Raw genomic sequence first — 144,179 nt, 5'->3', positions numbered from 1 at the left:
TTGTGGCAGAGGGGAAGATGTTTCACCTAGACACTTTTTGGCAGAGGGGAAGATGGTCACCTAGACTCTTTTTTGTGGCAGAGGGGAAGATGTTCACCTAGACACTTTGTGGCAGATGGGAAGATGTTTCACCTAGACACTTTGTGGCAGAGGGGAAGATGTTCACCCAAGACACTTTATGGCAGAGGGGAAGATGGTCACCTAGACTCTTTTGTAGGGCAGAGGGAAGATGTTCACCTAGACACTTTGTGGCAGAGGGAAGATGTTCACTCTAGACACTTTGTGGCAGAGGGGAAGATGTTCACCTAGACACTTTGTAGCAGAGGGGAAGATGTTCACCTAGACACTTTGTGACAGAGGGGAAGATGTTCACCTAGACACTTTCTGGCAGAGGGGAAGATGTTCACCTAGACAATTTGTGGCAGAGGGGAAGATGTCACCTAGACACTTTGTGGCAGAGGGGAAGATGGTCACCTAGACACTTTGTGACACTTGTGGCAGGAGAAGATGTTCACCTAGACACTTTCTGGCAGAGGGGAAGATGTTCACCTAGACACTTTCTGGAGAGGGGAAGATGTCTCACCCAGACACTTTGTGACAGAGAGGAAGATGTTCATCTAGACACTTTGTGACAGAGGGAAGATGTTCACCTAGACACTTTGTGGCAGAGGGGAAGATGTTCACCTAGACACTTTGTGGCAGAGGGGAAGATGTCCACCTAGACACTTTGTGACAGAGGGAAGATGTTCACCTAGACACTTTGTGGCAGAGGGGAAGATGTTCACCTAGACACTTTGTGCAGAGGGGAAGATGTTCACCTAGACACTTTGTGGCAGAGGGGAAGATGTTCCACCTAGACACTTTGTGACAGAGGGAAGATGTTCACTAGACACTTTTGTGACAGAGGGGAAGATGTTCACCTAGACACTTTGTGACAGAGAGGAAGATGTTCACCTAGAACACTTTGTGACAGAGGGGAAAGATGTTCACCTAAGACACTTTGTGACAGAGAGGGAAGATGTTCACCTAGACACTTTGTGACAGAGGGGAAGATGTTCACCTGCAGTGGACACTTTGTGACAGAGGGGAAGGATTGTTCACCCTAGACACTTTGTGACAGAGGGGAAGATGTTCACCTAGACACTTTGACAGAGAGGAAGATGTTCACCTAGACACTTGTGGCAGAGGGAAGATGTTCACCTAGACACTTTGTGACAGAGGGGAAGATGTTCACCTAGACACTTTGTGACAGAGGGGAAGATGTTCACCTCTAGACACTTTGTGGCAGAGGGGAAGATGTTCACCTAGACACTTTGTGACAGAGGGGAAGATGAAATGTCATCCACCCAGACACTTTGTGACAGAGAGGAAGATGTTCATCTAGACACTTTGTGACAGAGGGGAAGATGTTCACCTAGACACTTGTGGCAGAGGGGAAGATGTTCACCCATACACTTTGTGACAGAGAGGAAGATGTTCACCTAGACACTTTGTGGCAGAGGGGAAGATGTCCACCTAGACACTTTGTGACAGAGGGGAAGATGGTCACCTAGACACTTTGTGACAGATGGGAAGATGTTTACCTAGATACTTGAATACTACTTTTACTACTTTCAACATGTAGTAATAAATTGATACCTCTGTGATAGATGTATAGATATCAACTCGTGTTATTAACAAGAAGGGACGTCACTAGTGATTTAAGCATCAAGCAGTTAAAAATATATGTATTACATAAAATAGTTTCTTTCGTTCACATAAGCAATTGAAATTGTTTATATGTCAGTAGAACTAAATTAATTTAACTGTTCTGTTTAAAGGGAGACACAGGCATTGTTTTCATTTCTTCGTTTTGAATTTTTCATTCATTATTTTGTAAATGTCCTCAAAATCTTTTTTCTCATTATAAAGTATTAAATGATGATTTTTCTAACCTGAACCACGTGGGTCAGGTTAGAGCTTTAAGATTTCACAATAGTTTTTACAGTGAACTTAGGAAACGTTAAACATGTTAAAGAACATGTCAAATGAATGACTTAGACTTGTTTCAATCATATTATATCCACAATACCTGTTATTATAACTTCCAGGTTTTTTTCAAGTCACAAAACTTGTTTAAAACTGCTCTGTGATTCTGTCGGCTTCTAAATTTCGTTCAACATATATAAACATATTTACGCTTCAAACCTAAAATATATCAAATTTAATACAGAAACTAATGCTGGGATTTTAAAAAAAATCCATTTTTGCGTGATTTGTTAGTTCATTAGATCATTTCTAATATTTTTGATCATTAATTTGCCTGAGTATCCCTTTAAAACATCCTTCTAAATGATTTATCAGTGCCGATCAGTATGTCTTATTTGGCATATAATTGTGTGAGTGCGTGCTTAAATATATATATATACAATGTATTGAAATTGTGTTTATTGGGTCTGTGTTCATGAATTCTGAGACAGCTGTAGTTATATATTTTCCCCCAAAACGAATGTATACCAACGAGTCTACTTGCGCCGGGTATTTCTTTTAATAAATTTCCTCAAGTGAGCAGAAACACTTCCTCAAAATTATTTTTATTAACATAAACGAAAAACAATTATATATAAATAGTTTACACTTTTTTTACGAATGCTTTATAAATACATGACTATTATAGCAGACAAACAGACGATAATTTACGTATTTCATTTTATTTTCTTTCACTAATGAAATAATAGCATTTCAGGCGGCATGCCTCCAGATGAGCCAAAATACTTTCAGAAAATTACACTTTTAAATCATTAAGAATTGTAAAAGGATTAAAGTAATTATTTACATGTTACGTGCGATTTTGTTATATATTTGTCACCATATTTCTACTCTGTGGATAACGCAGTAAAATAGGCAAAACAGAATCCCTAAAGAACGTTCAAGTTAACAAAATTGAAAATGTTGCAGGTCTGGTTTGATTAAAAGGGTTTTTTACATATTTTGACCTTTATGTGGTAGTATAAATATACTATATTTGTCCACTTCACAATATTTTACTTTTAAATACATTTTCAAAATATTCATGAAAATTAGCATGAATCTGGAGGCATGGTGATTTGCAGTGATTTTTTTCCCTCCTTAAAAAATATAAAAAATGAAAAAAAAAAATTTTAATATGAATTATAAAAGAACTCCCTCCTAAAAAAAAATCAAAAGCTTTTAGGGAAAAAATGTTCAATAATTTTAGCCCGGGGCATGAAAACCAAATAAATTTTTTGGACCCCGCGGATCCCGACCCCTCGCCCGCGCATTTTAGGATAATGCGTCCGTCATTAAGACGTGAAAACATGCGAACTGCTGCTGCATCAACTAGCTTTGAGGTCGAAACCATATGTTAATATTTTGTTTTTGGGTTTTTTTTATTTTCATTCTCGTTGTCATTTCTGTCTTTGCTATCTCAATCTGAGAGTTAATATTGTTGTTTCTTCCTCTGATTCCGTCTGGCTGCCCTTTTTTCTCGTTTCGCTTCTTTTCTAAGTCGAATTCCCTCGTAATCAAACATTCTGATATCTTGAATCATGAGCACCGCTACCAACACCAGCAATGATGCAGCGAAAAGAGTAAGTCCGAATGACCAATACACGTAATGATTTGAAGGTAGATTCAATGTCCATACAACTGCCCCAACAATAAAAAGACCAACTGAAATGTATATGAAGTCATCAACATAACCCTGTTAAATTTGTGTTATGATTTTGTCTAGCATTGGATCTGTAACAGTTTTTTTCCAATGCTTAAGAGATTTCAATAACTATATATGCAGGCTGGCCTTGGTTTATACCCTATGTTCCAGTGACCTTAACCTTAAACGTTTTATACAAACAAAATGGATGGGGCAGATAGAACATCTATATACATTATATGTAGTTCTTTGGTCAATGGCTTTTGAGCGTGTTAAATTATCCGGCAATTGTTCGTGTAAATCGACCGTTCCTGATTATTACTATCAAGGAGAAGGACGTGAAGTGGTTGCGCATTTGGTTCAAGCGAACGAAATGGTTACACACTTAATTCTGATAACAGATATAATCTGGTCATCATCATATATTGTGATTTTACGAGTGACTTTTCTGGTACGTTTTATTATTCATTTATTCACAACTGTAAGTTTTAAAGTTTATCAAAACAAGACAAAAATGTTGTTGTTTTTTTATTGAATCTTTATTTGGGACGTGGAAATTAAAACATTTATAAAGTTTTGACAGAAACATAATTTGGTCTTGTTTGATTAACTTTAAAAACTACTATATGTGAAGAATAAAATAGAAAAACAAACTAAGAATTTGACCCACTCCTCAAAATGACAATACCACGCCATGCTACTGTACCTACCGGATTTATCTTGCAAGGCAATGGATTCATGCGTGTTTGATAATCAAACACATATAGACAATATTCAAGTGGCAAACAGTATGTCTTTCAAGAAATAATAACTTTGTATTTTTGTTCTGAATTACTAAAATGACCTCGAACTAAATTGTTATTCAGAGTTTGATTGTTGTTCGGAGGATACAAAAAAAGTAATTTTCGCTCTTTAAAAATGACAATATGATGAATAAGTATAACGTGACTTACCAGAGATGAATGAAAATAACATTATCCATGCCGCTACTTTCTGTGTCCGAGCCGCAGGGGAAGTCACATAAAAAAGACTTAAAACAAAAGCAAGTGCCATGGGAATAATGACGGCACACTCGACAGCTTGTGTAACGTGGAACATTGCTGAAAGGTTAAAATATAGCTTAAAGTTTAGTCGTAACAGCTAACTTATATATTTGTATATATTATATATACTTGTATTACACTCACACACGTTGTGTATTAATTTCTAACTACGATTTTTAAGATAAAATTTTAACATACATTTCTTGTTATAACAGGACAAATCAACTGGATACCATATATTGACAATTAGTTGTTATAAAGGCAACAAAATTATTTCTGCTAAAAAAACAAACATTTATACAACAAATACTATGTATATTGTTTCAGTGACAAAGTTACGTTTCAATTATAAATTACTATTATCTTATTAAAAATATATCGTTTTATGAATAAGAAAATATACCTAATCTAAACAAGTTTTACCTGTTGAATAAGAACCTGGTATAGAAGTTCCAACACATGGTGTGGTCAAACTTCCGGAGCAATTGACCATCTTCCATAAGCCTATTGAAATATTAACGGAATTATTGATTGTACTGCTCTTCATCCAAAATGGCGTACCCAGTCCAGCACAGTACAATCCCATGGCTGGAATAAGCAACAAAAACGCCGCTTTTGACCATGCCGACGCTCTTCCGCAAAACGGCATTTTTTAGACTAGTCGGATAATCAACCGCGATACTTCCGTTTTTTCTTTCTTTTTTTTGTATCCTTCTCTACTTTAATATGTTTATTTCACAATTTTTCTGTTTAAGATTATAAATTTTTCCCAAAGTTTACATTGCTTAATCACATTCTAAATTTAACGAAATTCACAACTCATGCCAGTTAAATTGTACATATTCAAATTGCGAATAACACTGTTTTTCTTTTAATCGAATAACTTTTCACTTTGTTTTCTATATATAGTAAGAAAAAAAGGGGTTATCTGATTTTTGATTATTTAAACATAACCAACCATGACAGTAAAACATTAATTAAACAATAGATCTAGGACTACGTTTAATAGTACACGCTTTTAACAGTTGTAATTTCAATAGGTTCATATTACTTTTTACTTTATAACGAATAATGATATGTCATTATTCAAATCGTTTTTCCTGTTGTTGTTGTTGTTGTTGCTGCTGCTGCTGTTGTTGTTGTTGATGGTGGCGATGGTGGTTGTGAGGGTGTTGTTTCCTGAGACAAGTATCAAATTTTTTTGTTATTGTAAATTTAAAGGTCGATTAAATATAGTACAAATAATTAGATACGTTACGCTAAATAGTATTTACAAAAATATCCTATGTCTTTGTCCACTTTTTTTATATATGTGACAATTTGATCAATATTGTAACAATGTGTTGTTTTTTTAATCTCGTTTGCTTTTAATTTATTTAAAATATTATTACAATATCCTACATGTATCAATACTGCAGCCGTGTAAAATTTTGAGTGTTGTCTCTATTACTTTAAATCATAAGTTAAATTGCAAGTAGATATTAATACTGATTTTATGGATATTACATGTGCAATTTCTTTAACGCCTCCACTTCTTTCAAATAAATGAAATACAGTATCGCTAAATTATATCGCTCACCTTTGTTCAGGTGAATAATGTTACTATATATGGCAATGGTAAAAGATACTGCAGACTCTCGCTAGTAAATTACAATTATGTAAAATACCAAGAGCCTAGATCACTTTGATATATGGCAAGTATATAAATACTGTAGTCTTAAAACTGTCTGAAAAATTTACTTTGTCTTCAAGATTCTACGGCGTTCTCTGTTGCGTTTTTTATGGGTTTTTTTATATTCACTTTGAAATCTACCAGGTATTTTATTATGTTTAGAAGAGACAACAACTGCTCAGTATGTAAAGTACGCCGGAATCGTGATAGTGTCGCAATAAATCTGTTCCTAGTTTCTTTGTGGTTAGAATTTCTACAATGACATATAATCGGAGTATCTATAGAAGAAATATATTACCATGACTACGATAGACAATTATGGTAATAAATTCTGCAGTATTCAATGTACTAAATATATAAGATTTTTCAAGGAAAACATGTACATGTATACGTTAAGCGTATTGTTATGAGCGTTGTATGACTTGCATACTATAATGTTAAGATGTTAAATTAATATGTTTGAACCCACCATTTATCGAACGCTGCTAACTAAATATTTGTGTCACTAAAAAACTAAAATCAGAACACAAAAACTTAGTCAGCTCTTTTTTAGGTGCATTTTATGTTTGTTATGGCAAAAGCAATTTATTTTATGTTTACATAGTTCTAACTGAACTTCAAACAATATGCTTGTGATGTTGTCCTTAGGTTCATTGTTACTAAAGCTGTAAGATATTATGACATGTAAATGTATTTTAACATCAACAGTTTAACAAACAAAAAATACAATAGTTCAGCAATAACTTAAGTAAAGAATATATATTACATATTCTTTTAACAAAGCAAATCGGCTGGTTAGAGTCCGTGTACGACTATAATAACATAATGCCTCGGACTTAAGAAAAGATGGAATGGTTTCCATTATTCAGTCTGAAATCTAGGACCGAAAGTTCAGTGAAATCTGTGATGAACTTTTTACCTGTCTTGTTTGTTAGCAATATAATATTTCAACGATGCAATTTGATTCAAGGTCTTCATTATACGCTACGCAAAACATTTCTGAATTGTATAATACGGTAAATGTAAGTTAAGATTACGTGTCCGAATCTATACATAACATGAGGAAGAGACTGCTCTCCCATGGGCGGATTTTTAATTTGATGTTTTCTGAAAGTCACGATAGACACATTACTAAGGACATAAACTGTTTCATTTTCTTATTTCAGTATGCCTGTACAATAAAGGACAATAACCATGTTTCTAAGATATTCAGATCAAACAACTGAATATTTTAAGAAAATCTACTAATTTATAAATGTTCTCAGTTATTTAGTTTTGGGATAATATTAACACAATTTCATAACAGACTTTTAAAAGCCACTGACTGGCCATTAGAATTCAAAAAGCATTTGATCATTAAATTTTAAGTTCCATTGCGTAACTGATATGCTCTAAAAACTTCATAATGAGTCTGTCTTGATAATAGATAATAAATAAGTTTATAAGAACTAGCATTCAAAGCGACTTTTAAATTATATTCGAGTTTTTCGATGTAAGTCAATCTGGCACTCTTTGATACACTTGTAGTTTCAATTTTACAAATATATTAAAAAAAAGCTAAAATTCGTATTAACTGGCTATTGAATTGGTATAAATAGAAATAAAAGAATGTGTCAAGTATGTAATAAAGGAAACGTTGAAACTGAATATCATTTTACTTATACACACTCTCTTATAAGAGAATTTATTAGTTTAACACCATGGCTGACAATGTCTTAATTTGTATGTATTGTAAACTCAGATAATAAACGAAAACATTGTACATAGTGTTGCTTAATTTTTCAAAAAATCATAAAAAGTAGGACAAAAGATAATAAAAGATTAATGTAAAATTTATGTTTGTATAGTGTGTGTTTAATGTTTTAGTAGTTATGACTTTATAAAAATCATATGCATCTTATTTACTAATGCATATAGCTATGTAACATATGAACAATATATAATGAACTCAGTTACCATATTTTCATGCTGCGTCAATGACACTGAAAGTATATGTAGACGTTTGATTGAAATAATAAGCATGTTACCATTTATTGATAACAATGCTCTATTTGGTGTTCTGGGATTAATATGAATATGTAAGGGTTCATATTACCTTTAACAACCGTTAATTTCCTCATAGTAGGTTATATAATGATAATAAAAATTAGATCGAGTTTACGTCGCAGCAACGCAGTAGAGGTCATATGGCGACTTTTCAGCGTTACTGGTAGAGGAAGTATGTGCGTTATTTCAGGCACAAACGGGCACCTGAAGAGAACTATCGACATTCCGTAAGCTGGCTGAATAGTTCTCTCGAGGACGCTTACGCGACTCGAACCTACAGCGGATTTAAAGTCAACTATCTTAACCAGAGATAATGAAAGAAAAGTAAGATAAGTATATACATGTATACGAGGGATGATCAAAAATAAACCGGACTGTGACTGTCACTTGAAGAATTTCCGACCTATCACTTATTGTTATATATCACACTTAATCGGAAAACAATACCTGTAAACTGATGCTTTATCTAATTTGATAACGCAAAAAACTTCTCCGTAACAGCGAATTAAAAAACCATGGTAACGCACGCCCGGCGCAGTGCGTAAATTCGCCTTGACACCAGGCGCCTTAAGCTGCGTATATTTTACAATATGGCACATTTAGATTTCAAAGTACACCAAATCGTCAGGAACCAAATCCTTGACGTTGTCAGTAAAAATGACTTCATTTAAACCATATTTATATTTGCAATCACTATTCAAACGTCACATGTTAATGAAATACCCCCGTTAAAACTATATCGTTGGAATGTCTCGAAAATCGATCAATAAGAAAAATGTGTCAAAAATAAGACGAGAAACTGTTTAAAACGCAGAAAAAGATTATGGCTATCACGGGAAATGTCCCAGAAAACCACAGCATATTATTTTATTAGCATAAAGAATTAAGAAACGGTAATAGAAAAAATAGAAAAACAAGTAAGGGAGAGACAGAAAAAAGAAATTTTTCAAGGACGTTGGTGACGTCAATCTCCAAGACGTTGAAAATGGCCGTCGATTGACTGCGGAAATTGTCAACGATGTTCGACAGTAGCTACGGGACGGTGCAGTCAACTCTAAGGATTTTAAAATGATAATGATTAATGCATTAATTACATATATTGTATTCTTGGATTGAAATTGTATAAATTATTGTCTTATCTTACGCAGAAGTTTTAAGGAGAAATTGTGTCAACAATTAGACAGTCACTGTTCAAAATCGGCTATGAGTTTTATTTATTTTAAAATAATGACAATTTTGTTCATAGTTGTATTATTCTTTCAGTTTTTCTTATGTATGATACATTATCATTCAGCAACATTATTTTACATTATTTGTTATACATAATATAGTTTATTGCATGTGCGATTTTCCAACAATCAAGTTACAGAAGGAAAGAACGGAAGTTTGCGTCATTACAGGAGCTCTTTATCATCATCCATTCTTTTACAATACAATATGATACCCACTTGTACAGAAATATATATAGGCAGTGGATCCGCCGCATCAACAACATGACTGTACCACGTATTGGGCTACCCCGTGAATGAGTAAAAAACTGCTCCGTTAAGAAAAATACGCTTGTGACGTCGTTAACGTCAATTTTAAAGTTATACCGTGCGCCGCATTGCTTTACATGTACATGCCAATAACAGCATAACTTTTTTCTTTGTTAATATTTCTTGTTGGTATTTTTGTATCATTCAGGGGATATATTCCGATTTATTTTCCGTGTATTTTTATGTAAATTTATTTAACAGGTAAAGAGTCATCTACAAAGTCCGGTTAATTTTTGATCATCCCTCGTATCTGTATTACCTTACAGTAATTCTACACGACAGTAACTTTATATCTATGTAAAAAGAGTGCTTCAGTGTTTGTTGAAAAATCGATTTGAAAAATACATGTACATGTACTTTATATCAATCCTATCACCGGCGTAGTATATACTTTTAATTTCATTCAGTCCACGTTTCAATTAGCCAAATGACATTTATATGAATATGATTTAATTGATATTTTTTATCATTTGTAAGCGCCTTGTCAATCAATAAAATCATGACAACCGTATGGAAAAGACATAATAAGTACAACGTCGCTCTGTCGCCCCTGTCTCCTCATGCAATGATGCAAAGAGCAGTGTACAACTTCGCAGACCGAAGGTAATTTAATGTAACGTATGTAATAAATAATAAATGATTTATAGACTTCCCCCTTCCGTAAGATATGTGTAATATATGAGTCACAAACCAGCAGTTTTTCATCATAACGAATTTATTTCTGAAAACCCATTGTTTGACTGATATTTTAACTCATATCTTAAACTGTCAAATAGTATTTTAAAAAAGAAATTCGTATTTTAAACGGCTTGTTTTTTTTTCCTTTTTTTTCATGTTTACATGCATAATAGCAGTTATTTATTGTTGTCTATTATCTTTGATCTAACCATTACATGAAAGCTTGGCAATTTTGATTACTTAGATAATAACGAAAAATTTTAAAAGCGTTTAATTATATTCATGAATGAAAAAAAGCTTCATCAGCTTAAATTCGTGCCATCAACGTTTGCTATTTGAAAATGTATGTGTCTCTTGATGTGACTTGTATTATGACATGGAAGAAAAATCATATACCATTCATCATTTTATAAAATAAATAAATAAATAAATAAATAAATAAATTTAAATAAATAAATCAAGGAAGGAAGGAAGGAAGGAAGCAAGGAAGGAAGCAATGAAGGAAGGAAGCAAGGAAGCAAGGAAGGAACGAGCACAATATCTTTTTTTGAATCATTTAAGAAGTAAAATGGATTTATAAATTTGCATGGGTAAATAAAAAGAGTATTTGTCCAGCAGCAAAGGTTTCTCATATAAATTACACATACCTGTTTCGACTTGGCGACTTTTGACCAACTATTAACCGCCATTTTTTGTATGTTTCAATTAATCCTCAGCCTTCGTAAAATTCGATCATTTCAATTCAATTTTAACACTTCTGGAAATAAGTAAAAGCATTCAAAATTTTTAAGTTTAGGTCATAGTTCTTATGTTTATGTTAAAAAAGCGTTCAAATTATAAAAGCATCATATTTCAAAGTCAGATATTGAGTTGTTTTATGACAAAGCACTTTCTCCTTAAATCACTGCTAAAGCGTATATGACAAATATATACTTAATATATATACGTAAGAAAAACATATAGAAAAGGATATATACATATATATAATATATATGATATTTCTTACCTGTAAACGGTGTGCTATTATTCTCCATTGCTATAGTAACCCTTGTTAAGAGTTGCAATGTTTTATCCAAAGGGCGAGCGTAGTTGTTGACATTGTATTCAATACACTTAATTTGATATTCAGTAATGACTATAAACCTACAGGATTTCTTGATGTAACAATAGACTTGTAATTTATTTCTCTTCTCACTTCTCACCTTCAGCAAAAAGATCAAAGAGTAGTAGAAAGGTATTGTTAATATGTAGCAGTAATAAGGGTTGACTAGCGAGTAATCATATGTTACATGTAAATAATGAAGTGTATTATGCATTTCAGGTTACTTTAACAATAAAACAATATTTTTTTTTCTTGCGTTTTCCTCTTTATATATACAATTGAATATGATCGCACATTAGTTGTTATTCTCACTTTTTTCCGTTTGTTGTATTTTCAATTCTTATTTTACTCTTTCTGGGTGTAATTGTGTAATTATTTCATGTTAGTTACTAGTGTACTTGTACGTGTTGTTACATTATTCAGTTTAAGCGCTTGAGTTTAAACTCTTTATTTTTACACTATACGTCACAGTATTTTTGCAATGACCTGTATATTTGGCTCCTCCTCCTAACAAGTCATTCAATCTCGTTCGCGCATGCTTAGTAGACTGGGTATATAAACCGAGCACGCTTCTGCAAATTCCTTTTCGATCCAGTCTCCGAGCTCCAGAAGCTGCCGTGAACTAACACGGAAAAATATTGGAGAAAAAATTATGTAGCGGTTCTGAACAAACATGGCAAAAAGACTTCATTTTTGTGTTTTTTAAAGTAGCCGAAGGTACTGTAGAGTTGCTTTTCTTTATTATCTTTAATATTGTGTTAAATTTATCTAACAAACCAATTTTTCAAATTTTATTACGACCACGAGATTCAGACAATCTAGATCTATTACCGATACTGTAGGCTTAAGGGCAGAGAAAGGTCTGAGAAAAAGTGATCCTACTAAAGACATTGTTGATACTATTTTGCAATACTGAAAAAATTTAGCCTAATAAAAACAAAAATTATTTGATCACGTCATCACTAGACTTTATGACGTAACAAATACCTTGTGACTAGTGGAGTATACAGTGTAATAAATGCCCTGACAGTATGTTATTGTGTTAATGTTTATAAAGTATTGATAAAGAAACTTTATCTACCCATAAATTATGTTGAATGATTGTCCAGGTAGATCTATCCTTTAATATATTAAACTTTTCACGTAGGGATGCTTCATAATGGTTAGTAATGTCATTCGTAGTCATTATAAGTCGTGATAACGTAATTACGTTAACCTTGTATTTGTTGTAATCTCAGCATTTTAATTCTGATTTTATTCTACTTTCTTTTACAAATTGCTGGGGCCATGCCAAACGACAACCTAACCTGTCACAAGTTTTTCTGGCTGTCAAGGTTTCTTTGAAGAGACTGGTCAACATTATGTTCTAGACAATGGCACCAAACAGAACACAGAAGTCGGTAGAACCAGCAGAAGTTGTGATGCCTAAATCAAGCTAATTGTTGATACAGATTAACCGATAGACAGGTGACGTCACTGTTTTTAAATACAAATTATAGTTAAAATTTAATCTATGCTGTTTGTGACAAAAATGACATTATCAATTAAATACACATATATTCCTTATTACAGAAGAGTTCTTCTAAAATGCAGAATATTAACAAAATGTCGGTATTTAACATAAAATATTCTTAAAAGCAACTGTCACAACTGTAAGAAAATGTTTTAAACTTGGGCGGATACCTTGGAGTGATGGAATTTTTGTAATTTTGCACATTAGTAATTATCTATTACTGTATCAAATAATACGATAATTAATAAAAAAAAAAAAAAAAAAAAAAAAAAAAAAAATATTTCCAGTACTGTCATGTCAAAACTCTCTTCAGTCGAGTACTTTTAAGTTATAAGACATCAAGGACCTTTAATTCATAAAATGACAATAATAATAAAATATTTGGGGGAGACAGGAAAAAGAAAAGTCAATTAATGATTTAAAATGGACATGTGACTATTGATACACTTACATCTAGTCATCACAATATTGTCCTTTAACTGATGTAAAATTATGTCTATATTACAATACATTCGAGTTAACATGAACTAGATCTACGCTCTTGGTTTTGCTCTTAAATATAGTTTAAATCTAGGGAATATGCCTATTTGGATATTAAATCTGCATTCATCCTTTGCGGGAACATTAATTGTAAATAAACATTTGCCATTTTAAAGGGTCGGGTTGCACAATTTTCATTTTCAAAGTCAAGCAATAATTTCTAAAATTTTATAGATATCGTTCAAATCGCAGTAGTTTAAACCTATGACTTTCTGTCATTAGGTTAGGATTTTGGTTTTCTTACATTATAACATGTGACGTTTAGTTAAGTATTTACATATTAAGTGACTGAAATCGACGCCGAAAGCTAAGCCATCCGAATTCCTCAGCATAATTTGCACAAATTCATGGTCTTGAGTGTGAGCATCAGTTTTGAGTTTTATTACTAAATGCAAAAAAAAAAAAAAAAAAAAATAATTATTATAATATTAATAATAATAAGAATGACAATAATGATGCAATGGTATGGATGCTATTGCTCAACGGTTTCGTCGTATCAATTTTAATGAGTTAAGGTTAAATAAGTTTTTGAATTTTATATTAAAGGCGATCATTGGTAATTAACGGCATGGCTTATGGGGAGAATAGCATTTCTTGAGAAATTTTCTTTTAAGAATTCGTACCAAGTGGAATTGTTGCATGTATACATCTGTTAGGAAACGATGTGAAAAATAAAAATAATATAATTAATACTGCTGAGAAATATGAAATTGTCAAATAGACAAAATATATGGATCCATGAAGAATAAATGAACGTGTGATGAAATTTGCTTTCATCTAATATTGTTTATCTTAGAAATAAACACTAAAATAAAAAAAAATAAAAAATAAAAAATAAAAAAAAAAAAATAAAAAATATATGCTCAATACAGAATACTATTGCTGATTCAATGACACGTTTTCAATGGTCAAGGTTATTTCGGGAATAGCCATTATGGCTATTCCCGGATTAACCACAACAGGCATCTAGGCTTCCCTCCAATACCATTAAAGATCCTGTTTCATATTTTTTTCATGGTTTTATTTCATAAATATGATGCTCAAATTAAGATCTGTCAATATTGTAAGTTCCAGTGGGTATTATTTATAACGATATTACCTAATTTAACATTTCATGTAAATAAAGGGAGGTAATTAGAAATGTATTTCCTATAATAAAGTCAAATTTTCCAATAAGAAATGAATGCATATAATTTATTGATTAATTATAATATGCACAAATGTTTGCAGTACACATTTTACATATTCTTCGATGTTTGAAAATTGTTTTATTTGCATAATTATATAGTATATATAATACATATATAAATTTTTGCAAGTGTGGTATACACTCAGTAACAATATCAATTACAAAACATACAGGATCTTTAAGCATTTCTTCAGATATTCAACCGGAAGTAGAAAGATTAGTTTATTATCAATTAGTTCGTCACCCTCGGGCTACAGAAAATCTGGAATTGAGTGATATGTTTATTTTCGGTTCTGTTTTAATATAGCCACCCTCAGTCTTACATAAACTGATATAAATGGCATACCTGCTTTTGCAACAATACGCACGTCACTAACGTTGTTGCATTTGCCTCAATTACCTAATGTAAACTATAAAGCTTTGTTTATAATACAAAGCAATTCATTGTGTGACAGTAGCATATCAAGGTTGAAGAATACTAGTTTGGACTAGAAATTAAACGTAAACTTACTTAGAAAATCTAAAAAATTACTTAAGAAATATTTATGCCTTCAGTTTGAAGAAATTCTCTACTTTTTCGTCACGTGTTACTGACAATATCCAAATTTCCATCTTGAAACAACTTACTAAAAAGTACATGTTTGACTATAATGATATATTTATTAATTAACTATAGGCAAAATGTCCGTTTTTTAACCGCACACAAATGATCTACATTCTAGAGTGTATTGGTACGTTTAATAGCATCGCTTAAACGACAAAATAGAAAAGGAAACGTATTGATGATATACAATTGTATCTTTAATAGATATCGGATTATCCCAATACAAATGATATTTAAAGCTTCAATGGCTGTACTTTCATGCCATTTAATTTAAAACAGCATGCCTCTAGATTCATGCAAATTTTCATGAAAATTTAAAAAAAAAAAAAAAAAAAAAATCATGTTGGATACAGCACTTACAACCTATGTAATTCAGCAAAATAAAAGAAGTCAAAATATGCAAAATAACCCTCATTGCGTTAGTAACGCAGTAGAGAAATATGGTGGAAAATACTGCAAAACATATTGCATATTATTATAAAGATAATAATTCAGTTTTGTTTTTTTATTGTTCTTATAAATCAAGTACTTTTCTTTTGTTTAATTTCTTGAAATATTTTGATTTCATCTGGGGGAGTGCAGCTTTAATGTAAATTGCATTAAATTTATAAGCATATGTTTTTAATAACATTAAACCCAACTCATTCAGAATAGGCTATGTATCCAGTTGTACATGTAGTTAAGTAAAAGGTAGATAACCGTCAAATATTCGTTCAACTCGTATGATTCTTGTACAGTATATGTTTATAGTAGTATTTTAAGTGAACTTGATAACAGGGTGTTTCTAACTAAGGAAGACACTGCTTTCAAAATTATAAAGAGAAACAAAAGGTTCTGCCAATTGCCCGTAATGATATATTGGGCCGGCAGTCCGCCTTTGGGTTTAAATTTGCAGTGTCTATAATAAATATAATTATGGGTGCAGTTTACCCACATTTAAATGTATTTGTGATACCGTCGACGGATTACAATGCAGTAATTTAATTTCACTTAATAATTAATATATCACCCTGGAAAAAGAAAGAAAAGAAAAACAAAGGAAAAAAAAAATCATAATGGGTGCAGTTTACCCAGATATATTTCTATCAGATTATCATATTGAACATGGGTGCAGTTTACCCAGATATATTTTTATTATGGGTGTAGTTTACCCAGATATATTTCTATTATCATATGGGTGCAGTTTACCCAGATATATTTCTATCAGATTGAACATGGGTGCAGTTTACCCAGACTTATTGCACTTTTGGGTGCAGTTTACCCAGATATATTTTATTATGGGTGCAGTTTACCCAGATATATTTCTATCAGATTATCATATTGAACATGGGTGCAGTTTACCCAGATATATTTTTATTATGGGTGTAGTTTACCCAGATTTATTTCTATTATCATATGGGTGCAGTTTACCCAGATATATTTCTATCAGATTGAACATGGGTGCAGTTTACCCAGACTTATTGCACTCTTTTGGGTGCAGTTTACCCAGATATATTTTTATTATGGGTGCAGTTTACCCAGTTATATTTCCTAATTTTGAACATATATGGGTGCAAATTACACAAGGATATTCATGGAATTTTGAACATTTATAGCTGCATTTCCCCAAATACAATAATGTAATTTTGTACATTTATTGGTGAATTTTGGCCAAGTTATGGCACATTTTTTCATTGCAGATAATTCACGTAAAATTACCAATTAAAAATAGTATGTTATAAAATTGTATCGTTGTGAAGAACAAATTCGTTATAACAATAACATGTTTAAAAATAGGTTTTCCGGTGACCCAATTCCTTGCATGGTTGGTTGGCTCATCTCTAGTAAAGACACTTTTCATTAGTTTTTCGTTTTGTGTGGCATGTGCTCTTGTATGTGAAGTTTTTGTGTGACATGTGCATTTCATTTCATAGAGCCTACAATTTAGTATCTTATTATTTAAATCTACCTGCATATTTGCTTGAACATTACGGTGTGATTCAAATGGGTTCTTCTTCGTCAGCGACTGCTGATGAAGAAGAAACTTTCTTTTAAGCCTAGATAAATACAATTTTTCCTATGGTTGTGCAACATCTTTCCAAGCACTTAATTAATTCAGTCTCAGATTTGTTTGTGACATTCTTATAGATATATGGCTGTTCTCTTTGGTGGAACGTATCTATAGTGACATACAAAATAGTACAAACTTTATTAGAAATAGGGATTGTTGATAAGTCTTAAAACCCCGTGATCTTTTTGAGTAGATGGTGCCATTAACTCCTGTCTGGTCACAATACTACGTTAATTAATTAAATTTCGTTCGTGGTGTATGCTTAAACACACCAGTATCTGCAATTAAATCGTCATGACTGAGTCATTTATTTTGGTTTATGTTAGCCCGCTGTTGGCGGAAGGCTCTCTCAATTCTTCGAGACCCTTTTGGCGAAAATCTAACATAAAATTACAGGTTTTTGCAATCGATGACGAAGCAAAACCTATTTTATAATATTCTATTTTATATAAAGGTTCAAACTCTATTAACTTTATGTTACTTAATGACCAGTCATGACGGAAATTTTATGCCAACCATAAATAAAATAAGTTAAACATATATGTTGCATTTATTATCATTTGTTCCTTTAAAGTGACTATGTTGGAAAAATAATATTCAGTTTAAGCGCTTGAGTTTAAACTCTTTATTTTTACACTATACGTCACAGTATTTTTTGCAATGACCTGTATATTTGGCTCCTCCTCCTAACAAGTCATTCAATCTCGTTCGCGCATGCTTAGTAGACTGGGTATATAAACCGAGCACGCTTCTGCAAATTCCTTTTCGATCCAGTCTCCGAGCTCCAGAAGCTGCCGTGAACTAACACGGAAAAATACCCACCCGCCCTTCCCATTTGCTTTGCTGTTGTCTCTTTTTTCTGTTTTCAGGTAATTATGACCGGCGCGATACTTAGCCCTTCTTCGTCATGGCTGGAATTATCATTTCAACAGTCAATATTTGTTTTGCGACATCCGGAAATTTACCAACGTCGACTGCCAGACCCCTATCATTTGAATCCGACGTCGGTTCAAAATTTACATTTAACTGGCCTGTACATAACCATAAACATTTCGAACACCTGTGGGATGCAACTGACTTTCGGATATTTGTAGAATAGTCATTAGATAACCTGTAACCGATGTCGGTACAAAACAAAACACTGTTAATTAACTTAACCCATGTGTAAATAAAACACATATTGTCTTTAAAAAAAAAATTTGATATAATGGTTATTATCATATCATTACATTGTTATACATGGTTTCAAGCAAGTTTACTTACATTATATATCACACTACTATTTATTTAAAATTATAATTTTTCTTATAAAGAACGTTTCTCTTTATTGAGCTGTATGTATTTTGTATTTTATATGTTTACTGGCATATCTGAGCAGGTCCGTTGTTCTATATTCCGAGGAATAGTCTGAGGAGGTTTCCTCCGTGCATGCCAACGGATGCTACGGTTCCTCTTAAAAAAGGGGTTTTACGTAGGCGGCCAGTATTCCTAAGACGAATATACGATCAAACCTGTTGAGTAATTGTTCTGGTTTGGAATGTCCTAGACATTCTATGGCAGTTTTGATCGTGATATGCTTGATAAATGTATTTATATATACAAATGGCTGTATCAGTCTTTTCAAAATTTAACTAATTTTTATTGATAATATTTATAAAACATATTTTATAAGCTTCGGATATCAAGTGTTTATCATATCTGGCATTGTCAGCACATTGTCTCTTTTTTCGAAACATAATTTTAATTGATTATATCTGAATAAACATATTAAGCTACCGAAGCATATATAAGCAATATATAAAATGTCACTTCCGACTGTTAGGATATGAGTATTAGTCATATAATATTATAATTGATATACATGTAATTGTTAATATTATTCTATAACATATTGTCTGGAACATTTAATGCTCTTATTCAGCCGTCGATATGGCGAAAATCTAACATAAAATTACAGGTTTTTGCAATCGATGACGAAGCAAAACCTATTTTATAATATTATATTTTATATAAAGGTTCAAACTCTATTAACTTTATGTTACTTAATGACCAGTCATGACGGAAATTTTATGCCAACCATAAATAAAATAAGTTAAACATATATGTTGCATTTATTATCATTTGTTCCTTTAAAGTGACTATGTTGGAAAAATAATATAATTTAATTTATTTTTATAATTTACTGGAAAGAAATCTGCACAAGTCTTTGACTTCCTTTTCAATCCTGTTTTACGATATGACATGTTGTTGTATCATGATTGTAAATGTTTGTATTATATGAAATAAATACTGTTTAAACCTAAAACAAGATATTTTATATGGCAGTGATAAATACTTGTAAAGTCAAGTTAAGACCTGATGATAAAATACTAATTATTTTTCTTGATACTAACCCGTACAGATAGGGTCCAAAAAGAATTAAAGGTATTCCGTGCCGTTCAAGCGTATATTTATATCCATTTATCCATGCAATAATTCATTAAAAATTTGTTAAAGACGTTATATAAACGCAATGCTACGTGTCCACAACCAGATTTTATTTCCTTTGCAACTTTGAAACTTTCGTTGATTATATAAGGTTGAAAATGTTATGATACATAAACAAAATGTGCAAAATTAATTTTTTTCAAACAGACCTAGTTTTGGATAAAATTGATGAGTAACAACACAAAGGGATGAATTTATGGATAAAGGTATTTTGGGATTAATCCTTAAATTTGCATATCATGTAAAGGATATTTTTATCTAAAATTACATAAAAGATGCTTTTTCGAGTCTGACTTTATGAAGTTAATAACGAACATAGATCTGAGAAGAAACAATGGAGATCTTTTTGAATATTGATTTTCAGTAAATATGAAACCGGGTGACATTAATGTGGAAGATCGTTAGTTTTGTTTAATGTAGAGCCGGATTTTTCTTTTTCTAAAAGGCGCATTATACCTGAAAAAACGATTTTAGTTTTTATTTGTTTGGGTCGTCAGACCAAACAAATAATGGAAGCGAAAGTTCGTTTTTATTTTTTTGGGGTCGTCAGACCAAACAAATAATGGTAGCGAAATTTCAGACTCTGATGCTGTTAATTGCAAATGCCGAAAGTAGTCCGCTTTTTTGAAGCGGTTACTTCTCTTTATATGTACACTAACATCGCAATCGCAACTACTCGGCCCTTTCCGTCAGTCTTCGGATGAAGACCTCGAACACAATAGTATTAATACACAGAACAGATGCGGTATTTCGGTCTAACCTACGCTAAGAAACTAAACATGTAAACAAATAGTAATTTAATGCTGGGAGTTGTTGACAAGTTTATTTCCACTATATGTAGTAAAAGTCCACCAAAAATAAGTGAATACATAGGTACAAAAGCAAACAATACATTATTTATATATTTATTATTATGGTTATAGAAACCGAAAGTACAAAAACCAACCTGTTGACATTTAGTCGGATTTGTTTAAAGTTGAACATCGGTGGGCACATTTAAATTACAAATTGTTGTATAACTTCACCGGGGCCGAGGGGTTTGCGCGCTCGCTTAGGAAGCGAGAGGTCTGGAGTTCAAATTCCAGTTAAGGCAACTCATTTTTTTTTCAAATTGTTTAAGTCAAATAAACATTGAATTGAATATCAGTGTTGCAGACAATTTACTACAGTTAAAACACTGGAAGGCATGGTAGCACTATACAAAAACAAATTGGTTTATAATCTCACAACTTTCACCTTTCTGACATTCTGAGACCAAAACAAATTCAGCGCCTTCTGTGCTTTGATTTGTTTATTGTTATTATTATTATTATCGTTATTATTATTATTATTATTATCATCATCATCATCATCATCATCTTTTTTTTCATGAAGCTTTTTCATTTTCGCTGTCCTATTAAAGACTATAAAAAGTTACTCATTGGCCATATATCTTAGCCATCTTTTGTTTCTTTTGCAATTTGGCAAATAGTAATTGTGAATTTATAATGTACATTATAATGTTCAGGTTTTAAGTATCTAACATGTTCTAAATTTATTGTTAAAACATTATAAATCACATGTCCGTCTTCTTCAGAAGAACAAAAATATTCATTTCATAGGCATAATACACTGTATGCCTTTAACACAAGCGTTTAACAATAACATTGTACACAAATGTACATATAAAAGTGAGCTTTTAGCTTTCTTACAATTCAATTTTATTTCATGGACATGATTGTATTTACATTGTGTATATATTTTGATTGGAACATAATATTGTTTAAACAAATTATATGTTTTTATTGGAATAAATTATTGTTTAAACGAATTACATGTATTTACTCTGGAAGAATATTTAAAGCGAACCCAGAGCCAAGGACTAGTCTCAGCATTACTGTCCACTAAACACAATAGTAAATTAAGTGGTGCTGGCAGAGGTTTGATATGTTGTATCATGAATGTATATTTCTAAGTATAGGTTTGTGTTCATTTATTAGTCAGCATAAAATTTACAAAATAAGATTGGCAAATTCAAACTTATGGACACTAACTAATTTCATGGGTATAGCAGTTGATATACTAGATTAATTGATATTAAGTCGATTTACCAAAATAAATGCATTACGAATCATTTGAAATACCGAAATCCTATGAGACAAAAACAGTTTCAAACATTATATATCAGGTTTGTCTGAAGAGAAAAAGATTGCTTTTTCATACCAGTAGTGGTGCCCTAAGGCTTTTTGGCAGTTTCAGCTTATTTCAAAAGTTTTATCATAAATGTATGCAAAGGCTCCTTTTCCCGGTGATCCTTAGAACCTCGCACTTGTTCAAGTTAAATTTCATAGACTATTTCCGTTTCTGTTTTTACATCCTAAAGTAATTTTACTTGGTTTCTGTTTATAAATGCAAGACACAGCGGTACTAGAAATTGCGTATGGCTCAACCTTAGGCGGTGGGACTGAATACCCAAATACACCCAAATATACACCAATTTATATTGCCGAAATATACCCAAATATAGCAATATTCATATTTATTTTAATAAAATATACATTACCCAGTGTGGCAATACCACGTGACATTGACGTCATTTTCGGCATCATTTCCAAGACAAATGTTGCTCGATTCGGAAAAGAAAATAGCCGTAAATATTTTATTTTTGTACCAATTTCTTTGGGATATGCACCAGTCTACGGGGAAAAATATAAGCTTTCCACAGAATATTGGATCTTCGTCAGTTTATAAGCCGTTCTATCAAACACTTTGCATAACCTTGGAAATTGCTTGTATTAGAGCAGGCCTCAGTTGCAAGCTATTTCGTTTTCTGGCGTTATCTGGTCTACGTCATGATTAAAAAGTCAGGTTTACATCAACCGGGAGTACGGAAGGCAAAACTCTACCTAAATATGTTCATATTTTTATTATGAATAACATAAATCTTTCTTCAATTGTCAATTCTGGCACCAGTTCCAATTTGAAAAAAAGGACTAGGGTAAATTCGGACAAAATTTGGACTCGTTCATTCGATTGCTTATTTTTCACAAACCGTTCAGCCGAGAAAGGCAATGCCGGCTGACATAAAGTTAAAAGCCATCCGATTAGAAGAAACTATAATGAATTCAGCGATATCAACCGAGAAATTCCGGTAATGCCGGCTCGCCACGGCGAGCCGGTATTACGGTAGGATTTTACTGAGAAACAACCTAAAACTCCGAAGCTATCCAAAAATTTAATCGAAGCTTGGCTTCCAGCTTTCTACAAAATTTATCTATCAGGGCTAGGATCCAAAATTATTTAGCCAATCAAATTTAATCTTACATAGCGTCAAAAAACCTTCAATTTTCACGCCATTTTTAAAAATCAGCAAGTATTGTTTTGAGCGCAAAGATATAATGATGATTAAAATGTTTGTCTTTATGAATTTTTTTCAATAAATCATATTTACACTGACTTCTGATTTAGCGATTTCACCTGTTTTCTCTGTAGTAAGTTTTCGTTTGGTTAATTAACATAAGTGTACATCTGGTTCTGTGCATTTTTTATTTTTCCTTTTTTCCGGTCATTTTATCCTTTCCGGTATTAAGTGTATGTATTTACTGGCCGGGATCCGGGACGCCCGGGATCCGGGATCGTATAAGATATGGAGGAAAAACCTAATGAACTATATTTGTGTTGATTGTTGTCGTAATGAAAGGCCATTAAACGTTAATTTTTTATTGTATATAATGAAAGTTAAATTAATTTAACTTAGAATATAGATATTTTTAGAGCTATTTATTAACAAACTTAAAATGCGGAAATCACAATACTTATAATTATATGCCTAATTAATTGGAAAAATCAAAGACTTTTCTTGAATTGGTCAAATCCCGGGATCCCTATATGTTTTAAAACGATCCCAGCTTTTCTGAAAACTATATACTTGAACTGGTCAATCCGTGAGATCTATTTACATTTTAATACGATCCCGGCTTTTCTGAAAACTATATTCTTGAAGGAAAAGAGTCAACTCGGCCCTATACAAACTCGGCACGGGTCAGCTCGGCACGGGTCAACTCGGCCTACTTTACAAAAATATATATAACGTATTAACTTTGCTTTGCATGTTGTTAAGGTAAATGAATGATTTATAATATTGTACTTCTGCCGAAATAAAATATATTTAGAAAAAAAAATGTTATTTATTTGTCTTGCAGATAAAATTAATATAGATCTAATAAAAATGTGTTTCCTTAGATGCATTTTGTTTTTAAAGTAACATTATTATCGCTAGTTTGGGGCGATTAAATGTCCTATTTTAAAATTTATTACATCAATTAAAAAGCTGGTAATCTAAGCTTTCTCTCGGTATATATTCTTTGACACTGAAGGTATTTAAATTTACGGTTAAACCTACCACGAGTCAGAAATACAGTGAGATACGCAATCAGTTATCTTTACTCGCAATTCTACTGATAATTCCCGGGATCCCTATATGTTTTAATAGGATCCCGGCATATCTGAAAAACATCTTCTTAGACTGGTCAATTTCTGGGATCCCTATATTTTTTAATAGGATCCCGGCTTTTCTGGCTGAATTGATTGACTTGTGCCTCTCATTCCAATACTAAATAACATACATGTATTACAACTTAATTTTGTATAAAGAGACATCTTTATGAAATCTACCTATCTAACATTTTGTGGTCAAGGTCAATAGGCCATATAGTAAATGTGCATAGACATAGGTTCTTCATTCAATCTGTTTACATGCACCTTCATATATACTCATACTCATCTTGGTTAAACTGAGAGAACTTTATATGTCACTTTCAGTCAATGAGTTTAAGATTTTGAATTTACTGGCCAGAATTCCAGTTTTGAATTTATTCTACTAAATAATTAACAAAATTTTCTTAAATTTACACTGGCCTGAGCTTATATACACTGGCCATCGGGCACCGGGCCAGTGTTGACTTCACTTTTATTTTGATGTTCGCTGAAGTCTCTTCAGCTAACAGAACTGTCATTTTTACATTTAAACACACCCCTTGAAAAAAATTACGAAGCGAGTCGCTACTAGCTTTTTTAAAAGCTAACCTTGTAAACGGTTTTACGACCCTATGTAGATTCGCTAAAATTCGGACAGTGTCGTATAAAGTCGGACACGATGAGGTGAAAATTCGGACAGCATTATTTTAGTTGTTTTAATTCGGACATACATTTGTTTTTTAAAATAAAATGTACATTTTAGATTCAGTTACATAAAAGAGTTTAAGAAAAAGAATACACACACTTAACTCCATTTTATTCATGCGATCAAAATGTATAATGTGTGAGTTTTCATTCAACACGTACAATTATCTACATCGTGATGTAAAATCTATACAGTACGCAGTGTATAATACATCATTTTACTTGTTTTCCTCTTTAGTTTTAGAAGCCTTTTTGTTTGCCTTGGTTATTGTTTTTAATTGAACATTTTTTCTTTTCTATTATTTCGTCACTTGTAAGCAGAGTATGACTTTTTTGACGGGTCTTTCAGTTCTATAATGATTTGGTCTTGATTTAAGTTTAGGGGGCATAAAGGCACGTTCAATGAGATCTGGTGTGCTTGGATTGTTTTAGTCTGAAACTGTCATAGAAAACAATGCTTTGATGGTTATTAAATTTTGTTTTTCGAAAATAAATCTTAATGCATGATTATGTGAATAGAACGGGAATTCTTATTTTTCTAATAAACTTGATTAAAGAAGACAAAGAATGGCATTATGGAAGTCTTTAGAAATGTAAATATACTATTTCTTTACCCAGTCATTAAATTAAGTAATCACGCACCTTGCAGGTTAACTTATAAATACATAAATGTAATTAGCTACTGGCCTGTGCATACGACGAATTGATATACTTATTAGCAAGCTGATTTTCATATTACATTTTTTTACTTGTATATAAATATTGATAACGAAGGCTTTGAACAAAATGCAAATAATTATAGTAAGACAATCATGCACTAATGTATGCAAGTAAAATACATTATATCGTCGCTTTATGTGTCTCGTGTTTTTGACGAACATTCAATTCAAATAAATATAAATGTGTGCAGGTTACTGTCAGATATTGCCAATTAATGAGAAGGAGAAAAAAGGCGATATTCAAAACATCAAAACATCAATACTTTATTAGATTTTTCTTTCACTAAGAAACTTTTATCAATATAAAACTCTGTATTTGGCAAATTGACATTGATCACATGCACATATATCAATACAGGTACATGTATACGAAATGTTCAAGTTAAAATATTTTATATGATGAACAAAGTTCAAAACTTCGTCTTTTTTTCCCCTTCAGGAAATAAGCATCCAATGCTGACATTTTGCATAGGGCCTGTCCGTCTCCCAAACATTTTTTTGGAACATCTTTTGCCCTTAACCGTAGCAGTGTGATGCGATAAATGACTTGTCAAACAACTGCCTTACAACATTTGCGTCCTCTCTGCGGAGATCTAAAAGTCACTTTGTGTAACAATTTGTTTATCATCAAAAATGGCTATGGTATTACGGTCATATGGATTTGATTCCGGGGAACAATAACAAACAGGGCCTATTTGGGTCTTTTCTTTCCCAATGATGCATACCGACGGCAAACAGGTCCCGCAAAATTATGTTCTTCATTTTTGTTTTCAGATCAAGACTGAAATAAATTAATTCAATAAATTTTCTGTCTATGCTCAACTTTTATCAACTGTAGGGCTGTATACATTGGGGCCTAGCTATTGTTTCTAATTATGATGAAATTATATATATTATTATATTTATTTGTTATTGTGTTGCGAAAATTTTCATCATCATTATCATTATTTGCAGAAGCAGCAACTCTTCTTTTGATAGACATAATCGATTTTTTAAAATGTGATATTAGATCTATAAGTTAAAATAAATCTTAATTTTCTTAAAGATACGAACGGTTAAAATGTCATATCTTAGAAAAAATACAGAGCAAGCCAACGGTAGTAATAATTAAATTACTTTTTCTATATTATTTGATCAAACGGTAAGATAGAATCCAGGCCTTAATAGAGCCTGTCCGTCTAATCATTTTCAGAAATGATTGTCCGAGTTAAAGTGACTTATGGAATTTAACAGGAAAAATTCGGACACTTTATATTTTTCTTAATTATTTTTTAAAGAGTTAACATTTTTCCATATAGTTGCATTTTTCTCATAAGGAAAACAAAACAAGATCAACATTTAAAAATATCACATGATTTGCAATCGAAATGATATAATGAGAAGCATTCATTAACGATGGTTCAAATATTCCCGCACGTTGGAAGTCAATCGGATTCGCGAGAGCGTGCGTATGACTGTGTAATACGTCATCAGATTCTGTGCCGACGTATTAGTTACGCACTGACAAGTTGGTATGCTTTTTCCCGCGAAATATTCTTCTTTTTGGAGCGTGTAACACCTAGGTATATGGATAACATGTTTGGGTAGAAGATTAAAGACACGCTTAGTTGTCCGAACTTATGCGATGTCCGAATTTTGACGGATTTACCCTACAGCTTAAAGCAGATTTTAGAATCCGTTGCAAATGCAAAGCAACATGCCTACCGTTCTCTTTCTACAATTTAGTTTTTCATTGTTGATCTTTCACAGAGAGATTGTGAAAAAAACTGAGTGTTCCTTAAAGCAATAACGCTAACTTGTATCGCAATAGTGCACGTCAAATCACGTAGATTTAGTCCTGTCGGAAAATAATATTTTGGTTTCGTTTTGAAGATGTTTAAAGTATTGCTCATTTTATCCTATGTAGTAAAATGTGTTTTATTCTATTTCACAATGGCGAAATTGATAAGAAATATATGTGCTCTCAGTGAGAGAAAGAGTTAAAATAAAAAAAAAACACTTTTGTATGCTATGGAAACGGTTACACTTTAACGCGAGTGTTGTAAAGCTAAAGGTATTTTTTCAGTTTATTTTTGTAAAGAGTAACTGACAAACACTGACTCTCGTGAATGTGACGAATAGGTTCTTCTGTCCTCAAAAGAGAGACTTTTAAAAGGTATATATTTTTTTCTGGAATTGTTGTATAATAAATTTCTATAGAGTTTGATAAACGAAATCACAATTTGAACTTGGAACTTTGCCGTGTAAATCTGATAGTATTGTTACTTAGTTGCATTACTTGTGATTCTCTATTTATAAAAAAGACCCAAAATAGCCATGAATAAGAACGAGAATGGACGCCATGTGGAGTAAACAAAGTAGAAAATAGTAAACGGATAAATGATTTTAAAAACTAACAGCCATCGATCACAGTCAAATTTCTTGAAACAAAACATTCAAAAAAGACGGAAATAACAATGATTATCAATAATTATATAAATATTTACATTAACATCTGTAATAGCAACATCGGCAAGATCTATGACTGGGGTCCATATCATATGCCACTGATGCGTCTATTGAATAATTGATAGCTAACATAAGCTTAGTAAATTTACGATTACATTTGAAGAGTATGTTCAATTTTTTATCCTTCAACTGTCAAATGACTTACTTCTTTATTTACATATAAGATAATTCACTTATTTAGTATATGCGTCATGTTTATCATGTTTTAAATAGATTTTAATGTGTGGTCCTTTTTTGAATCTTAAAATGCTACAAAAATCCTGTTGAGGACATCTGCAGGTCATGCCGCGTGCTATAATCCATGCATTTACAGCCAATGACCACATCGATAAGAAATAGTCCCAAATAGCCCTATCGTTTTCATTCAGTTGAAAGAGACATTATTGTTATAAAGTTCTACTCGATTTAAATGTGTTCAAACCATAAATATTCCGTTACAATGTATATTGGTGAGCTCTCTGATAAAGCTGAGTTGACTGATATAATTAACTAAATTTGTCAGATATGCAGTTTATCAACAGAAATAAATGCAATTATAAAATAGATAGTGTTCAATAGTATGTTTAATAGTGTTCTTAAGTAAACGAAGTTATATCCAGTTCACGAAAAACGGTTACCGTGGGTATGAAAACAGAATGTAAAAATATTTTTTATCAACGAGTGCCACTGTGTTAAAAAGCTGAATCTATCATACTAAAACATTGCTACAGGTTCTTTATATATATATGGTTATACGTATAAATAACTCTTTACAAAAGAATAACCTTTGACTTTAAAATTGCCGCGTTGAGGCGTAACCCTTTTCACAGCATACAAATCGAAGTGATCCTGAATGTGCACGTTCATTGGACAGGCTAGCTAAGTCAATCCGAGCCTGCAACATTTTCAATTTTGCCGTTTTGGGCGATATTTAGGGTTTCTGTTTTCAATTCCACGTTTAGTATTGCTACATGAAACAAATAGATTTTTCATAATCATTACCGTGAAAGAACAATGATTAAAGAGCAAATCAATTTCTTTACAAATGCAGCTAGACAACAATTTTACGACTTTTAAAATCACTTATAGCGCAGCGAGTAAAAATCATTTAAATATTCATTTGTGTTTATGTGAATCGTATAGTAAATAAAATGTTTTTCATGGTTAACATAATTATAGAAAGAGAACGGTAGGCATGCATGTTGCTTTGCATTTGCAACGGATTCTAAAATCTGCTTTAAACTGTTGTCCTTTTTTTTCGACTTGGAACTGGTGCCAGAATTGACAATTGAAGAAAAAGGTAAGATTTATATCATTCATAATAAAAATATGAACATATTTAGGTAGAGTTTTGCTTTCCGTACTCCCGGTTGATGTAAACCTGACTTTTTAATCATGACGTAGACCAGATAACGCCAGAAAACGAAATACCCGCTCTAATACAAGCAACTTCCAAGGTTATGCAAAGTGTTTGATAAAACGGCTTATAAACTGACGAAGATCCAATATTCTGTGGAAAGCTTTTATTTTCCCCCGTAGACTGGTGCATATCCCAAAGAAATTGGTACAAAAATAAAATATTTAGAATCTACGGCTATTTTCTTTTCCGAATCGAGCAACATTTGTCTTGGAAATGATGCCGAAAATGACGTCAATGTCACGTGGTATTGCCACACTGTTACCGGTATAATGAAAATAATGAATTAATATTTATGAAATAAATAATAACATAATAGACTAAGTCAGCTATAACTTTCATTCATTCCGTTGAAATGGGGAGTTGAGATTTTTTAAGAAAATAAACTTATATAATTGTGGCATAATTTTCATAAATGAATAGGCCCTATCTACTTGCAATTTTAGATAAAGATATGATAATAATTGTTGTCAACATTTAAATTTTTAGGGTATTTTTTTATTGTAATTTCATACATCGTATTGTTTGTTTCTTTTTTGTTGTTGTTATTTTTTGTAATTTAATAGCTTTAATGGAGTATGGAGTCTATTAATTTGGGTTTATTTCGGTTCAAAACACAATGATAGGCAAATGTATATTTGGGTAGATCTATATTAAATAAGATGGCTATACCTTTGTGCACGGAAATCCGTGCTTTGTGAAAGTATAAATTGAATTTATAATTAAAACAACATTTTTAGTGTAAAATATTATTGTTAGTAAATTTGGGCGATATTTGGGTATATTTTGGCAATATTTGGCTATTTTGTGCTGCCCACCTTAGGCTTCTTTTCAGGGTTTATTAATTCTATCAAAAATGAATGAAAGAAACCAATCAATATAATAGGTAAGTCGCCAAATACAGTAGTGGTTTAATTCCTGCATAAAGGATCTTCACGTTGCAAAAATATTACGCAGACCGCCTACAATAAAAAGCGTTTCTTTGTCATCAAAATAATATTTTTCATACATTTTTTATTAGAGGAAATGTCGTTGGCATTTGTACCGCCGCAGCAGAAGGGCCCAAAAGGTCCTCCTCCGAACCAAGCCAGTATACAAAAGGTGAACCATTTTCCGAACAGTTTATATTTTTTCAATTATTTGTATGATTGGTTCGTACTTGTACCAGCTCGTACCAAACTAGCAAGTCGCCACGGGTAAACTCTTATAAAAGCCTATTAGGATATAGATTGTTTAGTTTAATAATATAAATTAAAAAAAGTCTGATAGGACTTAATGTTTGAATTTTTTTTCTGCTTAGAAGACATAATCTTCCAATGACTATGTTGTTATTCACTTATTGTCTATATTGATAAATTAAGTTTTATCGTATAAGACTAAATAAGTACCTAATCTCACACCCAACCTATTCTCAAACCTTTCATTCATGTGCTGTTATTTTTTTACTAGAAGTGACTATGATGTCCGTAACTTGTGTGCATAAAAGCTTAGTTTCTGACAGACATGTCTGCTGATGCCAAATGAAAACAGTGCATAGGAATAAATATATACATTACATATTTTATTACTTTGCATAATTTGATACAAATTGCTATAACCTTTGTAAGTCCCGTAAATACACCATTAACTATTGGTGAAAATGAATATTAGAGATAAAAAAATCTTAAAAGCAGGTACCTGCAACGTGTAGGGTACTTCATTGTCATGTGACAGTCATATAACAATCACTTCATTGGATAAACTAAACAGTATAATTTTAGAGATACTTGAAGGGGTTTGAGATTAGGTTCTTACTTTTAAGAGGCCATGTCAGTTTTAAAAAATAGGGTTGTGCTTTTCCAAGATGGAAATAGAGCTTTTTAATTGATGAATTTCAGTCTACAGAAATGTTACATAAAGACAGGGCTATCGATTGACACGGGGATCCGGGTTTTGACTCGTGAAAATGGGGAAATGCACAAATTTGACACGTGATAAAATCTGCTCAAGAGTCAATTTGCCACATGGGATTTTCAGCTATGCAATAATAATTACCTTTAATCCACCCCTAATTACCTATCAAATCCTACTTATGTTCAAATCTCACTCATTAAAAATGTCAACAGGCAGTATAAGCCGTGTATAAAATGCTTTACACACGGCAATTGTTTATACCCTGTGCACTGAAGCGCACAATTCCGTGGCTGCAATTTGACAGTGCTAAAAATAGCTCTACACAACTGATAAGAATTACATACTTGAGGTGTCAATTATTGATTGCTTTTAAAAGTTTATAATACGTCTTTGATTTACTTGGAGTACCTGTGCATTTGTTATTTCTTTTTCCATTAAATATTCCAAGGTACATTTTGGTATTTAAAATTAATATGATATAGCATACCAGTAAAAATAAAAATTTTATATTTTATACATTTAATCAGAAAAGCTGCTGCTTATTTTATTCTTTCACAGAAAATCATTCTTTTTGTTTTATTTGGTTTTTTTAGGTGGAGGAGGGGGGGGGGGGGTATAGATTTTTTCTGTCAATTTAGACTTTGGAATCTCCAAAACTGACATCCAATACAGTCATTTTTGTAACATAAAGATGATTCATGTAGTCAAATGACACTAGAAAAAAATGATTTGACTCATGAATATTTTGGCCAAAGAGTCTTTGACTCGTAAAATTCTGACCCTACTGAGAGCCCTGATAAAGATTTAAGTATACATACGTAAAGAATTTTTATAAATATATATTTTTATTTATACTAAAAGACCTCTTGAATGGTAAGAGGTTTGAGAACTGGTTAGTCCACGATAGATTGAATTTTGTTGAAATTAATTTTATAATTATAAACACTTGCTTTTTTAACACCCAATGTCAAAACTCCAGTTTTTTTTGTATTTTTCCACAGGGTCATATGATACATGCATGTATTAAATGGGGCAGCCTACATGTATTTTATAAAGCATCACATGAACATCGGCAATGAGAGGCTCAGTTTTCCATGACTGAAGTAACTTTTCTGAAATGTTTATTCTACTATGTAATATGTTACATATTTTTTTCAGACATAAAACGGTGACATATTAAGGGTGTAACAGTTTACCGGTATACCAATATATTGCAATATTAAAAAATAAATTTCGTACCATGGTACGATTTTCAGAAAAACAGTATTTTATGTCAGACATATGCTATTAACTCTTGATGCAACTCCATGTCCAAATTCGTCATAATTTGTTACAAAATTAAGCATAAAGTAAAATATGCCCTCACTCTTTTTTCACTTGTTTCAACATCATTTCACATTTTTTTTTCAAATGGGAGGTTACTCTCTAACACATGACAAAACTGTCTAAACAGTAAACAGTATGGTCCGAAAACTGTTTTTCTTCGTTTTCATTGATGTCTGCATCAAATTTCAAATTACGGTGAACTCAGACAAAATTACTGTAAACATTGTTTTTAGCTTGACTATTTGCAGAATAATCGAGCTGATGCAGTCGCCCATTTGTCGGCATCGGCCTCCCTGTGGTTAAGTTTATGCATGTAAGCAAGGATCTCCATAACTACTGAAGGGAATGAATTGAAACTTCACACATCCCTTCTCTGTGATTATCAAACATAATTGGCACAAGTTCCATAACTCTGATTTGCTTTTTTGCATAATTATGTCCCTTTTTTGACTTAGAAATTCTTGGTTAAGTTTTTGCGTGTAAGCAAGTCTCTCCATAACTACTGAAGGGAATGGATTGAAACTTCACACACTTGTTTTCTGTGATTATCAAACATAATTGGCACAACCTTATACATGTTACTCTGATTTGCTTTTTTGCATAATTATGCCCCTTTTTCGACTTAGACATTCTTGGTTAAGTTTTTGCGTGTAAGCAAGTATCTCCATAACTACTGAAGGGAATGTATTGAAACTTCACACACTTGTTCTCTGAGATTATCTTACATGATTGGCACAACCCCATAAGTCCTGATTCGTTTCTTTTTTCAAAATTATGCCCCTTTTTCGACTTAGAAATTCTTGGTTAAGTTCTTGCGTGTAAGCTGGTATCTCCATAACTACTGCAGAGAATAGATTGAAACTTCACACCCTTTTTCTCTGTGATTATCTTACATGATTGACACAAGTCCCATAACTCTGATTTGCTTTTTTTGCATTATTATGCCCCTTTTTCGACTTAGAAATTATCCTTGATTAAGTTTTTGGGTGTAAGCTGGTATCTCCATAACTATTGAAGGGAATGGATTGAAACTTCACACACTTGTTCTCTGTGATTATCCTACATGATTGTCACAAGTCCCATAACTCTTGATTATTTTTTTTTCATTATTATGCCCCTTTTTCGGCTTAGAAATTCTTGGTAAAGGTTAATTGCTTGTAAGCTGGTATCTCCATAACTGCTGAAGGGTTTGTGCCTTTTTTTGGACAATTTTATGCATTCATTATGATAAAGCAGTGATTTACTTGATAAAACATCTTAATAACAAGCCTTTGTACCTTTTCGGACAATTTATGTATTTATATAGGTAAGCATTATTATACCCAATGAAACACCCTTTTTGACAACTTTTCGAATATTCGAGCATTACTGTCCTCGGACAGTTCTTGTTTTGTTTTGTTGAACTTGGTGAAAAACATTACATTTTCAGGGATCAAATTTTTTTTTAAAGCTGCTTGTTTTTTGGGCACAAATTTCAAAATTAATCTCCCCAATGCAATAGAACCCCGCCAATGCAATCAACCACTTGAAATTTTCATAATCAGTTTGTTTACACAAATTTAACGAGCCAAAACCGGAAACAAAACTTTGTTTAAGTTATGTATAAATAGCGCACTTTATAGAGCATTGTCTGGCACGTTCCAGTTACACCCGTATCCAATTAACAATGCATATGATAAAGTGTGCAATTTATACATCACCTTAAAACACAAGCTATGTTTATGGTTTTCCGTCATTATAAGTGAACAAACTGATTATGAGAATTCTAGCTTCCTATTACATTGGCAAGTTTTCGCTCATCCTATGGGACGAGCATTCTGCCATTTTGTACTTATCCTGCATCGATCTCTGCTTGAAAATACAAGTGGACGAGTGGAATTTTCGATCCCTGCATTTTGACACACACATACTGCAAAATATTGGGACTATGATTGTGGATAACAGAGATGACAATAATGCCATTAATGGTGTTGAATGATACAAGACAGTCAAGAGATATATTAAATATGTTCGTTCCAGGGATTTTTACTTTGTCAGTTGTCTACTCATTCTGTTGTAGATTCTATCCATAAATATGAGACAGTGGATGAGTTGAAATAAAGAACCACTAGGCCCTACTGAACAGTGCATAACACATACATAAATAATATTTAGAGACTCTGTTTATCAATGGAACATTTATTTCTTTTTGTTTGGGTTTTGTTAAACATATGCTAGCATGTTATTATGTTATTTCAAACGGTTTTAAAATTTGTGTTACATTTAGATGCTTGATGAAAATAGCCAGCTGATCCAGACCATATCAGAGTACCAGAGTAGAGGGAAAGCTTCAGAATGTGTTCAGTAAGTATATTTATTTCTATATATAGATGAGATTATCAACCTCACTTAATCATAACTGGGTGCTCTTAGACTGCTTTCTTTAAATCACTTAGTTACAGCATCATATCTCATCTCATGAACAACTAAAGATAATTGCCTTTGATTTCTTACAGATCATAATAACAGTCAGTGTACAAAGCCCATAACTCTAGCATGGATTTTGACAGAATTATGTCCCTTTGGGTTCTTTAAAAATTATTTGCTTTATTTTTGCTTGCAACATCATTCTTCAAAAAAAATCTGCATGCGACACCAATCTTCAAAAACTGTTAGTCACTTGAAACTTGTAATGTAACTCCTGAATAGTAATTGGAGGTAATTGTCTAAGGTCTATAACTCTTGACATAGATTTTGACCGAATAATCATAATAATGGCCCTTTGTGAACTTAGAAAATTAAATTCTTCATAAAATGTATTGCATGCAACATTATCTACAAAACTGCTGAAGGTATTGACTTAAAAATAAATACATGTCCTTGTGACCACTATTATATGCAAGGACATGACCACTATTATATGTCACTTTCTAAGGCCCATCACTCTGACATAGATTATAACTTATCATGGCCTTTTGTCAACTTAAATAATATTGGTTTATTTTTTTTTGTGTGCAATGTTACACATGTAACTCACTTCAGTCACTTGAAATTTTATTTTTGTTTTGAAATTTTAATTGTTAGTCACTTTTAAAACCTTTAACTCTCGCATGGACTTTGAATGAAATATGGCACTTTGTTAACATACAAAATTCTTTGGTCAGAATCGAAAATTCTTTCATCTTTTTTTTTTTTTAAATTCCTACATTTTCTGGGCTATTGTTTTACTATTAATTAAGTGTGCTGTCCAAATGACAGCTGTTATTTATACTATAGAAAATGTTAAATAAAACATTGATCTGTTGTCACTGAGTTTGCAAACTGATGTATATATTGCAATTTTCAAATATATAAAGATATAAAATGTCAGATCTATTAGTTTATATGTACATAGTTTTACTCTCTTTTTCTTTCAGATATCAGCAGATGTTGCACAGGAACCTTGTTTATCTAGCAACTCTTGCTGATGCTAATCAAAATGTCCAGTCACTGTTACCTGTAAGTATATGTCATAAAACTTTTTGGGAATCAGGAAGATCATTATTTGGTAGTGTTTTTATGCTACACAGGCTGCTCATTTGAAGTTACAATGTCATATTAGCTTAAATCAGCAAGCTAGATACATAATGATGGAAACCCTAGATGTTACTTACATTGTACATCTGATATAGAAGCAGGCTATTTATGTACTCTGATTCTAATTACTGTACAGCTTAAGTATATGGTATTATATGTACATCATAAACTCATGATTATTTTTCTATGCATTTTCATGTCCAATCAGGGCCGGCAAAATCAATTGTCCGAGTTGCCCGAGTCGTAAAATTGTAGGTCCGGGCAAGTAAAATTCTGCAGTTTACTTGTCCGTGGACAAGTAAATTTCGGCGGCTAAAAGAGGAATTCTGAAGAAAAAAATCTAGTTCTTTTCTAATAGATCTAAATAAGAAGGAAAAATCACACATTTAATACGAAAACTAGCATGTGAAGTGTGGTGTCATTCATGAGGGCATTCCGTGCATATTAGGGTGTTACTATTTTAAGTGTTTACATAAATAGCGACCAATCAGGCTTGGGGTTTTCCTTACGTCATGCAGTTACTGCATGCGCGCGGCAATTAACTAATTATTGAACGTATCAAGGTCACTATGTGGGGTACATGTTTGTTTTGGTTTATGACCGCCGACTTAGCTTCTGCAATAAAATATTTTCGGTAGCAACGGGAATTCTGCCATTAAATTGACTTGGAAGCTGTGGTCTTTTCAAGCGCATTTATTGTTTAGATAGCAGATACAGCATCAATCTCGCAACAATTGTCTTTGAAATACCGCTGTGTTGTATGAAAATTAAATACATTGTATAGCTTTTCCAGGTCATTTGGGAATATTTACGCTCACATCGGCAATTTGACTGCTTGAATTTATGTGGACAAAGTCATTTTATAATTTATTTTATGTAAAGATTTCTTGTGAAAATGCCTTTGTTTTTTGAATGTCTAATACTGGTGTTAATGTAAACATGTCAGTTTCATCGTCGCCGATGATAATGATGTCAAAATTTTCACAATTCATCTGCTGCAACCAAGGGTATATACGTATATGATATTACATTCTGTGGCAATCATAATTATATCGTTAAAAAAAGCCAGATGTCATCAATTTGACAAATCTAACTCAAGAGTACATATGATTTTTTAACAGGATTCAAATGAATATTATGTAGATGAATAGAATAAGGAGTGAATAAATAAGAAATGGTACCAGAGTGCAAAAAAATGAAGACAATACTTTAGAGCAATTTGGGTGCAAGGAAAACTGAAAAAGTACTGGCAAAAGACCAATGCTCCTTCCAGTAAAATATACACAATTTGTCCATCACTGTCATTCTAATTTAATCTACTGCCGTTAATATTTTATAAATATATTATATTACAATCATAATATATTATATTATTAAACATATGGCACAGAATGTTTAATAAAATTGAAAGAAAGTTCATAATCATATTGCTCTTCTTTATTGACATTTGCAGTAATTATTAAATATAAATACGGACAAGTGAACATTGAGTACGGACAAGTAAATTTCTTAGGTTACTTGTCCGTGGACAAGTACAATTTTCTGAGATTTTGCCGGCCCTGCCAATATAGATCAAATTTAGCTTATTGAGACAAGGAACAACAGAAATTTTTAAAGTTTGTACTACAGTCGACTGTCGTTATCTCGAAGTCATCGGGACCGTCCAAAAAATATCGAGATAACGAAATGTCGAGATAAACATATTAGGGTTTGAATAAGGCAGAAACTGATTTTTACAAAAGACATGTGTATACCTTATGCCAAATGAACTATGATATCCCCATGTCTTGTTTTCATAGGCCTAGGCAATATTTAACAAAGTAACAATAGCGGATGTTAACCAGTGAAAATACGGGTTTCTGTAATAAAAACACATAGTGAGGCTTACTCAGTAATACACAAATATAGTGAAAACATTGTTTTCAGGGTGGTTGATCCGGATATCCTCCCGGGTTATTTATTGGGTCTTTCTCGATGTTGTTCCACCGCTGATTGATTTAGTGGTGATGTTGTGAAACAATATTGCAACGATAGCGTTTCTATACTTTCACTATTTCATTTACATTTTAAAGTCATAATGAATTGATACAGTGTTCGAATATTTATAAAGAACGTAAAATTCATTCATTTTGGACATAAGTCAATCAACACCCTAAATAGATTAACTTTTATTATAACAGCTAAACATGTTACAAACATAATCATCATTACAACACGCGCTATTGAGCAATTATCGTCTAGTATGTGTTTTTCACACGTCTGAAGGGAACAGACGAAAGAAAACTATTACTCGAGATAAACAAAGGATAATAGTGTGAAAATAACTGTTGGGGCTGAAATTGTACATCGAGATACTGAAAATATCGAAATAAAAATATCGAGATAAACAAATATTTCCAATAAAGAAAAAGAAGGAAGAAAATCGGGACTTTCAAAATTTCATCGAGATAACAAAATATCGAGAAAAGGGATGTCGAGATAACGATAGTTGACTGTATTATAATGAATATCTTAAAACAAAAAGTGACTGTTCACTGGTTTAAACAACTCTACTGACTTGTGATTCAAACAAATATTTCAGGCACCTAATCAGAACACTCCGGGGCCTTCACCAAACCCCCAGATGAACCAGATGAGGTCACCGTCAAATATGCCTCCAAATCAGATGAATCAAGGTAAAATAATAAAAAATTAAAAAATATTTTATTATCAACCTACCTACCCTATCAAAATTGGTGTGGGTCAAGGGAGAAGGCCTGCCTTATTTTCTGTAGTGACAGTAAATTGAAGCCTTACAGCCAGCGAAAGGCTTAGATTAAATTTTACTGTAGTAATCTGTTGTCAGTAAAGATTTTGGTGTTAGAATGGTCATTTGATGTTTCAATTACTCTACTTGACAAGTTATTTTTAAAACAATCTTTAAGTTAGTGTGAGTATTGTTATATCAGATTTGCACAAATGATCTGTTTATAGTAAATTTAGGTGTTTGAAAAAGGTACAAGTAACTGAAAGAGAAAAACCAAATCAGTTTTGAAATAAAATCTGGCACTTAAGGTGTATAATTGTATGGTAACATGATTATTATTTGAACTTGGACAAAATGAAAAAAATAAGGCATTTCAGTTAAGAATTTCTATTTTGATAATTTGATAAAACGACAAAGTAAATTGTGTCATTAAGATATTAGGATAGTACCAGATATTTGTAGTACATTTTAAGTTTCTTGAGCAGTTCCTTAGAAATCTTTTTATTTTATTTCATATTTAATAAAGGGCGCATGAATCCAATGAATGTCCCTACGTCTCAGCAGTATTCCCCCATGGGAGCCCCACAGCAACAAGGTATGGCTAGTGGGGGCTACTCACAGGGGTCACAGCAACAATATGGGGATTGCTCGGGTCACGAGACTGGAATGAACCAAACGTCTTACAGTGAGTTACAGTGTGTCACCATACTTGTAGCTGGCTTGTTTGTCTTTGGTGATACAGTGCAATCTCTCTTAATAATATGAGGTGCCATGATAAAACCAACATAGTGCTTTTGCGACCAGCATGGATACAGACCTGTCTGCGCATCCGGGTCCATGCTGTTTACTTACAAACACTATTACAAGTAGAGAAACTGATAGCGAAAAGCATGGATCCTGATCAGACTGCGCAGATGCACAGGCTGGTCTGGATCCATGCTGTTCGCAAACGCACTATGTTGGTTTTGTTATCGCGCGGCTCATATGTGAATAATCTCTGTTAATAATACTTGAATGTCAAAGAGAAAATGACGTCTTTGCATTGTTGAAAAGTAACTATGTGCTTTCTAAAAATTGTATGGCAATAGATAGCATTATAAATATGTTGGTCCTTAAAGTATTTATGATTGTTATTTTTATATTTGGCCTCTCATTCTTGATTTCTAATTCACTTAGTTTTTTGTGTATATTTAATTATCACAATTATGAATTCTTTTCATAACATAACAATATATTAAATCAGTAACAATGTACTGTTGAAAAATTACCAATACTCTACTTTGTCACTTTAATGTTTTAAAAATTAACTATTACAAAAGTTTAGGCAATGTAGGTATATTCAATTTAAAGGGAAGCAACCTATTGAATCATTTAGTAAAGAATATATGTTAAAAAAAAATCCTACATGTTCTCAAAATTAGTAAATACTTCATTCAACAATGTGGTCTGTTGTAATTTATATTTTCTCTAAAAAATCACTTATTTTATAAACTGTTATGATACAAAAATTGATCACTTAACGGAGATTGCACTGTATTCTGCTCTATTGATATATTTACTGAACAATTAAATGTTCGAAGGTAGAGTTTTGTGATGTCACTTGTTTCAGAATTTTGTTTAATGTTCTCATAGTAAACTACTGGATAGTTATAAAAATATCCTCAGATGGTGCTCAAAAATAGTAGGTAATTACACCTAAAATTTGCAATGCTTAGAAACTATAATAACCCAGTTCCAAGCTATTATACCAATATATGTTTCATTGTTCACTTATTTTTTGCAAAAATTACATTAGTTCACCTTTGGCCCTTAGGTATCACTTGTATGACATTGTAGCATGTTTTCAAGACTTTTACAAAAGATTTGAGTCGTGCCATGACAAAACCAACATAATGCGTTTGCGACCAGCATGGATCCAGACCAGCCTGCCCATCCGCGCAGTCTGATCAGGATCCATGCTGTTCGCTTACCAACCCTATTACAAGTAGAGAAACTGATAGTAAACAGCATGGATCCTGATCACACTGCACGGATGCGCAGGCTGGTCTGGATCCATGCTGGTCACAAACCCATTATGTTGGTTTTGTTGTGACATGGCTCATTTGTAAGTCTGGTCCCTTGGATACAGGTTTTAGGGTATTGCTTAGCAGGAGACTGGGTGATACAATTCAACTTCACAATACATGCACTGCATGAAAAAAGTAAAGTAATAAAATAATCTGTAGTCACCATCAATTGCTGTAAATCACAATGTAAAAAGATCACTTTCCAGCATCAATGCTTGTGGTGTTTGAATTTGATTTTGCAACTATATTAATCATAAAAAAAATCTTTAAAAATCTATCCCTTATCATGATTAAGCAGTTATGAAAAATGTCCTTACAGTGTTATGACTTTGAGATGAGTCAAAAAAACATTTGTTTAAGTTGGAAATAAAGAACTTGTTTGATATTATATGACTTGTGATTATACCCCCACAAACGAAGTTTAGGGGGGTATATAGGAGTCAGCTTGTCGGTCGGTCGGTCGGTCGGTCGGTCGGTCCACATCATGGTTTCCGGACGATAACTAGAGTTTGGAATGAGGTATTGTAATCAAACTTGGTATATAGCAACCTTATGTGGAAACTCCGGTTGGTATTGCATTTGGACCCCCTGGGGTCAAGGTCAAGGTCAACGTTACTAAAAATAGAAAAATGGTTTCCGGACAATAACTAGATTTAGGAATGAGATATTGTTATCAAACTTTGCGTATAGCAAGCTTATATGAAGACCTGGGTTGGTATTGCATTTAGGCCCCCTGGGGTCAAGGTCAAGGTCATGGTTACTAAAAATAGAAAAATGGTTTCCGGACAATAACTTGAGTTAGGAATGAGATATTGTAATCAAAATTGGTGTATAGCAAGCTTATATGAAGACCTGGGTTGGTATTGTATTTGGACCCCCTGGGGTCAAGGTCAAGGTCACCGTTACTAAAAAAAAAAAAATGGTTTCCGGACAATAACTAGAGTTAGAAATGAGATATTGTTATCAAACTTGGTGTAAAGCAAGCTTATATGAAAACCACGGTTGGTATTGCATTTGGACCCCCTGGGGTCAAGGTCAAGGTCACCGTTACTAAAAATAGAAAAATGGTTTCCGGACAATAACTTTAGTTAGGAATGAAATATTGTAATCAAACTTGGTGTATAGCAAGCTTATATGAAGACCTGGGTTGGTATTGTTTTTGGACCCCCTGGGGTCAAGGTCAAGGTCACCGTTACTAAAAATAGAAAAATGGTTTCCGGACAATAACTAGAGTTAGGAATGAGATATTGTTATCAAACTTGGTGTATAGCAAGCTTATATGAAGACCTGGGTTGGTATTGCATTTGGACCCCCTGGGGTCAAGGTCAAGGTCACCATTCCTAAAAATAGAAAAATGGTTTCCGGACAATAACTAGAGTTAGGAATGAGATATTGTAATCAAACTTTGTGAAAAGCAAGCTTATTTGGAGACCCCAGTTGGGATTACAATTAATTGAAATATTTCTTTGTACACAGTTGATGGTTTGTGTTGAAATTTTTTTTCAGACTACTTATTTTTCAAAAAGTTGCTGGTGGGGGTATTAATCACCTTCAGTGATAGGTCTAGTTTCACTTATACATGTTTTAAAATGTTGAATTGTATATGCATGCATGAAATGCACATGGATATCTTTATAAATTCATATTTAGAAAGGTTAAGCTTCCTTAACCCTTTCACTGCCATTGGGACGGTTTATGCCTTCCCTGTTATTTTCGGCGTATTTGCCATATGGACGGCTTTAGCCATTTCTATAATAATAATAGTAATAATAATAAATCAATAATAATAATAATAAAAATAATAATCAATATAAAGAAAATTATACCATTGACAATAATTATTATTATACTCACAGATTTGGAAACACATATAATTATTATAATACTAATAATAAATAATAATAATTATATTAATTAATAATATAGTCATTTCTTAGAAAAGCCTCTGGCAAATAGGTGATCAATAAAACAATAACCCTCTGGCAGCGAAAGGGTTAATGTATAAACAAATTGCATAGAAATAGCTTTTGAAATTAAAAGTCTTTGCAAAACTTTAGAAAGAAAATATACAATTTATCATTTAATAAGCATGTGTTTTAATGCTGTAATGTTAGAACTAAGAAATTCTGTTTATGAAATTTAAATTCACCATATTTTTAGAAATGTGTGTCTTATGCAGGTTTGACTAAATACAGTAAAATAAATGCTTAATTGGGGATTTCCAGATATTTTAATTGCAGACCACTCATTATAGAATCATATCATAACATTGGGGTTCTTTCATTATATCATTTATTTAATTTTTAGCTCTGTGATCGCTTTTCGTCCGGCGTCCGGCCGTCGTCCGTAAACTTTTACTTTAAATGACATCTCCTCATAAACCACTAAGCCAATTTCATCCAAACTTCACAGGAATGTTCCTTTGGTGGTCACCTTTAAAAATTGTTCAAAGAATTAAATTCAATGCAGAACTCTGGTTGCCATGGCAACCGAAAGAAAAAACTTAAAAAATCTTCTTTTAAAAAACCCTAAGAGCTAGAGCTTAGATATTTGGCATGAAGCATCTTCTAATAAGTGTCTACCAAGTTTGTTCAAATAAAAGCCCTGGGGTCAAAATTGGCCCCGCCCCAGGGGGTCTTTGATTTTCCCTATATGCATATAGTAAAAACTTAAAAAATCTTCTTTTAAAGAACCCAAAGAGCTAGAGCTAAGATATTTAGCATGAAACATGTTCTAATGAGTGTCTACCAAGTTTGTTCAAATAAAAGCCCTGGGGTCAAAATTGGAACCGCCCCAGGGGGTCATTGATTTTCCCTATATGCATATAGTAAAAACTTAAAAAATCTTCTTTTAAAGAACTCAAAGAGCTAGAGCTAAGATCTTTAGCATGAAACATGTTCTAATGGGTGTCTATAAAATTTGTTCAAATAAAAGCCCTGGGGTCAAAATTGGCCCCGCCCCGGGGGTCATTGATTTTCCTTATATGTGTATAGTAAAAACTTAAAAAATCTTCTTTGAAAAAAAAAAATAGCTAGAGCTTAGATATTAAGCATGAAACATCTTCTAGTAAGTGTCTACCAAGTTTGTTCAAATAAAGCCCTGGGGTCAAAATTGGCCCGCCCCAGGGGGTCTTTGATTTTCCCTAAATGCATATAGTTAAAGCTTAAAAAATTTCTTTTAAAGAACCCAAAGAGCTAGAGCTAAGATATTTAGCATGAAACATGTTCTAATGGGTGTCTACCAAGTTTGTTCAAATAAAAGCCTAAGGGTCAAAATTGGCCCCGCCCCGGGGGTCATTGATTTTCCCTATATGCATATAGTAAAAACTTAAAAAATCTGCTTTTAAAGAACTCAAAGAGCTAGAGCTTAGATATTAAGCATGAAACATCTTCTAGTAAGTGTCTACCAAGTTTGTTCAAATAAAGCCCTGGGGTCAAAATTGGCCCGCCCCAGGGGGTCTTTGATTTTCCCTATATGCATATAGTTAAAACTTAAAAAATTTCTTTTAAAGAACCCAAAGAGCTAGAGCTAAGATATTTAGCATGAAACATGTTCTAATGGGTGTCTACCAAGTTTGTTCAAATAAAAGCCCTGGGGTCAAAATTGGCCCCGCCCCGGGGGTCATTGATTTTCCTTATATGTGTATAGCAAAAACTTAAAAAATCTTCTTTGAAAAAACCCGAATAGCTGGAGTTTAGATATTATGCATGAAACATCTTCTAGTGAGTGTCTACAAAGTTTGTTCAAATAAAAGCCCTGGGATCAAAATTGGCCCCGCCCCGGGTGTCATTGATTTTCCTTATATGTGTAAAGCAAAAACTTAAAAATCTTCTTTGAAAAAACCCAAATAGCTAGAGTTTAGATATTAAGCATGAAACATCTTCTAGTAAGGGTCTACAATGTTTGTTCAAATAAAAGCCCTGGGGTCAAAACTGGCCCGCCCCAGGGGTGTCATTGATTTTAACTATATGTGTATAGTAAAAACTTAAAAAATCTTCTTTTAAAAAAACCCAATGAGCTAGAGCTTAGATGATTAGCATGAAACATCCTCTTATTGGTGTCTACCAAGTTTGTTCAAATAAAAGCCCTTGGATTAAAATTGGCCCTGCCGGGGGGGAGGAGAAGAGGTGGGGGGGTAGATCGTTGTTTTTCATTATATGTGTGTAGTAAAAACTTAACATCAACATCTTCTAATGGGTGTCTTCCAAGTTTGTTCAAATAAAAGTCCTGGGGTTTAAACTGGCCCTGCTCCGGGTGCCTTTATACAGGTGAGCGACCTCAGGGCCATCATGGCCCTCTTGTTTAGTGTTTTATGGTTTGAACCTTGATGAAATGTTTAAGGAGAAAATGTGAGTGGGAAATTAAACTTTTTTCAGTTAAAAAGAAAATTTCAAGCAAGAGTGATGTTTAATCATTATCAACTACATGTGTAGTAGGAAATTAAGTAAACATAATCTTGCATCATAGTTATGAGGATAAGGATAAAGAAAATAGTAATTACTCTCCTTGTACTTTCATGTGTGTTATTTTTATATACAGGTCAATCCATGGGTAACCAAGGTCAGATGAATAACCCTTCATACAATCAGCAACCACCAGGGAATCAGAGTTTCCCCAATCAGCAGACTCCCATGCCACAGAGTCAGCCCAATCAAGGCATGATGCCACAGCAAAATCAGCCTATGATGTCACAGCCAGGAAGCCAGCCACCAATGTCTCAAAGCCAGCCTATGATGTCACAAAATCAGCAAACATCACAGCCAAATCAGGCCATGATGTCACAAAGTAATTCAACAATGTCACAAAATCAGACATCCATGTCACAAAGCCAGCCAATGTCAACTGGACAACCAATGATGTCACAAAGTCAGCCTATGATGTCACAAAATCAGCCAATAATGTCACAGAACCAGCCTATGATGTCACAAAATCAGCCAATGATGTCACAGAATCCACCTATGATGTCACAAAATCCCCCAATGATGTCACAGAATCAACCTATGATGTCACAGAATCAGCCAATGATGTCACAGAATCAGCAGATGATGTCACAGAATCAGCCAATGATGTCAGGCTCCCAAGGTGGCAACCAGATGATGGGATCTGGCCAGATGAGACAGCAAGGACAGCCTGGACAAGGGATGTTTAAGAGGCCTCAAATGCAAGGTAAACTATTTTGATAAAACTGGTGATAAAAATGTTAAAAAATATTGTGCAGTCTTCAATATACTAAATTGACAACTCTTAAGTTTCTTTAGGTTCCTAACAACTGAAGACTAATAATTATTTTATAACTAGTTGTATTAGCTCTTAGCACTCTGGGTAGGGAAATAATAGAAACTATATGAGGTTGATTGGCACCTGATCTCTTCAAACACCAATAATTCTGCAATGTTACCATACAGCCATATTGTATCTAGGAACAAATTTAAACAAAATAAAAAAGACAGTATATTTAAGTCGTTTATTCAAGCCATTATTTTAGTAGAATCAAGTTTCATTACATTCTTTTTATAGGTCCGCAGCCTTATAGTGGAGGCCCAGGTGGTAGTTATCCTAACCAAGGTCAATATGGTGGACAGGGTAACTACGGACCTGGAGGTCAAGGTCAAGGAGGTTTCCCACAAGGGCAAGGATATAATCAAACAGGGTCAAAAAACAGTAGGGTTTTAAAGAAACCCCTGGGCAACGGGGTTTTGGGCTACAATGGGCCCCCGGGAAAAGGGAAACCAAGGACCAATGCAAGGTTGGAACAAAAAATAAATAAGTTCCTAAGTTGAAGTCTTTTATAATGCTATTGTTTTCTGAAAGAGGTATACACAGAGTTAATGATAACCTTTGAAAACCTTGCATGAAATAGCTTAATATGTGACAGACCATGTTATTTAATTTTCTTCTTTTTTTTTTGCTTTCAGGTCCTATACAAGGAGGAGGTGGTCAGATGGGAGGACCCATTCAAGGGTCACAGGGTCAGCAAGGTCAGATGGGAGGTCAAGGTCAAATGATGCCACAAATGCAAGGATCTGGCATGATGGGTAATCAGATGCAAGGTCAAATGGGTAATATGGGTGGACCAATGCCAAATCCGGGGTCAATGGGAGGTCAGATGCCAAACCAGCCTATGGGAGGTCACATGCAAGGTCAACCAATGGGAGGACAGATGCAAAGCCAGCCCTCAGGAGGTCAAATGCCAAATCAGCCAACATCAGGCAATTAGACATGAAAATGTTGAAAACTGTTCAATTAGTTATAACTTCACTGTATCAGTGATTGTCAGTCAAAGTAAAGACTAATTTAGATATTTTTATAGTTATATATACTCACCTGATATATTGGGATCATTTCCTATATTCACTTTTGGGATGTTTACACACTTGATATTTCATTTGTTGTAATTTTCAGCAAATTTAATCATGGGAAGTTCAAATCCTGGGTGAAAAATTACCCAAGAGGTAAAGTCGAAGGATATTATGATATTGTAAAGAAAGAATTTTGATAGATTCTTAATGTATCTTGCATAAATCACGAAATAGAAAGAAATTAAGTCTTTACTTAAATTTAAATGAACAATAATCTTATATTTTTAAATATTTGCATTTTCACTTATTTTAAATATATTCATATGTATTTTAAATGAATTACAATATTATAGTTGTTGTCCTGAGAAAAAGAGTATGTTTCAAACGAGTGTTTGTACTGTTGTATGATTTAAATGGCATGCTAATATGGTTGAATCTCTTTCCAAAAAAATTTCATTATCCTTTCAAATCACATATTAAAGCAATAAATGATGGACACACAATATTGTGCTGTGAAAGATGACATCCATGGAAACTTTTGAGTTATTTATCAATCCACTGAATGTAGGTCAAAGTTTGAGTTATTTATCAATCCTTTTAGTCTAAATTAAGGTCAAAGTTTGAGTTATTTATCAATCCACTGAATGTAGGGTAACATATATTTTTTCAACATCTATCTCTGTATATGTTAGACTATTTGATATACATGTAGTTCAATAAGCATGCCTTTGTTGCATTTTGTTGTATAACATTTAATACCACCTGATACTGGAATATTTTACAAGTGCTGGTGTCCTTGGCCATAAAATCTCAGCTGTTTGAACAATGGCAATAAGCCACATTGTCAGCTTTTAATAAACCATTGTGTGTTCATTTTATTTTGTTGTTGAAAAAGTTTTTGTTCTTTGTTGTTCAAGATAAATGCCTGTAATTTATCATGGTTATGAAAGTTATTAGTTAAAGTTACACTAAATAAATATGTAAAAATATTTTGCCGGCGGTCTAAAAACCAAGCATTCTACAGATTCATTAACCTTTTTAACAGTCTTGTTGTAAATCTCATCAAATATTGTTCATAAATAAGGATTTTAAACGGAAAACCCCACGGTAACACTAAAGTTCGTATACGAATTTTAACATGCAAATTAAGATTATAATCAGCTCGTATATGCGTTACGTCACAATGTTATAACTGCTATCCGGAACACAACAAATATGAGATTTTCTTGTGCAAACACATTTTTACCATTTAACTTCACGGTGCACTAGGCCCGAGGTTCAGTAAAAAGTAATCATCTCATAAAAAAAGATTAAATTTGTATGAAAACATCCGTTACAATGCAGAAATATACAATTAAATTAGGACGGCTACTTATAGTCATGTTTGTTGATTTAATATTGATGTACGGATGATCAGAAGGCGGAGTTTCTCATGCAAACAAATATTGTACTTCCGATTTCGCCACAATGAGGTTGTCCATTTTTTATGCTTATAAAACACATTTTGGTTGTCTGGACACCAAAATAAGATCTGGAGTCGATATGAAACCCAATTTATCAATGAAATGTCGCTATTTCTGTTTTTATGAAATTTATTTAATGTAACTTTAATATATTACCAATCATGTCTATGTCAGAGATTTCTTTCAATTTAAACGCAACACTTTTCATTTTAGAATAGTGTTTTGTGTATATCTTAAAGTATTTTGGTTTGGTGTCAAAGTTGGAAAGAATTATGATGCTCCCCTAATAGTTAATACAAAATGTGGTTGCAAATGTTTAAAATTTTAAGACCTCATTTTTTCCAAGTACTTAAAGAATGGATGTAAGTAAGTTTAGAAATTATTTCTAATATAAAATTTTAAAAAAATGTAAACTAATTTAAAAATTGCAGCACTTTCATTATTCTTATGAAGGTGTGTGCTCTACATTTTATACTATTAATGATTTGTTTATAGTATGGCATTTTAATGTTACTGCAGACCTGACTTCTTATAAAAATACATTCTAAATACTATATATCATTAGCATTGTAAAGATTGTAGTATCATTATAAACTGTGCTTCTTCTTAAACTAGGTATAAAGTAGTGTCACAATAAATTTTGTAAAGTAATGTGCTAGTGTTTTTATTACATGGTATCACTATACATTTAGTTCATTTTTACACTACGTTTGTATAACGCAAATGACGTCACATCAAAATACATGTGCTGCTGTGCAATACCATTTTACAACACAGGTATGTGATGAACTAGTGTATGTAATGTCTGAATATAACTGAAACCTCTGTATTCCCAGGCTTGACAGTATTTTAAAACAAGGTATGATCTTAAGGCATGCTTTTGTAAATCAAAAAGGGTCCATCTGAATTCACAATCAATTTATTGTAAAATAATAACAGCTTGTTTGATTTCTTGAAACCAATAAAGTTTTACTGAATAAAAACTTACCTATACATGTATTAGAACACATCATACCTAAGAAAAGAATAGGAAGAGTACTAAAATACAACAGTATGTTTACCTGTCATGACATTAATACAGCATAGGTGTTTGGCACTGTTAATTGGTCACTTACTCCAACCCCTTCTGTAACCCGAACTTTTCCCAAAGAGCCTTACCTCTTAACTGCAGTACTTTTTAGCTTGACTATTCGATAAGAATAAGTAGAGCTATTGTAGTCACCCGAGCGTCGGCGTCGGCGTAACCACTTATGTTAAAGTTTTTGTAATACCTCAAATATTTTCAAAGTCCATTGACATATGGCTTTGAAACTTTGCACACTTGTTCACCATCATGACCCCAACCTGTAGACAGGAGGAGGTAACTGTATCAAGCATTTTGACAGAATTATGCCCCTTTTTCGACTAAGAATTTATGTTAAAGTTTTTGTAATAGTTCAAATATTTTCAAAGTCCATAGACATATGGCTTTGAAACTTTGCACACTTGTTCACCATCATGACCCCAACCTGTAGACAGGAGGAGGTAACTCTATCAAGCATTTTGACAGAATTATGCCCTTTTTTCGACTTAGAATTTACGTTAAAGTTTTTGTAATAGTTCAAATATTTTCAAAGTCCATTGACATATGGCTTTGAAACTTTGCACACTTGTTCACCATCATGACCCAAACCTGTAAACAGGAGGAGGTAACTGTATCAAGCATTTTTTTTTACTATCAAGCACTAAGAATAGTCGAGCGTTGCTGTCCTACCGACAGCTCTTGTTCATGTAACATTTGCTTATATATATTAATAATAAACACATGTTACATGAAAAGGACTGCATTTTATATTGTTTGGAAAAGATTAGGGTTATCTATAGACAGGGTCGGGGGTAGTGACCAATCAACACGCCGAACCCCTGTGATACAGAGGTACAGACATAATCTAGTATTCAGCAGCAGTTTCAGGCTTACGAGATAGGATTGATATAAATCCTACAAATTATATAGATTGATGAAGGTCAGCAGCATTTTCCCTTTGTCTCAGAGTGAGAAAAATGTGACTTGAATCAGGTCCTTCTGAATACATAGCTCTACCTTCTAAGCTGTTCGACTGCTTACACATTTATTTTCCCCAAATTAGTAAACGGTTTAATACCGCTAAAAATTTCTCCACTATATTAAAATTTGTCCTCGAACTTCTTCTGGTAACAAAGAACAAAGTGACATTGAACTTGGAGCCTTATACCATCATGACCTCCACCCTGGCCATCAAATTTCACAGATACACTTGAATGCGAGTTCACACTTGACTAAGTGGGATATGGCGTATGAAGAGGAACCTGTAATATGATCCCGTTGGCACACAACTACAGAAAAAATAGAATTCAGAGTGTTGTTTTTAAGGTTCTATTTCCTTGTGCACATACATTAAGGTTACCGTATGAAGTAAATAAGAGCACCGTCAATGTGTTTTAGGTAAAACGAAGTGATAAGTATGTGATTGTAAAATATGATGAATAATGGAATGGAGAAATAGGGGAGTGACAACAGATTATGGGAGTGGATTATAGAGTATGGTCATGAAATCAGAGTGTTCCAGAAAACAAGAAAATGTCCGTATGACACTTCCTTGAATGATGATTTGTCTACATTGATAAACTGTGTTGGAGTTAATTTTTGTGTATATATAGGAATATAGTCTATATAAAGTTAAGTTTATATGTATATATAGGAAAGGTATTTCAAAGCTATTTATAGATTATATAATAAACCTTTTTATCACATAAACCACTTCGAAGGAGTTTTATAAAACCATTTATTTTAATAAAAATGATATCACACTAGTGTTATAACACTTGGACGTGACATCATTTGCGTTACTGTATATACATATATATAGCATAAAAGCGCGCTAATGGTCAGAGTATCGCATTGTAACATGGCCAGCGATCGGCTGAAAAAAGTGCAGGGAGAACCGTATGATTCAATTGGACATGAGGTGATTGGATGAAAAATGGGGTATTTCTATGTATAAAACTGATTTAGAAAGCAACACAACATTGTTTTCTGAAGAAAATGAAATATTTCATGAGTCTCTATGATAATTTTTGACTTAGATATTTGCATTAATTTTATATAAAGTGTGCAGCAAAAAATTTCAATGAACTGGGGGGGGGGGGGGGTAATCCTCTTTGAAGTCATTTTGCAAAACATTTGGTTGGCTACCCCTGTATAACAGGAACACATTATGTGTCCGGCATTTCATTCTGCTAGAATAAATCACCTCTTTAGCATGAAAACCCAATTTTAGGTAGGATTTGGGGACCATTCTTAAAACCTTTCTTTTTCTAGAAATAGATTATTATATTCGTGTAGATTCAATACTAAATTTATTGAACTCCAGAGGCTCGGATAATATGATTTTATTCAACTTGTTCAATAAATTTAGTATTAAATCTTCACTCATTAAATATGCTCTATACGCTATAATTACACATACACAGTTTTGCTTATTTATCATATACCCGTGCTGCTTTTGCGTTTCCGTAAAAAACGGTATTGAATAAATTCTCGGTTTTAGGCCATTTCTTATCGTCTGTTTGAAATTGAATAGGACCGTCTGACCCGAAAGTACTCTTCAAAATAGAAAGTTGGTATCCAATCTAAACAATGCTTCCTAAATTGTTATATGTGAATATCTAGGTATAAGATCGTTATGTTTTGAAAAATTAATTTCGAAAAGTAAAATGTGTATCAAAAAATGAGACAGTACAAGCACTAAGAACGAAAAGTAATTGTATGGGATTTTTTTCGAATTTGCAACATGTTTTCGCGACATGTAAGCCCATGCAAATTTAGTTTTCACTTAATGATATTTGATTTTAATGGAGAAATACAACACAATTGCCCTATGTTAGACTTTTACAAAGGAAAACCCGTCGGAAAAATGTCTTATCATAAGCATTTCACATGACATAGAAAAACCATAACCTGGAAACGCCAAAAATAGCAAAATTAAAAATGTTGCAGACCAAGTAAGTTTCCAGTCAAATAAATAGTATGGGTCCGTAACAAGTAAGTTTCCAGTCAAATAAATAGTATGGGTCCGTAATCCTAGCTAAAAGTCCTACCCGTTTGTAAGTCATGAATGGCTAGCCTATATGCACTGTTGAAGATAGCCATACTGCAAAAAATAATTTTAACATATATTGTGGACAGTAACTTTTTCAATTTGAAAGTTTTAAACAATATTATCACTGTAATTTTTTACTTTACTGCAAATGATATGAAAAATATGCATACATGTATATATATTTTTTAGGACAGACATATCATTAAGATGGCAGCGTAAAAAAGAGCACAGCTACACTGTAATAATGACTGATCCAGCAAGTTGTAGCACAAGTATTGACTTGGGCACCATAACAACTGTAGTGTCATCACTTCAGAGAGTAGTGGGAGATTTTTATGGTCCACAGTGCACACAAACCCTGCTTACATCACAAACAGGTATCGCATGTTTTCATCATAATGTATTTTAGTGAAACATAAAAATAGCTTAAAATCAAAAACAAATATTTTTTTTCTATATATATTAACAGGTTAAATACAGTTTTTGTTAAAATTTTGAATAATTTTTCAAATATGTACTTACCTCTGTACAGGACAATACTGACTATCTAAAATGAATGTTTTGAAGCAGTTTTCTAATTAAAAAGTTACGGTGTACTTAAACACATTTAAAAGTTTACCAAATTCATATAAATCATTGTCAAAGTCTGTTCTATTTTCATATTATTCAGTGATCTCGTGATTTATTTATGGAAAGAAAATGCTAAAACAATTAATTTAACCAGTTGAGTTATCTTTGTGTTGAGGTTGTCTCCTATCCGTATGTGTTTTATGCAAAACATTACAGTAATTACATTGTAGTAATCTTTTTATGTTCATTTTCTTTCAATGCTTTAAACAGGGAAAATGATATTTCTACATATCTTGACATGTTACAGGTAATATCTAGTGATATTTACTACCTTATTCTTTCCTACCTTGTATTTTAGTCATATCTTTAAACTTTTTCAATATTTCAGGAAAGGCAGTGGTGACCAGCGATGGTTTATCTATAGTTGAAGCTTTACAAGCAGCTCATCCAATAACTGAGTTGGTTTTTAAATCCTTGAAAAGCTGCCATGCTGTTACATTAGATGGTTGTAAAACTTTCCTGATCTACCTCTCAAATTTTCTTGTCCATTTACATGATGAAATCAGTCGTGGTAGTTTCTGTCACTCGGGTATGAATATAGCAACTAATAAAGAGGCTGTGCAAAAACAAGGAATAGTTCTTGCAAGGAATTATGTAAGGCAGGTAAAACAAAATGTTCTTCCGCAGATTTGCCAGGCATTACAATTACATAGTCATGCCCTTTCTAGCAGCATGATACAGAAGATGGGGAGAGAAGCTATTATTAAATGTTTACTTTGGACTACATTAATGCCACATTATAGTCTGAAACTAAGCAATCACTTTGCCCAAGTCCTGGTTTTAAGTTTACCAGAGAAGTGTGAGAATAGGAAATTTAAAGATACCACCAATTTTCTTGTGGACAATTTTTTCGATGTAAATATCAAAGTTCCAAACCGACCATATGGAGATAGTACCCATATTGAGCCTATGTTACTTGATAGAGATTTTACTCTGAAACATGATAACCTGTTTACAGCAAGTCAGCTGTCAGTATTGATATTTAAAGGTAATATTGATGGTATTGAAAGTGATGATGATTCTCAAGAAACTATCCTTGTGAAAGAATCAGGACAAATTGTGAACCTTATACATGCAAGGAGGAAGATGGTGAATCAGTTTGCTCACAACTGTCAGTGTCAGAACATAGATCTTCTTATTTGTACCCAAGGAGTACCAAGGTATTCTTTGGATATTTTCAGACAGATGAATGTGTCTGTAATCGCTAATGTTTTAGAAAGAGATGCAGAAATACTTGAAATGCTGACAGGAAAACTTTCAATAAATACTGTTAAAGATACTGTAAATGAAAGTAACATAATTTCCCTAAATGGAATAAGTGAACTTATTATAGGTGGTAAAAAATATGTGCAGTTAAAATTGGACAATATAAGATACCCAATCAAACACCTTATCATATGTGCACCTACTATTGGATTATGCGATCAGTTAGCAATAAACCTTCAGAAAGGATTGAATGCTTTAAAAATGTGCCTGAATGCAGGAGAACTTGAAAATAAAATGTCATACATAAGAAATTCATCAAGTTCAGAACAAAATGAAAAAGAAAGTGTAGAGAATAGATCGACTGATATGACTAGAGAGAATTGTAATGACTTTTCTGACCAGGAAGTCAAGTCTGATCTAGAAATTGACAAGAAATCAGGCACTGATTATTCTTATAACAATTATGGAAATATGCAGCATCATAGTGGTCCACAAATCACTTCAGTGACAGAACAGTTTAACATTGTTGAAGGTGGTGGTGCTTTTGAAATTCTTTTTCACAAATTACTTCAGGACTTCACTACTTCTTGTACAGATCCAAACCTTTCTCTTATGTGTGAAATACTTGAGAAAACTATGATTTCATTGGTTAAGACATTATATGACAATACAAGCATCCAATCAGAAAGCTCAAGAGGGTTTCTTGTAATAAAGACTATTCTTCAGGTGAAAAGAAATGGAGATCTATGGGGTCTGAATAGAAGAGGCATTCCAGGTTGTATGTCTGAACAGGGAGTTATAGAACCGCTGATGAGTAAAATTCATGTTTTACACTGTGTGTTGAATTTGGTTGAGCAGTTACTGGGAATAGATCAAATTGTCAGTGTGAGGAAATTGGAGTGCACAAAGGATGATACTGAATAATTTTTTTTTAAATAAAAAATATATTGCAACATTACAATACAACTTTTTATATGTCCCTTAAATTGATAATTTGGGAGCTGGACAAGAACATTACACAAGTTCAGCAGGCAAAGGGTTAAAATACAGCACATCAATTCATTATTAAGATATTTTTTCTATGTAAATGTCTTTGAATTGCAGATTTTACAGTAACAACACATGTATGGTCTATACCTCAATAATGCTGATTAAATTTTGAAGTATTTTGACTTTCATTTCCTCATCATAATATTTACAATTATGCTGAGTTACATGTCAACAGTTGTAAAATTATAATAGTTCAAAATTAAAGGACAAGAGACAGAATGATGATATCACTTCAATATTCCCCCTATCCTCTCTATTATCAGGGATTGTTAATTTGTAATACAGCCAACATAATGATTGTATGCCTTGCTATTGAATGAAGTAACATGATGAAAAAAATATATATCTATCATGATATACATTAATTTAATTATAATAATATATCTTACTGTCTTAAGATATATACAACATTGAAAATGTTAACAGAAATTTTAATTATTAGAACTCCGCAAGGCGGATGTGTGGCCTTGTGAATAGTATAGCTGTCACTTAGCCTAGTTTTCAAGTCAATAGCTTTTATTGTTTAGGAGAAATGGCCCGGACAAAAAGAAAGAGAAAATTAACAAAGGGCAATTACTAAAAAAAAGAAGTGCAGAGTACCGGTTCTTTTGCACTGCACTATTTCTTAACGAGATCTATCATCCTATGAAGTTTCAAGTCCATAGCTTTTTATAGTTACTGAGAATTGGCCCAGACAAAATTAAAGTATGAAAATCAAAAAATGGGCAATACCTCAAAAATTAAGAAATGCAGAGTACCTGTTCTTGTGCACTGCACTTTCTCTCTTAATGAGATCTATCATCCTATGAAGTTTCAAGTGCATAGCTTTTATAGTTTAGGAGAAATGAAAAGAGCAATAACTCAAAAATTAAGAAGTGCAGAGTAAAGATTTTTTACTTCTATGGGAAATTGAAAGAAGCATGCATACCAAGTTTGGGGTCATTCCGACTTATAGTGACTGAGTTATGCTCTGGACAAGCCTTAGGGGATGATATTTATTTTCTGCATTTCCAAGAAAACTTTTTTTCATTATATTAGATCCGCACAAGGAATCAAATTTCTTTTTTGTACATCAAATTGTATTTTTTTTATCAGAAGTAACTGGGCATTATAGATAAACAATTCAAATTTTTTTTTTACTTTTTATTCTTTTACATGATTTCCCAGATCATTTTTTTCATATAAATATCAAATGTGCACCATTTTATTTCATTAATACATGTATTTAGGACAGTTTACAAATAGTCTCTTTAAACACTTTGGGAAATTGATTGATCTGTTACAATCGAGGTTAGTCATGGTAATTGTAGGGATTAATTCAGTATCAATATGCTTAGCCTAAGATGTAAGCAATATAAATGCGGGTCAACCTTAATGCAAGTTGCACTGCAAGCACATCATGGTCTGTACAGGCTCAAACAAGAACTATCTGAGGACAGTAAGGCTTGACTATTCAAAAAAGTTGTCACAAGGGTGTTTTAATGAGTATAATAATGCTTACCTATGAATACATAAAATTGACTAAAAAGGTACAAAGGCTTGTTATTAAGATGTTATTATTATGAATGCATAAAATTGTCTATGAAGATAACAGCTTACAAGCAAAACTTTACCATTAATTTCTAAGTCGAAAAAGGGGAGAATAATCAGCCTAAATGCAAGATAGAATTATGGATCTTGGTCAATGATCTACAATTATGACCCTTAATGCATATGTGAAGTTTTAAATAAATATCTTAAATAGTTATTGAGATATGTAAAACTTGCATGTAAACATTGACCAAGAGACTAAGTAGAAAAGGGGGAGATAAATCAGCCTAAATGCAAGATAGAGTTATGGAACTTGGTCAGAAATATACAATTATGACCCTTCATGCATATGAGAAGTTTCAAATCAAAATCTCTGATAGTTATTGAGATATTTGACTTAACAAAAGACTTTAACCAGAATTTGTAAGTTAAAAAGGGGCATAATTCTATAAATATTGTAGGCAGAGTTATCCAACTTGTCAATCTGATGTACATTGTTACTATAAATAAGTATTGTAAGTTTCAATTGAATATCTCAAGCAATAATTAGATATTTGACTTCACTAAAGACTTTAACCAACACCGACGCCGGAACGACTACTAGCTCTCATATTCTTCGAATAGTCGAGCTAAAAATAAATAATTTCTTTAATGTGTATTAAGCTACATCTTTGCTACCTTGAGCAAACAAATTTTTTGTTTGAATATGGTATTATTCCTGCTAAGTGAATTATGCAGGAGGTTCAAAACCTACTCTACTTAAAATATCAGCATTTTTTTTCTGGAACATTTTATTCTGTTTACACAGTTTTCATGTGTGTTGAATAACAGAAACATTCTTTGTTACAACTCTTTCCAGAATTTGTCATAAAATTATGTAAACCGTATAATTTTACCATTTTTAAATCTTATAAAAATATTTCATTTGAGATGGTTTTAAATCCTTCAATTCAAAATAAGAAAGCGTCTTTACCAATTTATTTCTTTTCAGTAAATGCATATCACGACTTTCACTGATGCTTAATTCTTGTTATCTATGAAAAAAATATGAAATATTGCAAATGCATGTAAAATAATTCTCAGTTTTTCAAAACAAGAGGGCCATGATGGCCCTGAAATCGCTCACCTGTATATAGGCCCCCGGGGCGGGGCCAGTTTAAACCCCAGGGCTTTTATTTGAACAAACTTGGTAGACACCCATTAGAAGATGTTTCATGCTAAACATCTAAGGTCTAGCTGGTCAAGTTTTCTCTTTACACATATACATGTAGTTAAAAACAATGACACACCTGGGGCAGGGCCAATTTTGACCCAAGGGCTTTTATTTGAACAATCTTTGTAGACACTTACTAGAAAATGTTTCATGCTTAATATCTCAACTCTAGCTATTCAGGTTCTTTCAAAGAAGATTTTTAAGTTTTTGCTATACACATATAAGGACAATGAATGACCCCCGGGGCAGGGCCAATTTTGACCCCAGGGCTTTTATTTGAACAAACTTGGTAGACACTCACTAGAAGAGGTTTCATGCTCAGTATCTAAACTCTAGCTATTTGGTTTTTTTCAAAGAAGATTTTTTAAGTTTTGCTATACACATATAAGGAAAATCAATGACCCCGGGGCGGGGCCAATTTTGACCCCAGGGCTCTTATTTGAACAAACTTGGTAGACATCCATTAGAACATTTTTCATGCTAAATATCTTAGCTCTAGCTCTTTCGGTTCTTTAAAAGAAGATTTTTCAAGTTTTTACTATATGCATATAGGGAAAATCAATGACCCCCTGGGGCGGGGCCAATTTTGACCCCAGGGCTTTTATTTGAAGAAACTTGTTAGACACTCACTAGAAGATGTTTCATGCCAAATATCTAAGCTCTAGCTCTTTGGGGTTTTTAGAAGAAGATATTTAAAGTTTTTTCTTTTGGTTGCCATGGCAACCAGAGTTCTGCATGGAATTAAATTCTTTGAACAATTTTCAAAGGTGACCACCAAAGGAACATTCCATTTCCTGTGAAGTTTGGATGAAATTGGCTTAGTGGTTTATGAGGAGATGTCATTTAAAGTAAAAGTTTACGGATGCCGGACGGACGCCGGACGAAAAGCGATCACAAAAGCTCAGCCTGTCACTTTGTGACAGGTGAGCTAAAAATACTATAAACACCTAGAACACATATTTTGATTCAGACTAAATCATAACACTTAAACAGTATTATAATCTTTGGCAAGACATCATTAACAGACAAATGTTAAAAAATATAGGCAAAAATGTAGACCATATCTGTCTATATTTGTAATATATCCTACCTTACATTTTTTAATTAAATTTCTAAAGTCAGATGTTGTATGTTATTTATATACATGTATCATAATAAATATTTAAAATTAAAAGTACACTTTCAAGTAAAGTAAATATTTAGGGAATGACATTGTATTTATTACAAAATATCTTACATGTATAAGTTTATTACATGTACTAATATATCAACAACTAATCCGATCTTTTGTTTAAAGTTAAGTTAGTAACGGTACATTTGTAAATACTGTAACATTTATAACTTATTCTCCAAGCATCTATATCAGAGTCACAAGCACTTGTGTCAGTCGAGCTATGTCCATTGTTCAATATTACATGCCAAAATGTTTTCCTGTCAAAGCTACAGCTACATCCAGCACAAAAAAATACTTCTGTCAATTTTTGTGTCTTTTACAGAGGGTACTGAAATCTATAAGCAGACATCATTTTTGTTTGGGAGTAGAATCTCATGTCTGTATATCATCACTGTATCATAATGTGTTCTGCTTGTACAATTACTGTCATCTATTCATGTCACAATTCCATCATCTATTGAGATTAACATCAACTCCCACAGCTTCTGACACATTTGAAAATCCATCTTTCCTAAAATGTAAAATATATGGGATGTGAAGCACAATTGCAATAACCTTGAATAACTAGCTCATAGGCTATCCAATTTTAATCTTATTTTACAAGGTAGACTAAAGATATATTTCAATTATTAATATAAGAGTATATTGATCTTGAACTTGTATTTGGCATGAATGGATTTTCCAGGCTAGGTTCTTTTCTAGTCAGGAAGTGCTGAGAGTGATCAACTTGAGTAAAAACAATGTATCAAATATAAGGAAGTACAGATCAAGATACTCTTATAATGACCCTTTTACTATATACCACCTCATATCTAAACTATATATTCAACCATAACATAATATTTAATCAACATAAAATACTAAATCAACATAAAGTTATAAACATGATACTAAAATCTTTATTGCCTAGACTAGACCCTAAATATACATATGTATGTAATTTTCCATGAAATATTTCAGGCACCAAAACGTAGAACCATACTCTCTCTGTAGTAAGGACCCTTAAACTGCTGAATTTCTTATATAGGCTGGCCTGGCCATGTATTGGCAGCAAATGATTATCACATTCTTTGTATGTTTGTTTTTTTGAGTTCTAGGTCACACCAACACATTACAGGTTACATTGTGAGTTTCCAGTTTTAATGGTGGAGGATGACCTCAAATGCATCTCTTTGCATTATTATGTAAGGTAGAAAAATAGTTTCCTCACATAAAAAAAATCCAAAGTCCCTAGTGGGCTTTGAACCTATACCAATGTGAGGCATGAGTAAAGTCAAACAGAAAATGATATACCCAACTTACTCTAATAATTCTCCTAGCTCTCTTTTAATACGACTAACAACTGGAGGTCCCTGGTAAACTAAAGCACTATAAAGTTGAACTAATGATGCTCCGGCACGGATTTTATCATAGGCATCTTGACCCGAGGCCACACCTCCAACACCTATTATTGGTAGTTTACCTGTAATATAATTTCATATTGTAGTAAAACCTGGTTTCTGAATGTAACTTTTTATATGTTCTGTAATTCATTAACTTATTTTAAGACCTGATGCTAAAACTGCATGAAACTTAAAATTATAGCCCCAAAAACTCAGTTCATTCTAGATGACGTATCAGAGTAGGTATCTGTGTACTTAAATTATTCAGAGCTAGCCAATATTACAAACTTGTAAATGAGTCACCTTTACACATAAATTAGGAACATTTACACCATAGACAATTTTCTTCTGGAAAAGGTTATGCAAATAATGCCTGCCAACCAATCATGGTTGGCAGTGGTCACTATTTAGTCAATACACATTCATTATATATCCCAAAATTTCCCCTTCAAATTGAGAATGGTTAAGAGCATTAAAGTCATTTAGAGGGGTAAGGGTTAAAATTGTCAGTACTAAATCAGTGTCAGCTTTCTCTTATGATTAACTTTGTCACATTTTCTGAAGTGTTTCAAGTAGCACTTAAATCAACATCATTTTCGTCACACTGGCAATGACAAAATTTAATGAGTTTATTATTCACAATAAGTCACTGTAAGTAAACAAAAATTGAAATAATTAATATATTTGTCAATTCACACTAAATTAGAATTAAAAGGTATAAAAACAATGGCCATCAGTGATGACATGCGTCCCCTCCTGATAGCCAACAATCACTGCCCACAACTCGGCTAAAAATCCTTCAACCAGAAAAACTCGTGAAATATGTGCAAGTACTTGAGCTATGAATCAATCCTGTAAAGTTTCATTAAAATTGCATTACTGATATAAGAGAAAATACTGTAGTCCAGACAAATTTAAAAAATCAAAATCATTAAAGGGACAGTAGTCTGACAATGAACATTAAATAAAAAAGTTGATGAGATGCATAACTAGACATAGAATTGAACATTCCTGTTAAGTTTTAATGAAAATGCACCAGTAGTGGTCCAAACAAGCAGCTGGCAACACAAAAAAACACCTTTTTTATTGAAGGGCCATAACTCTGCCAAAAATCATTCAAGTGAAAAACCAGTTTTATATGCTCAAGTACTTGAGCTACAAATCAATCCTTTAAAGTTTCAATGAAATTGCATAAGTGGTATAAGATGAGAATTTCAGACAAACTTTATTACCACCTTTTTACTCAAGGGCCATAACTCTGCCAAAAATAATTCATGAAGAAAACCTGTGTAATATGCCCAAGTACTTGAGCTACCAATCAATCATATAAAGTTTCAATAAATTGCATTGCATTTGTAGTACATGTATAAGAGGATAAGACCAGACAAACTTTGAAAATAAAAATAATTAAAGAGCCATAATTTGGACAAAAATCACTGAATCGGAAAATGCTGATGAATATGAAGAAATTGTACAAGTAGTTTATGAGGAGTAGTCCAGGCAGAGGGACAAACAGAGGAGAAAAGATCCCTTTATGAACTGCCACTATCATGGCGTGAATACCCCCGCATACCACTTTGTCAGAATCAACAGTGGCCATTTAGAGCTCAAGGACAACCTCCCTGCCAAATCTGAGGTTACTAAGCCAGTGCATTACTAAGTTATGTATTCTACATGCTTCAAATGTGAAAATGTCAAAATCAATACACTGCGGACAGGCATTCTTTAGCAATTGAGAAGAAAAGCTTTTTTTTGTCAAGGTCCCTGTGACCTTGACCTTTGACCCAGTGACCTCAAAATCAAAAGGGGTCACCTTATGGTCATGATCAACATCCATGCCAAATATGAAGACTATGGGTCAAAGGAATCTTAAGTTAATGGGTGGACAAACTTTTTGAAGTCAAAGTCCCTGTGACCTTGACCTTTGATCCAGTGACTTCAAAATCAAAAGGGGTCATCTACTAATCATGACTAACCTCCATTCCAAATATGAAGACTGTGGGTCAAAGGAATCTAAAGTTATTGGGCAGACAAGCTTTTAATAGTCAAGGCCCCTGTGACCTTGACCTTTGACCTGGTGACCTCAAAGTCAATAGGGGTCATCTACTAATCATGACTGACCTCCATGCCAAATATGAAGACTGTGGGTCAAAGGAATCTTAAGTTATTGGGCAGAAAGCTTTTTGAAGTCAAGGCCCCTGTGACCTTGACCTTTGACCTGGTGACTTCAAAGTCAATAGGAGTCATCCCTAATCATGACTAACCTCCATGCCAAATATGAAGACTGTGGGTCAAAGGAATCTTAAGTTATTGAGCGGGCAAGCTTTTTGAAGTCAAGGCCCCTGTGACCTTGACCTTTGACCTGGTGACCTCAAAGTCAATAGGGGTACTCTACTAATCATGACTAACCTCAATGCCAAATATGAAGACTATAGGTCAAAGCAATCTGAAGTTATTGGGCGGACAAGCCTTTTTGAAGTCAAGGCCCCTGTGACCTTTGACCTGGTGACCTCAAAATCATTAAGGGTCATCTACTAATCATGACTAACCTCCATGCCAAATATGAAGACTAAGGGTCAAAGGAATCTTAAGTTATTGGGCGGACAAGCTTTTTGAAGTCAAGGCCCCTGTGACCTTGACCTTTGACCTGGTGACCTCAAAATCAATAGGGGTTATCTACTAATCATGACTAACCTCCATGCCAAATATGAAGACTAAGAGCCAAAGGAATCTTAAGTTATTGGGCGGACAAGAGAAAACCGACGGACAGCCGGCCGGCCGGACGGACAACCTGATTCCAGTATACCCCCCTTACAACTTTGTTGTGCGGGGGTATAATAATGGTAAATGCAGTTCTCTAGATAGATATTCAAATGTATTGAATTCAGTGCATGTTCTACTTCATGGGAAATAGTGGCAGGGCCAATGGAGGTAAAAATTTTATATTAAAGGGGAGAATAGGGGAGAGCTAGAAACAAAGAAAACAGGTCACTTTATATTAAATTGTATTAACTTTATATTAAATAATCAATTCAAAGATATCTCTATATCTTTTCAAAAGAAAATGTATAGTGGAGGGGAATTATTTTTAGAAACAGTAAAAAATATATTCTTTAGGGAGAAGGGAAATCAATGGGCATTAATTAATTAATTAACTGGCATTCATAGAGTAAATAAATATGTCGGAACCATATACCATTGGGTCTTTCAATAAGTTTATTTTATACCTTTTAAGTTTTCATATAGACATATAAGCAAGATTAAAACTATTCTATAGATTTTTTTTAAAACTTGGCATGTTGTTAGAATATGAAAACAGAAACTGAATCAGAATTTTCTTCTTATTTGAGGTAAATTTAAAGGGCAGATAAATTATACATACGTAAATGATTTCTTGTTTTTACTTCCGGATAATGTTTTTCTTTTCATTGTTGAATACAATACATAATTACATGCAATTCCTTTTATGGTTTCTGTTAATTCTTTTCAATGAAAATATAGGTACTTTTAAATTTCTAAAACAAAGGCCATTTTTTAAGAAAAAAAAATGCACAGGTTAAGAGTAGAAGTGGGAAAAAAAACTATCCACTCAAAATTTGGTCTTGAAATTTTGCAAAATTACTAAGACGAAGGTAAGCTTCATGAAAATAAGAAGAAAAAATGAGAATGGTGATCCCAATTGTTTTCCTTATAAAATTTTTCTGTTGTCATATTATAATAACATGCCAAGTATAAAAAATTCTATTGAACAGTTTTAATTTTACCTATATGTCGATACGAAAACTCCAGAAAACGTCTTTAAAGGTATTTTAATTGATAGATCCCTACATGACACTGCAATCTGTCTAATTTAAATGTCAGTAAAATAGAAATTTCACCACCATGTATTTCTTAACAAAAGAGCATATTCGATGGCTTAACGCAATAAGGGCGTAACTACATTTTTGAAAATTTTACAGTAGAGGAAAAAAACTAACTCATTTTCTTGTTTCTGTATATTCCCATTACATGTATATCACTTGGTTTTGTAATATGAAAATATATATTCTAAATATAACTTATAACAACATCAAAATAAATCATGTAAAAAACACTTTATTTGCAATTTTATTACTTATGCCCTTGTTGCATAACTTTTACATATTATTTGAGAGATAATAATTATTATATGCAATAAGGATATAAGTATACTTATGCCCATATTGCAGTAAGATGCACATTAAACATGGCTATATTTTGTTATGCAATATGGTACCATGTCTACATATAATTCAATTACAATAGGATATTTAATTTTCTCAAAGATTTTCCAAGAAATACTTAAAAGTCTACACTAATGTTTTTGCAATTCTACAATGTGACAGCGAATTTTATACCTCCTGACTTTAATATTGACCTTTATTATACAATCCATGCCTCACTTATTTTTTATTCAATATATTGAAATATATTGATTTAAATTCTTATTTATTCTTATTGGAATTAGTTTAGCATACCATTAAATTAATTAAGTGCTTAAGGTGACAACAGACACTTTTCGTGGTACTCACATAAATGTCATTTAAACCAACTTATTTTAGTAATAATTGTTATTTATTTAATCTTTGTGCATTAAATGTCGTTGATCATCATAAAAAATAACATATTTGAAAAAAATGCCTTTGTAAATGATTGATTTTTAATAAAAATCCAAAAATTTTAAATCGTCATATCAAAGTCATTTTTTATTTTTTTGTCATCAAACTTTTGGAAAATAAACATACTTATAATATCTGGGGAACCGTGTCTCAAATTTTTTCTATCTTTTCTCAAAAAAATATTACGTAACGTCAAACATTTTATGCAACTTTTTTCACCATACATATTACGTAATTAAAGATAATTAAGCCACTGATAGAGCAAACAAAAATCCCTGACACGGTTCCCTCCGTAAATGAATTCCCTTTCATGTGCTTTAAACCGCATGTTAATTGCTTGATTATTAAACAAGAGCTGTCCGTAAGACAGCGCGCTCGACTTTTTTATTGCTTGCCAATAAAAAAAGTTTTTGCAGTAAAAGGCAATACAAGAATCTCTGTATTTTTAAAGTGAACAATGGCCATGAGCATTAAGATATTTAGTGAAGAATTATTTTACTGAATTGTGTGATACCCTTGAACACTGCAGCAAAGTTTGAAATGTTTAAGTCAAAAGAGTTAAGGGCCATAATTCAAATAAAATCTTTGACAGAATTACCTTCTCCTGGACATGTTTGGGAATCATGATTGTAAACAAGTATTCCAACTTTCAAATTAATATCTCAAACAGTTCAGTCAAAAAGTGGACTGGTACTAAAAACTTAACCAAGATTCTAAGTCGATAAAAGGCCTTAATTTTAAAACAAATCCTTGACAGAGTTACCTTCTCTTGCGTACAGATGGGGGTAATGATGTGAAATAGCATTAAAAGTTTCAAAGCAATATCTCAAAGGGTTAAGGCAATAAGTGGATTTTACCCATATTCAATGTATTTTCTAAGTCAAAAAGGGGCATAATTCTGTCAAAAACCTTGACAGAGTTATGTCCTCTTGTCTGTTGATGAAGGTCGTGATGGTAAACAAGTATGGTCAGTTTCAAAGCAATACCTCCAATGGTTTTGAAATAAAGTGAGGTGGTACAAAGAACTTAACCAAGCTCAATACACTTTCTAAGTCAAAAAAGGGCCATAATTCTGTCAAAAACCTTGACAGAGTTATGTACTCTTGTCTGTAGATGGAGGTTATGATGGTGAACAAGTATGGTAAGTTTCAAAGCCATACTTGTAATACTTCTGAAATAAAGTCTTAATTTTTAAAACAAATCCTTGACAGAGTTACCTTCTCTTGCGTACAGATGGGGGTAATGATGTGAAATAGCATTAAAAGTTTCAAAGCAATATCTCAAAGGGTTAAGGCAATAAGTGGATTTTACCCATATTCAATGTATTTTCTAAGTCAAAAAGGGGCATAATTCTGTCAAAAACCTTGACAGAGTTATGTCCTCTTGTCTGTTGATGAAGGTCGTGATGGTAAACAAGTATGGTCAGTTTCAAAGCAATACCTCCAATGGTTTTGAAATAAAGTGAGGTGGTACAAAAAACTTAACCAAGCTCAATACACTTTCTAAGTCAAAAAAGGGCCATAATTCTGTCAAAAACCTTGACAGAGTTATGTACTCATGTCTGTAGATGGAGGTTATGATGGTGAACAAGTATGGTAAGTTTCAAAGCCATACTTGTAATACTTCTGAAATAAAGTGGGGTGGTACGAAAAACTTAACCAAGGTGTGACGCCAACGCCGACGCCGGGGCGAGTAGGATAGCTCCCCTTTTCATAGAAAAGTCGAGCTAAAAAGTTATGCCGATTCAAAGTTAGTCCGACCCGCATCAAACTCATAAATCGGCTGTTCTCTCTCGGACCCCTACGTTTCACGCTAAATAATTGCATAATACACAAATATCGCACCAGAGAGGGTCACAAATTGCGGTAACATACTCTAACAACATTTTATGACCCAGTGACATCTGACCAATTAAAAAGTTGCTGATTAATATCAGTTTATAACAGAAATTTCTTCAAATCTTAACGTTATTTACCGTCCGTCTTGTATCGGTCGCACATGTCACGTGACTTTCGGTAAAATTTGAGGCACTCGGTGGGGGGAAATGAAACGTATTTGCGCACCGCTAGCGGGGTATTTAATTGTTTCACTTTTATATCATCAGCATTATTATTATATTATACCAGTGTCACTCTGTGTATTCGTTTATGAAATTCTGTTAAAATATAAATTAAAATAACAAAAAACTGATCTTCTGACGGTCTTTTAAAGTCCATGGTAGATAAAACAAATAAGAACGGGATATTATATATTTTTTCCTCCAAATTGATATAAATGCTTAACATATTTTTATAGAAAAAAAGGTATCACTAGATCATTATGATCTGACCTTCTTTACTTCTATTATCATGAATATCATCTATGCATCAAAGCACGGCATAGAGATCCATTTTCTACTGGGATATACAATAAATTCTATACTTTGTCCCAGGTTTATTAGTACTGTGTTCGATTTACTGGCGAACAATTTATTCAAACCATTCACTGATAATATATTTTATTATCTTTTTTTATTGATTCATAGAGAAATAATCATCCTTAGACAACCTAAAATGGTTTAGAAATTTGTCAGGGACACCTTACCACAAGTCATATAGGCGTTCACATAAAAAAATGTTGTCTGTTTTTGTTGTTGTTTTGTTAGAAAACGAGGTTGAATGTAAAGCAAGCCCTTGAATCCGTACAAAGTCCATAAACTCAATATAATATCTATCAGATTAACGGGACAGACAAATTATTTTCACACATTATGGATATTTTAGCAACTATATTTTTAATCAACCCCGTGGTTGTGCGATTTACTGCTACGCTTAACTATTTATGTTTCATACATTATGTAACGTACATTGGCCAACAATTTCCTATTTTATAAAAAAGGCTTAATAAAAGGTAGACGATATTCGGTATTTGTACGATACATGAATTACGAGTAGTATGGACCAGTATGGACCGGTAATTCGCGCATATATGGAACTACCGATTTCCCTCATTGATGCCTCAACAGGGGGCGGAGCGTTATCGATAATTGACAGGTTATGCGAATAGCAGATAAAAATGGTACAGGTACCGTTTTAAAACGTTTAAAAACACATTTTTTGGACTAACTGCTTCCAAAATTAAATCACGAATGTGTTCAGAAAAGATGGATAAATCTACTAAGCAAAAAATCTCATTTTAGGTATTTTCAGTGATAATTGACTCCGTTGTCACCTTAATGAATTCAAAAACTTGACAAAAATATTTTTAACTAATGAAATTGTACAAGCTGTGGACACTAGTTTTTATGTAAACATTAGGACCTTTTGCAATTACATTAAACAAGTAAAACAGCTATCATGTGTGTCATTTAAGACTTATATGAAAATGAACAAGAGCTGTCAAAGGAGACAGCCAAGCTCGACTAATAAAATACTGGACGCAGTAAGGAGGACAAAACTATGAAAGAACAAGAGGGCCATAATGGCCCTGAGGTCGCTCACCTGTATATAGGCCTCCGCCCCCAATGGACCCCCCCAGGACCAATTTTAACCCAAGGGCTTTTATATGAACAAATTTGGTTGACACCCATAAGAAGATGTTTCATGCTAAACATATAAGTTCTAGCTCATTGGGTTTTTTAAAAGAAGATTTTTTAAGTTTTTACTATACACATAGTGTTAAAAACAATGACACCCCTGGGGCAGGGCCAGTTTTGACCCCCTGGCTTTTATTTAAACAAACTTGTATAATATCTAAACTCAAGCTATTTGGGTTTTTTCAAAGAAGATTTTTAAGTTTTTGCTATACACATATAAGGAAAATCAATGACCCCCGGGGCGGGCCAGTTTTGACCCCAGGGCTTTTATTTGAACATACTTGGTAGACAACCATTAGAACATGTTTCATGCTAAATATGTTAGCTCTAGCTCTTTGATTTCTTTAAAAGAAGATTTTTTAAGTTTTTACTATATGCATATAGGAGAAATCAAGGACCCCCTGGGGCAGGGCCAATTTTGACCCCAGGGCTTTTATTTGAACAAACTTGGTAGACACTCATTAGAAGATGTTTCATGCTAAATATCTTAGCTCTAGCTCTTTGGGTTCTTTAAAAGAAGATTTTTTAAGTTTTTACTATATGCATAATTATAGGGAAAATCTATGACCCCCTGGGACAGTGCCAATTTTGACCCCAGGGCTTTTAATTGAACAAACTTGGTAGACATTCACTAGAAGATGTTTCATGTCAAATATCTAAGCTCTAGCTCTTACGGTTCTTTAAAAGCAGATTTTTTAAGTTTTTACTATATGCATATAGGGAAAATCAATGACCCCCCCGGGGCGGGGCCAATTTTGACCCCAGGGCTTTTATTTGAACAAACTTGGTAGACACTCACTAGAAGATATTTCATGTCAAATATCTTAGCTCTAGCTCTTTGGGTTCTTTAAAAGAAGATTTTTTAGTTTTTACTATATGCATATAGGGAAAATCTATGACCCCCTGGGGCAGGGCCAATTTTGACCTCAGGGCTTTTATTTGAACAAACTTGGTAGACACTCATTAGAAGATGTTTCATGCTAAATATCTTAGCTCTAGCTCTTTGGGTTCTTTAAAAGAAGATTTTTTAAGTTTTTACTATATGCATATAGGGAAAATCAATGACCCCCTGGGGCGGGGCCAATTTTGACCCCAGGGCTTTTATTTGAACAAACTTGGTAGACATTCACTAGAACATGTTTCATGCCAAATATCTAAGCTCTAGCTTTTACAGTTCTTTAAAAGAAGATTTTTTAAGTTTTTACTATATGCATATAGGGAAAATCAATGACACCCCGGGCCGGGGCCAATTTTGACCCCAGGGCTTTTATTTGAACAAACTTGGTAGACACTCACTAGAAGATGTTTCATGCCAAATACCTTAGCTCTAGCTCTTTGGGTTCTTTAAAAGAAGATTTTTTAAGTTTTTACTATATGCATATAGGGAAAATCAATGACCCCCTGGGGCCAGGCCAATTTTGACCCTAGGGCTTTTATTTGAACAAACTTGGTAGACACTCATTAGAAGATGTTTCATGCCAAATATCTAAGCTCTAGCTCTTACGGTTCTTTAAAAGAAGATATTTAAAGATTTTTCTTTCGGTTGCCATGGCAACCAGAGTTCAGCATGAAATGGAATTCTTTGAACAATCTTGATAGAGCTTCATACAAAGAGTATTCCTGTCAAGTTTCATTAACATTGGCCTTGCGGTATCATAGAAGATGTCCTTAGAATATTTAAAATGTGGACGGACGACAGACGACGGACGCCATTTGGTTGGCCATCCTAAAAGCTCACCTGCACTTTGTGCAAGGTGAGCTAAAAATCCATTATGTATTATTATGTATTAAGTTATAGAAAAAAAATAACATTTGTTAACATTAATTCCAAGATCAAGGGGAATAATTCTAGAAATAGTCATGCTAGAGTTATGGACCTTGTCACACAACATTTTTGTAATGATAAGAAATATATATTTGAAGTTTGAAGTAGATACCTTAAAAAGTAAAGAAGTTATTATATTTCTTAAAGAAAATCATAAGTTCAAAGACAGATAAATCTGTAAATATTGCTTCAAGAGTTATGAACATTGTCACATAAAATGTAATTGATGATAAGGAATAAGTATTTGACGTTTGAGGTAGATACCTTTAAAAATAAAAAAGTTATAATAAAAAATAACATTTTTCTAGTAAAAAAATCTAAGTTTATGGAGAGATAATTCTTGCAATATTGGTGCTAGAGTTATGAACCTTGTCACATAAGATGTGGATGGTGATAACGTAAATATATTTGAAGTATGAAGTTGATCCCTTTAGAAATAAATAAGTAACAGTAAAAAATAATATTTTTTATGGAAAATTTTAAGTTCAAAGGGAGATAAATCTAAAAATATTGGTGCTAGAGTTATGAACCTTGTCACATAAGATGGGGATGATGATAACGTAAATATATTTGAAGTATGAGGTTGATCCCTTAAGAAATAAAGAAGAAACAGTAAGAAATAGTATTTTTTGAGGAAAATTCTAAGTTTAAGGGGAGATAAATCTGAAAATATTGGTGCTAGAGTTATGAACCTTGTCACATAAGATGGGGATGATGATAACGTACATATATTTGAAGTATGAGGTTGATCCCTTAAGAAATAAAGAAGTAACAGTAAAAAATAGTATTTTTTAAGGAAAATTCTAAGTTCAAGGGGAGATAAATCTGAAAATATTGGTGCTAGAGTTATGAACCTTGTCACATAAGATGTGGTTGATGATAAGGAACATATATTTGAAGTTTGAAGTTGATACCTTAAGAAATGACAAAGTTATAGTGAAAAATATTTTACTGCACCAAAACTTTAATCTAAAATCTGGACGCGGACGCCGACGCCGGGGCGAGTAGGACAGCTCTCCATATACTTTGTATAGTCGTGCTAAAAATGTTACCATTCTGTTTCCTTCATTGATTTCTTTCATTTTTGAAAGATGATTGCACCTTTCTATGCCATCATTTCTAGCTGAATAGGCGCAATAACTACAATATGTATGCTTTCACATAACAGTAGGGTTTGATTTTCAAAAATATGTGTAACATACATTTGTATTTAAATGTGTGCACATTTTAAATATTTGTAATACACTAATTATTTCAAATGCTTACAAATCCTGTTTATATCAAGAAATTAAACTGTATGAGGCAAGTAATTCCCCTTATTAATATGTAATATAGAATGTTACTAAGGACAAAAACTTTGAGGTGTGGGGTTTTGACATGAGGGGTTTTGTCCATCTTCTCTTAATATTATTTGTCCATCTTCTCTTAATATTATATGTTATTTTGGTTTTGGAGTGATATATGTGGATATATTACCTGGCAAGATTTTATATCACCCGAGCCATTAAGCGAGGGTGATATTTTATCTCGGCAGGTAATCCATATATATCACTCCAAAACCAAAATAATAATTTTATTACCCTTCCCATGCCGAGTAAGATGATTTTAAAATAAATCATTGCTGTTTCAATTGAAACGTCGAAATAAGATTCCCTTTAGAGAACGCTTTCACCACAGCATGACGTCACATAAATAGATGACGTATTTGCTTTCGTACCAAACGAACGCAAACAAGAGAAAAGGAGCAATCTGTAGAAGACACTTTTTTGTAATTAATATCAACTTAGCATTGGCGAGGCCATTTTTGTTTTCAATACTGATGAGAATATTTATCATTACTTTATTTTGGTAAATATTTTTTTACAACGTGGGGTACCCAACGGGCATATTTAGTGTGTATATTACCCGCCTGGCTCGGTAATATCAATTTCTTTCGGCAGATCAATATCCAATCAAAATGGTGGAAAAAATCTGGAAGGGTAATAAAGGAATACATTGTTAGCATAAGGGATTGGGCTCGAATAAAAAAATTACTTTATTGCATTATACTATTAAGATCACTTGGTTTGTTTGTAAAAAAAATATTAATGAGCAATTTTTCAAAATTAAAAACTTGCCATCCATTAATACCCTTAAGTACTTTGATTCCTTATGCACTTGTCATTATGTTTTATCTGCCCCACTCACATGAAAAATAATGGGGACTTTGATTTATGGACAACCACTTTAAGATCTAATGAAATATCCAATGGTGTGATCCACAACAATTCTTCTACATAATGTAAGTAAGCAGCTATATCGAAATATTTGTTGCTAAAATAAAATAATTGGATTGACTCAATTATAAGTAACTGGCAGGTTAAAACATGTCTCAATTCCCATGCTATTACCCACAACACTTTTGACAGTGGACATTTGCAGGATATAGAAGACTCAAACACAATTTCCCTTTTTTTAGTTAGTTTACTTTTTAAAAGAAGATAGCAAGACTTGCTAATATGATAAAGCAAATAGTAAGTCTGTTTTTCCAGAATAATAATTCGAATCATGAAAAATGACCCAAAATTGAAAAGCATTCAACACTTTTCACTAAATTGGGCTAAGAATAACACAAAAATATGATTTTCAATATATTTGTGGGTATATTTTTAATCATTGTTTGCAAATAATCTTTTGCCTGTTTTAAGAAATTCATTTTTTAGTCTTTTGGACCTCAGTGGAGTTGGTTCCTTTAATTAATATTTGCTCCTTCAATTAAAATGGTTCATGTACATAGAAAGTTATCAGTTACTTGTTTCACTAGGAGAATGACTTCAGAAACATCAGACATGTGGTGTACTCCGTAAATGATCTCTTACAATAAAACATAAGTATTAAAAGACAATGTGATATTTAATTGAATATCTTCATTTAATTGATAAACTTGAATGTTTTTAAACACCTAAACAGATTTTATTTTATGTGCAAATCAATGTCTTTAAAACACAGTACAAAATTTTAGTGTATATTATGTACAATATATGTGATGTAATTGTTATACAGTGGTATAGAAAAATCTTTAAAGTTAATTTTCTATAACTTTTTTCCTGTCAATTGGTTACCGTGACCTCTGTCAGGGCTCACGCTGTCGGTCGCCATAGTCGCCATTTGCGATTATTTTATAAGATTGGCGATTATTTTTGCATTTTGGCTACAAAATCTGGCGATTATTTTTAACATCCAACAGTGTTTATATAAGGTGTAAAAATCGATAAAGAATGCAGTAGACCTAATTAACACCAGCGGGGTGGATTTAATTGGGTGTCAACTTTTTATCGGTCACGTGCTGCTTACCATATTGCCCGAGGTGATAAAAATACATGCGAGATGTAAAATTGTATAAGTACTTTAAAGATATTGTCCAGCATTATAATAGCCATCAAATATCCGTCAATTAGCCACAAAAATCGTCTTAAAATTGATAAACTGGATATTGACCAACCCAAAATTTACCGTAAATTGCAGTAATGGCAAATTTTTTTGTTTTTTTGTTTTAAGCTGCATGACTAAATCGCCAGTGGAAAACAATGATAAAATATTTAAAAAGGTATTAACTTCCAAACAACTATTTGCACAACAACCAAAATTATGAATATTTCTTCAGAAAACTGGAAAAAATCCGATTGTCACATATTTTCGCGACACCGATAATTTTGATATTTATTTTAAGGTGAAAATAAGCTATGTTCTGTTTAAAAATCTTTACCATTATGGCAGAAAATTTGTATTACATTGGTGATGATGACATTTTTCAGTAAATTATTCAGAAAAAAGGCTGCATTCTGTGAATAAGTTTGCAAGTGTTATTTCTATAGGCTAATATGACCTAGATCTACTCTGGGACATACGATAAGTTATAGTATGTCCCAGATCTACTCCAGTTCTGTGTGAAATGTGGAAAATGACAGTGCTTATAGCTGACAAAATTTGATTAGAACAAACAAAAGAAATTGTCTGATAATAGCATTATGTAAATTTATAATGAATCTTTAATATTATTGATATACAGTAATTATACTATATAACATTTTTATTCTGTTCTATAATAACATTTTAAGTTGTGGTTCTATTTAAGAAAAATCAATATACACAAATGTATTAGTTTATTTGAGAATCCTTATAAATCTGAAAAAGTTTTATATACATGTAATGTTTTTTTAATCAACTGCTTATGTTGTTAATCGCTAAATCGTGAATAGTCCGCTAAACTTTTGGCTATTATTATTTTAAGTTAAAAATATTGGCTATTATTTTATTTGAGCCAGTGTGAGCCCTGCCTCTGTAAATAGTAATAATATACCCGTAATTCAGTTATTCTGTAAAATTATTAGCAATAGATAATGGTATCAGTTAAAGAAACAAAGGAGGTTTAAATGATACAGTTTGTTCTTGCATGACTGTGCATTTTTTTAAAATAAAATAGAAGAGAAATTGCATTTGAAATTGATTTGACTTCAATTATTAGCAAGTCTTGTTTCATGGACATTATTATATTCTTAAAGTAGACCTGATATTGTTACAAAGAGACAGTGCTATCTTTCTGCACTTTTATGGCATCACTGTGATTTATTTAATATACTTATGCCTATGTTCCAGAAAAGAATTTAAACTCTTAGATACTTTATATATATGCAATAAGGACGTAAGTCAAGTTACTCCCTTATTGCATAAAAAACATAAGTCACTTTGAGATAGGCCCTTATAGTATTATCAAAAAGTAGATATAAATAAATAATATACTTTGTTCAAACTTTCAGAGTTAATGAGTTAGACGAAAATAATGTCAAAAGTGATATAAAACCATTTTTGGAAAAAAATGTAGTTACGCCCTTATTGCGTTAAGCCCTCGATATGTGACAATATGCGTGATGTAAAATCTATTGTTGTTTAAATTTAAGGTCACAATAGGGATCTACCAATACTTAACAACATCAACCTTTTGTTACAATATTTACTCATTCATGTCATGTATATAATCCTAGTATGAGTTAACAATAGTCAAGTGATATCTGACACACACTCTCTACTCATTTTCAGTAACCACTTAATAACTGACATTTTTCGATTATGTTGTGTTTATGAATACAAGTAATTCTTTAGTTATTTATTGATATACATGTATGTAAGTGAATATCTTATAAAAATCATGGGAAACGGATATGGAAGTCACTCTCCTCCAAGACATGAGGATAAAAATGAAGGTCGAAACAGACCAGAAATGCAGTTTAGACCTGGACAAAACCAAGAGCCAAGAGGTGACCGAAAAGGAGTACAACAACGCGATTTTGAAAGACTTGGCATGGCGGGTGCAAAACCTAGATCATCAACACGCCCACCACCACCGCCACCAGATCATCTTGGACCTTAATTATTTTTTAATGTCTGTGTAAAACAGTCTTAATATGTATACATAAACAAATATGATGTTTAAATACAGAGAATGAACAAAAATATTTAAAACAGCTGTTTGTATAAAGCAACGGATAGTAAAAGTGGCAGTGTGGAAAAAAAACTAATAACTATTTGATTGTAAAGTGAATAATAATCATATTAACATATGAACCATTGTCTTAATTTAGTACTTTATGTGTGTTATGCTTTTACATATAGAGAACAGTGGATATAATATACATGTATATGTTTAAATATATGGTAGAGACTCCAAACAAGTATTACAATGTCTTCTGATTACTATATATATTTATCACTATAAGAAGAAAAAAATATGGATTTTACAGAACTAACTTGTAGATATTTGAATGTTTTAAACTTTAGAACAATAAAGCTTCCTATAAGAATTAAAAAAAAAAAAATGAATAAAAAATTGGAACAACTTAAACATTGACTTTGCATACCAGACAGTTAATCATGGCATTCAAAATCAGCACTTTTTAGTAAAGAAACATTTGAATGACAATGGTATTACCTAATTTGACAGCATAAAAATTTTAAATCTGTTTTTCTATAAATTTAGTGTGTTATTTTGTGGAAGTGCTTTATAACATTACTGTATATTCTGATTTATTCTCCAATTAAAATCTCTAGGGCCTTTCATTTTCCAAATGGTGGCTTAAATGAAAAAAAAAAAACGAAAATGTTAAGCTGTGTCAAAATATTCTTTTCTTTTTACTATTTTGTGTTATTTTCCTCTGCATTGTATGTGTGTAAAAAGGTATCCGGACAATTCCCCTCCCGGACGATTCCCCTCCCAGTAAATTTGAATGTTTTTTCACACCTCGGACATTTCCCCTCCCGTTATTTTTTAACGGCGGACAATTCCCCTCCCGTTAATTTTATAGGACGGACAATTCCCCTCCCGTTATTTTAGCAGAGCGGACAATTCCCCTCCCGCTGTTGTCAGTGCGGACAATTTCCCTCCCATGACTGTTGAACATAGATATGTTATAATATTGTTTATTTGAAAGGTATTTTTAATCGACTTTAAATACATTTTGCTTGTCTATATTGACATGAATATAAACAAAACAAAACGCATTTTTTTTTGTTAAAATAATCTTTATTTCGTCAATACATTTCTGCAGCGGTAAAATAATTATAAATAATTGGTTTTGCAATCAAGGACACGTTTAATTAAGGGCAGCATTGATTAAATATTTTTTATTGACAGTTTGTTTATCTTAAGAAGCGGCGGCAATGATTAAAGGCGGTATAATGTCACCTTTGTAAAATAATGATTCTTATAAGTTCTGACCTTTAACAGTTTGTTGTTAAGAGTAAAAACTGTCATCTTTAATAAGAATGGTTATAGATTTTTTTAAACGCAGTGGCGGCTACGATTAAGGGCCGTATAATGTCACGTTTCGCTCTGTGAAAAAACGGGAGGGGAATTGTCCGCTCTGCTAAAATAACGGGAGGGGAATTGTCCGTCCTATAAAATTAACGGGAGGGGAAAAGTCCGCCCTATTAAAATAACGAGAGGGGAAATGTCCGGGTTGTGAAAATAATATGGAAGGGGAATCGTCCGGGAGGGGGATTGTCCGGGATTCGTGTAAAAATTGCTGTTGCCTTCATATACATGTATCTGTTTTCCTGTTCTCAAATAAAAAAGATGGGGGGGGGGGGGTTAATACAGAATATATAATGGTATTAATTAATTTATCAACCCATGCAGCTACATCCTTGAATTTTTTTCAATTTACATGAACTTGTGTATTGTGCTTATTAGCGATGTTTTCAGGAGCTTTCATATAGACATATAGGCAAAATTAAACTAAACAAGAGGGCCATGATGGCCCTGAAGTCGCTCACCTGTATATAGGCCCCCCAGAATGGGGCCAGTTTAAACCCCAGGGCTTTTATTCGAACAAACTTGGTAGACAACCGTTAGAAGATGTTTCATGCTAAACATCTAAGGTCTAGCTCGTTGGGTTTTTTAAAAGAAGATTTTTTAAGTTTTTTCTTTACATATATATTTAAAAACAATGACACCCCTGGGGCAGGGCCAGTTTTGACCCCAGGGCTTTTATTTGAACAATCTTTGTAGACACTTACTAGAAGATGTTTCATGCTTAATATCTAAACTCTAGCTATTCGGTTTTTTTTTTCGAAGAAGATTTTTAAGTTTTTGCTATACACATTTAAGGAAAATCATTGTCCCCCGGGGCTGGGCCAATTTTGACCCCAGGGCTCTTATTTGATCAAACTTGGTAGACATCTATTAGAACCTGTTTCATGCTAAATATCTTAGCTCTAGCTCTTTGGGTTCTTTAAAAGAAGATTTTTAAGTTTTTACTATATTCATATAGGGAAAATCAATGACCCCCTGGGGCGGGGCCAATTTTGACCCTAGGGCTCTTATATGAACAAACTTGGTAGACATCCATTAGAACATGTTTCACGCTAAATATTTTAGCTCAAGCACTTTGGGTTCTTTAAAAGAAGATTTTTAAGTTTTTACTATATGCATATAGGAAAATAGCCTGGGATTCAGGCGTTGATATTTTCTTTTGCTTATTCATAACTTACGCGCTATTTCATACTCGATCGTCAGAGATAACACAACATCTCTGGTTTTGATAGTATCAATGCCTGGGGAAACCTGCGGGATTTCCCATGTAATTATTGACTAATGATAATCCTATTAATAGACCGATTAGCACGTGACCAACAAATTACATGACTAAATCGAAATCGAGGCGAAGATAATAAATGTTGAAAATTTGACGCCATTTACCATTATAAATTGAGTCCAGCAAAATTATCTGATGCTCACACACTTTATCTACTTTAACTAATCACACCTATTAATCAAATTCACTCATCATGCAATAACCTTTGTCAACGAGTGTTAGTTTTTAATCGGAAATGGTGTTTTGAAAGCGAGGCTCCGTAACTGTTCGTTGAGCTTCGGATCACTTCGTGGAAATTCCGTTTCTATTTTTAGAAACTAGTTTGTTGTTGCATGAGTTATCGTTCTTTTATAACACCCGTAATTTTCGGGGTGTATACTAGGTGGCGCTTCGATCGAAAATTGTATTTCCCCAGGCTGTCGATTTGCCGAACAGAAGCTCATAAAAAAAAAAAAATTGACAGACTGGAACCCAGGCTAATAGGAAAAATAAATGACCCCCTGGGGCGGGGCCAATTTTGACCCCCAGGGCTTTTATTTGAACAAACTTGGTAGACACCCACTAGGAGATGTTTCATGCCAAATATCTAAGCTCTAGCTCTTTGGGTTTCTTAGAAGAAGATATTTAAAGTTTTTTCTTTTGGTTGCCATGGCAACCAGAGTTCTGCATGGAATTAAATTCTTTGAACAATTTTAAAGGTGACCACCAAAGGAACATTACTGTGAAGTTTAGATGAAATTGGCTAAGTGGTTTATGAGGAGATGTCATTTAAAGTAAAAGTTTACGGACGCTGGACGCTTCGAGCAGCATGACCTTTTCGGTTATTTCCGGTTCAGTTTAGGCAGTTTCGGACCATATTGGGGATCTTCTCAAAACATTTTCAAAAACCTTCCCAATGGGTTACTAATCAGTAATTGTGATGCGTTTCAGAAATATTCTTTGTTTGTAAGAGCCATTGGCATTAATTATCAGAAGAACAGACAAAAAGGCCATTTTACACATGGGTCAATTTAAGAGAATAATGATTAAACTATTATTATTCAGAATTATTTATTAAACAAGATGGTAACAATTGACACAGTAGCTAACAAGATTATAAAGCATGTAAACACTGATTGAGATCATAATCTTAAATAATTGGTTGAACAGGGCAATCACAGTTAATCAAAGAATAATCAAATAGACAACATACAAAAGGACTAGAAAAGTACACATTATATAAAATAATTGCGACGTTCCAGCTTTACTGGTGGAGGAAGACCTCAGGTGCCGTTCTGTGCATTATTTCAGGCACGAACAGGCACATGAGTAGAACCACCAACGTTCCGTAAGCTAGCTGGATAGAAAAACATTTGTCAATAAATAAAGGCTGTATGGACAAAATTGTAAAAATCTATTTTTAGCACAGATGACCTTGACCCAACTGACACCTAACTTCATCTAAAGAAGAAGAAGACTTCTCAGTTCCTATCAAGACATGTCAATAGAATAAGGTTGCAACTGTAAAAATCTATTTTTGACATTGATGACCTTGACCCAAATGACCCCTAACCCAGATCATATACTTTGTATTGATTAGAAAGTTTATAAATTATGAAGACATTGGTACAGGTAGAACTAAGATAAACACAACTTGCCGTTTTACGTTAACCTCATACGAACAGAAGATTCAATTACTATAATTATGCCTGAGGCAAAAATCACATTTGAAAAATATTATGTGAAACTATGATGCTCAGAGCTTAGATATTTGGCATGTAACACTACTTTGTGGACCACAAAATAAATGGTATTTATCATGCCCCTTGGAACAATATTGGCCCTGTCCCGGGGATCACTTAGTTAATATATTTTGTTAAGGAAAACACAATTAATTCTTATTTTGGAGAAACTTTATTGCCTAGAGTTAATATATTTGACATGTAGCTAAGGCTCCCACGTTTACAATTTTTTGTAAACGTTTACACGATTGCTAATAACCGAAACGATACCGTTTAAACGGTGGTACCTCTATGTACTATGCACACCATGTATTTGAGTAGCCAAATGATGTTTTTCTTTCTATTTTTTACACATGTACAAATAAAGAATGTTCAGGGCTAATCACGATTGAGTCAGCACACACTTTCTGCATTGTAACCCCATTTTTTAACAAAAATGTATTATGTCACGAGCAATTTTGCACCGTAATGCTGTGTGGAGGGTTGTAAACACATATTTTCCGTTTGTTTACTTTGGAATAAACAACTAGAATTGATAAAATCCATGATTACAGGCAATGATTAAGAAATTTTGTAAGACAATATGGTCATTTCGATTAAACGGTAAACAATATCGTAAACGTTTATGAATGAAAATCGAAACGAATCCGTTTAAACGTGTAATCGTGGGGGCCTTACATGTAGCATTGCCTTGTTGGCCACTACAAAACTGGTAATAATCATGTTTCTAGGGTCAACGTTGGCCCTGCATCTGGGGTTCACTTAGTTGATAGACTCTTGCATGAGAAAACACATTCAGTCTTATTTAGTGAAAATACAATGCCAAGAGTAAAGATATATAGCATGTAGCATTACTTTGTGAATGTCTGCAAAACTGATATTTTTTAATCATGCCCCTGGGGTCAAAGCTGGCCTATCTCAGGGTCACTTGATTATAGGAAAACACATTTAAGTCTTATTGTGTGAAACTTATCTTATCATATTTCAAACATACTGTGATTATGAAAAATTGATAATTTGTATACATGGAGGAATATATAACACAGTTTTTTTTCCATTATATTTATTACATATTGTCATTTTTGTATCACTTTCTCTAGATGTTTGGCATTTACCCAAAACATATGACACTAGTGCATATCAACCTGTGTAAAAAAGTATTCTATCTCATGCATTTCTAATGTATGAACACAAAACTGACAGACTCGCTTTGCAAGGCAAATGATAACATGATGTTTTACATCGTGCTTTATTTGTAATAGGTCCACAGTCTGCATTGCCTATCTTTTGCATCGTCATTAATCTTCGTTATGTAAACAAAGACTAAAGTTATCATCCTAGGCCACTGTTTCTTTTATTATTTTATGTTTCTCAGATTTTCTTTATGAAAAGTAAGGGAAGGGATTGGCAAATTACAGGGGGTACATATGTCCAAAGGAACTGGATAGTATGTGACTTATGCGTTATTTTGCAGTCAAATAGTAGTAATAAAATTATGATCTTGTTTCAAATTGTCAGTGACTGCGTATTTAAGTAGGATTAAATTAAACATACATGTACATGTATGTGGTAAGTACAAAAATATGGCGATCTTTTCACTAATTTACAATCAAACTCAACAAAGTTTAGACTCTCAAGTCGCTCAAAATGCAAGAGCCCTGCACAGAGCACCACTAAATTTGATGGGATTATAGAAATTATGGCCTTAAAAATTTGTTTACTCTTCAAATTTTTGATCTTTTATTTGCCAAACATTAGCGTCTGAGAAACAAAAAATTAATGAACAGTGGCCCTAGGGCAGAAACATTACTCCTTTGCACATTCATCCTAGTATGAACTGATATCTGACACTTAAATCATTTTCAGTAACCACTTATATGACTGACACTTTTTTTGTTGTCTACAACTAGTGTTTGTGAATACTTGTTATTCTTAATTTAATGAGACATACGTTACAACTGTTTATCATAAAAAAATCATGGGAAATGCACATGGAAGTCGCACTCCTCCAGGATCTCTTCGGAATACAAATGAAGGTGAAAACATCAGGCCAGAAATGCAGTTTATACCTAGACAAAACCAAGAGCCTAGAGGAGGCCACATGGGAGTACAGCAACGAGATTTTACAAGACTTGGAATGGTGGGTGCACAAACTAGATCAGCAGCACGCCCACCACCACCGCCACCAGATCATCTTAATTAAATTAAGAGTATACACAGCAATGATTAAAACAACTGTGTGTACAGAGCTACTGATAGTGAAAGTGGCAGTGTGAAAAAAAACTAATAACTATTTGATTGTATAGTGAATAATAATCACAATATTAACATAATTTATGTACCATTGCTTTAAGTATAGTGGATATAATATACATATATACATGTATATATATATAGGTAGAGACTCCAAACAAGTATGATCACAATGCCTTCTGATTACCACATTAACAACTATAAGATGAAAAAATCATGGATATACGGAACTATCTTGTAAATATTCAAATGTTTTAAATTTTAACACAGTTACACTTCTAATAAGAATTAATTTGAACAACAGTTACTTTAACATTGACTTTGCATACAAGACAGATGATTGCGGCATTCAAAATCAGCACTACTAAGCAAAAAAAAAAAAACATTTCATTTTGAATGACAATTCTTCAACGGAATAACAGTCTTTTTGTTATAAAAATTAATTTCCTGGAAGGGCTGTATGATATTACTGTACATTATCTAATAAATGCCCATAGTGCCTTACATTTTCCAAATGGCAGCTTTGTTTAAAGAATAAACAAAAAATGTTAAGCTGGGTCAAAATTTTTTTTTTTTACTATTTTTCCTCTGCATTATTATATATGTGTGTGTGAAAATTGCTGTTGTCTGCAAAAGTCTGTTTTCTTGTTCTCAATAAAAAAAGGGAGCGGAGAGGGGGTGTTACTAGAGAATATATGGTATTAATTAATCAACCTATCCATCTACATCCTTGCCTTTTTACAATTTACATGAACACGTGTATTGTGCTCATTGAAGAGACTCCATTTTAGTTTTTCGACATGATGTGGCTGGAAAGAATTTCTTGAGATTTAATTGATCTCGCTAAATCCATTTTTCAAGAACAATTGGTCTACTTGTGAAAAATTACCAAAAAACGAAAAGTGCTCCATTCAAATCGGGTCAAGAATAGCACAAAAGTATGTTTTTTCATTTTTTTCTGAGTATGCTTCTTTATCATCTTTCTGCTTGATATGCCCTAGTAGGTTGATCTTTATAAGTAATTCAAATTTTTATGTTTATAGGTTTTTGAGCCACAGTGGATTTCTTCTATTTTTATATGTAGCATTAACACAAAATGTTCTGTCTTATATCTCTAACTAGATTATACTTCCTTCTTTCAATCTGGACAAAACCATTCATCATTTTTTTTCAAAAAGTTTGAAATTAGTACAAACCTAAAAGAGAACATGATCAGCCAGCATTAGTCATAACACAAAAGATGGAAGAAGAGTTAAGTGTAAAAATCAATTTTAGCACCCTTGACTTTGAGCCAAGTGACTACCTTCTACACCCAACCAAAGGTTTGGTCTTACCAAATATGAAAAACATCATTGAATAAAGGCTTAATATAAGTGAAAGTGTTAAGTATTATACTCAACATCACTAATTCCGCGTCATCACTTATCTCGCGGTAATGGCATATTTTCATGTGACCAGTTTTAAAATTGGTTAGAATTAACATATTTTATTCAAACACCTAAACAACAAAGTTTTTGTGCAAAATAATTTAAATCTATAGATTTTTACGTAAAACTGAGCAACATTTTACAAACTTCTGCAAAAAACAACAATAGTCCATTAAATTTGTGCATACGTCTGAAACAATCATCATTTTCTAAATGTTCTTGTTTGTTGAAAAAATAAATTTTGAGTTACAATGTAAAGATACTTTTAATATTAAAAATTATGCAAAATAACATAAAGAAATTTTAACTGAAACATGAAAAAACTGAAATAAACACCATTACCGCGAGTTAAATGATGACATACTGTTTTCAAAATGGCCGACACACGGTCTACATCTGACAAATTAAAACTAATTTTTATTAAATATATTGTTGTTTCCTTGTGTCTGACATATACCAGAAAAATGACTAAATGATACAGTTTATGACAGTTTTTGTAGTGTGAGTTTATTGTTTGTGTTCTTTACTGTTTTAAAGTGTTAAGTACCGTGAACTAAGAGGAGCACAGTATGTAAGTATTATAAAGGGAGATAATTAAAATTCAAGTATAATAAAGGGAGATAATTAAAATTCAAGCAAGGTTATATTATAGCAACATTATAGTTCTTGGACAGTGTACTCTACCTCTTTTATATCACTATCAGTGATGTGTTAATAAATTTTGTTAAATACTTTTCAAGTTCTTCCCCAGACTGGCATTATTGTCTTATATATTCTAAAAATTAAATACATAGAGTTGAGGTTCTTTCACACTGCACTTCCTCTAACTACTCTATAAACATGTGATATTACTGACAGTTTAAACCTTAACCTCTCACAAGTCCATAAATGTAAGAAGTTTCAATTCAAATGGACTGTAAGTACCTTTTGCAACATGTAAGTTACTAAGTTACTTTCTATGTTCACAATATTTTCCTTTTAAATAAATGCTCAAATTTTTAAAAAGCACGAATCTGGAGGCATGCTCCTTTAATAATTAATTAATTAATTAAACAATAAACAAATAAACTTACCTTGTGTTAATCTATACATGTCTTTAACTGTTTGTGTTGACAAATATTTCAGTGGTTCCCCACTCAAACCTCCTGTTTCCCCTTTATATTTACTTTTTAAACTTTCTGGCCGTGTAATTGTGGTATTTGTTACAATTAAACCATCTATTCTGCCCTGTAATGTACATATCAGAATTGTGTTTGTTTCAATTTAACTATCTATTCTGCCCTGTAATGTACATGCATATATCAGAATTGTGTTTGTTTCAATTTAACTATCTATTCTGCCCTGTAATGTACATATCAGAATTGTGTTTGTTTCAATTTAACTATCTATTCTGCCCTGTAATGTACATGCATATATCAGAATTGTGTTTGTTTCAATTTAACTATCTATTCTGCCCTGAAATGTACATGTATATATCAGAATTGTGTTTGTTTCAATTTAACTATCTATTCTGCCCTGTAATGTACATGTATATATCAAAATTGTGTTTGTTTCAATTTAACTATCTATTCTGCCCTGTAATGTACATATCAGAATTGTGTTTGTTTCAATTTAACTATCTATTCTGCCCTGTAATGTACATATCAGAATTGTGTTTGTTTCAATTTAACTATCTATTCTGTCCTGAAATGTACATGTATATATCAGAATTGTGTTTGTTTCAATTTAACTATCTATTCTGCCCTATAATGTACATGTATATATCAGAATTGTGTTTGTTTCAATTTAACTATCTATTCTGCCCTGAAATGTACATGTATATATCAAAATTGTGTTTGTTTCAATTTAAGTATTTTTTTCTGCCCTGTAATGTACATGCATATATCAGACTTGTGTTTGTTTCAATTTAACTATCTATTCTGCCCTGTAATGTACATGTATATATCAAAATGTTGATTGTTTCAATTTAAGTATTTTTTTCTGCCCTGTAATGTACATGCATATATCAGAAATGTGTTTGTTTCAATTTAATTATCTATTCTGCCCTGAAATGTACATGTATATATCAAAATGGTGTTTGTTTTAATTAAACCATCCATTCTGCCCGGTAATGTACATGAATATATCGGAATTGTGTTTGTAATATACATGTATATACTGTATTCCTAGAAATGTTCGCGGATACAATATTTTGCGTTTTTCACAACGTCGACATTTTCATGTGTTTCTTACAATTAAACCATATATTCGTCCCAGCAATGCACATTTTTTCCCCTTGAACACATTGTAATGCACATGCATATTTCAAAGCTGTTTGTTACAATCAAAACCAATTGATTTTTTTGGTGTATTTTTTTTGCCCGTCACACCAACACAGAGGTGATTTTCCAGCTTTACTGGTGGCAAAAGACTGCAAAAGCCGCTCCATGCACTATTTCAGGATCAAACGGGAATCTTAGTAGTTCCAGAATTCAAGTATAGTATCAATTTAGCAATCGAAAAAGAGTTATCCTCTTTAAATAGACAAATTACATAGATAAATTAAGAAACATAAATGAAAACTCACTGGTGTCTTTAATACAACATCCGTAATATCTTTTTTATCCTGATCTGTTAAATCTGGTGCTATTTTTACTAATAATGGTGGTTTTCTCTTTGATTCTATATTTTCTCTTTCTTTCCACACCTGAAGAATACATATAAAGCATGTCACAGAAAACTTTTTTAAGATAAAAGGTAGTAATTAAAAAAAATCCGGATTTATTTTGTAATGTGATTAAGTACATATATTTATGTTTACTAAAATCGCTAAAAAGATAACAATATTTGACAATTGCTTGAAATAAATTTTCTATATACATGTCTGAATACTGCCAACCTGTCTTGGGACTTTTGTAGACAGGAAATAAGTGCATGTTGGATTGCTATTAAAAGATGAGGGTAAAGTAAGTCCAGAAATTGTAAACATGTCAGGAAAGGTGACACTGGAAAAGTATTCTAGTCATATTAAAATGTTATTCTAAAATGACCCGCATTTTTCCATTTTGAACTGTTGATGTTGTTTATTTGGACATGTGACATAATCATTATATACATGTGACGTAACCACTAAAATGCGATGAGCTGAAATAAGTACGGAAACAAATCAGGCGCAATTTAGCTTAATATCAGGTATGGCAGCATTTATTTGTTAATGTCGTGTTAGAATCGAAATATTATATCCAAATCAGTGATTTTATCACTTGATAAAATCACTGTTTGTCGTTCAGATGCGCAACATATCACTCGGGCTACGCCCTTTTGAGATAATTCCTCACATCCGAACTCCAAACAGTGATTTTATTGAGCGATAAAATCACAGTTTGGGATATATTATTTCCTAAATACCGTAGTGAGAGGAAAAGTTAAACGATAAAGTAGTTTAAACACTGGGAGCCAGTCTTATACTGCAAACCTACTACTGCCCCTTGAACTGACTAGGTAATAGTGCCGGGGAGTTTATTCCAATGTACATTGATATGGGAAAAGGAGGAGTATTTGGTAGTTGGAGGAAACCTGTATTTAACTATGGGATAAGGGGTGCATATTATGTCTGGTGCATCTAGGTAGGGCTTTGCAAATGACAGGAGGTTAACTGCAACACAGTTATTGTACAAAAAAATGTATATGTTGCAAAACATGAAAATTTAAATTTATGTTAATATTTTTGACAAAATTATTGTACAGATACTCTGATAATTATACAGTGGTTTTTACTCTACAAACTTGCAGGCAGCACAGATTTGCCCTATTGCAGACTTTTTACTGGTTTTATATGCAGTTATTAACTAAATTTAACATTTACATCAAGTTTTATAATACATTGTACAAACCTTTTCTACAAGTTCCTCCAGTTGTTGTTTCCCCTGCATACTTCTTAAACCAGGAGTGTTTGGACTAGATACATTAATCACTAAATAGTCTGCTAGAGCACCAAATCTTTCTACACCTTTCACATAGTCACCTACAGGACTGTCCGATGTTTTATTTTTACCCAAATTTATTCCTATGATTCCTGACTTTTTATCTGTAAAAATAAATAATAAACAAATTTCTATTAGAAAGCGAAATCAAATACTTTAAAAAATTTCTTGTGTTGATTTTGAATTCAAACTATTCACAGTTTTATACAAGTGCGAATTCTGCAATAGTACAAGACAGGAATGTATTTGGATTAACACTGTGATATGGTCATCAACTCAAGAGAATGATATCATTTGAGCCGCGTCATGACAAAACCAACATAGTGGGTTTGCGACCAGCATGGATCCAGACCAGCCCGGCATCCGCGCAGTCTGATTAAGATCCATGCTGTTCGCTCACAAACTCTATTACAAGTAGAGAACCTGATAGCGAACAGCATGGATCCTGATCAGACTGCGCGGATGCGCAGGCTGGTCTGGATCCATGCTGGTCGCAAAACCATTATGTTGGTTTTGTCATGAGGCGGCTCATTTGTTATGGTGTTGTTTTTTTGTTGCCAGTAAAAATGCATACACTAACAATATAAACCAGTTTCAATGTTTTGTGACATTAGAATACACAAACATTTGTTGAAATTTGACAAAATGAGAAGAACATTTTAATGACCACAATAATTTTACAGCATCTACACCACTAGTCTTCAAACAGTTAAGCCAAACAATAATTATATGTCAAATTCATAAATTAATGTTAGAACATAAAGTAATTTATTATCAGTTTACTATGATGTCATCAACCATTCGACAAAATTAACATGATCTTAACTAAATATCTTTAATATAATTATTTCGAGAACCTACAAGTGATTCATTCCTAAGTTTAAATTTCTAAGTTTAAAGACAGCTTTTTTAAAAAAAAAATAATATAATTTTAAAATTTCTTGCAAACTTTGAAACAAATAAATTGAACAACAAAACATAATAACTGGAAGAACACCAAAACGACAAAACACTAAATCAAGCAATACACAGACTTCAACAAATTCAATCATACACTATAAATATACATTTATGTATATTCATTAAAGATTCATGATTGTGAATTTGTTTAGAAACAAATTTCTTGCATATCAGACTGGCGTTTCCGTGAGTTTTACCCATGCCGGAAATTTCATCTGGCATGGGGGGTGCCAGATGAGTCGCGTGCCAAACAACAACGTCATTTTTGCGCGCTTTATGAATGAACCGCGTTAAAATGACGTCGTTTTAGAAGGGAAATATGTGCTAAGGATGACGTCAGTTCGCCGTTGTTATTTAAGTTGTAAGTTCATACGCTATTGTAAGAAAATAGTTATGGATGAAATGACTTTAATTTCCATGAACATATATCATATTGAGGTAAACCATTTTAGATATGAAATAATATGGCAGAATATGCAAGAAAAAATATCTAACATATGTTTGCGGTTCGGATCGGAATATCCGTCCCTCGGGAACCCGCCCATGGGCGGGTCCCCTCGGGACGGATATTCCGGTCCGAACCGCAACATATGACAGATATTATTAATCACACTCTGCAATTTAAAAAGTTTCATAGGTAATACAAATCTTTTGAGCACTTTTTTTGCAGATTTATGTTAACTGAATGTTTTAATAATTAAATTACTTATTAAGCCTCCTTTTTTGTAAATTTTCTAATTCCTGTTTGTCTGTGTAACTACAGCATGCACTTGGCAGAACAAACTGCAGAAAGCCAATTATCTATAGGAAGTTATAACATGATCAAAGTTGTAGAATTAATTCAATACATAATAATTTTGAAATATCATGTCAGATAAAGAACATCTACTTTCAATAAAAAGCCTGGACCCCCCCCCCCCCCAAGAAAACACCCTTTTGTTTGCTTCATAAATGATCATTTTAAATTTAGATCCAGATAAAATGCAATATTTCTTTTTTAAATCGATTTGTTTACAATTCTGATAGAACTTTTGCCCCTTTCAACAACTGATCATCGCAGGTTTACCAAGAAAATTAATAGTGCATCAAAACAAACAAAAAGTGGGCATTAGTAGCTTTAATTTCTAGTGTTAATATTATATAATTCCTGATAATTTCTGATATATGTGTATACATATATATTACAAATATCTTATGTTAGAAGGACACAAGCAGTTGCGTACAATTAATTTAATGCTTTTCTGTCACAAATGATTTTATAAGTTAAATATAATAAATATCACTAAGTCATACATTTTATTTAATACTATGAAAATTTGATGTTATACCATAAGATTAAATAGTGTTTCAAATAAGTAGTAAACCTCTAATTGAAATAAACATATTTTGTAATACAATGCTGCTATGAAGTCAGAAAAATAACTTAACAATCTCATTTTGCAGTGAAATATATTCCATTTATTCACTCAAAACAAATAAATCAAGAGCTTGGTGTAAAACACTTTAAGCCTATCTGGCAGTATTTAAAAAAGCAGATACAAACAGCTCTACACCAATTTCTCTACCCATCCTTGATAAAGTTATACATAAATATAAGCATATATGAGCCGCGTCATGAAAAAAACAACATAATGGGTTTGCGACCAGCATGGATCCAGACCAGCCTGCGCATCCGCGCAGTCTGATCAGGATCCATGCTGTTCGCTTACAAACCCTATTACAAGTAGAAAAACTGATAGGGAACAGCATGGATCCTGATCAGACTGCGCGGATGCGCAGGCTGGTCTGGATCCATGCTGGTCGCAAACCCACTATGTTGGTTTTGTCATGACATGGCTCAAATATTATATAAGTATATATAAGAAACAAGAGAACTAAAGCAAGAGGCAGTAACAAGAACTGTTACCTTACTTTGATCTACATCATCAGACGGTAATTCACAACATGATGTGTCCGTCCACAAATTAATATTTAACATATTGCGTTCTTCAGAAATGTAAGGAATGTAACCCTCATCTAGCAGAAAAAAAAATATGAAATTTAAAACTTCCAAGAATTGAAAATATCTTAAACTTCTAACTCAAGGACAACACAAGATGGCAAGCTCAACGATTCTGAGTGATTGACAGTAAGAAAATGGGCATAACTCTGTAAAACACAATGCAGAGTTAAGGGACCTGTGCTCATCAAATAAGATAATCACAGTGAACAAGATTGTGAAGTTTCTACCTATTCCTTTCAGCAGTTTTGGGGATACCAACTTACATGCAAAAACTTTACCAAACTGTGGCGGTCACACTGATACTGACACTGGGGTAAGAACAGTAGTTCTCCCTTTTCTTTAAATGTAGTATTTTTAGAGCATATATCAGAATAAAGTAGTTATTTATCATATACAATGTACAAAACTTGTTCAAAAGACCATTTACCCACAGCTATGACAACTACCAGACATTTTTTCTGACACTTGTTTAATCACAAAGAACTCATTTTTTTTTTCTTAAGTCTATGTTTTGTGTTCAATGATAAATCATGATAGATCTATGTTTTTGTGTATAAAACAAAATTAAAAACAAAAAGAAAGAAGAGTTATGTTTTGTGTGGCTTTTATAAAAGGTGTGTCTAAGTTACAGATGATCTACTTAGCCATTCTTCATGTTGATTGTTTTTGAAATTTATCCGTACAAGTTTGTTTTTTTGAAAAAAAAAAGAAAAGTTTTGTTTGTTTTTTAGCAATAGGCAATTTTCACTGAATCATATCAAATCAACTTATGAGACAGCAAACACTCATCCCACTCCTTGGGTTGCCACTTCTTTTCTCTAAATAATTCAATTATATGGGCTTTATTGAGAAAAGCCTTAAACACTTGTTTGTCTGAGTTAGCTTACAAAATAAAGAAACAGTTAATACCATCAAAATGTTGACCAGAGTTCCGGTGTATCAATCTTTCTCTAACTACTGCATGGCCTTCACTATTAAATCCAAACCTGTCAGAGAAAAATAATTGTGTACATAAGTTATGAAATATGCAGTATATATATTGAGATCATATTATATTACAATATTGGATATTTCTTAATTTGTAACTTTTTTTTTTAACAGACTGCATATTGTTTTCCAAGCTTTCAAGATCATAATTATTTACTTGTAACATTGTATTAATAAATTGTAACATGGCTGAAGGTAAGCATCATATTGTCTGATTTTTTTTTATATTTTCTTTAAAATAGGAAAAAAATATGGCAGTCAACAATTAACCTTTTTCAAAGAGTTATTATCATATTAATTTTGAGCAGGTCCATTATATACATTAAATGATGAAAGTCTTTTACTGATTTGCCCTACCTCATATTTTGTGTAGGTAGACATTAAAGCTAAAAAATTTAACATCATTTTATTTTAATACTATAATGTTTAATTTTTCAGTTATTTCATTTTATCTTGCAGTTAAAAATATTATTATCTGCTCACTCGTAAACAAACTAGAATCTTATAACCATTTGAAAACATTATTCTTAGTTGCAGGCCTCCAGATTAGCTTAAATATTTCAAGAAAATACTTGAGAAAAATGTACTAGGATTTTAAGAAAAGTAAAACGATTCCAGATTCAAGTAATAATCTACATGTTATATGTGATTAAAGACTGCTTTTGCAGTATTTATCACCATATTTTGCAGTAAGGGCTATTTTTGCATATTTTAACCTGTTTTTCGTAATTTACGTGGATTATAGGTACCAATTGCAATGGGTAAATTACTATATTTGTCTACTTCACAATATTTTACTTTAAAATACATTTTCATAAAATTTAGCATTAATCTGGAGGCGTGCTGCTTTAAAGTTTTGATGAAAACAGACTTTATAATAAAGGAATAATCATATAATTTACATATTTGAATTTTCAAACCTATTTATAACAGCTTTATCTTCCCACAGACGAAACAGACGTGGTTTGGGGTTCCCAGGTTGTGGTTCAGGAGTTACACTCCCAACCTCTACAAAGCCAAATCCTGTACACAACATACCGTCCACAGCAACAGCATCCTTGTCAAACCCTGCAGCTACACCCACTGGGTTTGGAAACTCTCTGTCCCAAACTTTGGTGTGCTACAAATTAGGAGAATTAGTATAAACTATAATCATTAACATGTTAACTGTAATCAGGGTAATTATCAAAAGCCCAGAGTCAAAAAAGAAAAGTCTGGCAATCCAACATGCCTTCACACTCCTTAATTTACCTATTTTAATCTTCAAAACATATTTACTAAGCATTGGCCAATTAGAATTCAATGCATTCAAACTCATTGTAAAACTGTAGGGGCATAAAGGTTAAACTTGGGTGAATGATCAATACTCCATATCATTCAAACAGAATAATAAGCTACATTGTATGAGTAATTTCCATGGTTTCTATTAGGCTTTAAACCGGAGAATATCATGACAGCTTTATGAGGAAGATTTCTGACCAATCTGACAATTATTTATGCAACTCTCTTAGAACATGCTATCATAAGTCTGTATTCTAATCTCATAAATTTGTCGTTTTTGATGCAGTTTACTTTTTGACAGAATTTCATGCAAAAGAACTTATGTCTTATAATCAGAAAATTTAAAACGAGCCTTTTTTGGCTTTTTATTTGAATGATGATTCAAACCAAAAATACATGCTTCTATAGAGTGAAGGCAAAAAAAACAAGAGCTGTCTGTAGGACAGCACGCTCGACTATTCTAAGTGCTACTGCTTGATAGTAAAAGAGCATTGACAATGTTAAATTTTTTAAGTTTACAAAAGGGCTAATTTTTTTTATAAATTCTTGTTATAGGCCTTAGAGAGAGTCTAATTAAACAGTATTGCAGAGTTATGCAATTTTGCAAACTGATGTACATTGTAACTATAAAAAAGTATTTTAATTTTCAATTGAATATCTCAAGCAATAATTGAGATATTTGACTTTACAAAAAAAACTTTAACCAAAATTTCTAAGTTCCAAAGGGGCAAAATTCTGTCAATATTGTAGGCAGAGTTATCCAACTTGTCAATCTGATGTACCTTGTTACTATAAATAAGTATTGTTAGTTTCAAATGAATATCTCAAGCAATAATTGAGATATTTGACTTTACAAAAAACTTTAATCAAAATTTCTAAGTTAAAAAGGGGCATAATTCTGTCAATATTGTAGGCAGAGTTATCCAACTTGTCAATCTGATGTACCTTGTTACTATAAATAAGTATTGTAAGTTTCAATTGAATATCTCAAGCAATAATTGAGATACAGTCGAGACTGCCTTAGCGACCCCCTGGTTTAAACGACTCCCTGTCTTATCCGACCTTGTTTCAGTACTCCCAACGTATTTTCCTATATAAATGGTCTGAATTAAACGACTCCCTGTCATATGTGACAAGCGACCTTAATTGTCTGGTCCCAATGCAATGTTTTGTCTGATTTAAACGACTTTCACACCTTTTAATTATCCGTTAATCAGATAAAGAATACCTATTTTAACACCCAGAGGGCCAAAATAATTAAGTCGAATTATAATCCAGCACTGTAGCAAACAAAGTCTACACACCTCTATCTCAATTACACAATTAGCGTGTATATACCAGTAGATACATGCAGGTACCAAGTGACGTAGCGTCTGTTCATGGAAAGCATGATGTAATCGATGTGTGTGTAATGTACAAAATGGCCTGAGTACTTGTGTTAGATTTTTTTTTTAATTATAGAGTGCCCACGGAAGATTTTTTAGGCAGCTTTTTTTTAATTTACCTTTCTATGGCTGCATAATTAATACGGAAAAAATATTGATACCGAACCAGAAAAAAGCTTTGGATATGGACAATTGTTTAAAGATCCTGTAACACTATTTTTTCATGGTTTTATTTCATAAATATGATGCTCAAATTAAGATTTGTCAATATTGTAAGTTCAAATAAGCATTATTTATAAAGATATCACCCAATTTAACATTTCATGTAAATAAAGGCTATTAAAGGGAGGTAATTAGAACTTTATTTTCTATAAATTCTAAGTCAAATTTTCCAATAAGAAATCAATGCATGTAATTTATTGATTAAATATAATGTGAACAAATATTTGCAGTACACATTTTACATATTCTTTGATGTTTGAAAATTGTTTTATTTGCATTATTATATCCATATATATTTTTTTGCAAGATACATAAACACAGTAACAATATCAATAACAAAACATACAGGATCTGCAAGTCACATTGGTATATAGACAGATAGATGATATTTAAATTTAATTTTCTTTGAGACTGTATTTAGAGACTCCCTGTCATATGTGACCTTTTTCTGAAGATCCCTTGGAAAGTCACATATGACAGTCTCGACTGTATTTGACTTTACAAAAAACTTTAACCAAAATTTCTAAGTTAAAAAGGGGCATAATTCTGTCAATATTGTAGGCAGAGTTATCAAACTTGTCTATCTGATGTACCTTGTTACTATAAATAAGTATTGTAAGTTTCAATTGAATATCTCAAGTAATAATTGAGATATTTGACTTTACAAAAAACTTTAACCAACGCAGACGCGGACGCGGACGCTGACGCCGACGCCGGGGCGACTACAATAGCTCTCATATTCTTCGAATAGTCGAGCTAAAAACAACAAAAAAAACAACAAAGAAAACATAATTATTTTCAATACCTATGAAATATATTCAAATTTTCAGGACATGAGGTCAGAGGAAACAAAAAGCTACTACCAAAGTTACTGACTTAATGAGATCTATTCTATGGGTATTTTAAACACTTATTATAGATAATCAACCTACCAAGGAGGGTGGATCAGGTTTCTTTGGTCTTGGCACCAGTTTATTTTTCGCCATAAACAAAGCAAAGTTATGTGTTGTCTCTGGATCAAGTAGTCGTACTGTAGGCATCACAAACTGGCGGTAAAATTTCTCATTACCTTCGTAAATAGAGTAGCCAGCAAACAAGGTAATTCCAGACCCACATATTAATACCATCTCTTTTAGCTGCTTCTGAAATTCAAACAAGAATATACTTTATCACACCCTTTTTTATCTAATTTTTTGGTTTTGGGCCAGTATTGAATTATATATTCCCTATGGAAAAGTTTTTCCTACTGTAGTGGTTTGGGAGGAGATGACTCATTCAAAGAAGTGACAGACAAATGGAAGCCGTATGACGGATGGTGAGTGATGACAAAAGCTTACCATTACCATGTTGTAAAAGATTGACATATGTTTAAAATTTTGTTGTGCAAATTGTTTCCTATCTCAATAAAAAATTCAGTTAGGCTAATATTTAACTCTTGCTTATATAAATGAGCCGCGCCACGACAAAACCAACATAGTGTGTTTGCGACCAGCTGTTCGCTATCAGTTTCTCTACTTGTAATAGGGTTGGTAAGGGAACAGCATGGATCCTGATCAGACTGCGCGGAAGCGCAGGCTGGTCTGGATCACTGCTGGTTGCAAACACACTATGTTCGTGTTGTCATGACACGGCTCAAATATTGATATAGGGGTCTAATCCAGGAGATGCAAAAAGCATGCGTCTTTGTCAATGACATTCAGTGTGAGTCTGTTTTATTACAATATACTACAGAATTCCCATCTGTTTCTATACATTGTGCATCCAATTTCACAGGGAGAGCATGGTGGAAGAAAAGTGCAGTCTGACGGTCCTCGAAGCAGGACCCCCGGAATACAAGGCTTTCTTGATTGAGACGCATGATATATTAGATATTTCCTCCCCTAAACAGTTGTATACTATGACATTCTTAATGACTTACGGCCTTGTCACACTAAAAAGTTTCACTGCATTTGCAGGGCATTGTTTAATTGAACAAAGCGCCGCGAGATGGCAAGAAAAATCTGAATTTTTGATGACATGGAGATTTCACGGGTCTTCATATATACATGTGAACTCTCCCACTTTTAGCGAAAGACTTCCACTTTCTGCAGCCATATTTTCAAATAAAGGGTATTTTCAAAAATTAAAGAAATTTTCCTCTTTTTAATGTCAGAACTTTCTTCTTATTGCAAGTTCTAAAATCTTCCTCTTTTTGAAGAAAAATCTCCCTCTTTTTGAAGAAAAATCTCCCACTTGATCATTTAAAAAAGTTCACATGTATGGGTCTTCAAGGCGACCTCATGGCAATCATGGCATTGCCAGAAAGCTTCCACAGTGCAGTTGTAATGCCTTTTTATGACATTTTAATTAGTGATTGTCTGCCTTCAGACTGCGCTTCTTCCTCGTTCTTTGCACTTTCATGGCGCTCTTGTGGCACTCAGACTGCGCTGATATTGTAAAGCTCCGTAAAGTTCAGTAAAAGTGTTGCAGAGACGCCGCACAATCTCCTTACCAGCACCGTGGTTAACCACGGTGTTAATTCGGCAATGATTTTGCTTTCACAGTTTTCCAGTTGCGTTGTAGGAGATGCTACTAAGTGACTAGGGCGTCCTTACTACGATCCTACTGCCCTGTTATTAGAAAATAGAACACTGCAAAACGTCGAGTGACGGCGTTCTATGCCATGCCACTGAGATGCTGCGGTGATGCATGCGAGATTACTGCGTTCATCTCGCCGTTCTCACTTTTCTTTGAACGCCGTGAGAACGCCGCCCTAGTGTGACAGCTCCAACTGAACTGGCAGATCATAATTTTGATGAAATCATCACTTTGTTTTAAGACAAAAAATAATTGGAAGATATTTATATTTACCATGAACACTGATGTTGTTGCTGCTCCACTCATTTTGCTTCTTACACTTCAATGACAACACTGGATTAATGCTTGCTAACAAGTTGAAATTACGCAACTAACTTCAAATTGCCCTACACACATAATGGTGACCTTCACCTTTCCGAAATTGTTCCTAGCTTTTTTTTCACCAAATGATTTGTTTGAATTTTTAAACAAATCTGCTCAATTTTTATTTATTATTATTTTTTAAATACTTAATTCCATTCATTATTATTTCCCTACCTAAAATCTATGCTTATCGTCGTATTTAAATAAATTTAGTGATTCGAATATTCGCCTTGTTGCAACTGAACTGTCAGCAAAAATGACTGCATTCGAAGGTAAAGGATGTTTCTTTTAATTTTTACTAGTGATAACGGAATAGTAAAGTTATTTAAATATGTGCATGTAGTTCTATAAAAGTTAAGAAATGACAGCAGTCAAAATTGTAAAGCTGTTAGTTTGTCTATATGATGAAATAACTGGTTTATTTTGACAGCCGGCATATTTTCAAGATGGCGGCCCCCATGGTCACAAAATGAAATTTTTTATAGATAGAAAAAGAAGATAGAAATCTGGTCATATTAATAAGACAAAGCCTCAAAGCTAACTTAGAAAAAAAAGGATATGAAATTAGACAAAGCCTAATATGAAAAAGGCAAAGCCTCAAAGCGAGCTCGATTTATTTTTACTGTGAAATAGTATAAAATAATCGTTCATTTCTGTTTTAAAACTGTCATTCAGTATTCAACACACTGCTTTCGTTTATTCTGGTTCCCAGTCCGATTATAGTTCCTAATATGAAATTAGGCAAAGCCTATGAACGGGGAAGTCGTTAAGATAAGATAAGATAAGATAATCTTTATTTAAAGTCGGTTTCATAAAAACATATAAACATTAGCTATATAAGCTATTTTCCGACAAAACTTATTATCCTATAACAATTCAAACAAACAATCTGTATAAAAGAAAATATATAAAAGTATTAAGAAGATCAATGTACATTTATGAAAGACTCTGTAAAAACAGTTAAGATTTATCAGCACATATAAATATGGGTAAGAAAGCATTAAATGATTAAAAGCAAATATACATTACAATCAAACATCACATAAAATTACATCATACAAGAGTTCTATTTATGTACACAACCCTAAAATCAGAAAAAGGATTAGAATTTTTTAAAAATTTAAATTTTTAAAATAAATTAAAGTAAATGATTCAATTTTATTTTATTTAAATATAGTTAACCTAATTTCCAGTATGATGCTTGAGCACATATCAGTAGCAGCATCTGATATGTACTCAGTCATGAAAATATGGGTGTAACTAAAACATGTACAAGTATCATAATAATAAAACTTAAAATGTTGAAATGTTTGTGTAACAGATGCTGATCTGAGTTGGCCTAGATAAATCCATGGTCTAAGTTAATTACTTAATTAATTAGAACCAAAATAAAATAAAAGTAGAAATAAAAAGGTAAAAATAGACTTAAAGAAGCTATTGTCCCCTTTATGGGATATATGAAAAGCTGATCAGCAGCTGTCACATATTGTTAAAAAAATCCTTTCATTCTTTCCGTTTTAAAGGTGTCATTCGGTATTACATGCACCGCTTCCGTTTTCACTCGGAATACTCGACGTTTATTATTTATCCGAAAAGTTGAGATTTGTTCCGTTATCGGAATACCCCGCCTATTATCATTGAGTTACATTGAAAATGGCTGTGCCCAAAAAGAACGGACACTGAAAATTGCACTGATAGGTATAGAATTCTATTTATTCTTTAATTGTTTTTTATTTGATTTTCTTAAATATACACGTGTAGTCTATAGCCGGGCAAGCCAAAGCCCGGACCCGCTTCGCGTTATACGAAATTAGGCAAGGCCTATGAACGGGGAAGTCGTTAAAAATTCCTTTCATTCTTTCCGTTTTTAAGGTGTTATTCGGTATTACATGCACCGCTTCCGTTTTCACTCGGAACACTCGACGATTATCATTTATCCAAAAAGTTGAGATTTGTTCCGTTATCGGAATACCCCGCCTATTATCATTGAGTTACATTGTAAATAGCGGCGCCCGACTAGAACTGACACTGAAAAAATCATTGATAGGTATAGAATTCTATATATTTTTTAATTGTTTTTTATTTGATTTTCTTTTACATATACACGTGTAGTCTATAGCCGGGCAAGCCAAAGCCCGGACCCGCTTCGCGGGCCCGGTCTTTGACTTCCCCGTATGAAGAAGTGCAGGACACCAGTCTACGCATCCATTTTCAATCAGAAAACCATGGCTTTTATGTTATATTGTATTTAAAGTATGCGATATGTTGTCAATTTTGCCTTCCAACAAACGTTTCACAATACTATCTAGTGGTCTCGTGTTACCGTAAGCTTCGCTTGCCGCAGGCTTTGGGGGCTTAAGTCCATTTAAAGGGGAGTTGCCATTAATTTATGCTATATCAGTGGAAACAAATATAAGTACATATTGCAGAAAGCATTGGTCATGTTGTTTGGTCTGTTTAGCGCCCAATGGGTTGCAAATTAATTCATAAAATGTGTTGAATTTATTACACGATTAATTAATTTCTTATTTTGTTAATTAGCTTCCGAATGAATTTAGGTTTTTTGGGAATTAGCTGATAATTAGGTAGTTTTTGTGTGCCCCTAAAAAGCGAGCAGAACCTAACAATATATGTCATTCGTGCTCCGGTGTCAGCGTCCCTAGCCAATGGAATTTAGTTAGCCCTATAGCCCTAATATAATTTTCTCCTCCGGCTACCCAATTTTACCGTAACGCCGCGACAGGCTGTCTGTTTTTCAAAGGGCAATATAAAAAACTGTTTTGAACAAATGAATCGTGCTAGTGAAATGTCTTTTGGGCTAGTGAATATTCCAATCTGGTAGTCCGACCAGCCTAGTCGATTCAAATCCTAATTTCTTACACTGCTAAGGCTTGTTCGTAGGATAACTCAGTCACTTTAAGTCGGATTGACACCAAACTTGGTATGCATGTTTCTTTCAAAAGCCCAAAGTAGAGTTCACAAGAACTGGTACTCTGCAATTCTTAATTTTTAGCTCGACTATTCGCAGAATAATCGAGCTAATGCAGTCACCCATTTGTCGGCGTCGGCGTCCCTGTGGTTAAGTTTTTGTATGTAAGCTGGTATCTCTATAACTACTGAAGGGAATGGATTGAAACTTCACACACTTGTTCTCTGTAATTATCTAAGATGATTGGCACAAGTCCCATAACTCTGATTTGCTTTTTTTCATAATTATGCCCTTTTTCGACTTAGAAATTTCTTGGTTAAGTTTTTGTATGTAAGCGCTGGTATCTCCTTAACTACTGAAGGGAATGGATTGAAACTTCACACACTTGTTCTCTGTGATTATTTAAGATGATTGGCACAAGTCCCATAACTCTGATTTGCTTTTTTTCATATTATGCCCCTTTTTCGACTTAGAAATTCTTGGTTAAGTTTTTGTATGTAAGCTGGTATCTCCTTAACTACTGAAGGGAATGGATTGAAACTTCACACACTTGTTCTCTGTGATTATTTAAAGATGATTGGCACAAGTCCATAACTCTGGTTTTGCTCTTTTTTCATAATTATGCCCCTTTTTCGACTTAGAAATTCTTGGTTAAGTTTTTGTATGTAAGCTGGTATCTCCATAACTACTGAAGGGAATTGATTGAAACTTCACACACTTGTTTCTCTGTGATTATATAAGATGATTAGCACAAGTCCATAACTCTGATTTGCTTTTTTACATAATTATGCCCCTTTTTCGACTTAGAAATTCTTGGTTAAGTTTTTGCATGTAAGCTGGTATTCTTCCATAACTACTGAAGGGAATGGATTGAAACTTCACACACTTGTTCTCTGTGATTATCTAAGATGATTGGCAACAAGTCCCATAACTCTAATTTGCTTTTTAACATAATTATGCCCCTTTTTCGACTCATGAATCTTGGTTAAGTTTTTGCATGTAAGCTTGTATCTCCATAACTACTGAAGGGAATGTATTGAAACTTGAAGAGTTTGTACCTTTTCGGACAATTTTATGTATTCATATAGGTAAGCATTATTATACTCAATGAAACACCCTTGTGACAAATTTTTCGAATAGTCGAGCGTTACTGTCCTCCGACAGTTTTTGTTTAGTTTTATTGCGCTTTGGTTAATTTTCATACTTTTATAGTCCAGGCCATTTCTCCTAAACTATAAAGCTATGGACTTGAAACTTCATAGGATTATAATCTCATTCAGAAGAAGTGCAGTGCACAAGAACTGGTACTGTACACTTATTATTTTTTGAGTTATTGCCCTTTGTTAATTTTTATACTTTATTTTTGTCAGGGCCATTTCTCATAAATTATAAAAGCTATTGACTTGAAACTTCATAGGATAATAAATCTCATGCAGAAAAAGTGCAGTGCACAAAAACTGGTACTCTGCATTTCTTATTTTTAGCTCGACTATTCGATAAGAATAAGTAGAGCTATTGCAGTCACCCGAGCGTCGGCGTCGGCGTAACCACTTATGTTAAAGTTTTTGTAATAGTTCAAATATTTTCAAAGTCCATAGACATATGGCTTTAAAACTTTGCACACTTGTTCACCATCATGACCCCAACCTGTAGACAGGAGGAGGTAACTCTATCAAGCATTTTGACAGAATTATGCCCCTTTTTCGACTTAGAATTTACGTTAAAGTTTTTGTAATAGTTCAAATATTTTCAAAGTCCATTGACATATGGCTTTGAAACTTTACACACTTGTTCACCATCATGACCCCAACCTGTAAACAGGAGGAGGTAACTCTATCAAGCATTTTGACAGAATTATGCCCCTTTTTCGACTTAAAATTTACTTTAAAAGTTTTGATTTTAAAAATTTTTTCATAGTCCTTGCTATGGTTTTAAAAATTTGCACTTGTTCTAATCATGACCCCCCTTAAAACGGGAGGGGGAAACTCTATAAAGCTTTTTACAAAATTTCCCTTTTTAAATTAGGTTCGTTAAGTTTTTGAAATAGTTAAATTTTTTCAAAGTCTTTAAATATGGCTTTGAAATTGCACATTTGTTACATCATGACCCCCTGAAAACGGAGGAGGAAACTCTATCAAGTTTTTTTTTACTATAAAGCATAAAAAATAGTCGAGCGTTCCCGTCTCGACAGCTCTTGTTTGAGTTATTGCCCTTTTTTAAATTTTTTCTCTTTTTATTGCCGGGCCATTTTTTAAAACTTTAAAAGTATGGAGTTAAAATTATGGATAAAGATTTTATTGGAAAAAGTGCGTGAAAGAAGGTATCTGCACTTCTTCTATTTTTTGGAGGTATTGCCATTTGTCAATTTTTATACTTTATGTTTGTCTGGGCCATTTCTCCTTTATTGGATGATATATCTCATTGAGATGTAGTGTAGTGCACAAAAACTGGTACTCAATGACTTTTGAGTTATTGCCCTTTGTTAATTTTCTTACTTTATTTTTATCCCGGCCATTTCTCCTAAACTATAAAAGCTATGGACTTGAATATTCATAGAATGATAGATCTGATTAAGAAGTGCAGTGCACAAGAACCGTTACTCTGCACTTCTTATTTTTTTAGTTATTGCCCTTTAGCGGTGTTTATAAATAACCTATATAAGTGACTGCTATACTATTCACAAGGCGACACATCCGACTCGCGGTGTTTTAGTTTCATCTTCATAGGCCTATAGTTCAGCAGGTCTATGTACACTTAATTATTTTCATTCACAGGCTCACAACAAATGCTTTGCTTTGACATTTTGAAATACATTGATGAAAAAATTATTTTGCCATAAATTCTTTCACAATAATCTATGTTTGCTGTTGCTACTTTAAAAGTTTTGAAAATGCTGTTTCTAAATAAGTTTAATGTTTGTTTTGAGCTGAGATATTGAGATGTTTGTATTTTTTTGGGGATTATAAATTACAAGAGAACACAGTTTCAACTGGTGTTGTTGTATATTTTATTTAAAACACGCATAACAAAAAAAGAATAAACATTTAGAATCATTTATTCCAGTGTGTTTGTATAATTATTATATAAACTTTGTTTTGATATATCGTCAGTATTTACACTAATATATTCATAAAAAAATTTCTATCAATGACAGACTTATCTGTAGTATTTGCTTATAGGCATGCTCACCACTCACTGTATGAAGTGTATTTGAAATTAGAGTAAAAAAAATGTGTCTTAATGAAACTTATAATCTGAAATGGAGGTACTTAATTTTATTGTTTTCTTTTTTGGTCACTTCTCATGCTTCTCTAAGAACACATTTATTGTAGCTTGTGATACTTCACTTTCAGAAATTAATTGTTGTGATACTTTACTTTCAGAAATGGGAGTTATGCCTGAGATTGGGCGGGCTGTGGAAGAGATGGATTGGAGGTTTGTTCAGTCTATCAAGTTAACCAGTGTCAATAATCCATAAAATAAAATCTACGTATAGTGACCATAAAGCTCACTCTTCAGAATTTAGCATGACTTTGTAGCATAATTACCGGTACTTAATTGTAATGTGTTTTGTGGATTTTCAATGAATTATTTCCCTTTGTGAATTTGGTTAGATTTTGCATGGTTCTTATTTTACTAGCAAGCACTAAATAGTTCAGGGCACTTTTGCTGTCAAAGATTGAGCAAAGTCAAAACAAAGGGAAACAGTAACTTTTGGAAACCTCACTTTACAATTTAAGAAAAAACAAAAACATTTTCACTAAACAATTTGAAGAAAGAAAAAAAAACATCACAAAGAAACAAAGTCACTCAATAATTTGATAAAGAAACATGCATGCTCTTTTAAGTCAGACTATTATTTTAAAATAAAAGGAAAGCAATCAAAGTCACCTGGCCATCAATTTCGCTACTTTTGGAATTGTTACTTTTTAACCACCCCATGGCAATTTTTTTTTCACTAAACCTTTTGAGATATTGGTATAAAAAGCTCAGGTAGAATATGCCTGATAATATATCTCCATGGTAGCTGGTTGACAAATAAGGTACATGTATTTAATAAAAAGATTTTTTGGCGGCAAAAAGATCGCTTCTTGATCTTTTTTTAATAAAATGAACAATGTTGTCATTGAAATCATAGGCACATATAAAATTATACTAGGCAATCTTCAATATACATGTATATTCTAAAATGTTTATGCCTATAAATTATAAATAGCTTCCCATCAGTAATAAAGCTATGTATTCACCAGTGTAAGCTACATATAAGATTGTGTATAACAGTATTGTACATACTCTAGTATATGTTTGTATTTTATGTTTTTAGTTTGCCTACTGATGTACAGTCAGAAGCTATACCCATGATCCTTGGTGGTGGTGACGTACTTATGGTATGTTATTCTATCTTTGCCTATATCATAGATGATCAAAACATTGTCATCTTGTACATTTATGAACATACCAGTAAACTTTTATTCAAATCGTATATGAATGTTATGAGGTAAAGGTAAATGAGCTGTAAAAGACAAAAATAAGTTAAGCAAATGTTGTTGCATTGATTGTATTGGAGGTAGATAAAATACCATATGTAAACATGTTGATAATACTTTAAGGGTTGTATTTAAATACTTAATGTAATGCGTAGCTCCTAAAAAAATGTGTGTGTTTAATATGGCAATAAAATTTTCATTTATGAACACAAGATCTTCAACTTAAAAATAAATATTCTAGGTGGTCTAATGGTTAAGGTGTCTGCCTCTTAGTCCAGGGATCTTGGTATAGAGCCCTATTTGGGGTCACAACCATGTTTCCTCATATGACACCAGTACTGGTTAGTTCCAGGAAACAGGCTATAGAAGGGTTCTAATAAACAACAAAGTTTCTTTATTAACAAGCTTAAATAGATGTTAAAATCAGTGCCTTTTAGGGATTTCAGTGCCAGTCCCATTTACTAAAGGTATATATTTTTCTGAAAAATGTCTTGAAAAAAAAGTAAGCAAAAAAAAAAAAAAAAAAAAAAAAAGATTAAATAACAAAAAATGGGGAAAATCCCACCAGTTAAAAAAGATAGATTTCCCCTTCCACAACACATTTTCTCTTCTCCGTGGGCTCTGTCACATTTTCTCTGAAAGTAAATGAAAGAACTGTTCAACTAATGCTATGTATAAAAAATATGTTCTAATAACGTCATAATGATTATAACTTGTTTGTTTTTATCTTACTCTCTATAGGCTGCTGAGACAGGGAGTGGAAAAACTGGGGTAAATATTCTTGTTTCAATAAAGATTACCTGTAACTTTAATGATGTAGCACCAAATAGTGTTTTAATGTTTAGTAGCACGGTATTCAGTGGTGAACGTGAGTACTGGCCTCTTGTATGATACCTTCATGGTTATTGTTGAATAACTTATGAAGGACATCCATATTAGTATTTATATGTATATAGATGCATATGGTACTCTGTTTTAAGTAATTTCACTAAATAGTTTTATGCAAAATTTTATAATGGATTGATTTAAGTTTTAATAGGCATTTCAAATGTAGTTTCAAGGTGTACAATGTATTTGAAAAATGCCACCAGATCAGTATCACTGCCTCCAAAATACTTATGTTACTAAACAAAGTAATAAAATTGTGGGTCTATTATGGCAAGATCTAGGTCATTATGCAAGTAATGACTGCAAATCCTTAGTGTTTTTGGGCCTTTAGCACTCAAGTCATTATAAACGTTTTTATGCCATTAGCTCATTATGTTGACCAGCAACCAAATTTAATATTCACTTTTAAGTTAGATACATTTGTTTAACCAAAATGTAAGGATTAATACATGTCTTAGCATTGTTACAGTCCAAGACAAGATTTTGGATTTCATAAATGAAAGAAACAGATTTGATTTTTGCACTTAAATGGAGAAGCTAGTAAATTGTGTAGAGTCATGAAAGACTGCATTGACTGTCTACTTATAACCTTGCCCTGCTTTTACTGCCTCTTGTATTTAAATAGTTTATTTTCATGTCTTTTTTTCAGGCTTTCTGTCTACCAATTCTGCAGATTGTCTATGAAACTTTGAAGGATATTGAAGAAGGAAAAGGAAGCAAGGCTTTAGTAAAATCTAAAGGTAAACTTGTGTTTCATTTCTCTGTTAACACTTATTTAAAAAAGAAAAAGAAAAAAAAAAACACACACAAAAATTTCCCTTTTTTTCTTAATAGAAACTAGAAATTTAAGAGTATAGTTGTTATGCAAAGCAATTAATATTAATTTGTATTATTTGAAATTATAATTTGTTTAGGGTAGGACTTTGTTGATAGATTATATTGTTCAAAAGTAGCGGGGAAAATATTATATATTATAAAGATAGATTTCTTTTGTGTATTTCAGGTCACTCTCATTGGAAGATGAACATATATGATAGGGGAGATGCTATGGGTTTGTTGTTATTTTAGTATACTTCGTCATAATCAAATTGTAATGCCATAAAAAGGGCAGATAATCCTAAAATTATATTTTGCAGTGTTACATTTCTTTTTTGACCAATAGATTGTTTTGCCCTGGTCATCGTTTTTGTCCATTTTTCAGTTTATTTATTATTAAATTGTAATTTGCGTTTCAAAGGGCAGATAATCATATAATTAATTTTTCTTCAGTTATGGTCTTTTTTGGCCGGGTTGCACAGGTGCAAACCTGGGTTATAGTATGGTGAATGTTTGGCGGAGGGCGGGCAGGGAAAAACTTTTTGTAACAGTTTTCTCAGCAAATACTTATCACAGTCTTTTGATATTTGGCATACAGCATTGAAACATGGTCCCATATCGTGGGATTTGATTTCAAGTCTGTCACTCATCCACTTCTTGTTTACTGACTTAGTTAAATTTTCGACATAAATGGTCAATGGTAGGAAATTTTCGTAACAGTTTTCTCAGCAACTACTTATCACAGCCTTTTGATATTTGGCATACATCATTGACATGTGGTCCCATACTGTGGGATTTGATTTCAGGTCTGTCGCTCATCCAATTCCTGTTTACCGACTTAGTTACATTATTGGTCGACGGTAATTTTTTTTTGTAACATCACAGCATCATGATATTTGGTATACATATGCAACCTGGCCTTTTCTGTCTTTGACCCATTTTTCTCTTGAAATTTAATGGTCAACAGGTTGTTACAGGATTTTAGATATTTACATTAAAATCACTTTTAAAGGCAGGTAATGCTTCCTTGCTTTTTTGCAGAATTCTTCCCCCCTGAAAGTAAAAAGTAGACATGACCTTAACTGTATCTGCGTTACATATCACTCATAAAAAGGGCTTTTTCTTGTCCTAATTACTAAAAAAAGTTCATGAATTTTGTATTATTTCAGCCATTGACCCTGATGGTTTATTGTGTCAGAGTAGAGATATGCAGAAATGGCATGGTACTAGATCTAATAAGTCTGTCACAGGACAAGGTGGGTGTGATCTTAACTTTATGCTCTAAAACAAAGTGTTCAAATGTTTTCTTGCTGAATAAAGTAGAAATAGTAGAAAATTAAATATATTGATTAGTGATTTTGTAAATGTGTCAAACAGCAAGTTTACAGCTTTTAATGTATGTTAAACTAAATCTGTTGAACACTGCTGTCAGTAAAAAGCCTTGGTATTTAATTATTCTTTGTAGCGACTTTGTTTAAGTATTGTTGCCTGAACAGTAGACTTGTAGCTGATTTAATCACCATGGTTTTTACTCAGATCTCAAGGCGTGCCTGAAATTTTACACAGAGGGCACCTGAGATCTTCATCAATCAGTAAAACTTGAAAAGTCATCATATGATCCGTGTGTGTTTGTACAGTGTAAAACTCAACAAACGAAAATCACTGGGTTAAAATTGTGTTTTGGGTTATAATCTGTGTAATGTCATAAGGAGTTTCTATATTACATTTGAAGTGCTCGTGAAAATTCAATTGATGCATTGTTTAAAGTATGACTAGCAAGGATCTTTTGACTACTGCTTTGTGAATTGCATGACAAGGGAGACAATTCTGTACTGTTTCAATATTTAGGCATATTTCTGTTTATATGCCTTTGACTTTTGCTTGATTATTTTAAGAATGTACATAATGTTACCTGTTCATACAAATGATGCTAACAAGAGTATTGTCAACAAAATTATAGAAAACTCTATATTGGTTGTAAAAATCATGAATTTGTAGTATTTATAATTCACATTTCATGTGGACGATACTTTTTAGCTCGACTATACGAAGTATATGGAGAGCTGTCCTACTCGCCCCGGCGTCGGCGTCCGCGTCGGCGTCCAGATTTTAGATTAAAGTTTTGGTGCAGTAAAATATTTTTCACTATAACTTTGTCATTTCTTAAGGTATCAACTTCAAACTTCAAATATATGTTCCTTATCATCAACCACATCTTATGTGACAAGGTTCATAACTCTAGCATCAATATTTTCAGATTTATCTCCCCTTGAACTTAGAATTTTCCTTAAAAAATACTATTTTTTACTGATACTTCTTTATTTCTTAAGGGACCAACCTCATACTTCAAATATATGTACCTTATCATCATCCCCATCTTATGTGACAAAGTTAATAACTCTAGCACCAATATTTTCAGAATTATCTCCCTTGAACTTAGAATTTTCCTCAAAAATACTATTTCTTACTGTTTTCTTCTTAATTTTCTTAAGGGATCAACCTCATACTTCAAATATATTTACATTATCATCATCCCATCTTATGTGACAAGGTTCATAACTCTAGCACCAATATTTTCAGATTTATCTCCTTTGAACTTAGAATTTTCCATAAAAATATTATTTTTTTACTGTAACTTATTTATTTCTAAAGGGATCAACTTCATACTTCAAATATATTTACGTTATCATCATCAACATCTTATGTGAGAAGGTTCATAACTCTAGCACCAATATTGCAAGAATTATCTCCCCATAAACTTAGATTTATTTACTAGAAAAATGTTATTTTTTATATTAACTTTTTTTATTTTTAAAGGTAACTACCTCAAACTTCAAATACTTATTCCTTATCATCAATTACATGTACATTTTATGTGACAATGTTCATAACTCTTGAAGCAATATTTACAGATTTATCTCTCTTTGAACTTAGGATTTTCTTAAGAAATATAATAACTTCTTTATTTTTTAAGGTATCTACTTCAAACTTCAAATATATATTTCTTATCATTACACAAATGTTGTGTGGCAAGGTCCATAACTCTAGCATGCCTATTTCTAGAATTATTTCCCTTGATCTTGGAATTTATGTTAACAAATGTTATTTTTTTACTATAACTTAATACTTAATTATACATAATTGATTTTTCTTTCATAGTTTTGTCCTCCTTACTGCGTCCAGTATTTTATTAGTCGAGCTTCGCTGTCTCCTGTGACAGCTCTTGTTTATAATAATGTTTGTGTTATATAGGAAGATATTACTATGAGGCTACAGTGACAGATGAGGGTCTGTGTCGTGTAGGTTGGTCTACTGACAAGGCAGTGCTTGACCTCGGTACAGACAAGTTTGGTTTTGGCTTTGGAGGGACAGGCAAGAAATCCTGGGGCAAGCAGTTTGATTCTTATGGGGAGGTTGGTAACCAGATTATATTATAATGCATGTTAAAGAAAGCAACATGCCTCCAGATAAGTCAAAATATTTCAATTAAATCAAACTTGAAAAAAATGTACTTTAATGTAAGGAAAAGTAAAAAGTTTCAAGATTCAAGTAATGTTTTACATAGTATGTGCGATTAATGACTGATTTTTCAGTATTTAAAACTATATTTTAATGCAACGCAGTAAAGGCTATCTAATGTCTGGTATTTGGTCAGTGGAACACATGTTCAAACCTGGATTTTTTCCATGATACTTGGTTGAAAATGATATGTCTACCATTATTTGCCTACCTCAGCTGTTTGAAAATGATGAATATTTGGAATAAAACCAGAGAACTGGAACAGAATATTATAAAGATTTCTGTTCTGGTATATGATTGAAGTAGTGCTTTTGTTGACGTTTTTCTTAATATGTATTCATAGACAACTAAAAAGCTTTAAGTTGTAATTTTCAAGACCTAAAGACATTGATTAAAATAAAAAATACAGGTTTCAGCCAAATCTATTGAAATATTAAAAAAAGGTATTAACATTAAAAACTATGCATGTGAAATTTAGATTTCTGTATTTTGTTTGTTATATTTCAGCCATATGGAATGAATGACACTATTGGCTGTTACCTTGACCTCCAGAAAGGTGAGATTCGATGGTCAAAGAATGGTATCGACCTTGGCAAGGCTTATGATATACCTGGTCATCTAAGAAAGGAAAAATTCTTTGCTGCTGTTGTTCTTAAGGTATGATTAAGTTTTTAAACAATTTTGGTAAGGGGAGGAAATATTCTTGTTACATTGTACTTGATTGTTGACCTTAGAATGATTTTTAGTCTGATTTATAGCTCATCTGAACAAAAATTTCTCCAAGATGAGCTTTCAAGATGGCATTGTGTCTGTCATTCTCCATTATTTGAATTTTTTTTAAATGACATCTCTTCTAAATGACAAGGCTGATTTTGACCAAACTTCTAAAAAATGATTTATATAAATGGTTTCAGACCGATGCTATATAGGTCACAAGAGCATAAATGAAATATTTTAAAAACGTCCTCAAAATCTATAATGCCCAGAGCTTTAGTTAGAAGCATCACCTGGTGGTCATTACCAAAAGTTAAATAAATCATACCCTTGAGATCAAAGATTGGCCGGGCCCAGCGTCATTTAGTATATACAGACCTTTATAGGAAAATTCATATAAGTTTTCTGGTGTGAAACTTTAATGCCTACATGATGTCCAACAACTGTTGCTTCTAATGATATTTGTAATTTTACAGAATGCTGAGATGAGCTTTAACTTTGGTGATACACCATTCAAGTTTCCACCGGCTAAAGAATTCTCAGCTTTAGCTAAAGCACCAAAAGACTGTGTGTCGGAGTCAAAGATCGCAGGAGGCGGAGCTACAAGTTCTAAACCAGCCCCCAATGCTCCACAGGCCATTGTTATAGAACCATCCAGAGAACTTGCTGAGCAGGTAAAATATTCTATCTCCTTTTCTATAGCTAAGCAAACAATAAAGTTTTTTTACTGATATGTAATTATCATAATTATATATTAATATAGTATAGTTACATAGTTATAGAGATAACATTTATGTGTTTCTGATGAAGAGATACAAAATTTTGATAAAGAGTTACATATATTGGATCTATATATGATGTACAGAACACTATATAGGATATAGAGATTCAATTTAGAGATAATGCCATATTTATGCTGGTATACAATCTATAGGATGAAGGGATACAAAATATATGTATATATCATATATATTACCATATATGGAAGATTAAGGGATACTATTACATATAGGATATGGAGTTCTGGTACCCATATATGGATGGTATACCGTTCATAATAGACCTTATATCAACCTCAGGTGATATAACTTTTCTAAGGTCTGAAAAACTTTATAACCACTTGAACATAAGTCTGTAATTGTATGATATTGAGATTCTATTAAGGATAAAGGTATATCATAGTGTTATATATACAGATACCTACCATATGTTAGATATATACAGATAGTCATAAACCTGATTGGATGTCAGGAAACTGTTTAATAAGACATATAAATATATGAATATTTACAGACACTGTGCGATTAGTTAGAGCGGTATCATATAGGGGATACAGAGAAACTTAACTTTTCTTGTAGCTTCTAAAGAACTTATCTTTGTGTAGTAGAAAACTGTTAACCAGAGAAATGTATTACGTAATTTCTTGTCTGCTCTGAAATATTAAATCCAAGAAATCATAGAAGCTGATTAGTCTGATATATAACCAACACAGATATCTTTGTTGTATTACATTCCTGGTAGAAGAATTTTACATCATAATTAATCAGCCATAAGCTCGTTTCTATATGGGAGAAATTAGCCGAGGTGTTATATGTTATCAGCATGCATAAAAATAGATTTAATTAATGTCTGGAAATTTTACATCCTTGAATTAACTTTAAAAGGAAAATAAATTAAAAGACCCTCTATGACTTACCCATATGTGTGATAGAAATACTCTACATTGCTCTCTGTGACAAAGTGGTTAAGGTCACCTACTTCAAATCACTTGTCCCTCACCACTGTTGGTTTAAATTCTGTCAGGGACTCAATGGATTCTTTCATATGAGGAAGCTATCCAGCTTGCTTACTCATGATGCCTGTTTGATTCTACTTAGGCTGCCTGTTTGATACTACTCAGGGTACCTGTTTGATTCTACTCAAGGTGCCTGCTTGATTCTACTCAGGGTGCCTGTTTGATTCTACTCAAGATGCCTGCTTGATTCTACTAGGGGTGCCTGTTTGATTCCACTCAAGGTGCCTGCCTGATTCTACTCAGGGTGCCTGCTTGATTCTACTCAGGGTGCCTGTTTGATTCTACTCAAGGTGCCTGCCTGATTCTACTCAGGGTGCCTGCTTGATTCTACTCAGGGTGCCTGTTTGATTCTACTCTGGGTGCCTGCTTGATTCTACTCAGGGTGCCTGCTTATGCCTGAAATACTGCACCAAGGGCACCTGAGGTCTTCCTCCTCCAGTAGCTTAAAGACACCGTAGCAGTGTCATTGTGACATATTGTCCAATGAACAAAAACAAACTGTTACGTTAACTTTAGTATTAGTTAGTATATATGAGCTGCGTCATGACAAAACCAACATAATGGGTTTGCGACCAGCATGGATCCAGACCAGCCTGCGCATCTACGCAGTCTGATCAGAATCCATGCTGTTCGCTATCAGTTTTTCTAACTATAATAGAGTTGGTAAGCGAACAGCATGGATCCTGATCAGACTGCGCGGATGCGCAGGCTGGTCTGGATCCATGCTGGTTGCAAACCCATTATGTTGGTTTTGTCATGACGCGGCTCATCTAAAAGCTACTTGTTCTCCTTGTACATAGTATCCAAAATTGATTAGGTCGAATACTGTACTACTTTAATATGCTTGGAATAATCAACGATTAAGATGTTGTTAGATGTTGGATGATTTAGTACGTTAGAAGTAGTCCCTTTATACTCAAACACTTCCTTGCATAGATCACAAGTAGAACAAGTAAAAGTAATTCCGAACATGGGACGGCATTGCGATATATTGACTTTTGATTTTTTTCAACAGAGAGAAAGATACATCCAAAATCATCCATTTCAAATATCTTTAAAGTTACATTAAATAAACATGTTACAATATTTTTGCCGTCGGCCTAAAAACCAAGCATTCTACAGTTTCATTAACCTTTTTAACAGTATCGTTGTAAATCTCATCAAATATTGTTCATAAATTAGGATTTTAAATGGAAAACCCCACGGTAACACTAAAGTTCGTATACGAATTTTAACATGCAAATGAAGACTATAATCAGCTTGTGTATGCGCTACGTCACAGTGTTATAGTTGCTATCCGGAACACAGCAAATATAAGATTTTCTTGTGCAAACACACTTTTACCGTTTGAGCTTCACGGTGCACTAGGCCTGTGGCTCAGAAAAAATAATCATCTCATAAAAAAGATTAAATTTGTATGAAAATATCCGTTAAAATGCGGAAATATACCGTTAGATAAGGACTGCTACTTTTAGTCATGTTTGTTGATTTAATATTGATGTACGGATGATCTGAAGGCGGAGTTTTTCATGCAAACAGAAATTGTACTTCTGAATTTGCCACAATGAGGTTGCCCATTTGTATGCTCATTAATCTCATTTTGGATGTCTGGACACCAAAATAAGATCTGGAGTCGATATGAAACCCAATTTATTAATGAAATGTCGCTATTTCTTTTTTTATGAAATTTATTTAATGTAACTTTAAAACAATGTTTGCAAAAAGTCATCTGTTCAGAGTAGAGCTTTAAATTTTCATTGGGTGAAATTAAGTTAATTTTAGAGTGAGGAATATAGATTGTTTGTTCTGGTATGATTACTATGTGCCGTTTTAGTGTTCTTCACAAAATTAAGACAATAATCAATTGTTTGGAAAGGTTTGAACACAGAAAACTATAAAGTAAGATAATTATAAACCATTACACAGGTAAATTACAAACTGTGAAATGGATGCTCTTTCGATAAAATATACCCCAAACTTTTCACAGTTAATTGGCGATAATTGTATATAAACTGACCTGGTCAAGTGAAGATCAAAGGTGTAATTTACTATCTTGAAATTTGAAAGTAATAAAAAAGTATTTCTTAAAAAAAAAAAAAGTTTTTTTTTTTTTTTTTTTTTTATTAATACTCGTTTTTCAGTGTTTGAAGTCAGTAGTGATTCGAATATAATTCCCAATATTTTTGGACTTTACTATTTTCAATTGTTAAAAGCTCTTAATTCAGATATTTTTTCAGAATTTTTATATTTAGAACATTACTTTCATTTTAAGTAGGAATACAAAATAAAATGAGGCTATCTTGATGGGTCTTTAAAAAATATTCAGGAATTAAAGTGAATGGCTGATTATGGGACGCAGCTGTTTGTCTGTAAATTGTAATTAATCCTGATGCAAGAGATACATAAATCAAGCATCTTTGCATGTGTTGATTACAGATTTCTCCCTTGGAAATGTTCTGTACTATTAACCAATTTTATGTAGTGTTTTTTGTTGTTTTTTTGTTTGAGAGAGATTTTGAGAGAGAAGTTGCAGAGATTTTTTTTAACTAGGATATAAGGCTGTTATTAGAAATACATGTAATACACAATAAAAGACATAAGATTCTGTCAATACTTGAACTTAAAATCCTGCAGTTCATCATTCAGATTAGAAAGCTTTATGTGCTGGATAATTGACACATAGCCTAACCTTTTTGTTCTCTTCAAAAGTTTTATTAATTATGCCCCTCATCATTTTTGGGTAAATTAATTTCAAGTAAACTTAAATTTTTTTAAAGCTATGACTTTCATTTTAAGATTGCATTGGCATTTGAAAAACCTTTAATTGTATGTCAATTAACTGACTGCCATACTTTTTGATAATTTTTTTTATCTTTGAATCTTAAATTTTCATTATTTTCAGACTCTTGTACAAATTCAGAAGTTCAAGACCCACCTATCTAACCCAACTCCAAGAGAGCTGTTGATTGTGGGAGGAGTCAATGTCAAGGACCAGGTTGATGTTTTGTCTAAAGGGGTAAGACTACTTTTATTATATCTTTAATTTTACAGGAAGTCAAAGTTATAACAGATGGACTTCATCTGAAAAAAACAAAAACAAAAACATTTCAACCTTTGCTGTAAATGGAAAATATCAAGAGTTGTTACTGACAAAATAAGTTAAGAAAAAAAGACATTTCTCATGGGGGACATTTCCTTATTATGTTCCTAGAAGGGCAGATAAAAAAAGTGGTTGATGTTGAGTAAATTGTGCTCAGTTGATGGTGTTATTAACATGAAGAAATAACAGGAATGGAATTACACATTTTGTCAGTTTAATGTAAATGTCAGTCAGATAGCGTTACAATAATGTTTGTGTCTTGTTTTGGCAGTGACTGCATATTTAAGTTATGCCTAGAGGTGGAATTAAATACATTAACATGCCTTTTTGCTAGAGCCTTGCAGAGCACCATTGAATTTTAATAGGACTATAAAATTTGTGGTCTTAAATAAAAAAAAAATCTGTACAATTTCAATTCTATTTTTGGCCAAAAATTAAGGACAGTGGGTGTAAGAAATAAAAAAAAATCAACTAACAGGGGCCTTATGTAACTTATATGCCCACACTTTGTAGCAGGGAATATAAATTTACTATTGTCTGATTGTTCTTCTGGCTGTCTGTCCAAATAGACTGCCAAAATAGTGAAATATTGGGTGCATCCATGTCCTAGGGACACATTTCTAGTTCATTAACATTTATATGTTATAATTTATACTTTATATCATGTTCAAATTTCTTTTACTGGAGAACTTTTAAATTATTAAAGATTCATAGCTGAGTAAAAAAGATCATTATTTCTATCCTTAATAGCAAAATTCAACAAATTTTTTAAAAATGAAAATTGACTTTTTAAATTTCGTAAATTAATAAAATTTTAACCAAAAATTTTTGGTTTGATTATAGTTTTTCTATACTCTTTTAGCTCACATGCTTTTCTGTTAAAAGTGCATTACTTAATTTTTGATAAAAATGAGAAAAAAACATGACTTTTAAAAGATTTTAAATTTTCTCAGGGGGGGGGAAAATGGTTTTTTTGGGGGCGGTTTAAATTTTGTTCCCGGAAAAACCTTTCCTAATTTTTTTCCAAAAAAGACTTTTCAGTGCGAAATATCATTTTGCTATTCATTAATAGATGGGGGGCCTCTGAATTTTTAATATTTAACCTGCAATTAATTTTTTTAAACCCAAGTTTCAAAATGAAGCTTTTAGATTGGTGAATGGATAATTTCTTCTTGCTACATTTCTTATGGGATTTCATTCAAACATTCACAGAAATTGATATTCATCAAGTACCCTTACAGTCATTTTGTCAGGGGTTTGTCATATTTTTGGCAGAGTTATAGCCTTTTGTTCTTTGATTGAATTATTTCCATTTGCAAAAGAATTAACAAAAAAACTTTTTATTTTTCATCTGCTTTTAAAAAAAATTCTTTTTTTTTCCGGTTTTTCCTTTTAAGTAACTTAAACCCTGAAGGTTTAGTTCAGTAATGTGCTCGGGAAACTGCTTTTTTTAAGGGGCAAAGTCAAGTAAGATAAGTCACACTGCGTATACTATCCTTATGCTAAAAGTGGTTAAAAACAAAACCCTACTTAAAAATTAGAAAATGTCGAAAGGATAAACGATATAATCTTCAAATGACATATTCTTGAGTGCCATTTGATTTTAGAAATTGACACATCAAGATTTTGATAAAGGGCAACGTGGGGGATAATTTAAAAATATAAGCTCGAACAAGCATCCAAAGCAAAAAATATCCAGTCAAAAGAATTAATTTTTTTTTCAGTATGAAACCGTTATTATAAAAAATTAGGCAACCGAAATGTTATTTTATTATTATATTTTAAAATGATTGTATATGTCAAGGGGGAGGAAAAAAATACAGCTTTACTAGAAATAAAAAAGGACCCTCAAAATGAACCGCGGCTAAATTTTCTGGTTATCTGGTCACGTTACACATCTTCTACCCTACTTAGTTAAAAGTTCTAAAATGTTACATACTCCCATGCTTTCTATTTGAATTGGTCCTTGAAATTGTCAGGGTTACAGGACAATGTGAATTAAACTATGAGCAATATGCATTCACATGTCCCAGGTTGGGCGCCAAATGTCACAAGGTAAGAAAAACGGGCAGCTTGACCAGTACTCAAACCGGGGATCCTCGGAAGTACCGTTATGCAGCTTTACCGACTGTGCTATCTGGCCCTTTACAATCTTCTCTACTACATATTAAACAGTTCTAAACTGTGACATATATGACATTTAACCCATTACTTCATGAGCATTTTTTCCATCATAAATTGATTTCCAAAGTGCTGCAAACTTCTAAATGGATTGAGAATAGAGTCAAATGCTTTTCAGCGTTGGTTACACGTTACCTATGATCAATCTGAGCTCAATTTATAGCCTTCACAAAATCCAAAATTTTTTTTGCGATGAAGGGGACCCCCCCCCCTTTAAACCCCCCAACAGAAAGGGGGGACATCCCCTTTGGCAAACCCCCTGAGATCTTTTTTGGGGGGGCCCCCGAAAAAAAAGGCCTTTTTTTAAAAACTTTTTCAAAAAAAAACAAGGGTTTGGGGGGCCTAAAAAGGCATTTTTTACCATTTTTAGACCCAAAAAAAAGGGGGGGGGGGTGAAAAAACGTTTAAAAGGGGTGTATAAAGTAATGGGTTTTAAAATTTTTTTTGTTTTAAGTTCACATCATCCTTTGCATTTTCCAATGAGTATAGGGGGTTTATTAACCTATACAAAAAATCAGAAGTAAATTTTTATTAATTTTTCCCTTCGAAAAAATTGAGAAAAAACCTGTATTTGGTTTATTATTTCAAACAATTTTTGTTCTTTATGATTTAGAAACAGAAGTTAACATTTTGCAAAATTTGGTAGTTTTATTGCGATTGCAAAAATTGTGATAGTGTATAAACTTGTTAAAACTGTATTGTAAGTGATAGTAGAAGTCACTGTCAACTTAAACATTATCTTTTGAGGAGATATTTTGCCAAATTCTCATTGAGCTTAAAGAATGCTGAGCAAACATGATTATTTTTCACAAAGTTCAACTTTGGTCATTCACTTGTTAAATGGGAAAGTGTATATTAATATCAAATAGCAGGATGTTGATTTTGTCTGACATCTTCATATTTCAACAGTCCAATTTAATGTTTATACAGAACAAAATCTTTCTTTGGTCTGTTAATGAGATTTTACACTACTTGATTGTAACAATATATGTGTTAAACTGTTGTGAAGGAAATTACCTATAAATAGTTTTTCATTACAGTGCATTCAAGTATTGATACCTTTTGTGATAGCAAATTTAGCTGCAATTGATCTGAATCATAAAATTCCCACTTCATAAAATTTGAAAAATGTGTGTGTTATGTGGAATGAAAATTTTCTGTCATTCCCCACTATTAAACTCCAACCACATCTTTGTACAATTGTTAATAAATTGGGAGATGAATATTTATACAGATTGAACTTATTAATGGACAAATAAATAAACCTTTGTCTTGAACTTATTAATGGACAGATAACATTAGTTTTTTTATTACCTTTTTTCTCTTCTTTGTCAGACAATGCTAAACATTGTTATATATCCCTCATCTTATAGGCATGCCTTTGGAATATTCTCATTCTAATAATTCATGGCATTTGGTTTATAATCCTCATTCTATAGACTTGACCTTTGGTAATAATCCTTTCTATATTCATGACCTTGAATATCCTCATTCAATATTCATGAACCTTTGGTATATCCTCATTCTATATTTCATGGCCTTTGGTATATCCCATTCTATAGACTTGACCTTTGTAATCCTCAATTCTATATTCATGACATGGTATTCCCTCATTATATTTATGACTTTTGGTAACATACCTCCTCAATTCTATATTCATGACCTTTGGTATATCCTCATTCCTTAGGCATGATCTTTGGTATATCCTCATTCCTTAGGCATGATCTTTGGTATATCCTCATTCTTTAAGCATTGCCTTTGGTATATTCTCATTTAATAGGCATGGCCTTTGGTATATCTTCATTCTTTAGGCATTGCCTTTGGTATATTCTTATTCTATAGGGCATGACCTTTGGTATATCCTCATTCTATAGGCATGACCTTTGGTATATCCTCATTCTATAGTGCATGACCTTTGGTATATCCTCATTCTATAGGCATGGCCTTTGGTATGTCCTCGTTCTTTAGGCATTGCCTTTGGTATATCCTCTTTCAAATTTTTATTGGACATGGTCCTCTTGACAGGGCTTATTGAAATGAGATCTTGACTCCTGTCAAGATGAATATATTCTAATACAATAACTATTATATTATTTCACAGTGTTTTGTCACAACATCAGTGGTTTCATAATTGACAGATTCTCTGACACTGAAGCCATATCAACTAGAGATTTTTTTCTGAATATTTTCTTATCAACTGCTATTTATAAACATATATATTTCCTGTTTCATGTTATTCATGGCAACATTTAAATTAGAAAAACATATACAGTCCACTCTGGATATAACAAGATGATTGGGACTATGATAATGTTATATCATTGTAAACAGGACAACAAATAATGGTGTCTTGTTGTAACTAGGGGAACTTAAGGAACTCCTACATTGTATCAGGCTACTTTTTAGCTCACCTGAGCTTGCTCAGGGTGAGCTTTTAGGATCGATGAATGTCCGTCGTCCGTCGTCCGTCCGGCCGTCCACAATTGCTTGTGAACACTCTAGCGGTCGCATTTTTGCCTCAATCATCATCAAACTTGGTCAGGATGCTTATCTAGTTGAAAGCTCAGATGAGTTCGAACATGGGTCATCTCAGATGAAAAACTAGGTCACAAGAGCTAAAAATAGAAAAACCTTGTGAACACTCTAGAGGTCACATTTTTGACCCAATCTTCATCAAACTTGGTCAGGATGTTTGTCTAGGTGATAGCTCGGATGAGTTCGAACATGGGTCATCTCGGATGAAAAAGTAGGTCACAGGAGCTATAAATAGAAAAACCTTGTGAACACTCTAGTGGTCACATTTTTGAACCAATCATCATCAAACTTGGTCAGAATGCTTGTCTAGTCAATTGCTTGGATGAGTTCGAACATGGGTCATCTCTGATGAAAAAGTAGGTCACAGGAGCTAAAAATAGAAAAACCTTGTGACCACTCTAGTGGTCACATTTTTGACCCAATCATCATCAAACTTTGTCAGGATGCTTGTTTAGATAATAGCTCGGATGAGTTCGAATATGGGTCATCTCGGATGAAAAACTAGGTCACCGGAGCTATAAATAGAAAAACCTTGTTAACACTCTAGCGGTCACATTTTTGCATCAATCATCATCAAACTTGGTCAGGATGCTTATCTAGTTGATAGCTTGGATGAGTTCGAACATGGGTCATCTCGGATGAAAAAGTAGGTCACCGGAGCTAAAAATATAGAAAAACCTTGTTAACACTTTAGCGGTCACATTTTTGCATCAATCATCATCAAACTTGATCAAGATGCTTGTCTAGGTAATAACTCGGATGAGTTCGAACATGGGTCATCTCGGATGAAAAACTATGTCACAGGAGCTAAAAATAGAAAAACCTTGTTAACACTCTAGTGGTCACAATTTTGACTCAATTGTCATCAAACTTGGTCAGGAAACTTGTCTAGGTCATTGCTGGGAAAAAATCGAACATGGGACATCTCGGATGAAAAACTAGGTCACAGGAGCTAAAAATAGAAAAATCTTGTTAACACTCTAGTGGCTACTGTTGTGATCCAAATATTCTGTTAATTGGTCTGAAAGTTTGTTTTGATGATTTCTAAGTCAAGATCGAACATGGGTCATCTTGGATGAAAAAACTAGGTCACACCGCCCAAATATGGAAAAACCTTGTTAACATTCTAGTGGTCACATTTTCGACTCCATTATCATCAAACTTGGTCAGAATGCTTGTCTAGGTAATTGCTTGGATGAGTTCGAAATCGCATGTGAAACTAGGTCACCGGAGCTAAAAATAGAAAAATCTTGTTAACACTCTAGTTGCTACTGTTTTGATCCAAGTATCCTGGAAATTGGTCTGAAAGTTTGTTTTGATGATTTCTAGGTCAGGTTTGAATATGTGTCACCTGGGTTAAAAAACTAGTCGCACTGCTCAAATATGGATAATCCTTGTTAACACTGTAGTGGTCCACAATTTGACTCACCCTTTTGACCTCACCTTGTCATGAGATAATTCAGGCTGAGGTCAGAAATGCTTTGTTTTCCTACTGTTAAGTAATCAAGTTTGGATACTTAATGAGTTTCTCTTGATAATCAGCCTGAGTGCAGATCTTCGAGGGCTTCATTAAATTGACATCAAGAGTGGCCTACATGATGCTGACATGGGCTGAACTGTTGTCAATTGCTTAAAATAATCTTGTTTTAAAATGGTATAAAAGGAAAGAAAAATAAATGGGAAATGAACTGCACTCAGGAGAATGTATGTTACATGTGGTAGCTTGTTTAAACCGATCTCAATATAAGTGGAGTAGAGTGTAAAATTTCATACATATATATGGAAATAGATATGAGGGAAAAGACCTTTGATATTTCAGTAACAATAGACATGCTAAATATGTTTCATCTAAAATGTTTGTAATTGTCTACATAAATAACCAAAGGTATTTAAAACATTATGAACTTTAACTAAATCAAAACTAAATGAATATGAGCACTTAAAATAAAGGCAGATTTACAGATGTAAGCTTGTATCTGAAAAAATATTACAAAATAAGATCATGTTTCGCTTCATCAACGTCATATTATTTTATCCTATGTAGTTTCTTTTTTATCCCATTGTACCAAGTTTTCGTCTTTTTTTTTTTTTTTTTTTTTTAGATCAATTAAGAAATAAAATGTTTCCTTTGCATCCATAAATCAATAAAAAAGGTGGATATAATTATAGTTCCCATATTCTAAAAAAAAAATACCATTGATTTTTCAATTCTCTTAAAAAGAGAGAGAGCTTATAATCTTGATAATTTCTTGCTGACAGAGTAAATTCATGTTAACATCATTAACTTTAATTAGATACTTGCTCTACTTGTCAAGTCAACATGCAAGTTCACCATCCTAAGATACTTCATCATTTGTAACTAGGGAAAAATTGAAAATAAAATAAAAGTTTCCCAGCAGAGTTAGAGAAATCTGTTCCATTAAATATGCAGTTTAAAATATTTATTTGCAGAGAAAAATCTAATTTTTTTTGGTGACAATAGTCATGTTTGTACACTGTCCCAGTTATTGATTTCATGATCTGCAGGCTTCCTCAGTAATCCATGCGACTCCTTTTATGTATACACTTCTTTCGCACAGCAAAATCAGTACACATGGGTTCCGGCGATGGTCTGCAGGATGATTTAGAAAGACTGTGAATGACTTTTCATGATACATTTATTATTATGGTATCTGTTAATGGTACATACACTTTTGTCATATTAGTAAACTATCCAGCTGGTTTAAAGAAGGTTGGTGGTTTTTCCAAGATGCCTGATTTTGTGTGAAATAATCTACTAGGGAAATGGGAGAATTAGGATAGAAGTTACCATATGACCTTAACAGTGTCATTTTAAACCTGAAAAAAAAATCAACACCTAAATTTATGAAAATAGCATTTTTATGGCAATTAAAAAATGTTATCAGAAGAAGAATGCTGTAAAAATTTACGGGTAAATAAATCAGTTATTCCATGAATACTTTTCTTAATCAAATCAAGGTATACATCAAGAACAACATTTTATTTGTTTTGTTTTAAGCCACAAAAACACTATAAATTCTGTCACAGCAGTCAGGTCAAGCAGAGTACAGAATAAGTCATGTAATTGTTGGAAGTAGTATATTTGACCCTTGAAAGGGTCATATCATTTATGAATATTATAAAAATGTTTATATTAGTGTTGATACTTTACACTTTAAGTTTGCACGATTTCTTTATCTGATGTAATAGTAACTAGATACAATCAAACCTGCATTAAAGACAACCTCTGAAAACAAAGTAACCTGCAAATAAAGCCTGCTTGTATATAAAGGACATTTTCAGTCTCTCCCTTTGCTGACCTCTATTCACAGGTTTGACTGTAGTATCAAATCATTGTCTATATAGCATGATATGTCATTAAAGGAACAATATAATGTTGAGTATTTACTGTTGGAGATGAGATCATTGTCCCTATAAACTGTAAGGTTTTCCACTTGAGAGAAACTACAATCACGTTCACTTGTTCAATCTGAAAATCTTTGCAATACAACTTGCAATTTAGGCATAAACCATTATATAATATTCCTTATGTTAAGTCAACAATATGTTACAGTGTTAGCATTTTAACAGTACATTTGAGCCACGTCATGACAAAACCAACATAATGGGTTTGCGACCAACATGGGTCCAGACCAGCCTGCGCATCATTTAATTTTTGTATTATTTTAAAATATATGATTTCAGGTTGACATTGTTGTTGGAACACCAGGTAGATTGGAAGATCTGATTTCAACAGGAAAATTAGCTCTGTCTGGAGTCAGATTCTTTGTCTTGGATGAAGCTGTAAGAATATATCTTATATTCCTAACACAAACAACCCTTTAATAATCACAAAATCATAGCTAAATAATGACTATAATAAACAATGGTTTAATCTCTGTAACTGTACGGTGCGGTACGGAAAATATCCAAGAAAAAAAATGGCGGCCTCCATTACTCAGTACAATTTAGACATCTCTCGCTGTGTTTTGAACATTTAGGACAGAATTGATGGGTTTCATTTGCAAAAAAGGCAAAAAGATCAATCTTTTAGAGAACCCTGCTTCATTATTTTGATGAATTTTTCTTATAATATTTTTTCATGGCCAAAAATCTACTGGCCTGTCGGACCACCAACCTTGCAATAATAACCAGAACGATGCTAAATTTAGTGGCCTCGGGCCTCGTACTGGCGTTAATTTCGAAGACTGGTAGTATATATTCCTTTCCATTTATAATAATAAAACTCCATTCTGTCAGATAGACAGTAGAGAAAAATTAATAAAACACAAAAAAAGCTTGGATGTTGTAGAACCCTAAAGTATAAGATTACAGAAGTACATTTTCAACATAGTTTGTAATGACTTTAAATAGTGTTGAAGTGACAGTTTTTCATCAGAAATATAAATTGCTTGTAAAATGGGCTGTAATTACTAGAATAGAAAAGAAATCGTAGATAATCTAACAGGCTTGACACTTTGTTAAATTCATCCTCTCTTCAGACATTTTTATTGACAGAATCATTTAGGAAAAAATCAAGGATTGGAAGGGGTGTAATACTTTAAAAGTACATTACAAATTTGAAAACATTTAAGGAATTGTCTTAGCTATTTAGCTCTTTATTTTTAATTTATTTGAATAATGGGGGGAAAGAGTGTGCTTAAGGCTCATGTATTTTTTCCTTTACAAAGTTACTATAGATAAACTGGTAAAGTGATGTGATTAATTATATTTTTTCTTGCTTATTTTCCTTTTAGCTCTATATCTGACTACAGTGTTCCATTGATTTAATACCTAATTTTTTTTCATAGTAATAGTATAACTTACTTTAGCTGCAGTGTCAGGATAACTCTGTATCAAAAATGTGTTCTAAGCATTTAAGATTATTTTCATACGCCAAAATCTTATCTTAACGTTACTATTCACTATAATACCACACTATGTTATGGTTTGTGTTTTTTAGGATTTTTGCAAAATAAATGACGATCTTTGATTGGTGGCATGGCATCAGACTAGTAATCTTAAGATTGTGGGTGGGTTCAAACCCCTGTCAGAGGCAAGGCTTTGTTTCCATTAGCAAGAAACTTTACACTCATTGCTTAGTACTGGTTGGTTCCAGGACCTGATTTGAGAGTGTTTCTATAAGCCTTAAGGTTCCTACACAATTGAACTAAAATATGTTAGTATAAATTGTAAATTAATGATGATATTTTAAGCTTTAATCTAGTTTAATTCTGTGCTTTATAATAGATCTATGTTACCTTTAAACAGATTTCTCTAATATAAAAGGAAGAAAGCCAGCTGTCAAATGGGTAAAAAAGTCATTATAAAAAAAAGTTGAAGTGTTGTTATCAACATATAATTTTGTTCTTGCTGACCAAATAAGATGCAGTGTCGTATCCTTAACATTTGAATTGTTTAAGATAGGAGTTTCCACCAATCAGATTGCTTGTATATTTTTTTTGGTTCATCTATTCAAAGAATAGGGAAAGCCATTCTACTCACCCAGGTGTCTGCGTCAGTGTCACACTTTGGTTTTTGCTAGGAAGTTGGAATCTCCAAAGGGAATGGGTTAAACTTTCACACTTAATTGAGAGTATGATAGGAAGTCTATGTCCTGAATGCCCAGTAACCCTTTACATCTCTAACTCTTGTCTTTTTAAAGCCATTCATTAACTTACCGTTAGGAATGCCCATCCTAAAATGGGGAAATTGGTCTTCAAATTATAAAAGAATTAAGAGTAAATGTAATAAAGTTAAATCAAATTAAAGTAAATTTAATAATTATGATAATTTGACAATATTAATACAATTTAAAAGGGTCAATTACAGTAATTCAACAACCGAAGTAAACTATGCTAATTGCCAGACAGTGCAGTCTTCTTTTACAAAAATAATCAATTTTAGTTAATGTTTTGCCCAGTTTATGATAAATCATTATAATTATACAAATAACAGTTACATAATTATTATGTTTTAAAGTGACATCCATTGCAATTAAATACAAGAGTTCTGATGTTACTAGGCATTTACCTTAAACTAACATTGCAATGTCCATGAACATTTTGGTAAAGTTTGAAGAATTAAGATATTGATAAAAATTAGTTTATTTGATAATGATTTATTAAGAAAATTGAGCTGTGTCATGACAAAACCAACATAATGGGTTTACACCAGCATGGATCCAGACCAGCCTGCGCATCCGCACAGTCTGATCAGGATCCATGCTGTTCGCTTACAGACCCTATTACAAGTACAGAAACTGATAGCGAACAGCATGGATCCTGATCAGAATGCGTGGATGCGCAAGCTGGTCTGGATCCATGCTGGTCGCAAACCCATTATGTTGGTTTTGTCGTGACGTGACTCAAATTATTTTTTACTACAAGTTGTTGTGAAACAATAGTTTATTTCTAGAAAAACAGAGATTTTCTTGTTTCCAAAATATCAACAATCTAACATGAAAACCAGTAAAAAGGTACCGGTACCTAAACTGTTGATATTAGAAAAGCTTGAGCATACATAAATTTATCCTGCTACTGTCTATATTATCAGCTTGATAAATTAAAGCCTTAGTACCAGATAAACTTAAATATCTCCAGTCACTACGTCACATGGTTAGCATGTGATGATGTCACATGGTTAGCTGCAAAGAAAACATACATGTAAACACTGTTTTATTTGGGAAGAAGTAAGAATGAAACCATTTAAAAAATCTAAAAACATGATTAAATTAGACAATTGCAGGATAAATCAAAAACATGGTTGTTGTCAGAATGGGAAATGGTTTATCTGGTTTGCTGTGAAAGTGAATATTATGGCTCATTAAAGCTTGCCAAGATACACTAATTCTCGTTTACCGTATAAACCTGGCTCGTCAAAGCTCGCCAAGATACACTAATTCTCGCTTACCGTATAAACCTGGCTCGTTAAAGCTTGCCAAGATACACTAATTCTCGCTTACCGTATAAACCTGGCCCGTCAAAGCTCGCCAAGATACACTAATTCTCGCTTACCGTATAAACCTGGCTCGTTAAAGCTCGCCAAGATACACTAACTCTCAATTACCGTATAAACCTGGCTCGTTAAAGCTCGCCAAGATACACTAATTCTCGCTTACCGTATATAAACTTTGTCCATTCCAACATTCACTATGTTGTCTCAATATAATCAAAAAATATTTCATTAGTTTCTTCATTATGCCCCGGTCACATATTCACGGATAATGCCACGGAAGAGCTACGGTCTAATCGTTCACGGATTACTACGGAAATGTGAAATTCCGTAGTCCGCTACGGTTCCAGTACGGACACACAACGGTATGAGTACGGAGTCCGACGGATTTACCACCAAAAGCCCCCGGAGAGACACGGATTGTTACGGACCGACACGGTTTGATACGGAGCGACACGAATCAGGACGGACGCACTACGGATACACTACGGTCTGCTACGATATAAGCACGGGGTAGTACGAATAAGTACGGTTTGATACGGAGAAGAACGTATTGATACGGAGAAGAACGCATTGCCACGGATCTATACGGACCTAATACATTCGTCCACAACCTCTTGCTTGCTCATTTTCAAAATGCCTCAAAAGAAAAGAACACCTAGAAAACGAATTGCAGAGTTCAATGATTTTGGCGGAGAGGATTCAGCCTAATCGCGTCCGAACCCCCGAGACACATCAGGTCCAATTAAAGTGAATTTCTTGAAGGACGCTGGATGCTAAACAAGTTCGGCTATGAGAGCCTCATACTAAACATGAAGCGGTCATCGTAAAAGCCCAGCTCTAGTCCACCATCTGGTCTGTCTTCTCTTACCTGATTAGATATGGACTAGTAATCATCAATGAAAATGTTGATCAATACTGCTTCTCTTTTAATTTTAAGATTTGCTGTTCATCTTACAATTACATTAATTATCGTGATGTTTATGTTTTAAAAATATGTAAGAAAGCTTGTTAATTAATCTTATTATCACTCAATGGCCAGTGTCCAAAGCTTATGAGACACTTCGTTTTATGTACATATTTACTCCATTTTCACGATTCAATGTATGTAAAATATGTAACATTAAATGTTATTCTATTTCTTATGAATTGTAGTACGATATTAATATAAATTTACTTCTATGCATGTCATTAAGCAGCTCGACAACTGCCTCCGCATTCTGAGCCATTTCAATATAAAGTTGCAGCCAGTAAATGGCAATTATCATTTATTAAATGTTCCTGCAAATATATATGTCTGTTTTTAACAAGTAGGTAGTATTTATACCCTTGAAAAAGTACATGATACTTAATTCATCCGTACTAAACAGTGGTGGGCCGTACCATTCCGTACCGTTTCGTGTTGCGACGCAATAAACCGTATAAGACCGTGCTAATCCTTGCCTCTCCGTAGTACAACGTATTACGATCGTTGCTTTCCGTGACAATGCCGTATTAATCGGTATTAAAACCGTAGCTTATGCGTAGGGTAACCGTACACATACGTAGTTCTCCGTACCAAACCGTGGAAATCCTTGACAAGTTGGTGGACTACGAATCAGTACGGACTATTACGGTTTTCGTACGGACCAGTACGTATCAGTACGGATTAATACGGACTAGTAGGGATATGCTACGGTTGATTTTTCCGTAGCAAATTTGTGTGCATGTTCAAAAATTGTCAAGGATCGCTACGGATATACAAGGACTACTACGATTGATTACGGTTACAATACGGAGAGCTACTGACCAGTACGGGTAGCTACGGACGATGCCGGAATTAATCCGTGGCTCTTCCGTGGGCGTATTCCGTGAATATGTGACCGGTGTATTAAGTCTGCTTATCAAATAACTTTATTTAGATTTTTATGCCCCCACAGAGTGGGAGCATATAGCATTGCACTTGTCCGTCCGAGTGTCCGTCCGTACGTCCGTCCGTACGTCCCGAAATCTTGTGAACGCAACTCCTCTTAAACCGGATGGCAGATTTTGCTTAAACTTCCAGGGATGAACAACCTTAATGTGTAGATGGTAGTTAAGGAAGGAATTTTTGCTGCGACCAAATTTAACAGAATTATGGCCCTTTGTTGATTTTTTTCACTATATACTATGTAGAAATTTTGTGAACGCAACTCCTCTTAAACCGGATGGCAGATTTTGCTTAAACTTCCAGGGATGAACAACCTTAATGTGTAGATGGTAGTAAAGGAAGGAATTTTTGCTGTGACCAAATTTAACAGAATTATGGCCCTTTGTTGATTTTTTCACTATATACTATGTAGAAATTTTGTGAACACAACTCCTCTTAAACCGGATGGCAGATTTTGCTTAAACTTCCAGGGATGAACAACCTTAATGTGTAGATGGTAGTAAAGGAAGGAATTTTTGCTGCGACCAAATTTAACAGAATTATGGCCCTTTGTTGATTTTTTCACTATATACTATGTAGAAATTTTGTGAACGCAACTCCTCTTAAACCGGATGGCAGATTTTGCTTAAACTTTCAGGGATGAACAACCTTAATGTGTAGATGGTAGTAAAGGAAGGAATTTTTGCTGCAACCAAATTTAACAGAATTATGGCCCTTTTAGTTTTCAACTTGTGGCACATGTAGTCCAAAAAATATTTGACCTAGAGTCATAAGATTGACAGAACAGTGGCCTGTGGGGGCATCCGTGTCCTATGGACACATTTCTAGTTTCAGTTATAGTTAAATAAACAATTTAAAATGAGATTGAAGTTCTAGATATAGTATTATAATTAAACGATAATGATAAGATTCTACACGTCGTACATTACATCAGTATATTTATATTTACAGATAAATTTATATCATATTTCATCAGTTTCATATTTGCAATTATTTGTTTCCTAATTGATTCTTAGAAAACTTGATGAAAGAAACCCAACAACATATATTCATTTAATCACAGGTTTCTGTAATAGATAGCGAAGTCTGTTTGTAATTATTCCTAAACTTTATATTTATCGTCTTGGAAATGTGTAGGTTTCTTAATCTATAGAAGACTTACTATAAATGTTGCTGTAATGACATAGTCTGTGACATAATTTGACATCAAATTATACCAAAATAGATCTGCATGCTTTTATACTTCTCCATTTATAGTAATCTAACGAGAAAATACTACTGGGAATGTGAGTGCTTTTTGATTATGATAAAAAAGTACTAATAAATAAGTACAGATTTAGCCTTGTCTTGTCACGTAATGTTTGGTCTTGCGTTCTTTTTAAAAATGTCTCACTCAGTGCTAAACAGCTGTGGCATTTTTACCTTAATTAGTGAACAATGATTTGACAGAAAGCCATTTCAGCATAAAGTGTAATTGTAGGAAATATTAAATAATATGTACATAGGCATTTTCCTATAAATCAAAAAGAGAAAGAATCTTGCATTGTCATCATGTCAGTACTTTAATTAAACAATTATTGTTTAGATCAATGCTTCCAAAATAAATGCTATTTTTCATTAAAACTTAGAACATGATTTAATTAAAGAAGCAGACTGAATATTTAATGAATTAAATAAATAAAGTTTGTCAAGCCAACATAGACAATCTATTGATGCAAGGACATAGCTATCACGGTTATAAAGTGGATTCATAATAATGTCTTTGGGGGTTGGGTCAACCCCCCCCCCCCAAATCTCCCTTATATGAAAACAATGAATAGATGTAATTTGATTGTTTTGATATGTCTTAGGAGGTACATTTAGACTTTAGTTTAGAGGAGCTTTTATAACAAATAAATCAAATGACAATATTTTCATGGTGGAATAAGAACAGTCTCCAACAGGATCAAACCAGGAATTGAAATACCTTGCTGTTCTTGTGGCTGCTGTTCCATATTTTTTGACATTCTGCTTTTAGTTTCTTACCACTTCAAAGTGGTATTTAACTCTTGTTTCTCATACATCTGAGAATCCATCATAATACTATATCAGACCTCAAATTTACCTTTTACTGCATCAGAGCATATTGTGAAAAATGGCTGTTTTCATTGAAAAACCTCCAGCTACAAGTTGAAACTGCTATGAAACTATAAAAAATGCTTCAATACTGATCAAACTTGGCACAAATATTGACTGGACCATAGCCTCTGTAACAGCATACTCAGTCTTAAATTTCCTATTACCATGGCAATGTCTCAAAATTGCCAAAAATCACTATTTTGGGTTGTTTTTTCCATCAAAAACTGATTTCAAAGCTCTGCAACATCTTAATGGATGATAGAAGATAGAAACAAAGGCTACTGCCCTCCTTCAAACCCCCCAAATAGAAGGGGGCACATCACCCTCCTAGCACCCCCTTGATGTACCTTTTTGATAGGGTGCGGCGCCGAAAAAGTGATCATTGTTTTGAACAACAATTCTCAAACAAAAAAACAAGTGTTTGGGGCCAAATACGACTATTTCACTATTTAATTCCTCAAAAAGGGGGGGGGGGGGGAAAAACCGTCAAAACACGCCTATATGAGGTAAAAGTTAATAATGAACCATGTGTAGAAAAGCAGGATCACTTTTGCCAAGGTTTAAAACTATATATAGATCTAATCTGTTATACATATATATTTTGATTTTTGGTTGTAATTCTTATACTTTATTGTCTACAAATAATTTTAAAATAATTTTGATTCATGAGAAAGCATTCAAAATTAGGTCCACAAGGATGGGGAGATGTGTATTCCTATAAGAAAACTTTGCAAATCTTTATAGAGCTAAAAAATAGGTAAACCCAGGGCTATGATGGCCCTCTTGAGACTCTTGATTTTGTTGGAGCAATGACATGTTAAGACACAGCAGTTAAACCATGACACTATGATAAAACGATATCCTTTGATATCATATATATTTCTAAGCTTTCAAGTATACAGTTACTTGATTTGCTTTTGATAAGAAACTGACACATGAAACTGAATAGTAATTTTATTATAATTTGAGATGTAACAACCAACCTACACAAATTTTATGATGTTTTAATATGAAATATTATATACTTCAGGATGGATTGTTAAGTCAAGGCTATACAGATCTGATAAATCGTCTACATGCCCAGATACCAAAGGTTACAAACGACGGCAAACGTTTACAGATGGTTGTTTGCTCAGCTACACTCCACTCATTCGATGTCAAGAAGATGGCTGTATGTTTTTATTGCTTTTTTGTATTTTCTGATCGTAAGATCAGTAAATACATAGCTAACATCCACGGTCTAACACAAAATTTCCTAACAGTCCTAACAACGCAAAGTAGTTCTCACTCAAAACTGCTTAAAAACCAGCAATTTAAAAGAAAGAATAATTTTTAATGTAGGCATTTAACGAATTACAGTGCATTAAAAGTTTAGATTAGTCAACAGAAATATGAGGTTACAATCACAAATTTCGCGGATGAATATCTTTTTTACCCAATGAAAAATGTTCGGCTATTTCCGTAAAGCGAATATCATTTTAGTCAATGAAAATGCTGTTTTTAGCTATGTCGATTACCGAATACTCCAGAGCGTAGTACACAAATAAATCTGACTGTCGAGTAGTGGAATATATACATGTCGGACTGTTTTGACGAGAAGATTTTCACTAAATTATTATACCCCCGCACAACAAAGTTGTAAGGGGGGTATACTGGAATCAGCTTGTCCGTCCGGCACAATAACTTAAGATTCCTTTGACCTACAGTCGTCATATTTGGCATGGAGGTTAGTCATGATTAGTAGATGACCCCTATTGATTTTGAGGTCACTAGGTCAAAGGTCAAGGTCACAGGGGCCTTGACTTCAAAAAGCTTGTCCGCCCTATAACTTAAGATTCCTTTGACCCATAGTCTTCATATTTGGCATGGAGGTTAGTCATGATTAGTAGATGACCCCTATTGATTTTGAGGTCACCAGGTCAAAGGTCAAGGTCACAGGGACTTTGACTTCAAAAAATTTGTCTGCCCAATAACTTTATATTCCTTTGACCCACAGTCTTCATATTTGGCATGGATGTTGATCATGATTAGTAGATGACCCCTTTTTGATTTTGAGGTCACTGGATCAAAGGTCAAGGTCATAGGGACTTCGACTTCAAAAAGTTTGTCCACCCATTAACTTAAGATTCCTTTGACCCACAGTCTTCATATTTGGCATGGATGATGATCATGACAATAAGGTGACCCCTATTGATTTTGAGGTCACTGGGTCAAAGGTCAAGGTCACAGGGACCTTGACAAAAAAAAAAGCTTTTCTTCTCAATTGCTAAAGAATGTCCTGTCCGCAATGTATTGATTTTGACATTTTCACATTTGAAGCATGTAGAATACATAACTTAGCAATGTAATGGCTTAGTAACCTCAGATTTGGCAGGGAGGTTGTCCTTGAGCTCTAAATGGCCACTGTTGATTCTGACAAAGTGGTATGCGGGGGTATTCACGCCATGATAGTGGCAGTTCTAGTTTTCATCAGTGTTAAACAACAGGTTTATCGTGAACAAAATACCTCGAAATTAATAAGGATTACAAACACGAAATGGAAATTCTCAATTTAGAATTACATAATGTATTCGTTTTTATTCAAGGTACATATGTATAATTCGCCGTGGTGCAGAGGTAAGCGGTCTCGTTGAAGGTGTGAGAGGCCTATGGTTCAAATCCTAGTCGAGGCAATTCTATTTTTTTCATGCAAAATTCCATATGTATCAATCTCAAACTGTTATAGAAGAAAATCAAAACGCTGTCGCTGCGTAAGATGAATTATAGTATATAAAAATAAACTTATACAGGAAAGTACATACAGATAGTCAGTATGATTTAGATTGCAAAAATCAGAAAATACCATAGAGCTGCAGCCCTTTGATTAATGCTGCTTGATGAAGTCATTAGGGAGGGGACTTGGAGACCTGATATAGCCAAATTTTGCATTATTTTTCTTTGACGATTTTGTTGGCCACAGTTTGTGTACTAATTTTATTTGTCTTCAAACTCTGAATCAGATTATTTATGTTAGAAGTTTAGTTACAGGCTTTTATAAGATACCATATTACTGGTACAAAATATAAGTATATCTGATGGGTGCTTATCTACTGGTACATTATAGTTCATTAACCACTGTTTAAAACTTGGGCTTGAATAAACACTGATGAGTGATTGAGTGCTATCATTACTCTCTATTTTATATTTGACCCACAGTCTTCATATTTGGCATGGATGTTGATCATGATTAGTAGATGACCCCTTTTTGATTTTGAGGTCACTGGATCAAAGGTCAAGGTCATAGGGACTTCGACTTCAAAAAGTTTGTCCACCCATTAACTTAAGATTCCTTTGACCCACAGTCTTCATATTTGGCATGGATGATGATCATGACAATAAGGTGACCCCTATTGATTTTGAGGTCACTGGGTCAAAGGTCAAGGTCACAGGGACCTTGACAAAAAAAAAAAAGCTTTTCTTCTCAATTGCTAAAGAATGTCCTGTCCGCAATGTATTGATTTTGACATTTTCACATTTGAAGCATGTAGAATACATAACTTAGCAATGTAATGGCTTAGTAACCTCAGATTTGGCAGGGAGGTTGTCCTTGAGCTCTAAATGGCCACTGTTGATTCTGACAAAGTGGTATGCGGGGGTATTCACGCCATGATAGTGGCAGTTCTAGTTTTCATCAGTGTTAAACAACAGGTTTATCGTGAACAAAATACCTCGAAATTAATAAGGATTACAAACACGAAATGGAAATTCTCAATTTAGAATTACATAATGTATTCGTTTTTATTCAAGGTACATATGTATAACTTCGCCGTGGTGCAGAGGTAAGCGGTCTCGTTGAAGGTGTGAGAGGCCTATGGTTCAAATCCTAGTCGAGGCAATTCTATTTTTTTCATGCAAAATTCCATATGTATCAATCTCAAACTGTTATAGAAGAAAATCAAAACGCTGTCGCTGCGTAAGATGAATTATAGTATATAAAAATAAACTTATACAGGAAAGTACATACAGATAGTCAGTATGATTTAGATTGCAAAAATCAGAAAATACCATAGAGCTGCAGCCCTTTGATTAATGCTGCTTGATGAAGTCATTAGGGAGGGGACTTGGAGACCTGATATAGCCAAATTTTGCATTATTTTTCTTTTACGATTTTGTTGGCCACAGTTTGTGTACTAATTTTATTTGTCTTCAAACTCTGAATCAGATTATTTATGTTAGAAGTTTAGTTACAGGCTTTTATAAGATACCATATTACTGGTACAAAATATAAGTATATCTGATAGGTGCTTATCTACTGGTACATATAGTTCATTAACCACTGTTGAAAACTTGAGCTTAATTCAACACAACTTAACATTAGTGCAGAAATGTCAGAGCTAATGATATAATTATATATATATATATATCTCTATATTTAATTTAGTGAATAGATATGATTAATGGTATTACAATTCTTGAGACTAGAGGTCTAGATAGTCTTATAAAGTTGAGAGCATTCTTGGCATTTTCCTTTTATGGCCTTAATAGCATGTAGTGATTAACAGCTAACATACTTTAATCCACCATCCACTTAAAATACTTGCAACATGTTAGGTTTTTGGAAGTGAAAATCTGTTATGTTAGGGAGATTTGTAGCTAGTTTATAGGACAAGAATTATTCTACCATAGAGAACATACATTTATCTTCCTGAAATAATGTGGTGAGAAGTTTGGTGGTTTTTTTTTTCTTAATTGATTTTAGAAATGTGCCGATTGGTAACCTTGGCATTTGATGTTCAGATGAAATCTTAACAAATAAAAACAAAATGTCATTAATTATGGGGGGAAGGAAATAAATTTAGGAGTCCCATTATGCTGGCTTTTGTTAGACTTCCATAAGAGATTTTGAGGAAACAAACCTAGAGACGTTACTATGGGATCTTTAATGGAAAAAAAGATTTTCAAGTATAATATCTTTTTCTAATTTCTGTTGATTGCAAGTTAAGTAGAAATATAGGTTTTATTTCCTTCACTACTCTGTCAGTGTCAGATACAGTCTAACTTGCCCATGCGACCACGTGTATTAAGCGACTTTTGTCTTAAACGACCACTTTAAATTCCCCCCGATCATTTTCTCTCTATATCTTTAATGTATTAAGCGACTTTTGCTCAACGCGACCAGCGACCGCTAATTAGTCACCTAATTGACATCAATCTTTTCATTAAACGACCACTTTTACCTGTTAAGTAATTGTGTTTTTAGAGAACGCCACCTCGTTATGTCACAAGTGTCAGCAATCAAAACACAACAATAAACGTGTGAAAAACTCTATTTCCCATACCGTTTTAGCGTATGCAAATGAAGTTAAGTATACGCGTGACGTGTATTATCCAATAATATCGGATAAACAATGCAACGCTCCGCCCATACTGAGATGGTGTATACGCTTCGCTTGTTGACATTTAGACTGCATTGAATTGACCTTGAACTTGATCCACCATTAAATTAATCGTAACAAATAGATGTAGTTTGTTTATTTCAAATGAAAAAATGCACAGCAGAAAACATCTTCCATAATAGGGTTTTAGTGTTGGAGACAAGGAAAAACAACGGAGAAGTTAAAAAATTCTGGAAAAAATGTCAAACATGTACGTAATGGATCAAAACTGTTTTGTCAATAAATATCAGAACGTTATTTTTACATTTGCATCCGTTTAGATTATCGGAGCGTACTTATTATTCAACATTTATATAAAAATGAATTTGAAAAACAATCCCATCGAATAAAAAAGATGTCATTTATAAATTTTGACTTTTATATCATGCTGACTGTCTTAAGAGACCGTTTCATTAAGCGACCGTTTTTGGTGTTTCCCTTGCACGGTCGCTTAATACACGTTTGACTGTATATAGAAAAGTTAAATCTATATAAGAATAAAGAATTTCAAAAGTTTTATCTGGAAGCCCAAGTGCAGTGCAATCCTCATATTTTATGTTGTGTATTCACAAAAGTACCAATATTAAATCAAAACACTTACAGTACCAATGGAAGGTGATTTTCAGATTTTGGATGATTATTCATTAATACATTAAAAATAGTTCTCAGTTGAAAAATGTCATTTTTAGGTGCCAGGAAAATATGTCCTTGTTATGTCATTTAAAAAAGATACTCAGCTCTACATTCCAATCCAACAATACACTACTGTACTGATCATTAACTGGTGCATGTAGTTTATATTCTGGGAAGACAAGGGATTTACTTAAAATAATACACTGAATAAAGTACTTTTTTATGAAAAATGCACTAATGATATTTAAAGGGGAGCGGTGGCCTAGTGGTTAAGGTGTCTGCCTCTCAACCCAGAGATCATGGGTTCGAGCCCTTCTCAGGTCACGACCATGTGTCTTCATAACCCACCAGTACTTGTTTGTTCCAGGAAGCGGACTCGAAAGTGATTAATATAAGTTGCAAGAACTTGTTTCGCAACCGAGCTTAAAGAAATATGTTTAAACCAATGATATTATTCTATATACTTTTTTGTAAAGCCAAAAATGATGTTCATGGCATCAAACTTTATAAATACGCTTACAGATATTGTTGTTCATCAGGTCAGATCAAAGAAAAACCTTGTTAACATTCTAGAAGTCACAATTTTTATCTGATCTCCAGAATACCTTGAAAGATTCATCTCACAAGATTAAATATAGGTGACATTGGGTCTAGAACTAGTTCACCAGGTCAAATCAAAGAAAACCTTTGTTAACATTCTAAAGGATATAATTATTATTTGATCTTCATCAAATCTTGCCTTAATTGTCTTCATGAATATTGTTTAGTTTGGGTAAAAAAGAAGGTCAAATGAATGGAAAGACTAGGTCACAGTTTTCTTGAATTACTCATTTAACTTGTTCAGAATTTATGACTCGTTGAAAGTTTTGACAAAGTTAAATTTTGGTTACATTGAATCAAAAGTAGGTCATGCGAAACCTTGCAATGTTTTAGATCTTTGGATTTTATCCTTTTTTTGTGAGAATGTATGTATGTTTGAATAAACACTGATGAGGGATTGAGTGCTATCATTACTCTCTATTTTATATTTGAGAAACTATGGTAAACCTGAAATGATAATAAAAGAAACAATTTGACAAATACAAGTGAAAGTTTGTGAAGAATTGCATATTAGAAAAGGATCATGCTAGTGTCTACCTCAAGGAATATATTATATCTTCAGCCATCTCTTGGCTAACAGTAGAAAAGAATATTTGTTTAGTATATTTATGGTATTGTTATCATATATTTAGATTATTGTTTGCAGGAGAGATTGATGTACTTCCCAACATGGATAGATCTAAAGGGACAAGATTCTGTTCCAGAGACTGTTCATCATTGTGTAAGTATCAGTAACAGTTAGTTGATTGCTGATAAAAAGATAGTTAAGTTAGATTTTCATAACTTCACCTGTAGGCAGGTCTACCATTGTTTTTATGGTCAGATATATCTATTCAGACTGCTTGTTATATTAGCTTGATAGGAAATTTGTACAGTTTACCTACATGTCCCATATTTACCTTTTGTCCTTGTGTGTTAAAGCTCCATGTCTTATCCAATTACCTCTCTATTGTGGGTTCGATCCTCGGGAGATGCTTTGGTAGTTTAGCGCGGAGGAAGGTAGTCTAGTACTGGTGTAACTCTCTAGGAACGATGGTTAGGAAAGGACCCGCCTATATGACTGAAATACTGTTGGGAAAAGGCGTTAAATGAAACAAACAAACAAAGTCTCAAGATTAGCCAACAGTTTTCAAGAAATTAAAACTTGGGAAAAAATTAATGACTGATTTTGCAATATGTATTACGCGCATTGAAAATGCCGATAGATAAGTAAGTAAAATAGGCTATAATTTACAATAGGTTTGTATGGTAGACCCAACAAAGGACACACGATGGAAGAACTTCAAGCAGCATATAGAGACTGATGGTGTTCATTATGAAGACAATATACAGCCCCATGGTACCAGTCAAGGTTTGTACAATATAGCAGTAGTTAAAGTCTCAGTCTGATACTCTTATATTTCCCCATAAAACCTTTAATGATACTGCAAATGTCTAATATTAAATTAAGACCAGATACCTGATGAAGACTTTTCAGTCAAAACATTGTGTTTTTTGACCAGTTTTGTACACAATCCATTCTGTACATGACGAAAATATGGCTCCATGTGAAAGCATAAGCAATCTTCAATGTGAAAATGAAGAAAAATTGGTTGAACATGTGCCATATTTTTTCCTTAAGATTTTTTAAGTTACGGTTTGTATTGAATCTTCTGTATCTCTGTTTGTGTATGGATAATATTTCTGGTTCATATAGGTTCTGGAATTTTCTTGTTCTGCTTTATTCCATATTCAACATTATTGTGTTTGATATTCTACATTTTTTCAGAAAAAGTATGAATTTTCTAAGAATGGATTTAATGTAATATTTTCCTGCAAAACAAAGATATTCTCCATTTTTTACAACACTGAAAATAGCAAATTCATCTTACAAGGAGTGCTAAGTTTTGTAAATTTACATTTTAGTTACTATTACGCAGTCAGCAACATTCACTGCGTAATATTCTCTAGGTTGCAAATATTGTTTCAGCAGAAGCTGTATATGAATAAATGCCTTCAAGGAAGGTATAAACTTGCCTCAACTTGTCTCTCAAAGTGATATTATTGGTTTTATGTGTTCTCTCGGAGGACAAAAGCCAGGAAAAGACGAGCATATTGTCGTGTTAATTTAGATCTCATTTTAACTTGTCACCAACAAATGTAATAATCTTGCATGCATTCTTGTGGCCATGCAAAACAACAGTACATTGTTAAAATAAGCTACAAACAACTGAATGTCTGACATGTGTGAAGTGTTTGCTCTGTTATTTCATTAAAAGGAAAAGTTGGTTTGATAGATATAATTTTATTCTTTTCAGTGGATTACTGATTTAGCCGTGAAAATTATATTTGATAATTTCACAGTGAAAATTATCAAAATATAATTTCACACTTTTCAATGACGAAATTACTTTTTAACCAGGTTTTCAATTTTGAAAATCCTGGTTATTAGATTGGGGTATGGCGGGCGGATGGGCGGATGGGCGGGCGGGCGTCAAACGAAATTGTGTCCGCTCTGTAACTCTTCAACCCTTTGAAGAATTTTGATGAAACTTCAGACAAATGTTTACCACATCAAGATGACGTGCAGAACGCATGTTCCGCATGGCTGGCTCCAAGGTCAAGGTCACAGTGACATTAACATTGAAAATCCTGTCCGCTCTGTAACTCTTCAACCCTTTGAAGAATTTTGATGAAACTTCAGACAAATGTTTACCACATCAAGATGGCTGGCTCCAAGGTCAAGGTCACAGTGACATTAACATTGAAAATCCTGTTTACATGATTTTAACTTGATTTGGCAGTCAAAGGTCATATCATCTTTGGAGGTAATTTAAAAAAGATATGATATATTATTTCATGTCTACTTTGTAACTTGTTTTTCATTATACAGAATTATCAATATAATTATAGTGAACAAATTCTTCTGTGCTGAACTCGTCCTACATTTCTCAACGGATTTTGTTCAAACTTTCACAGAAGCTTTGTCATCAAGCACCCTGGCACATATTGTCGGGGTTTTGTGATTGGATAGTTTTTGACCTAATTATGGCCCTTTGTTTTTTTCCTTATACATAATATTATAGTGAACACTTCTTCAGTGGCAATTCCTCCTACATTATTCATGTTTTACATTGCACATAGTTACATTGTTTGTTGCTTGTATTTGTATTTCAAATACAACATATTTATCTACAATGGTGATAATTGAAAACCTGGTTTCATGGCATTGCCATGTTTCTTGTTTAAGATTTTCTCCATGTGGTACCTCAATTTTATTTTTGCTCACAATTCTGACAATGTTTAGAGAAAAGCAAAGCTGAAATTGATAAATAACTTGAATGTCAAATTAATAAAAAGAAGAAAACTTACTTCTTTCCATTCAAATTACCAATCACCAAATATTGTCTCTAATTTTATTGTTTCATTTTTACAGTCTGAAAAATACATTCCTTCCACATGCAAAAATTCTCTTGATGACATTTGTTCATATTTAAGTATCCTTCGAGCAATAACTGCCGCATGCTTTATGAAAACTTGAAAAGCAATGACAGCCATCAGCCCAAAGAATAAGTAAACAACCCAGCATTCGTAAGAATTCCAAGTTTTCCAATTTCCTAGCCGCTTTTTTAATGGTTACACATCTGTCAACTCTTATTTATTGTCTGTTACAATCCTCAAATAAGTTTTCTTTCTTTTAAAAAGGTGTATGACTAACAAATCCAAATGATATCCCTCTAAATCAAACACAGTTAACTTTCCTCCAGTGAAATACACGACTTTTAAAAATGGCGGCCGCTTACATTTCACAAAGCCAGGTCTAATATAAATTCGCAGTAACAGAAATATGGATGGATGGTTGGACTTTTTCTCCTACTATAATTGTTAGTTTTTATTATTAAAACAAGCAATCATTCATTTTTTTTTTAATAAAATGAATAATATCACCTCCATTTAACGTTGATTGTCGAACTTATTTTTCAGCCCAAGACTTGTTGTATTTAATGAGAAAATCGACTAAATGAAGCTCACAATGGGGAAAACAGATTTAAATATTAATGTTAATATTCAGGAAATTTCGTTTTTACTTGTTTTTTTAGCATAAGATAAAAAGAAAATTTGTTTGTTTGTTGTGTAAGATGTAATTTTATTTCATCTCGTGAACTTTAAAAACAGTAGTCTCACTATTTGCTACGCACTCGTGCTAATACTGTTTTTAAAGCCCACTCGATGAAATAAAATTTTATCTTACACACAAACAAATATCCTCTATATAATTTTACTGCCAAACTATATTGTTAATAAGTTTCTTAAAACCTGACTGTCTTGCATAAATAGTATTTCAGTCATATAGGCGGGTAGTTTCCTAACCATCGTTCCTGGAGAGTACTAGACTACCTTCCTCTGCGCTAAACTACCAAAGTATCTCCCAGGGATCGAACCCACGCCAGAGAGGTAACTGGATTAGAAGTCATCGACTGTAACCCCTCGACCACGGAGGCAGTTTTTCATCTGTAACTATTTTCTTACAAAAGCATACAAATTAATAAGTTCATTAATAACAGCGAAATGTCATCCTAGGCATGCAGTTTCCTTCTTAAATACGCAAAAAATTATGTCCTTTTTTTTCACACTGTTAAATTATAAAATGCGGTAAAATGATGGCATTGGATAGCATGCAACTCGGACATGGGTAAAACTAAAGGAAACACCAGGCGATATTCAGGAATAAAATGTTTAAACTTTAATGTCAGT

At 33.0% G+C, this 144,179-nt stretch overlaps 6 protein-coding genes across 7 annotated transcripts; 4 read left to right on the top strand and 2 right to left on the bottom strand.

The window, feature by feature from the left end:
- Positions 1 to 3,382: 3,382 nt before the first annotated feature.
- LOC132743098 (uncharacterized) lies at positions 3,383 to 5,555 on the bottom strand. Its single transcript, XM_060731609.1, has 3 exons — positions 5,119 to 5,555; positions 4,606 to 4,752; positions 3,383 to 3,672 (listed from the first exon to the last, which is right to left on the bottom strand). The coding sequence occupies exons 1-3, from the start codon at positions 5,342 to 5,344 to the stop codon at positions 3,440 to 3,442; spliced, it is 606 nt and encodes a 201-aa protein (XP_060587592.1). The 5' UTR covers positions 5,345 to 5,555; the 3' UTR covers positions 3,383 to 3,439.
- A 25,291-nt stretch (positions 5,556 to 30,846) lies between these two features.
- LOC132743103 (protein SSXT-like) lies at positions 30,847 to 47,137 on the top strand (the record flags this gene model as incomplete). The annotated part of the gene is made up of 7 exons (XM_060731616.1): positions 30,847 to 30,998; positions 35,383 to 35,459; positions 36,512 to 36,593; positions 39,253 to 39,346; positions 39,944 to 40,102; positions 46,023 to 46,649; positions 47,001 to 47,137. Coding segments are annotated over exons 1-7 (1,251 nt in total), but the record flags the coding sequence as incomplete, so codon positions are not given.
- Positions 47,138 to 47,209: 72 nt separating this feature from the next.
- LOC132743102 (uncharacterized) lies at positions 47,210 to 48,305 on the top strand. The gene is made up of 2 exons (XM_060731615.1): positions 47,210 to 47,229; positions 47,399 to 48,305. Exons 1-2 carry the CDS (start codon positions 47,223 to 47,225, stop codon positions 47,698 to 47,700), a joined length of 309 nt encoding a protein of 102 aa, XP_060587598.1. The 5' UTR covers positions 47,210 to 47,222; the 3' UTR covers positions 47,701 to 48,305.
- Positions 48,306 to 52,859: 4,554 nt separating this feature from the next.
- LOC132743101 (Bardet-Biedl syndrome 10 protein-like) lies at positions 52,860 to 56,468 on the top strand. The gene is made up of 3 exons (XM_060731614.1): positions 52,860 to 52,933; positions 53,553 to 53,740; positions 54,322 to 56,468. Exons 2-3 carry the CDS (start codon positions 53,608 to 53,610, stop codon positions 56,121 to 56,123), a joined length of 1,935 nt encoding a protein of 644 aa, XP_060587597.1. The 5' UTR covers positions 52,860 to 52,933; positions 53,553 to 53,607; the 3' UTR covers positions 56,124 to 56,468.
- A 1,571-nt stretch (positions 56,469 to 58,039) lies between these two features.
- On the bottom strand, positions 58,040 to 98,926 carry LOC132743100 (dihydroorotate dehydrogenase (quinone), mitochondrial-like). Of its 2 annotated transcripts, XM_060731611.1 has the most exons (10): positions 98,764 to 98,926; positions 96,846 to 97,055; positions 93,946 to 94,145; positions 92,948 to 93,024; positions 91,948 to 92,052; positions 88,987 to 89,180; positions 87,681 to 87,800; positions 86,188 to 86,341; positions 61,469 to 61,628; positions 58,040 to 60,677 (listed from the first exon to the last, which is right to left on the bottom strand). In XM_060731611.1, exons 1-10 carry the CDS (start codon positions 98,794 to 98,796, stop codon positions 60,617 to 60,619), a joined length of 1,314 nt encoding a protein of 437 aa, XP_060587594.1. In that variant the 5' UTR covers positions 98,797 to 98,926; the 3' UTR covers positions 58,040 to 60,616. The 2 variants fall into 2 exon arrangements, with proteins under 2 accessions (XP_060587594.1, XP_060587595.1); XM_060731612.1 differs by lacking the exon at positions 91,948 to 92,052.
- Positions 98,927 to 99,027: 101 nt separating this feature from the next.
- On the top strand, positions 99,028 to 140,849 carry LOC132743099 (ATP-dependent RNA helicase DDX1-like). The gene is made up of 15 exons (XM_060731610.1): positions 99,028 to 99,125; positions 105,166 to 105,217; positions 106,107 to 106,170; positions 107,011 to 107,040; positions 107,807 to 107,897; positions 108,161 to 108,208; positions 109,143 to 109,229; positions 111,226 to 111,386; positions 112,000 to 112,149; positions 112,683 to 112,880; positions 116,904 to 117,017; positions 125,523 to 125,621; positions 133,829 to 133,969; positions 140,092 to 140,166; positions 140,685 to 140,849. Exons 1-15 carry the CDS (start codon positions 99,110 to 99,112, stop codon positions 140,832 to 140,834), a joined length of 1,476 nt encoding a protein of 491 aa, XP_060587593.1. The 5' UTR covers positions 99,028 to 99,109; the 3' UTR covers positions 140,835 to 140,849.
- The last annotated feature ends 3,330 nt before the right edge of the window (positions 140,850 to 144,179 follow it).

The sequence above is a fragment of the Ruditapes philippinarum genome, unplaced genomic scaffold (genome assembly GCF_026571515.1).
Source record: "Ruditapes philippinarum isolate M1 unplaced genomic scaffold, ASM2657151v2 ctg1829_1_1_1_1, whole genome shotgun sequence".
In the NCBI taxonomy this organism is placed as follows: domain Eukaryota; kingdom Metazoa; phylum Mollusca; class Bivalvia; order Venerida; family Veneridae; genus Ruditapes; species Ruditapes philippinarum.
Note: the sequence above shows the minus strand (reverse complement) of the source record. Positions and strands in the feature narration are given on the sequence as shown.

Excerpts from the sequence above, each read along its gene's own strand:
- LOC132743098 (XM_060731609.1), bottom strand. The coding sequence starts at position 5,344 with ATGCCGTTTTGCGGAAGAGCGTCGGCATGGTCAAAAGCGGCGTTTTTG. Across the intron at positions 4,753-5,118 it reads ACCAGGTTCTTATTCAACAG|CAATGTTCCACGTTACACAA; the intron begins GTAAAACTTGTT and ends TTAACCTTTCAG. Across the intron at positions 3,673-4,605 it reads GTTATTTTCATTCATCTCTG|TTGGTCTTTTTATTGTTGGG; the intron begins GTAAGTCACGTT and ends TATACATTTCAG.
- LOC132743101 (XM_060731614.1), top strand. The coding sequence starts at position 53,608 with ATGACTGATCCAGCAAGTTGTAGCACAAGTATTGACTTGGGCACCATA. Across the intron at positions 53,741-54,321 it reads CCTGCTTACATCACAAACAG|GAAAGGCAGTGGTGACCAGC; the intron begins GTATCGCATGTT and ends TCAATATTTCAG.
- LOC132743100 (XM_060731611.1), bottom strand. The coding sequence starts at position 98,796 with ATGAGTGGAGCAGCAACAACATCAGTGTTCATG. Across the intron at positions 94,146-96,845 it reads AACCTGATCCACCCTCCTTG|CACACCAAAGTTTGGGACAG; the intron begins GTAGGTTGATTA and ends CCTAATTTGTAG. Across the intron at positions 92,053-92,947 it reads CTCTGGTCAACATTTTGATG|ATGAGGGTTACATTCCTTAC; the intron begins GTATTAACTGTT and ends TTTTTCTGCTAG.
- LOC132743099 (XM_060731610.1), top strand. Across the intron at positions 108,209-109,142 it reads TGATAGGGGAGATGCTATGG|CCATTGACCCTGATGGTTTA; the intron begins GTTTGTTGTTAT and ends GTATTATTTCAG. Across the intron at positions 109,230-111,225 it reads TAAGTCTGTCACAGGACAAG|GAAGATATTACTATGAGGCT; the intron begins GTGGGTGTGATC and ends TGTGTTATATAG.